Consider the following 144,179-nt stretch of genomic DNA (forward strand, 5'->3'; position numbering starts at 1 on the left):
ACAGTGTGGCACTCACTCCACACCTCCCCTCACACAGTGCGGCGCTCACTCCACACCTCCCCTCACACAGTGTGGCACTCACTCCACACCACCCCTCACACAGTGTGGCACTCACTCCACACCTCCCCTCACACAGTGCGGCACTCACTCCACACCTCCCCTCACACAGTGTGGCACTTACTCCTCACCTCCCCTCACACACTGTGGCATTTACTCCACACCTCCCCTCACACAGTGTGGCACTTACTCCACACCACCCCTCACACACTGTGGCACTCACTCCACACCTCCCCTCACACAGTGTGGCACTCACTCCACACCTCGCCTCACACAGTGTGGCACTCACTCCACACCTCCCCTCACACAGTGCGGCACTCACTCCACACCTCCCCTCACACAGTGTGGCACTTACTCCTCACCTCCCCTCACACACTGTGGCATTTACTCCACACCTCCCCTCACACAGTGTGGCACTTACTCCACACCACCCCTCACACACTGTGGCACTCACTCCACACCTCCCCTCACACAGTGTGGCACTCACTCCACACCACCTCTCACACAGAGCGGCACTCACTCTACACCTCCCCTCACACAGTGCGGCACTCACTCCACACCTCCCCTCACACAGAATGGCACTCACTCCACACCTCCCCTCACACAGTGTGGCACTCACTCCACACCTCCCCTCACACAGTGTGGCATTTACTCCACACCTCCCCTCACACAGTGTGGCACTCACTCCACACCTCCCCTCACACAGTGCGGCACTCACTCCACACCTCCCCTCACCCTCACACAGTGCGGCACTCACTCCACACCTCCCCTCACCCTCACACAGTGTGGCGCTCACTCCACACCTCCCCTCACCCTCACACAGTGTGGCACTCACTCCACACCTCCCCTCACACAGTGTGGCACTCACTCCACACCATCCCTCACACAGTGTGGCACTCACTCCACACCACCCCTCACACAGTGTGGCACTCACTCCACACCTCCCCTCACACAGTGTGGCACTCACTCCACACCACCCCTCACACAGTGTGGCACTCACTCCACATCTCCCCTCACACAGTGTGGCACTCACTCCACACCACCCCTCACACACTGTGGCACTCACTCCACACCTCCCCTCACACAGTGTGGCACTCACTCCACACCTCCCCTCACACAGTGTGACACTCACTCCTCACCTCCCCTCACACAGTGCGGCACTCACTCCACACCTCCCCTCAAACAGAGCGGCACTCTCTCCACACCTCCCCTCACACAGTGCGGCACTCTCTCCACACCTCCCCTCACACACTGTGGCACTCACCCCACACCTCCCCTCACACAGTGTGGCACTCACTCCACACCTCCCCCTCACACACTTTGGCACTCACTCCACACCTCCCCTCACACAGAGCGGCACTCACTCCACACCACCCCTCACACAGTGTGGCACTCACTCCACACCTCCCCTCACACAGTGTGGCATTTACTCCACACCTCCCCTCACACAGTGTGGCACTCACTCCACACCTCCCCTCACACAGTGCGGCACTCACTCCACACCTCCCCTCACACAGTGCGGCACTCACTCCACACCTCCCCTCACACAGTGCGGCACTCACTCCACACCACCCCTCACACAGTATGGCACTCACTCCACACCTCGCCTTCACACAGTGTGGCACTCACACCACACCTCCCCTCACACAGTGTGGCACTCATTCCACACCTCCCCTCACATAGTGTGGCACTCACTCCACACCTCCCCTCACACAGTGTGGCACTCACTCCACACCTCCCCGCACACAGTGTGGCACTCACTCCACACCTCCCCTCACACAGAATGGCACTCACTCCACACCACCCTCACACAGTGTGGCACTCACTCCACACCACCCCTCACACAGAGCGGCACTCACTCCACACCACCCCTCACACAGTGCGGCACTCACTCCACACCTCCCCTCACACAGTGCGGCACTCACTCCACACCTCCCCTCACACAGTGCGGCACTCACTCCACACCTCCCCTCACACAGTGTGGCACTCACTCCACACCTCCCCTCACACAGTGTGGCACTCACTCCACACCACCCCTCACACAGTGTGGCACTCACTCCACACCTCCCCTCACACAGTGTGGCACTCACTCCACACCACCCCTCACACCGTGTGGCACTCACTCCACACCACCCCTCACACAGTGTGGCACTCACTCCACACCTCCCCTCACACAGTGCGGCACTCACTCCACACCTCCCCTCACACAGTGCGGCACTCACTCCACACCACCCCTCACACACTGTGGCACTCACTCCACACCTCCACTCACACACTGTGGCACTCACTCCACACCACCCCTCACACACTGTGGCACTCACTCCACACCTCCACTCACACACTGTGGCACTCACTCCACACCACCCCTCACACACTGTGGCACTCACTCCACACCTCCACTCACACACTGTGGCACTCACTCCACACCACCCCTCACACACTGTGGCACTCACTCCACACCTCCACTCACACACTGTGGCACTCACTCCACACCTCCCCTCACACAGTGTGGCACTCACTCCACACCTCCCCTCACACAGTGTGGCATTTACTCCACACCTCCCCTCACACAGTGTGGCACACACTCCACACCTCCCCTCACACAGTGTGGCATTTACTCCACACCTCCCCTCACACAGTGTGGCACTCACTCCACACCTCCCCTCACACAGTGCGGCACTCACTCCACACCTCCCCTCACACAGACTGGCACTCACTCCACACCACCCTCACACAGTGTGGCACTCACTCCACACCTCCCCTCACACAGTGTGGCACTCACTCCACACCACCCCTCACACAGAGCGGCACTCACTCCACACCTCCCCTCACTCAGTGTGGCACTCACTCCTCACCTCCCCTCACACAGTGCGGCACTCACTCCACACCTCCCCTCACACAGTGTGGCACTCACTCCACACCTCCCCTCACACCGTGTGGCACTCACTCCACACCACCCCTCACACAGTGTGGCACTCACTCCACACCTCCCCTCACACAGTGTGGCACTCACTCCACACCACCCCTCACACAGTGTGGCACTCACTCCACACCTCCCCTCACACAGTGTGGCACTCACTCCACACCTCCCCTCACACACTGTGGCACTCACTCCACACCTCCCCTCACACAGTGTGGCACTCACTCCACACCTCCCCTCACACAGTGTGGCACTCACTCCACACCTCCCCTCACACACTGTGGCACTCACTCCACACCTCCCCTCACACAGAGTGGCACTCACTCCACACCTCCCCTCACACAGTGTGGCACTCACTCCACACCTCCCCTCACACACTGTGGCACTCACTCCACACCTCCCCTCACACAGAGTGGCACTCACTCCACACCTCCCCTCACACAGTGTGGCACTCACTCCACACCACCCTTCACACACTGTGGCACTCACTCCTCACCTCCCCTCACACAGTGTGGCACTCACTCCACACCTCCCCTCACACAGTGTGGCACTCACTCCACACCTCCCCACACACAGTGTGGCACTCACTCCACACCTCCCCTCACACAGAGCGGCACTCACTCCACACCTCCCCTCACACAGTGTGGCACTCACTCCACACCTCCCCTCACACACTGTGGCACTCACTCCACTCCTCCCCTCACACAGTGTGGCACCCACTCCACACCTCCCCTCACACAGTGCGGCACTCACTCCACACCTCCCCTCACACACTGTGGCACTCACTCCACACCTCCCCTCTCACAGTGTGGCACTCACTCCACACCTCCCCTCACACAGTGTGGCCCTCACTCCACACCTCCCCACACACAGTGTGGCACTCACTCCACACCTCCCCTCACACAGAATGGCACTCACTCCACACCACCCTCACACAGTGTGGCACTCACTCCACACCACCCCTCACACAGAGCGGCACTCACTCCACACCTCCCCTCACTCAGTGTGGCACTCACTCCTCACCTCCCCTCACACAGTGCGGCACTCACTCCACACCTCCCCTCACACAGTGTGGCACTCACTCCACACCTCCCCTCACACAGTGTGGCACTCACTCCACACCTCCCCTCACACACTGTGGCACTCACTCCACACCACCCCTCACACAGTGCGGCACTCACTCCACACCTCCCCTCACACAGTGTGGCACTCACTCCACACCTCCCCTCACACAGTGTGGCACTCACTCCACACCTCCCCTCACACACTGTGGTACTCACTCCACACCACCCCTCACACAGTGTGGCACTCACTCCACACCTCCCCTCACACACTGTGGCACTCACTCCACACCACCCCTCACACAGTGTGGCACTCACTCCACACCTCCCCTCACACACTGTGGCACTCACTCCACACCTCCCCTCACACAGTGTGGCACTCACTCCACACCACCCTCACACACTGTGGCACTCACTCCACACCACCCCACACACAGTGTGGCACTCACTCCACACCTCCCCTCACACACTGTGGCACTCACTCCACACCTCCCCTCACACAGTGTGGCACTCACTCCACACCAACCTCACACAGTGCGGCACTCACTCCACACCTCCCCTCACACACTGTGGCACTCACTCCACACCTCCCCTCACACAGTGTGGCACTCACTCCACACCTCCCCTCACACAGAATGGCACTCACTCCACACCTCCCCTCACACAGAATGGCACTCACTCCACACCTCCCCTCACACAGAATGGCACTCACTCCACACCTCCCCTCACACACTGTGGCACTCACTCCACACCTCCCCTCACACAGTGCGGCACTCACTCCACACCTCCCCTCACACACTGTGGCACTCACTCCACACCTCGCCTCACACAGTGCGGCACTCACTCCACACCTCCCCTCACACAGTGCGGCACTCACTCCACACCACCCCTCACACAGTGCGGCACTCATTCCACACCTCCCCTCACACAGTGCGGCACTCACTCCACACCTCCCCTCACACAGTGTGGCACTCACTCCACACCTCCCCTCACACAGTGCGGCACTCACTCCACACCTCCCCTCACACAGTGTGGCACTCACTCCACACCTCCCCTCACACAGTGTGGCACTCACTCCACACCTCCCCTCACACAGTGTGGCACTCACTCCACACCTCCCCTCACACAGTGTGGCACTCACTCCACACCTCACCTCACACAGTGTGGCACTCACTCCACACCTCCCCTCACACACTGTGGCACTCACTCCACACCTCCCCTCACACAGTGTGGCATTTACTCCACACCTCCCCACACACAGTGTGGCACTCACTCCACACCTCCCCTCACACAGTGTGGCACTCACTCCACACCACCCCTCACACAGTGTGGCACTCACTCCACACCTCCCCTCACACACTGTGGCACTCACTCCACACCTCCCCTCACACAGTGTGGCATTTACACCACACCTCCCCTCACACAGTGTGGCACTCACTCCACACCTCCCCTCACACAGTGCGGCACTCACTCCACACCTCCCCTCACACAGTGCGGCACTCACTCCACACCACCCCTCACACAGTGCGGCACTCACTCCACACCTCCCCTCACGCTCACACAGTGCGGCACTCACTCCACACCTCCCCTCACACACTGTGGCACTCACTCCACACCTCCCCTCACACAGTGTGGCATTTACACCACACCTCCCCTCACACAGTGTGGCACTCACTCCACACCTCCCCTCACACAGTGCGGCACTCACTCCACACCTCCCCTCACACAGTGCGGCACTCACTCCACACCTCCCCTCACACAGTGCGGCACTCACTCCACACTTCCCCACACACAGTGTGGCACTCACTCCACACCACCCCTCACACAGTGTGGCACTCACTCCACACCTCCCCTCACACAGTGTGGCACTCACTCCACACCTCACCTCACACAGTGTGGCACTCACTCCACACCTCCCCTCACACAGTGCGGCACTCACTCCACACCTCCCCTCACACAGTGTGGCACTCACTCCACACCTCCCCTCACACAGTGTGGCACTCACTCCACACCTCCCCTCACACAGTGTGGCACTCACTCCACACCTCACCTCACACAGTGTGGCACTCACTCCACACCTCCCCTCACACAGTGTGGCATTTACTCCACACCTCCCCTCACACAGTGTGGCACTCACTCCACACCTCCCCTCACACAGTGCGGCACTCACTCCACACCTCCCCTCACACAGTGCGGCACTCACTCCACACCTCCCCTCACACAGTGCGGCACTCACTCCACACCACCCCTCACACAGTGTGGCACTCACTCCACACCTCCCCTCACACAGTGTGGCACTCACTCCACATCTCCCCTCACACAGTGTGGCACTCACTCCACACCACCCCTCACACACTGTGGCACTTACTCCACACCTCCCCTCACCCTCACACAGTGCGGCACTCACTCCACACCTCCCCTCACCCTCACACAGTGAGGTGCTCACTCCACACCTCCCCTCACACAGTGTGGCACTCACTCCACACCTCCCCACACACAGTGTGGCATTTACTCCACACCTCCCCTCACACAGTGTGGCATTCACTCCACACCTCCCCTCACACAGAATGGCACTCACTCCACACCACCCCTCACACACTGTGGCACTCACTCCACACCTCCCCTCACACAGAATGGCACTCACTCCACACCTCCCCTCACTCAGTGTGGCACTCACTCCACACCTCCCCTCACACAGTGCGGCGCTCACTCCACACCTCCCCTCACACAGTGTGGCACTCACTCCACACCTCCCCTCACACAGTGCGGCACTCACTCCACACCTCCCCACACACAGTGTGGCACTTACTCCTCACCTCCCCTCACACACTGTGGCATTTACTCCACACCTCCCCTCACACAGTGTGGCACTTACTCCACACCTCCCCTCACACAGTGCGGCACTCACTCCACACCTCCCCTCACACACTGTGGCACTCACTCCACACCTCCCCTCACACAGAATGGCACTCACTCCACACCTCCCCTCACACAGTGTGGCACTCACTCCACACCTCCCCTCACACAGTGTGGCACTCACTCCACACCTCCCCTCACACAGTGCGGCACTCACTCCACACCTCCCCTCACCCTCACACAGTGCGGCACTCACTCCACACCTCCCCTCACCCTCACACAGTGTGGCGCTCACTCCACACCTCCCCTCACCCTCACACAGTGTGGCACTCACTCCACACCTCCCCTCACACAGTGTGGCACTCACTCCACACCACCCCTCACACACTGTGGCACTCACTCCACACCTCCCCTCACACAGTGTGGCACTCACTCCACACCACCCCTCACACAGTGTGGCACTCACTCCACACCTCCCCTCACACAGTGTGGCACTCACTCCACACCACCCCTCACACAGTGTGGCACTTACTCCACACCTCCCATCACACACTGTGGCACACACTCCACACCTCCCCTCACACAGAGTGGCACTCACTCCACACCACCCCTCACACACTGTGGCACTCACTCCACACCTCCCCTCACCCTCACACAGTGAGGTGCTCACTCCACACCTCCCCTCACACAGTGTGGCACTCACTCCACACCTCCCCACACACAGTGTGGCATTTACTCCACACCTCCCCTCACACAGAATGGCACTCACTCCACACCTCCCCTCACTCAGTGTGGCACTCACTCCACACCTCCCCTCACACAGTGCGGCGCTCACTCCACACCTCCCCTCACACAGTGTGGCACTCACTCCACACCACCCCTCACACAGTGTGGCACTCACTCCACACCTCCCCTCACACAGTGTGGCACTCACTCCACACCTCCCCTCACACAGTGTGGCACTCACTCCACACCTCCCCTCACACAGTGTGGCATTTACTCCACACCTCCCCTCACACAGTGTGGCATTTACTCCACACCTCCCCTCACACACTGTGGCACTCACTCCACACCTCCCCTCACACAGAATGGCACTCACTCCACACCTCCCCTCACTCAGTGTGGCACTCACTCCACACCTCCCCTCACACAGTGTGGCACACACTCCACACCACCCCTCACACAGTGTGGCACTCACTCCACACCTCCCCTCACACAGTGTGGCACACACTCCACACCACCCCTCACACAGTGTGGCACTCACTCCACACCTCCCCTCACACAGTGTGGCACACACTCCACACCACCCCCTCACACAGTGTGGCACTCACTCCACACCTCCCCTCACACAGTGCGGCACTCACTCCACACCTCCCCTCACACAGTGCGGCACTCACTCCACACCTCCCCTCACACAGTGCGGCGCTCACTCCACACCTCCCCTCACACAGTGTGGCACTCACTCCACACCTCCCCTCACACAGTGCGGCACGCACTCCACACCTCCCCACACACAGTGTGGCACTTACTCCTCACCTCCCCTCACACACTGTGGCATTTACTCCACACCTCCCCTCACACAGTGTGGCACTTACTCCACACCACCCCTCACACACTGTGGCACTCACTCCACACCTCCCCTCACACAGAATGGCACTCACTCCACACCTCCCCTCACACAGTGTGGCACTCACTCCACACCTCCCCTCACACAGTGTGGCATTTACTCCACACCTCCCCTCACACAGTGTGGCACTCACTCCACACCTCCCCTCACACAGTGCGGCACTCACTCCACACCTCCCCTCACCCTCACACAGTGCGGCACTCACTCCACACCTCCCCTCACCCTCACACAGTGTGGCGCTCACTCCACACCTCCCCTCACCCTCACACAGTGTGGCGCTCACTCCACACCTCCCCTCACCCTCACACAGTGTGGCACTCACTCCACACCTCCCCTCACACAGTGTGGCACTCACTCCACACCACCCCTCACACACTGTGGCACTCACTCCACACCTCCCCTCACACAGTGTGGCACTCACTCCACACCACCCCTCACACAGTGTGGCACTCACTCCACACCTCCCCTCACACAGTGTGGCACTCACTCCACATCTCCCCTCACACAGTGTGGCACTCACTCCACACCACCCCTCACACACTGTGGCACTCACTCCACACCTCCCCTCACACAGTGTGGCACTCACTCCACACCTCCCCTCACACAGTGTGACACTCACTCCTCACCTCCCCTCACACAGTGCGGCACTCACTCCACACCTCCCCTCAAACAGAGCGGCACTCTCTCCACACCTCCCCTCACACAGTGCGGCACTCTCTCCACACCTCCCCTCACACACTGTGGCACTCACCCCACACCTCCCCTCACACAGTGTGGCACTCACTCCACACCTCCCCCTCACACACTTTGGCACTCACTCCACACCTCCCCTCACACAGAGCGGCACTCACTCCACACCACCCCTCACACAGTGTGGCACTCACTCCACACCTCCCCTCACACAGTGTGGCATTTACTCCACACCTCCCCTCACACAGTGTGGCACTCACTCCACACCTCCCCTCACACAGTGCGGCACTCACTCCACACCTCCCCCTCACACACTGTGGCACTCACTCCACACCTCCCCTCACACAGTGCGGCACTCACTCCACACCACCCCTCACACAGTATGGCACTCACTCCACACCTCCCCTTCACACAGTGTGGCACTCACACCATACTTCCCCTCACACAGTGTGGCACTCATTCCACACCTCCCCTCACATAGTGTGGCACTCACTCCACACCTCCCCTCACACAGTGTGGCACTCACTCCACACCTCCCCGCACACACTGTGTGGCACTCACTCCACACCTCCCCTCACACAGAATGGCACTCACTCCACACCACCCCTCACACAGTGCGGCACTCACTCCACACCTCCCCTCACACAGTGTGGCGCTGACTCCACACCACCCCTCACACAGTGCGGCACTGACTCCACACCACCCCTCACACAGTGTGGCACTCACTCCACACCTCCCCTCACACAGTGTGGCACTCAATCCACACCTCCCCTCACACTGTGCGGCACTCACTCCACACCTCCCCTCACACAGTGTGGCACTCACTCCACACCTCCCCTCACACAGTGCGGCACTCACTCCACACCTCCCCTCACACAGTGCGGCACTCACTCCACACCTCCCCTCACACAGTGCGGCACTCACTCCACACCTCCCCTCACACAGTGTGGCTCTCACTCCACACCTCCCCTCACACAGTGTGGCACTCACTCCACACCACCCCTCACACCGTGTGGCACTCACTCCACACCTCCCCTCACACACTGTGGCACTCACTCCACACCTCCACTCACACACTGTGGCACTCACTCCACACCACCCCTCACACACTGTGGCACTCACTCCACACCTCCACTCACACACTGTGGCACTCACTCCACACCACCCCTCACACACTGTGGCACTCACTCCACACCTCCACTCACACACTGTGGCACTCACTCCACACCACCCCTCACACACTGTGGCACTCACTCCACACCTCCACTCACACACTGTGGCACTCACTCCACACCTCCCCTCACACAGTGTGGCACTCACTCCACACCTCCCCTCACACAGTGTGGCATTTACTCCACACCTCCCCTCACACAGTGTGGCACACACTCCACACCTCCCCTCACACAGTGTGGCATTTACTCCACACCTCCCCTCACACAGTGTGGCACTCACTCCACACCTCCCCTCACACAGTGCGGCACTCACTCCACACCTCCCCTCACACAGACTGGCACTCACTCCACACCACCCTCACACAGTGTGGCACTCACTCCACACCTCCCCTCACACAGTGTGGCACTCACTCCACACCACCCCTCACACAGAGCGGCACTCACTCCACACCTCCCCTCACTCAGTGTGGCACTCACTCCTCACCTCCCCTCACACAGTGCGGCACTCACTCCACACCTCCCCTCACACAGAGCGGCACTCACTCCACACCTCCCCTCACTCAGTGTGGCACTCACTCCTCACCTCCCATCACACAGTGTGGCACTCACTCCACACCTCCCCTCACACAGTGCGGCACTCACTCCACACCTCCCCTCACACAGTGCGGCACTCACTCCACACCTCCCCTCACACCGTGTGGCACTCACTCCACACCACCCGTCACACAGTGTGGCACTCACTCCACACCTCCCCTCACACAGTGTGGCACTCACTCCACACCACCCCTCACACAGTGTGGCACTCACTCCACACCTCCCCTCACACAGTGTGGCACTCACTCCACACCTCCCCTCACACACTGTGGCACTCACTCCACACCTCCCCTCACACAGAGTGGCACTCACTCCACACCTCCCCTCACACAGTGTGGCACTCACTCCACACCACCCTTCACACACTGTGGCACTCACTCCACACCTCCCCTCACACTGTGTAGCACTCACTCCACACCTCCCCTCACACAGTGTGGCACTCACTCCACACCTCCCCTCACACACTGTGGCACTCACTCCACACCACCCTCACACAGTGCGGCACTCACTCCTCACCTCCCCTCACACAGTGTGGCACTCACTCCACACCTCCCCTCACACAGTGTGGCACTCACTCCACACCTCCCCACACACAGTGTGGCACTCACTCCACACCTCCCCTCACACAGAGCGGCACTCACTCCACACCTCCCCTCACACAGTGTGGCACTCACTCCACACCTCCCCTCACACACTGTGGCACTCACTCCACTCCTCCCCTCACACAGTGTGGCACCCACTCCACACCTCCCCTCACACAGTGCGGCACTCACTCCACACCTCCCCTCACACACTGTGGCACTCACTCCACACCTCCCCTCTCACAGTGTGGCACTCACTCCACACCTCCCCACACACAGTGTGGCACTCACTCCACACCACCCTCACACAGTGTGGCACTCACTCCACACCACCCCTCACACAGAGCGGCACTCACTCCACACCTCCCCTCACTCAGTGTGGCACTCACTCCTCACCTCCCCTCACACAGTGCGGCACTCACTCCACACCTCCCCTCACACAGTGTGGCACTCACTCCACACCTCCCCTCACACAGTGTGGCACTCACTCCACACCTCCCCTCACACAGAGCGGCACTCACTCCACACCTCCCCTCACTCAGTGTGGCACTTACTCCTCACCTCCCCTCACACAGTGCGGCACTCACTCCACACCTCCCCTCACACTGTGTGGCACTCACTCCACACCTCCCCTCACACAGTGCGGCACTCACTCCACACCTCCCCTCACACAGTGTGGCACTCACTCCACACCTCCCCTCACACTGTGTGGCACTCACTCCTCACCTCCCCTCACACAGTGCGGCACTCACTCCTCACCTCCCCTCACACAGTGTGGCACTCACTCCACACCTCCCCTCACACAGTGCGGCACTCACTCCTCACCTCCCCTCACACAGTGCGGCACTCACTCCTCACCTCCCCTCACACAGTGTGGCACTCACTCCACACCTCCCCTCACACACTGTGGCACTCACACCACACCTCCCCTCACACAGTGTGGCACACACTCCACACCTCCCCTCACACAGTGTGGCATTTACTCCACACCTCCCCTCACACAGTGTGGCACTCACTCCACACCTCCCCTCACACAGTGTGGCATTTACTCCACACCTCCCCTCACACAGTGTGGCACTCACTCCACACCACCCTCACACAGTGTGGCACTCACTCCACACCTCCCCTCACACAGTGTGGCACTCACTCCACACCTCCCCTCACACAGTGCGGCACTCACTCCACACCTCCCCTCACACAGTGTGGCACTCACTCCACACCACCCCTCACACAGAGCGGCACTCACTCCACACCTCCCCTCACTCAGTGTGGCACTCACTCCTCACCTCCCCTCACACAGTGCGGCACTCACTCCACACCTCCCCTCACACAGTGTGGCACTCACTCCACACCACCCGTCACACAGTGTGGCACTCACTCCACACCTCCCCTCACACAGTGTGGCACACACTCCACACCACCCCTCACACAGTGTGGCACTCACTCCACACCACCCCTCACACAGTGTGGCACTCACTCCACACCTCCCCTCACACAGTGTGGCACTCACTCCACACCTCCCCTCACACACTGTGGCACTCACTCCACACCTCCCCTCACACAGAGTGGCACTCACTCCACACCTCCCCTCACACAGTGCGGCACTCACTCCACACCTCCCCTCACACAGTGTGGCACTCACTCCACACCACCCTTCACACACTGTGGCACTCACTCCACACCTCCCCTCACACAGTGTGGCACTCACTCCACACCTCCCCTCACACACTGTGGCACTCACTCCACACCTCCCTTCACACAGTGTGGCACTCACTCCACACCACCCTTCACACACTGTGGCACTCACTCCACACCACCCTTCACACACTGTGGCACTCACTCCACACCTCCCCTCACACACTGTGGCACTCACTCCACACCACCCTTCACACACTGTGGCACTCACTCCACACCTCCCCTCACACAGTGTGGCACTCACTCCACACCACCCTTCACACACTGTGGCACTCACTCCACACCACCCTTCACACAGTGTGGCACTCACTCCACACCTCCCCTCACACACTGTGGCACTCACTCCACACCACCCTTCACACACTGTGGCACTCACTCCACACCTCCCCTCACACAGTGTGGCACTCACTCCACACCACCCTTCACACACTGTGGCACTCACTCCACACCTCCCCTCACACAGTGTGGCACTCACTCCACACCTCCCCTCACACACTGTGGCACTCACTCCACACCACCCTCACACAGTGCGGCACTCACTCCTCACCTCCCCTCACACAGTGTGGCACTCACTCCACACCTCCCCTCGCACAGTGTGGCACTCACTCCACACCTCCCCACACACAGTGTGGCACTCACTCCACACCTCCCCTCACACAGAGCGGCACTCACTCCACACCTCCCCTCAGACAGTGTGGCACTCACTCCACACCACCCCTCACACACTGTGGCACTCACTCCACACCTCCCCTCACACTGTTTGGCACTCACTCCACACCTCCCCTCACACAGTGTGGCACTCACTCCACACCTCCCCACACACAGTGTGGCACTCACTCCACACCTCCCCTCACACAGTGCGGCACTCACTCCACACCTCCCCACACACAGTGTGGCACTCACTCCACACCTCCCCTCACACAGTGCGGCACTCACTCCACTCCTCCCCTCACACAGTGTGGCACTCACTCCACACCTCCCCTCACACAGTGTGGCACTTACTCCTCACCTCCCCTCACACAGTGCGGCACTCACTCCACACCTCCCCTCACACAGTGTGGCACTCACTCCACACCTCCCCTCACACTGTGTGGCACTCACTCCACACCTCCCCTCACACACTGTGGCACTCACTCCACACCTCCCCTCACACACTGTGGCACTCACTCCACACCTCCCCTCACACAGTGCGGCACTCACTCCACACCTCCCCTCACACTGTGTGGCACTCACTCCACACCTCCCCTCACACACTGTGGCACTCACTCCACACCTCCCCTCACACAGTGTGGCACTCACTCCACACCTCCCCTCACACTGTGTGGCACTCACTCCACACCTCCCCTCACACACTGTGGCACTCACTCCACACCTCCCCTCACACAGTGTGGCACTCACTCCACACCTCCCCTCACATAGTGTGGCACTCACTCCACACCTCCCCTCACACGTTGTGGCACTCACTCCACACCTCCCCACACACAGTGTGGCACTCACTCCACACCTCCCCTCACACGTTGTGGCACTCACTCCACACCTCCCCACACACAGTGTGGCACTCACTCCACACCACCCCTCACACAGTGTGGCACACACTCCTCACCACCCCTCACACAGTGTGGCACTCACTCCACACCTCCCCTCACACACTGTGGCACTCACTCCACACCTCCCCTCACACAGTGTGGCATTTACTCCCCCCCCTCCCCTCACACAGTGTGGCACTCACTCCACACCTCCCCTCAAACAGTGTGGCATTAACTCCACACCTCCCCTCACACAGAGCGGCACTCACTCCACACCTCCCCTCACACAGTGTGGCACTCACTCCACACCACCCCTCACACAGTGTGGCACTCACTCCACACCTCCCCTCACACAGTGCGGTGATCTCTCTTCACCTCCCCTCCCACACCATGGGGTTCGTTCCTGACAGTCCCTCTCACACCACGATCCACTCACCTCACAGTCCCCTCACACAACACTGTGCTTCCTCCTCCCCACCCTTTCCACAACGTGGTGCATCCTCTTCACCACCACCCCCGTTGTACTACCCCCTCAACAGCTCCCCCCACCCCGGAGCGGCATTGCGTGAGTGATTCTGTCTTCTCACTGCACACCCTGCGCCTCCCTCCCCTGAATAGAAGCAATGTGATTTTATTTGTCTGAGTTAACGAGTCTCTAGTTTCTGTTAAAATGAATGAACATGATCAGAATGTAGGTGGTAACCTGGGTCTGTGGGACCCAGTGCTGTGTGGGATCCTGTTGTGTAGTTGGTTGCAAAGTTCCCTATATCATTGGCCTTCTTCCCGAGAACCAGAAGGCTCTCGACACCCCCCACCCCGAATACCCTGGCCACTAGCGCTGTGACACCTCAGGCTGGCCCGATTGATCGGAAGTGCAGCTCTGAGTATATGACCGTCTCCCCACTGCGAGCAGGGCCCCCACCACTGGGCAGCTCCCGCAGGTTGGCGTACACTGGGTCACACTCCTCCCCCTGTCCAACGGACGTTACTGGTGAAACTTCCTGTGGGATCTGTCTCGTCCTCTGCCTCTCCGTGTCCTGCGGCAGAAATAAAAGCAAATCTCAATTCTGCATCAAACACCATTGAACTGCTCACTCCCCATCACGAAACTAATTCCACAACCTCTGGATTTACTTCCAAGGACTCTACAACTCAGGTTCTCAATATTTATTACTTATTTGTGTATTGTTACTTTTTATTTTGTATTTCCAGATTGTTATCTTTTGCTCACTAGTTGTTTGCATCAATGATGTGTGGAGATTTAATTGCTTCTGTTTTGTTTTTTAGTTTTTATTATGAATGCCCACAAGAAAATAAATCTCAGGATGGATTGTGGTGACATGTATACACTTTGATAATAAATCTACTTTAAACTTTGAATACTGAGGACAAAGATATTAAAACGCTGAACACTGGCTAGTGAATAACAGGCTAGAACCCTGCTGTGGGCACAGTCCTCTTGTTCTTTCCCCTCCCCTCCCTCATTTCTTCTCAGTTACTCTCTCCTCCCAATTCCCTGCAAGTCTCCTATCTTTGTCTATTTCATTCATTTACTCTCTTGTTCCTCCTTTTTCTCTCTTTCCACCTCTGCCACCTTATCTCCGTCCCTTTCACTCCCTCCATCTCTCTTTCACACTCCCTCACTTTTGCTCCTTCCCTCCCTCTCATTCACTCACCCATGCTCCTAAACCCCAGGCCATAGTAATCTGTGAGCACTCCCCCCTCAATGTCCCCCCCGCAGCGCTGTGCTCCCGGTGTCCTGCCCTTTACTGGACTGAACTCTGACCTGTACCTGAGGTGTGGTCAAGTGTGCAGTGGAGCTGACGGTCGTGTCCAGGGTCTCCGAGGCTCTCTCCTTGGTCCGTGCATCCCGCCTGGAACAGCAGAAGGTTGGACTAGAGTTACAGAGCATTGTTGTCAGCCAAATCGACACCCCAATCTCACCTCACTGCGACATCCAGACCATTTGATACCCTCAGCACCACTCTGCCCCACCTCCTCCTTCCTCCTTCCCATCTCCCCGTTTTCCCCACCCACTCCCTTCCCTTTTCCCAACCCTCATCCTCCCCACTTCCACCTTCCCATCACCTCAATTAACTCTACTCCACTCAGAGATAAGAGAAATATCTGAAAGTTTAATAGTTTCCTTCTTCGTTTGGACACCTCACCTGTGGTGTTGACAATTGACCACTGATCGAAACATAAAAACACAACTGCAGATGCTGTGGATCAAAGAATACGTACACGACACTGGAAGAACTCAGCAGGTCAGGCAGTATCCATGAGAAAAGAGTAGCCAATGTTTCGGGCCGAGATCCTTCATCAGGAATGGGGGTGGGGACAGAGGGCCGAAGCCCAGTAATAGAGATAGGGGAGGGGGTAGGGCCTAGAGGCGCCAGGTGGAAAACCAATCAGAGGAAAGATAAAAGGGGGAGGGGAGGGGATAAGCATGAAAGAACTGTAGCGATAAAAAAGCAGAAATTTGAAAGGGGAGAGAGGCAGAGAGGGAGCTCGGATAGGGGAAGGGGTGGGGGAGGGAATTACTGGAAATTAGAGAATTCAATGTTCATACCACCAGGCTGGAGGCTACCCAGACGGTATGAGGTGTTGCTCCTCCAACCTGAGTTTGGCCTCATCATGGCAGTAGAGGAGGCCATGTATGGACATATCTAGATGGGAATGAGAGGCAGAGTTGAAGTGTGTTTCCCTTCTGGCGTCATCAAAGATGCCCTCACCCGCATCTCCTCCACTTCCCGCACTTCAGCCCTTAACCCATCCTCCCGTCACCACAACAGGGACAGGGTTCCCCTTGTCCTCACCTACCACCCCCGCCAGCCTCCGGATCCAACACATTATCCTCCGCAACTTCCGCCACCTTCAACAGGACCCCACCACCAAACACATCTTTCCCTCCCTTCCCCTCTCAGCTTTTCGCAGGGATCGTTCCCTCCGCGACTACCTGGTCCACACATCCCTCCCCACAGAACTCCCACCCGGTACTTATCCTTGCAAGCGCAAATGCTACACCTGTCCCCACACCTCCGCCCTTACCACCATTCCGGGCCCCAGACAGTCCTTCCAGGTGAGGCAGCACTTCACCTGCGAGTCTGCTGGAGGTGTCTATTGCATCCGGTGCTCCCGGTGCGGCCTCCTCTACATCGGCGAGACCCGAAGCAGATTGGGGGACTGCTTCGTCGAGCACCTCCGCTCCGTCCATCACAATAGACAGGACCTCCCGGTTGCCACCCAACTCTGCCTCTCATTCCCATCTAGATATGTCCATACATGGCCTCCTCTACTGCCATGATGAGGCCAAACTCAGGTTGGAGGAGCAACACCTCATCTACCGTCTGGGTAGCCTCCAGCCTGGTTTAATGAACATTGAATTCTCCAGTTTCCGGTAATTCCCTCCCCCTCCCCCTATCCCAGGTCTCTCTCTGCCTCTCTCCCCTTTCAACTTTCTGCTCCTTTATCTCTACAGTTCTTTCATGCTTATCCCCTCCCCCCTTTATCCTTCTTCTGATTGATTCTCCACCTGGCGCCTCTAGCCCTTCCCCCTCCCCTATCTCTATTACTGGGCTTCGGCCCCCTCTTTCTCCCCATTCCTGATGAAGGGTCTCATCCTGAAACATTGGCTACACTTTTCTCATGGATACTGCCTGACCTGCTGAGTTCTTCCAGTGTCGTGTACGTATTCTCTGACCAGTGATCAAGGTGTGACCACCCAAGCGCTGTGTGACCACGGGATGACAAGGACCAGACTGGAAGCCAGGGAATTCCCAGTCTCCCTCATCGTGTTTTTGGATCTGGAGCTCCCTTTGTTTAGGTTGGTTTATTTTATCATGTAAGTTATGTATAACATACAGACGCCATGGACATCCTCCCCATGACAACGTGGATTCCTTTGGGTGCTCTAGTTTCCTCCTACATTCTAAAGACGTACCAGTTAGTAGCTTAACTGGTCATTGTAACTTGTCCTGTGATCAGCTCGGGTTTGGGAATGAAAGGCCTGTTCCGTGCTGTGTCTCTTAATAAATTATTTTGCCCTGTCTGTAATGTACAGTGCTGCTGCTAATTGCCATAACATATACAGTGCCTATAAAAACTATTCACCCCCTCTTGGATGTTTTCATGTTTTCTTGTTTTACAACATTGAATCACAATGGATTCAATTTGCCTTTTTGACTGAGCAACAGAAAAGGACTCTTTCATGTCAAGATGCAAAACAGATCTCTACAAAGTGTTCTAAATTAATTACAAATATAAAACACAAAATAATTGATTGCATAAGTATTCACCCCGTATAATGTGATACACCAAATCATGACTGGTCCAGCTTATTGGTTTTCGAAGTCACATAATTAGTTAAGTGGAGATCTGTTTTTGGAGACCTGTATACTGTCAAGATATTTCAGTTGATTGTAGTATACAGTCTCTAAAATGTATTCACACCCCCATCCCATAAGTTTTCATGTTTCATTGTTTTCCAACATTGAATCACATGGATTTAATTTGTCTTTCTTGACACTGATCAATACTGTTTTTATTGTCAAGATGAAAACAGATCTCTACAAAATTACAAATATAAAACACAAAATAACTGATTGCATAAATATTCACCCCCCCCACTTTATAATGACCACCAAATTATCACTGGTGCAGCCAATTAGTTTCTGCAGTCACATAATTAGTTAAATGGAAACCTGTGTGCTGTCAGGGTGTTTCAATTGATTCTGGTAAAAATACACATTTAACTGGAAGCTCCAACTGCTGGTGAGTCAGTATCCTGGCAAAAAATACTCCATGAAGACAAAAGAACACTCCAAGCAACTTTGTGACAAGCTTATTGAAAAGCACAAGATAAAAGAAGATGGATAAAAGAACTTTTCCATGTTACTGAATATTCTTTGGAGAACAGTTAAGTTAATCATCAAGAAATGTAAAGGATATGGTACAGCTGTAAATCTCCCTCAGCAGGCCATCCTCAAAAACCTGAGTGACTGTGCAAGAAGGGGACTAGTGAGGAAGGCCACCAAGAGACCTGTGACAACTCTGGAGGAGTTGCAAGCTTCAGTGGCTGAGATGGGAGAGACTACGCAAACAACAACTGTTGCCCGGGTGCTTCACCAGTCCCAGCTTTATGGGAGAGTGGTAAAGAGAAAGCTACTGTTGAGAAAAGCTCACATGAAATCTCAGCTAGCATTGGCTAGAAGGCATGTGGGAGTCTCTGAAGTCAGCTGGAAAAAGGTTCTATGGTAGATTGAAAGCAAAAGTGAGCTTGGTGGCCATCAGACTAAATGCTATGTTTGACATAACCCCAAAACTGAACATCAGAAATCACCATCCCTACCATGAAACATGGTGGTGGCTGTAACATGCTGAGGGGATGCTTCACTGCAGCAAGCCCTGAAAGGCTTGTGAAGGTAGAGGGTAAAATGAATGCAGCAAAATACAGGAAAATCCTCATTTCCCAGGAGAACTGGGTCTTGGGAGAAGATTTGTTTTCCAGCAAGACAATGACTCCAAGCATAAAGCCAAAGCCACACAGGAATGGCTTAAAAACAACAAATGTAATGTCAAGTCAGAGTCCAGACCTCGTTCCACTTGAGAGTTAGTGGCCAGACTAGAAAAGGGATTTTCACTCATGATCCCAATGCAATCTGACAGAGCTTGAATAGTTTTTTAAAGAAGAATGGGGAAAAAATCAGAGCATCCAAATGTGCAAAGCAGGAAAAAACCTATCCACAGATGACCAATGCTGCCAAAGGTCCATCTGCTAAATACTGACATGAAGAGCGTGAATTCTTATGCAATCACTTATTTTGTGTTTTACATTTGTAATTAATTTCGATCACTTAGTAGAGGTCTGTTTTCACTCTGACATGTGAGAGTCTTTCTGTCAATCAGTGTCAAATAAAGCCAAATTAAATCTACTGTGATTCAATGTTGTAAAACAATATAACATGAAAACTTCCAAGGAGGGGTGAATACTTTTTATAGGCACTGTATACCACCAGCATGTAGGATGTAACAACGAACGTGAATGTTTGTTGGCTCCCAGTCAGTAAGGGAGATGGACAGGAACAGATGCAGACCCGATCGAAGCAGTCACCCACAGGCAGACAACAGAGGGTAGGGTTTGAAAAGAAGCTGAATATTCCTCAGCCAGGATTTCACAGATTGAGGTGTTTGAGGCTACCTCCTCCCTCAATTCTAACCAATTTTTAGCAGGAGTGCCATCAAGAGTATCCTGACCACCTGCATTACTGTCTGGTACAGCAATTGGAAAGATGTTAACCAGGACCCTTGGGATTGTCAAAGATCCTTCCCATCCGTCTCACAAACTCTTTGACCATCTTTGCCCCCTCCAATCCCCACCATCAGGCAGGAGGAACCGTAGCATTATGAGAAGGACTGTGAGGATGGGAAACAGCTTCTTCCCCACTACTGAACTCCCTGACACCACCCAGGTCTCATCATTTATGAAGTGTTGTTAATGCACCTTATGATCAATGTTAATCTTACAGAATATATTTAATTATTTGTTAATTTATTTGGTAATGTTGTTTTATGTGTTGTGTGTATGTTATATGCACTGTTTTGTATACCCTGGTCCAGGGAACGTTGTTTCATTTCATGGTATAAATGTATACAATTGAAACGACAATAAAACCGAACTTGAACGTTCATCTGGACTTACTTCTGGATGTACCTGGAGATGAAGAACCCAGCCAGTAGCATACTGAGAATGACATTGCTCGTGAGTAACACTGTGATCCAAACAGCAGAGACCCCACCTGTAAAAACAAGCAACAGGACAGCTTCAGAATAGTCCACTATACAAGTCAAACCCTTTCTCATTTATGGACAGGCTACTGCACAGGATCTCAAAATAGCTGCAGTAAATTCCAAACTCAGCAGCATCACGGGCACTAGCCTCTTCAGTACTGAAATCATCTTCAAAAGTTGAAGCCTCACAAAGACGTTGTTATGGACCTTCACCACTCAGGATATGATTTCTTCTCAATGCTTACATCAAGGAGGAAGTACATCCTGAAGACAGACACTCATGTGTGAGGAACAGCTTCATCCTCACTGCCACTGCCTCACCATTCTTTTCACTTTTTGTTTTGCTCTCCCTTTGCACAACTTATTTAATTCAATTTACTTTCTATAAATATATATCATGCCTATAAAAAGTATTCATCCTTTATTGTTTTACAACACAGATTCACTGTGGATTTAATTTGGCTTTTTTGACACTAATCAATAGAAAAAGACTCTTTAATGTCAAAGCGAAAACGGATCTCTGCAAAGAGATATAAAGAAATTGCAAATTCAAAACACAAAATATTTTATTGCATAAGTGTTCACCCCTCTTTAACAATGGCACACCAAATCATCACTGGTGCAGCCAATTGCTTTTAGAAATCACATAATTAGTTACATGGAGATTTGTTTTTGGAAACCTGTGTACAGTCAAGGTGCTTTCATTCATTGTGGTAAAAATACACCTGTGTCGGGAAGGTCCACCTGCTTGTGAGTCAGGGGGCTGGCAAAAACTACACCATGAAGTCAAAAGAATGCTCCAAGCAACTCCCTGATAGGGTTATTGAAAAGTACAAGTCAGGAGTAGGATACAATAAAATTTCCAAGTCACTGACTATCCCTTGGAGAAGAGTTAAATCAGTCATTGAGAAATGGAAAGAATATGGCACAGCTGTACATCTGCCTGGAGCAGGCTGTCTTCAAAAAGTGAGTAACCGTGCAAGAAAAAGAGTAGTGAGGGAGGCCACCAAGAGACCTATGACAGCTCTGGAGGAGTTACAAGCTTCAGTGGCTGAGATAGGAGAGATTGTGCATACAACAACTGTTGCCCGGGTACTTCACCAGTTTCAGCGTATGGGAGAACGGCAAACAAAGGCCACTTTTGAAAAGAAACTCACATGAAATCACAGCTAGAGTTTGCTGGAAGGCATGTGGGAGACTCTGAAGTCAGGTAGAAGAAGGTTCTATCGTGTGATGAAACCAAAATTGAACATTTTGGCCATCAGAATCAATGCTATTGTTGGCGTAAGCCAGACACTGCACATCATGAATACACACCATCCCCACAGTGAAACATGGCAGTGCCTGCATCACGCTGTGGGGATGCTTCACTGCAGCAGGCCCTGGTAGGTTTGGAAGGCAGAGGGTAAAATCATTGCAGCAAAGTACAGGGGAATCCTGTTGGAAAACCTGATGCAGTCTGCTAGAGAACTGGGACTGGGAAGAAAATTTCTTGTCCAGCAAGACAAAGACCCCAAGCATAAAGCCAAAGCTACACAGGAATGGCTTAAAAACAACAATGTTCATGTCCTGTTGTGGCAAAGTCACAGTATGGACCTCAATCTAATTGAGAATTTATGGCTGGACTGGAAAAAGGCAGTACAATTGTGATCCCCATGAAGTCTGACAGAGCAAGAGCAGTTTTGTAAAGGAGAACAGGGAAAAATTGCACTGTTCAGAGGTGCAGAGCTGAAAGAGACCGATACACACAGACTCAAGCCTGTAATTGCTGCCAAAGGTGCATCTACTAAATACTGAGTTGAAGGTGGTGAATACTTACGCAATCACTTATGTTGTGTTTTATATTTGTAACTAATATACATTACTTTGCAGAGATCCATTTTCACTTTGACACGTAAGTTTTTTTCTGTTGATTAGTGTCAAAAAGCCAAATTAAATCCACTGTGATTCAATATTGTACAATAATAAAACATGAAAACTTTCAGGGGGTGAATACTTACGCAATCACTTATGTTGTGTTTTATATTTGTAACTAATATACATTACTTTGCAGAGATCCATTTTCACTTTGACACGTAAGTTTTTTTCTGTTGATTAGTGTCAAAAAGCCAAATTAAATCCACTGTGATTCAATATTGTACAATAATAAAACATGAAAACTTTCAGGGGGTGAATACTTTTTATAGGCACGGTATATAGTTCTCTTTGTAATTTATAGATATTGTACTGTACATTGCCATGTAGTCTTGCTGCAGAACAACACATTTGTCAGCATGTGCCGGTGATATTGGACCTGATTCTGATGTAATATCCAGGACATTCGGCTTTTCAGTGCCAACGGCAGTGGGAGAGAGAGATCCATGTATTCATTTCCAATTTTACTTGGGCTTTGTCCTTTACACATTGAGAGAAAAACCTAAATCCTTGGATGAAGGCAGTGGGGTCTTAAAGGAGAGTGGAGAGTGTGATTCCCATTTCACCATCTCAATGTGTTCCTCAGCTTGTGATCTGGTCCCAACGGAAGCAGGGCAGCAGTCTGTACACAGCAAGATCCCATTACTAGCAATGTGACAATGACCATTATTCATTAGTCAACCTCACCTGTCATCCACAGGGAAACTGCGAACATGACCTCTCCATGCTGGTTTCGGACAGTACAGAAGGCGGTCACATCCTCCTCTCCCTCGTCCACACCCAAGATCAGCGAGCCAGTCACCAGTTGCCCGTCTGCCACCTGCCACGTCTGGAAACGACCGTGTGTCTGGTTTCCGCTGAGGTTGGCGAGGGGGAGGTGCCAGGTGAGCTCTCCGGGTGGGTTTGATCTGGCCGCACACACACATGTGATGACCTCGGGAGTCCGAGTGCATCCTGAGTCCCGAGAAATCTCAGGCTTATCTGGGAATAAACAGGCAGGAGATGTTGGTAGCACTGATATATTGTAATGGTCCAGTGTTATTCTGAAGCATCAGCTGTCCTCTGTGGGACACCCCTTTCCATTCTCTGTAAACTGAGGCTGTCTCCATTTTGATGCATTGGATCCCCCTCCTCCACATTCAGAGATGCTCTTCTGCATATCACTGCTGTAACATGTGATTGTTTGAGTTACTGTCACCTTCCTGTCAGATTGAACCAGTCTGGCTTTTCTCCTCTGACCTTTCCCATTAACAAAGTGCTTTGCCCACAGAACTGCCACTCACTGGGTTTCATTGTGTTTGCTTTTCATACCATTCTCTGTAAACTCTAAAGTCTATTGTGCGTGAAAACTCCACACGATCAGCAGTTTCTGCAAACATCAGGCTCTTGAACAGAAGTGGATAGTTACACCCATTTAAGTACTCTGTATATCACTATTTCATGCTTGTTATTTATGAAGATTGATTTATATCTGCATTTGCACAGTTTGTTTACAGTTAACAGTTCCTGATCTTTACAATTTACAGTTACAGTTCTACAGATTTCCTAAGTCTGCCTGCAGAGAAGGAATCTCAGGTTTGTATGTGGTGACGTGTATGTACTCTGATAATAAATCTTACTTTGAACTTTGTACTCAAACCACCCTGTCTGGCACCAACAATCATTCCATGGTTAAAGTCACTTAGATCATATTCCCTCCCCATTCCAATATTTGGTGTGACCAACAACACAATCTCCTAACCATGTCTGCATGCTTTTATGCATTGAGTTGCTGCCCCAGGATTCGCTGATAAGATATTTGCATTGTTGAGCAGGTGTACAGGTACTTAATAAAGTGGCCACTGAGTGTGTATTGTGTATCGAAGGATAAATAGTCCACTGACTTTGTATTTGTACTTAGAGATGTAGCAATGCATCCTTCATATTCACCCAAGAATTGTTCACATTGTTGGGAGAAGTGATTGAGAGATTTTGTGGGGCATCTAATAAAGACAAATAAAGAACAATCTGTATGTCCAACCTTTCTTTATCACACCTGCTCTGTCATCCAGACAACATCCTCTTCTTCACCCTCTCCAAAGTCTCTCCACCCTTCCGATAATGCGGTGAACAGAACTGAATGCAATAGTTCACATGGGGTCTAACTGAAACTTTATTCACCTTTAACATAACTTCTCAACTCCAGAACTTATAAAGGCAAACATGCCTTACACCTTCTTTCCCAGCCTATCAAACTGTTGGGAGCTATGAACTCAGATTCCCAGATTCCTCTGATCAGCAACATTGTTCAGCGTTCTGCCATTGACTGTTCCTGTCACTTTACACCTGATTTTCCAAACTGCAACACCTCACACTTACTTCAATTAATCTCCATCTGCCACTTCTCTGCCCCATCTGCAACTGATCTCTATCCCACCTAATCTTTTGGCAACATTATTCACTGTCCACAACAACACCAGTTTAGGAAATGGTAAATTAAATGGACCCACAAGCCAGGATGCCCACAAGAAGAAGGAACTTTCTCCATCCTCACAACTTCTCCAATCTGTCGAAAGCTTCAGAACAACAACTCACCATAAACTCAGCATGGCGATGTGGGCACCGGAGATATAGGTGGGTGAAGGAGGTTGGATTTGTGGGATATCAAGGTCAGTTCTTGCCTTGAGGCGCATCAGGCAGCACAATTTTCCATTTCCGTAGCATATGTTTGCTCAAACCAACACGGACGGATGGAAAGCGTGCAAGGAGCTGGCCGGATTCACACTCGGGACTAGTTGCTGATGCCCCTACAGCGACGTCCCGCTCAGTAGGTTAATGCTTATTGTAAATTTTCCTGTGATTAGGCTAGGATTAAACTGGGGAATTGCGGGGCGGTGTGGCTCGAAGGCCTGGAGAGGGCTTTTCAGTACTGTATCTCAATAAACAAATAAATAGATTTAGAGGGAGCTGTTGGACTAAGACCACCCACTCACATTCCACAGTGAGGGCTATTTCCCTCTCTAAACACCAGCCACAGCTTGTTGCTGGAACTTGTGCTCAGTGTGACCCTGAGATGTCTCCACCTCAGGTTCGATGCTGGGAAACTCTGGACGGATCAGAGGATCGATGTAGGAATCCCTTCCTTCATATTCACCCAGGAATTGTTCACGCTGTTGGTAGAAGTGACTGAGAAATTCTGTGGGGCATCTAAGGACAAACCAATGGTTAACAGTGGAACAGTTTTGAGGCAATAGAAGATCATAAATCAGTTTTGAAAGCGAGCTGGGCCTGTTGGGACATGTCTGCGGAGCAAGAGATCACAGAGTGAGTTGGAGACAGTTCCATGCGGAGTGTTTGATGCTCTGGGCCAACTCACTGGAATTTACAAGTATGAGGTGGAATCTCTTTGAAACATATCAAACATTGAAAGCCTTTACTGGGACGATGTGGAGATGATGTTTCCTATAGTGTGTATGTCGAGGGCCAGAGGGAACAGCCTCTGAACAGACGGATGTCCATATAGAATGAAGACGAGGAGGCATTTCTTTAGTTAGAGGATGGTGAGTCTGTGTAATTCATTACCACAGACGGTTGTGGAGGGTGTCATTGGGTATATTTAATAGCTTCTTGCTTAGGGTGTCAAATATTATGGAGAAGACCAGAGACTGGGTTTGAGGGGGATAACAAATCAGCCATGATGGAATTTGTGTAGCAGTGTCGATGGGCCGAGTGTTAAGTATAACATATTAAGTGTCCTGTAGCCGCCCATCCTCCTGATAATCTGGCAAATGCCTGAGCTGTTACATTTCACCAGCCTGAGTAGAGGGGGCTGGATAACTGGATTGTGCCATTCTGCTACAGCCAGAGGGTTCTCTGGAGCTGCTTCATTTATGCCGTATCTTTTTAAGGAGAGGAATGTTTTCGCTCCCCGGCAATTTACTATGGACTGGCCAGCATCGAATATAAACCCACAGTCAGGAGATGATGGTGTCACTTGGTTTGAGGAGTATTTATTATGTTGTAACCAAGTTCTGTTCTGTTCAGCTGATTCATGTTTGGACTCTGGGACTGTTCTGTTGAGTTTGTAGATATTTTGGGTAAATAAAACCCCATTTTTTTCACCTTTACCTACTCTGCCAGTTTTATGCTTACCCTGGTCCTTCACAGATGTGGCAGCGGTGGGGTCAGCAGTAGGAGGTGCAGGAAAGGTGTTTTGAATTTTTTTTCCAACATGAAGAAAGCAGTAGGAGGAGGGAAAACACCGGCCGATCGAGAGCAGCAGCTGGAGTTGGGGAGCAGTCTGAAGCTGAAGCAGAAGGTGGGGCCAGGTCCTCAGAAATAGAGGAGCCCCGGGGGCCCACTATTATCGACCTGGCCAATATTCTTCACACGTATATGGGGCAGCAGCAGGTACGAGATGCCCAGTTGGTGAGGGCAAGAGCAGCAATTTAAAGCACTGCAGCCCCAGTTCAATCTGCTCCAGTCAGAGGTGCTGGCCCACACCCCTCCAACATGTGATCAACCTCCTGGTAAGACAGATACTGTGGGGGCAGATGTTGTGGGTTCAGACACAGGCCCCCCTCCTGCCCAGGTAAACTTTGGGGTCTCCCATGAGGATGGCTCTACAGCAGTACACTTGAGATCTACTCAGGAGCCAAAGCTTCAGCAGCTGACTGCTACTGATGATATTGAACATTTTCTTGTCACTTTTGAGAGAATAGCAACAGCATGCAGATGGCCAATTGGAGATTGGGCCTTTAGGCTCATTCCATTATTGACAGGCAAAGCTAGGAATGCCTATGTTCATATGGACATTGATGATGCTGCAGACTATGAGGAAGTTAGAAGGGCTATAACAAAAAAATGATATAGATCCAGAAACCTACAGACGGAGATTTTCAGCCTTGAGGTTGAAACAGATGAAGGCCCAAAAGAAGTATATGTCAGGTGAAAGAAGCTTTATAGGAAGCGGGTTGACCTGAAAGGGAAGACAGTGAATGAAATTGGAGAAGTTACTGTCCTGGAACAATATCTGAGAATGCTTTCCCCTGAGCTACAGGTCTGGATTAAGGAGCACAACCCTGCAACGGCCGTAGAAGCAGCTGGCCTAGCTTATGTGTTTGTTGCTGCCCGACGGAAGAAGCAGCCGTGGAGCTTCACTGCCTGGAAGTTAACTAAGGATCACAAATGGCCAGGTGTCTCCCGGTCAGTACAAAGGGTGGATTCAGCCGGGGGTAAGGCTCCTGTAAAGGAGAAATCTACAAAGGTTAACTCATTTTCTAGATCTTTCAAGAGACTTATTGGTTACATGTGTGGTGAAGACGTTTACCATCCCTTCCAGGTTTAGTTTCAATTTCAACATTATAAAAAGGAAGTTCACTGAGAGGTTGGGTAGATTGTTTGATGTCCTTGGCTTTTGCCCGGGTAAGTGCAACTTTACAGACCTGACCTGGACGTAAAAGATCAAGAAGAACAGGCAAATCCTGACCCAGCACCACCGGAAAGGGGAGATGATCAGCAACCCCTACGTTCAGGAGATAATTCTGGCCTTGAACTTTGATATGAACACCTGCTGTGGGATAAAGCTTGTCATCTCCATGTACACAACAGATGGGCACAGTCTCAGTCATACACGCACTATGAGGAGGAATGAACTGTCTATGAACAAGGGTCTGGTCACTGCCACTGTCAATAAGTGCCTTTAACTCACAGCCATTCACCTCCACCATGATCTCTCTCTGCGATTGTCGTGGCTCCTTCTTTGACTTCAGATCACCTCTGGGCACATAGCACACCTGGATTGGTTTCAGAGAATTATTGGGGCAGACAAATTTAGTGTGCCCCTCTACACCACACATGTAACCAATAAGTCTCTTGGAAGATCTAGAAAATGAGTTAACCTCTGTAGATTTCACCTTTACAGGAGCCTTACCCCCCACTGAATCCACCCTTTGTACTGACCAGGAGACACCTGGCCCTTTGTGATCCTTAGTTAACTTCCAGGCAGTGAAGCTCCACGGCTGCTTCTTCCGTCTGGCAGCAACAAACACATCAGCTCGGCCAGCTGCTTCTACGGCCGTTGCAGGGTTGTGCTCCTTAATCCAGACCTGTAGCTCAGGGGAAAGCATTCTCAGATATTGTTCCAGGACAGTAACTTCTCCAATTTCATTCACCGTCTTCCCTTTCAGGTCAACCCACTTCCCATAAAACACCTTTCACCTGACATATAGTTCTTTTGGGCCTTCATCTGGTTCAACCTCAAGGCTGAAAATCTCTGTCTGTAGGTTTCTGGATCTATATCATTTTTTTGTTATAGCCCTTCTAACTTCCTCATAGTCTGCAGCATCATCAATGTCCATATGAACATAGGCATTCCTAGCTTTGCCTGTCAATAATGGAATGAGCCTAAAGGCCCAATCTCCAATTGGCCATCTGCATGCTGTTGCTATTCTCTCAAAAGTGACAAGAAAATGTTCAATATCATCAGTAGCAGTCAGCTGCTGAAGCTTTGGCTCCTGAGTAGATCTCAAGTGTATTGCTGTAGAGCCATCCTCATGGGAGACCCCAAAGTTTACCTGGGCAGGAGGGGGGCCTGTGTCTGAACCCACAACATCTGCCCGTACAGTCTCTGTCTTACCAGAAGGTTGATCAAATGTTGGAGGGGTGCGGGCCAGCTCCTCTGACTGAAGCAGATTGATCTGGGGCTGCAATGCTTTAAATCGCTACTCTTGGCTTGTTGTGTCCGCACCAACTGGGCATCTCGTACCTGCTGCTGCCGCATATACGTGTGAAGAATATTGGCCAGGTCGATAATAGTGGGCTCCCGGGGCTCCTCTATTTCTGAGGCCCCAGAACGCCCCGGAAGGCCCCACCTCCGCTTCAGCTTCAGACTGCTCCCCCAACTCCAGCTGCTGCTCTCGATTGGCTCGATTGAAAAAAAAATTCAAAACACCTTTCCTGCACCTCCTACTGCTGACCCCACCGCTGCCACATCTGTGAAGGACCAGGGTAAGCATAAAACTGGCAGAGTAGGTAAAGGTGAAAAAAAATAGGTTTTATTTACCCAAAATATTTACAAACTCAACAGAACTGTTCTAGATGCCAATCTTGAATCAGCTAAACAGAACAGAACTTGGTTACAACATAATAAATACTCCTCAGTCCAAGTGACACCAACATCTCCTGACTGTGGGTTTATGTTCAATGCTGGCCAGTCCATAGTAAATAGCAGGGGTGAGAAAACATAAATGAAGCAGCTCCAGAGAACCCTCTGGCTGTAGCAGAATGGCACAATTCAATTATCCAGTCCCCTCTACTTCAGCCGGTGTAATGCAACAGCTCAGTCGTTTGATCTGGAAGGTTGAACTGCTGACAACTCGGTGAATCGGGTGGTTGGGAGTGGAGGAAGGATGGCAGTTGACTAAACAACTAGATTGTGAATGGACGGAGGATGGCTGGGGGAACTGATGATTTGGAAAGTGAGTTAGAGATGGAGGTTGGCGGGAAAGAGGAATGGAGTGGAAAAAGCAAGAAAAGAAAACAGAGGTATGAGATGTCAAACTCTGAGGAGTCAGGGGATGACTGAAGCAGACAATAGACAATAGGTGCAGGAGTAGGCCATTCAGCCCTTCGAGCCAGCACCGCCATTTAATGTGATCATGTCTGATCATCCACAATCTGTATCCTGTTCCTGCCTTCTCCCCGTATCCCTTGACTCCACTATCTTTAAGAGCTCTATCTAACTCTTTCTTGAAAGCATCCAGAGAATTGGCCTCCACTGCCTTCTGAGGCAGGGGATTCCATAGATCCACAACTCTCTGGGTGAAAAAGTTTTTCCTGAACTCTGTTCTAAATGGCCTACCCCTTATTCTTAAATAAGTCTCTGGTTCTGGACTTCCCCAACATCAGGAACATGTTTCCTGCCTCTAGCGTGTCCAATCCCTTAATAATCTTATATGTTTCAATCAGATCTCCTCTCATCCTTCTAAATTCCAGTGTATACAAGCCCAGTCGCTGCCATCTTTCAACATATGACAGTCCCGCCATCCCAGGAATCAACCTCGTAAACCTATGCTGCGCTCCCTCAATAGCAAGAATATTCCTCCTCAAATTTGGAGACCAAAACTGAACACAATACTGCAGGTGTGGTCTCACCAGGGCCCCGTACAACTGCAGAAGGACCTCTTTGCTGCTATACTCAACTCCCCTTGTTATGAAGGCCAACATGCCATTAGCTTTCTTCAATGCCTGCCGTACCTGCATGCTGATTTTCAGTGACTGATGTACAAGAACACATTGTACTTCCCCTTTTCCTAACTTGACACCATTCAGATAGTAATCTGCCTTCCTGTTTTGCCACCAAAGTGGATAACCTCACATTTATCCACATTATACTGCATCTGCCCATTCACCCAACCTGTCCGAGTCACCCTGCATTCTCCTAACATCCTCCTCATATTTCACTCTACTACCCAGCTTTGTGTCATCTGCAAATTTGCTAATGTTACTTTTAATCCCTTCATCTAAATCATTAATGTATATTGTAAATAGCCGTGGTCCCAGCACCGAGCCTTGTGGTACCCCACTAGTCACTGCCTGCCATTCTGAAAAGGACCCGTTAATCCCTACTCTTTGTTTCCTCTCTGCCAACCAATTTTCTATCTGTGTTAGTACCCTACCCCCAATACCATGTGCTCTAATTTGCCCACTAATCTCCTACATGGGACCTTATCAAAGGCTTTCTGAAGGGCCAGGTACACTACATCCACAGGCTCTCCCTTGTCAATTTTCATAGTTACATCCTCAAAAAATTCCAGAAGATTAGTCAAGCATGATTTCCCCTTTGTAAATCCATGCTGACTTGGACTGGTCCTGTTACTGCTATCCAAATGTGCCGCTATTTCATCTTTTATATTTGACTCCAGCATCTTTCCCACTACTGATGTCAGGCTAACTGGTCTATAATTCCCTGTTTTCTTTCTCCCTCCTTTCTTAAAAATTGGGATAACATTAGCTACCCTCCAATCTTCAGGAACTGATCCTGGATCTATACAGCATTGGAAAATAATTACCAGTGCATCCACGATTTCTAGAGCAACCTCCTTAAGTACCATGGGATGCAGACCATCAGGCGCTGGGGATTTATCAGCCTTCAGTCCCATCAGTCTACCCAACACCATTTTCTGCCTAATGTGAATTTCCTTCAGTTCCTCCATTACCCTAGGTCCTCTGGCCAGTATTACAACTGGGAGATTGTTTGTGTCTTCCCTAGTGAAGACAGATCCAAAGTACCTGTTCAACTCGTCTGCCCCATGTCCTTGTTCCCCATAATAAATTCACCCATTTCTGCCTTCAAGGGCCCAACTTTGGTCTTAACTAATTTTTTCCTCTTCACATACATAAAGAAGCTTTTACTATCCTCCTTTATATTCTTGGCTAGCTTACCTTCGTAGTTCATCTTTTCTCCCCGTATTGCCTTTTTAGTTATCTTCTGTTGCTCTTTAAAGGTTTCCCAATCCTCTGGCTTCCCGTTCATTTTTGCTATGTTATATATCTCTTTTATTTTTAAACTGTCCTTGACTTCCCTTGTTAGCCACGGTCGCTCCCTACTCCCCTTAGAATCTTTCTTCATCTTTGGGAAGAACTGATCCTGTACCTTCTGTATTATTCCCAGAAATACCTGCCATTGTTGTTCCACTGTCATCCCTGCTAGGGTATCCTTCCAGTCAACTTTGGCCAGTTCCTCCCTCATGGCTCCATAGTCCCCTTTGTTCAACTGGAATACTGACATTTCCGATTTTCCCTGTTCCCTCTCAAATTGTAGATTAAAAGTTATCATATTATGGTCACTACCTCCTAATGCTGTAGGATAGCAAAACAATGGAAAGAATATGAGATTAAAGCAATTATAAAACGGAGCCTTTTGGTGATTGGAACCTGATTCATTTGATGAAGATGATCAACAAACTTACTGGCGAGGTCAAAAGAGCAAAGGTATTACGAAATGGATCGAAATTAGTGATTTGTTGGGATAGTGCTCAGCAAGACAAAGTGATAAGATTAAATAAAATAGACAGAAGAAAAGTACAATGTTCAATACCCAACAATAGAAAGTGGACTAGAGGAGTTATTTCAGGAATACCAACAGAAGTTACTATGGTTGAGATTAAATAGAACATAAAAGGAGCAAAAATTGAGGCCAAACTTTTGAAAGTTACAAGAAAAAGAAACAATTGTGATAGTTTATCAGATATGATTAATTTCGATGAAGAAAAATTGCGGACAAAATTTTATTTTGGGTATATGTGTTATGAAGTCAGAATACATATACCACCGCCTTTAAAATGCTTTAAATGTCAGAAATTCGGGCATATCGCGGCGGTCTGCAGAGGGAAACAAAAATGTGGGAGATGCGCTGGAGAACATGAATATGGGAAATGCGAGGCGGAAGCTAGGCTGAAATGCTGCAATTATGGCGGGGAACACGGTGCAGCTTATCGAGGGGGCATTAATAGCAAGACGACAGCTGAGATACAATATGTTAAAGTAACAAGAGATTAGCTATGCAGAGGCAGTGAAAGGAATTGCTGAAAAAGAGAAGGCTATCAAGTGAACAAAGATAGGGAATAATAAACCAGTGAACTGTGAGGGCTGTAATGTGATAAATAAGGATACACTAATAATGAGTAGAAAGGATTTCGTACTGTTCATGGTAGATGTAATTAACTGTTTAGTGTTAACAGACGAGAGAACCGAGAAAGTTAAAATTTTAGTCAAGTCTGCAGAAAAATATCTTGGTATTACAGGGCTTAGGTGAGAAGTAGTTAAAGAAACGTTGAATGGAGGATTAAACAGTTCACAGGCAGGGGAGGCAGGATCTTAATGGCAGTATATATATTTTACAACAGAATGCAAGGAGTCTTATCGCAAATAGTCAAGAATTTAAGAAATATGTATCAGAGCTTAAGGAAAAAACCTCAGATTTTATGTATACAAGAAACATGGTTGAAACCACAATTAGATTTTGTTTTACAGCTATTAGGAAGGATAGAAGTAATGACAATGTTGGAGGAGTAGCAATATATATAACCAGTGGGATGAGGTATAATATAATCAACATAGGGCGGAAATATGTATCAATAACAATCAAAATTTGGATAGGCAGAGAAAGTTTGGTAATAATAAATTATTATAATCCATGTAGAAGATTAAGCAAAGATGCATTAAACACAGTGGGTAGTGGGATGAAAGGGAAAATAATATGGTGTGGGGATTTCAATGGACACAGTAAACTATGGGGATGTAAAAATATTGATGAAAACGGATTAGTGATACAAGAATTTATAGATGATGAAAAATTGGCATGTATAAATAATGGACAAAGTATGAGATTTAACATTTCCCAAAACACAGAATCCACAATAGACTTAAAATTTGTAAGTAGAGAATTGTAAGTAGGGATCAGTACTTGGAATGCATTAAAACAAACTACATTAGGAAGTGATCACTATCCCATACTCACAAAGATTCAGATTAAAATAGAACAAAATAAAGGACCTAGAGTGTCAAGGTGCAAACTAAATAAGGCAGATTGGGAGATATTTCAAAGAAGAAGTGAAGTAAGATGAATAAAGATTTTAGATGAAAATATATTGGATATAGAAGAAATGAATGATAAATTAGTCACAGCAGCAGTTAAAAATTCAGCAGAAGAAACAATTCCAAAACTTAAAGGTAGAGGAAAGAGTTAAAGTGTTCCATGGTGGAATTGTGAATGTAGTAGAAGTATAAAAGTAAGAAAAAAAGCATTTAAAGTGTTAAAAAGACAACATTTGGTAGAAACATTAATACAATATAAAAGAGAGCACAAGCAGAAGTTTGGAAAATAATCAGACAAGCAAAGCGAGCACACTGGAGACAATATTGTAACAAAATTGGAAAAGAAACTCAACTGTCTGAAATACGGGGCATGATAAGGAAAATGAATGGTATAAGAAGTAGCAAAGAGATTCCTGTGCTAGAAAGCAAGGACAAAATTGCAATTAACAATGTAGAAAAAGCAGAAATATTGGCGAAAACTTTTGTTAGCATACATAGCTTGGAAAATTTGACAGTTGAGGCTAGACAGCAAAGGGAGGAGAGGCTTAAGCAAAATTCAGGAATTACGGACAAAAGAGCAACATCAGAAGAAGTGCTGTAGACACCTATTAGCAAAACAGAAATAGAAAGAGCTATTATGAATACGCGGCCAACTTCTCCTGGGAAGGACCAAGTCTGGAATATAATGTTGAAGCACTTATCAGGAAGTGCACTTCTAGTTCTGCAGAGACTGTTTAATGATATACGGGGAAGAGGTAAAATACCATCTGCATGGAAACATTCTGCTATTGTTCCAATATTAAAACCTGGTAAAGATTCATCAGACCCGACAAACTATAGACCAATTGCATTAACTTCACAGCTAGGTAAACTTACGGAATGAATAATAATTGATAGGCTTACATACTTTCTAGAAAAAAGAATTTTTATTTCTCCCTACCAAAGCAGTTTTCACAAAGGAAGAACTACCGTAGATTCAATACTTAGCTTGGAATCTGAAATTAGAAAGGCTCAAACAATTAAAGAAATGGTCCTGGCAGTATTCCTCAACAGAGAAAAGGCATATGATATGCTCTAGAAAGAGGGAGTGTTAATTAAATTGAAAGAATTAGGGGTGGAAGGAAAATTATATAACTGGGTTCTAGACTTTCTTTTTGATCAAACAATTCAAGTCAAGGTGGAAGAAGAGTACTCCAGGACATATTCAGTTGAAAATGGAACACCACAAGGTAGTGTCTGCACTCCATTACTATTTACCATAATGATAAATGACATATTTGCGCAAGTTGAACATAGTGTGGGGAAATCCCTATGTGCAGATGATGGGGCTTTATGGGTGAGGGGAAGAAATTTAATTCATATACAAAGGAAAATGTAAGACGCAATTAATAAAGTGGAGGAGTGGGCAAATAAATGGGGTTTCAAATTGTCTCTAAGTAAGTCGCAAGTGATATGTTTCTCAAGAAATCACGAACCAGTTTGCGTGAAATCAAATGAACAAAAATTAGAGCAGATAAAGATAATTCCGTTCCTCGGTTTGTTATTTGATGAGAAACTTATGTGGAAAAAGCAAATTGAGAAAATTGCGAACAAATGTAACAAAATAAACAACTTATTGAGGTGTCTTGCTGGACAGGATTGGAGTACAAGCAGGATATCGTTATTAAATATTTATCAAGTTCTAATAAGGGCTACATTGGATTATGGATGTGCAGTATACATGTCAGCTGTGGAAAGTAATTTAAAAATGCTGGATGTTGAGCGAGCTCAGGCCCTCAGGATATGTAGTGGTGCATCAGCTGTATCAGCCCTTCAAGTCAAAACGGGGGAAATGCCTTTAAGACTTAGAATAAAGCTAATGCTACATTACTGGGTTAACATCATGGGGCATAACTACTCACATCCAGCTAAAGCTATATTGAAAGACTGCTGGGAACATAATAATCCAAATTATAATAGCCTTGGATGGATTGGGGATGCAGCAGCACAAAAATATGGTCTGCACAAAATGGAATATAGCCCTTCAGTTCCATTACCCGATGTTCCTCCATGGCTCTTTATAATACATACAGTGGATACAAACCTGCAACAACTTTTTAAAAAAGTAGTCTAACTGTGAAATCAAATTAATAGTACAAGAATATATAGACCTGCATTTTAGAAACAAATTAGTAATATTTACGGATGGCTCCAAAGACCTTAGCTCTGGCCACACAGGTATTGCAATCTACATTCCTCAGTGCAAAACTAGTATCAGGAAAAGAACATCAAACCATTTATCAGTGTATACAACAGAATTAATGGCAATATTGAGTGAATTATCTTGGTTAGAAGAAAATAATGTGAGAAAGGCTGTAATCTGTTCAGACAGTTTGTCTGCATTAACCTCTATCAAATCAAGAAAATCAGAAAGTAGACAGGATATTTTATTGGAGGTTCAATGCAAGTTATATACACTGACCAAAATGGGGTAGAAGTAAGCTTCCTTTGGGTTCCTGCTCATTGTGGTGTGGAGGGTAATGAAAAGTTGACATTATGGACTTCCAGCAAGATGGCAACTGTTTAGCTGTCCCGAACTTTTGCTCCGTCATTTTCCCTACCTTTGCACTATATGTCTCCATTCTTAAACCTTAGTTAGGTATTTTATTAGGTTTCTCTTACTTGCCTGCGAACACATCTATCTTATAATGTCTAACAAAAGTACTAAAACCGGGAAAAAAGAAATTTCTACGGCTTTGCCGGTTGACATTCTCGCTGCTTTGGAACAGCATCGACAAGATATTTTAAAGGAATTTAGAACTTCTTTCAACCAGCTGGATGTCAAATTGGATCGGATCAACGCGAGAGTGGACGAACATGCCGAACATTTATCTTGCATCGACTCGGCTTCTGAAGATTTAAAACGCCGTGTCCAATATCTGGAAACCCTCTGCTCCAGCCTAGAGCAGCAGATTTGTAAGCTTTTTTCCAAAATGGTGGATCTTGAAAACCGTAGCAGATGTTGTAATCTACGAATTCTTGGTTTGCCAGAGGCCACCGAACAGGGCTCTCCCGTGAAATTTTTTTCCGATTTTCTCTGTGAGATTTTTGGGAAGGAATTTCTTCCAACTCCACCTGAGCTTGAAAGAGCACACAGGATCTACGTTCCCCGTGCAACTCTGGGTTCTCGCCCACGGCCGGTAATTTTGTGCTTTCATCAATACCAGGTGAAAAACCGTTTGATTATGGAGTCACGCCGCAGAGGTACTTTTGCTTTTCAAAATACAGTCATTCGTTTTGTGGAGGATTTTGCCCCCCAGGTTCTGAAGATGCACGCTGAGTTTAAAGGTGTAATGAAAGTGCTTTTTGATCGTGGTTTTAGACCCTCTCTTCGCAATCCAGCCGACCTGTGAATTACGCTTACTACTGGAGAATATAAGTGGTTTAAATCATTGAAGGATGCTGAGGCATTTGTTGGAAGTCTTCCAGCTATCCCGTCTCCTCAGGAACCCGGTCTGACCTTCTAAAATGGTGGATAAGTACTGCTCGTAGTAAAGCTATTTTTTTTCCTGATTCAGACTGTACTTGAATAATTCAGACATTATCTATTGAGACTCTAAGGGCTGTAGACAATCTCTCCCTGGACTTGGTGCATTTTTTCTAAATAGATAATCCAAGTTTAATGTTTCCCTGTGGACGTTTAGTTTGTACTTGTGCAATCTATTGTATTCTTGTATAACTTTATCTATAGAGATCTACAATTGACTTTAACTTGTTTTGGAGGTTGGGAGTTTTTATTGAAGGCCTCCCTGTTGGTTGATTCATAGTTTAAGTTTTGCTTTTTTTCCCTGTAAATGGTTGATAAGTACTCTTTTCGAATCTATAATTTCCCTCTTTTCTCCCTCCCCTTTTTTTTTCTTTTAATCTTCTATAATTTTTCGCAGGTAAGTTAGTTTTGGTTTTCTTTTGATTTTCTTTGTATTAAGTCTCACACTTCTGCTGAAGCTGTTCCTATTTGTTATGTTTTCTAGTGCATAAACTAGCTACCATTTGCTATAGTATTTATACGGAACTGTTGTTAACGACACAGAACTGGAAGTCATACTTGGGTTAATTTTTTTGGTAGAGCTAGCTGCTTTTTTTGGTAGCCGTCTAGTTTTGGGTTGGGAGGGTGGGGTGGATTCTCCAGTTCCAACACCACTCACTGTTTCCTTTGCTTTCCTCTGTTACTCAGGACATGTTTCTGTTTTGATTCTACGAATCTATGTTTACATTTTTGCTCCCAGACTGTTATTGTACTGCTTGACTTTTTATATGCCTGCTGCCTTCTACGCACTAACAATTGATAATGGTTAATACACTTAAATTTGTGAGCTGGAATGTAAAGGGATTGAATCACCCTGTTAAAAGAAGGAAGGTCTTCTCACATATTAAACAACTCAAAGCGGACATTGCTTTCCTTCAAGAAACTCATATTCGTTGTTCTGATAACTCCCGGCTTTTGTCAAAGTGGGCGGGTCAGCATTTTCATTCATCCTTTGCTGCCAAAGCTAGGGGGGGGTCTCCATCCTTATTAACTCAAATATTCCTTTTGAACTCCATAATAAGATATCTGATACAAATGGCTGTTTTGTTATTGTTTCTGGTAAACTATATAATACTAAAGTTGTACTAGCAAACCTGTATGCCCCCAATTTTGATGATGTTAATTTTTTTTAACGTTTTTTCTCCTCACTACCAGACTTAAACTCATACTCTCTTATACTGGGTGGTGATTTAAATTGTTCGTTAGATCCTAGTTTGGATCGATCATCCTCTGTTACTAGACCACCTACTAAATCTGCCTTAGCTATTCAATCGTTTCTCTCTAATTATGGTATCTCTGATATATGGCGTTTCCTTCATCCTACTGAGAGAGATTATTCTTTTTTTTTCACATGTTCACCATACCTTTACTAGAATTGACTACTTCTTACTCGACAATCAACTCATTCCATTTGTCTATTCTTGTGATTATCAGAGTATACTGATTTCTGACCATGCCCCAATTACTCTGTCTTTAAATTTTCCTGGTCTTCCTCAGAGGAATAAACACTGGTGGTTTGACTCGACTTTACTATCGGATGATGATTTTCTAAAATTTATCAAGGATCAGATAACCTTTTATTTTAACACCAATACATCACCTGAAGTGTCATCCCAGATTGTCTGGGATGCCATGAAAGCATATCTGAGGGATCAAATAATCTCCTATACAGCAAATCTTAATAGAAAGTCCTGTGCAGATCGATTAGACCTCATTAATCAGATTAAAGAATTGGATCAACTGTATGCTCAAACTAAGAATCCTGAACTATACAAGAAACGTGTAGAACTTCAAACTAAATTTAATCTTCTGTCCACTCAACCTGTCGAATGCCAACTTCTTGAAAGTAAGAGTCGTTTTTATATTCATGGTGACAAATCTGGTAAATTTCTAGCCAATCAGCTGAGGCGTTCCAAAGCCAAACAACATATTACAAAGATCCAGAAGGAGAATGGAGACCTTACATCGGATCACTTAGAAATCAATGACGCATTTAAAAATTTCTATTCTCGACTTTATTCGTCTGAATCTTTGAATGACAATATCTCTATCGATCTTTTTTTAAATAATCTGAATATTCCTTCGCTTTCATCTGATTTTAAAGCCAAACTTAATGCGCCTATATCATCAGAAGAAATATCTTCTGCAATTTCTGCATTGTCCTCAGGGAAATCTCCTGGACCTGATGGGTTCCCCGTAGAATTTTATAAATCATTCTCTTCACTTCTCTCCCCAGTTACTTTCAGTATTATCTGACTCGTTTAACTACAGCAAATTGCCACCCTCTTTTAATGAGGCTTCTATTATTCTTTTATTAAAAAAGGGTAAAGACCCAACAGAGTGTTCCTTATATAGGCCGATTTCATTGCTTAATGTTGATGTTAAAATCTTGGCCAAAGTTTTGGCTTATAGATTAGAAACTGTTATTCCCTCTATTATTTCTGATGATCAAACTGGTTTTATTAAAAACCGTCTTCCTTTTTTTAACATTCGGCGTTTATTTAACATTTTATATTCACCTCCAACTGGGATTCCTGAATGTGTTATTTCCCTTGATGCGGAGAAAGCATTTGATCGTATAGAGTGGAACTACCTTTTTGCAGTTTTAGAAAACTTTGACTTTGGTCAAAGTTTTATCTCTTGGATCAAATTGCTGTATTTGTGTCCTACTGCCTCTGTTTTAACTAATTCTCAGAAATCCCAGTTATTTAACCTCAAACGTGGCACCCATCAGGGATGCCCTTTAAGTCCCTTTCTCTTTGATTTGGCTATAGAACCTTTGGCGATAGCTTTTCAAAATTGTCCTGAACTGACCAGGATTTGGAGAGGGGGTGTTGAGCATAAAGTTTCTCTTTATGCTGATGACTTAATACTTTTTCTTTCAAATCCGTCTACATCCTTACCTCTAATGTTTTCACTTCTTGACCAGTTTAGCCAGTTCTCTGGATATAAACTTAATTTACATAAGAGCGAACTTTTCCCAATTAATAAAGAAGCACAAGAATTAACATTTCGTGATCTCCCTTTTAAAGTAGTCCACAATCAATTTACTTATCTTGGGATTACAGTCACAAGGAAGTTTAAAGATCTCTTTCGTGAAAATTTTGCCAATCTTTCATATACTATTAAACAGAGTCTGTTACAATGGTCACCTCTATCTATGTCTTTGGTAGGTCGTATTAATGTTGTTAAAATGTATGTTCTCCCTAAACTTTTATATTTATTTCAATCAATCCCAATTTTTATTCCTAAATCTTTTTTTTATTCCTTAGACTCTATTATTTTGTCATATCTGTGGAAGAATAAGCGCTCTAGAATTAACAAAGTTTATCTCCAAAAATCTAAAAAAGAGGGTGGCATGGCTTTACCTAACTTTCGTTTATATTATTGAGCAGCCAATATACGTTGTGCTACCTTTTGGTCTTTTTTCCATGGCCAACCCGAGTACCCTAACTGGGTGGCAATGGAGTTGAGCTTCACTAAAGAATTATCTATCTCTGCACTTCTCGGCTCTGTACTCCCTAGTAGTTTGTCCAGATTAATAGTTAATCCTCTTGTCAGACACACTTTGCGTATATGGGCTCAGTTTAGGAAATTTTATGGTTTCCATGGTTTTTCCTTTTCTAGCCCTATCTTACATAATCACCATTTTTTACCTACTACATATGACTCAGTCTTCCATGATTGGTATAGGAAGGGCATTAGACATTTTGAAGATCTTTTTATTGATAATCGCTTTGCCTCTTTTCAACAGCTCTCTGCTAAGTTCAATCTGCCTAATGCTCATTTTTTTTAGATATCTCCAAATTAGACACTTTATTACTCCTTTAATCCCTAACTTCCCTGAAATGGCTGAGAAAAATGTTATGGACTTATTTCTTTCTATTAATCCACTAGGTAAAGGTTTAATATCATTTATTCATGATAAATTAGCAGCCCTACGACATGCCCCTGTGGATAAAATTAAAATGGCATGGGAGCATGATTTAAATACTTCTTTATCCGATGAGACTTGGGACTCGATTCTCAAATCGGTTAATTCAACCTCTCTTCGTGCTTGCCATTGCCTTTTACAGTTTAAGATTGTTCATAGAGCCCATATGTCTAAATCTAAATTATCTCGATTTTACCCTAAAATCAGTCCGCTTTGTGATAAATGCAAAAGGGGTGAGGGCTCTCTCATTCATATGTATTGGTTTTGTCCTAGCTTGGAGAAATTTTGGAAAGATGTCTTCATAACGTTATCGTATATTCTGAATCACCACCTAGAACCTAACCCTTTAATTGCTTTGTTCGGATTCTGGGGTGAGACAGATTTACGTCTGAGTTCGACTAAGTGTCGAATATTATCTTTTGCCTCTCTCCTGGCTAGATGGTTAATCCTCCTTAGATGGAGAGATGTTGCCCCGCCCACACATGCTCAAAGGCTTAACGATATTATGGCCTGCTTAGACCTTGAAAAAATTCATTATTCAGTCCTTAATTCGGATTTAGAGTTCTATAAGGTCTGGGGACCTTTTATTGAGTACTTTCATAACCTTCCTCTTAACTAAGGTTATTTTTTCGGTCCCTTGCTTTCAGCTCCTTTTTTTTTTGTAGTAGGCATTAATATCTTCTGTTGCTAAGTGTATTTACAGTTTTGGGGGTTTGATTGACCTGATTTATATTCTCTATATTGTGTTGTGGTTGGTCTGGAGTTTTTTGTTGTTGCGGGGCTTGGGGAGGATACTAATTTTACATGTCTTCAATTTGGGTGCTTTCTCAATTATCTTTCTTTGTATCATATTATTATTGTATATTTATTTTTGCACTGTATCAACATTCTTCATTTTGATCTGGATTTTTTTAAATCTGTAGCTATGTAGAAAATGTATAAAAAAACTAATAAAAAAAAAGTTGACATTATAGCTAAACAATCTCTCAAATCATCTATAATACAGGTCCAGATCCCTCTAAGCAAAGCGGAAGTCAAAAGCATTATAAAAACACGTATTGAGGAGACATGGGAGAAACATTGGGATGAGAGTGAAACAGGGAGACAACTGTACAAAATACAAGGACAAGTCAGATACCAAAGAATATCAGGTGGGCATAGAAAGATAGAAGTGATCATCAGTCGTTCAAGAAATGGACACACACGTCTTAATTACACATTATATTAAATAGGGAAACGTCCAACTGGGTTGTGTGAAAACTGCAATCAACCAGAAACAGTTGAACATGTATTGATTAAATGTAAGAAGTATGAAAGAGAAAGGGTGAAGATGATAGGAGCGCTTAAGATGAACAAAAATAAAACTGCTGTGGGTATAGAAGACATTTTGGGAGTTCAAGAGAAATACGGACCTATATCATGGAGTATCTGAAAGACTCTGGTTTATTGTATAGAATTTAGGGAATGCATTTCTTTTCATTCCTCCTGTTCATCAAACGATCCACACTCCAGTCTAGCAGGTGGCAGTAATGCACCTTAAAGCTGGTTTGGCAACCGTCATACAACAAAATAAGAAGAAGCAGAAGCTCAGCCGTTTGCCAGATTATCAGGAGGATAGGCGGCTCCAGGACACTTGATATGCCCGCTTGGTGGTGCGGACGGTAATTGCAGCCGCCACAGTCGCCGCAAGCTCACTACCAAGGACAGCCCCGCACTGATTACGGAGAAGGTGTTGTCCAGTCTGAAGGGCAGAAACGAGGGACAGTGTGATATCGCAGAGACAATGCTGAGCATCATCAATGAATATTGTTGTCACACTGAGGGAGCGCCGCACTGTGGGGGGGGGGGGGCGATAGTGAGTTACAGTGAGGGAGGGGTAATTCTGAAGAAGAGTCAAACTGTGGGAGGGGTGATACAGTGTGAGATCTCTCTCCTAAAGTTGAAAATAGCGGCCAAATCCTAAAAGAACGGGTTTAGAGACCTCCAGAAGGTTTTGGGAGTGTGGGGTGTCATATTGACAGTGGACTAGAGCGGTTTCTTTCCTGCAAGGACCCGGTTTTTGAAGTTTTCGGTCCGTGTTTCTCGAGAGCTGAGCAGTGGCTGCAGCTGACGGATTGCCAAAGTTCGAGTGTTTAACTTTGTCCGGAGCGGGAACGGATTAAATCCGGTTTGAAACAGCGGAAACCCCTCCCGTTTAGATTGCCGAGCCCAGGGCGATTGGGAAGACTTCGGAGCGGCCGGAGGAAGAGCGGACTGACCTGGGAGACACCTTCGTTTTTGCAGCAGCACGGATGGCGCTGAGGTTTTTCAACCAGACGGACATCCAGCCTATCCACGGATAACTCCCATCTCCCTCCCCTCTCTGAACTGTTTCTTTTTGAGAGATTATTTGCTGGGGTCTCGCTGTGTTTACAGTTCTGTAGTTGTCGGATTTCGGACTGAGTAGTGACTGCCATGACAGAGTGCATCTCCAACATGTCGGCATCGCAGTCGTATGCGGAGACTGCGGGCTCTGGAATTACATCCCGCGAAGTGAGTCACCCTTTCAAATTAATGGCTCTGAAAGATGCTGTATAACGTACGGAACCAACTTGAGTCAGTAGGAATGACGCTTTGAAGCCGACGTCGCTGGGCCTCCCCCCGCTGCTCCCCTCTTTCTGTTCCTCCCGTCGGCACACACCTCCCCCTTTCCCCGTGCCTGTGGCGACGGAGGTCGGTGATGGGCGCGGCACGGGTGAAGGAGTGGGTTGAGGTAGGAAGGCAAATAGAAACTAGAAACACACTGAGGCTTCTACTACTGCGAAGGGGTGGGCAGTTCCTGTTAAACATCTTGAGAGTAGAGGAGGCCATGGATAGACATATCAGAATATCCATAGCCACCTCTACTGTCAAGATGAATCTACACTCAGGTTGGAGGAACAACACCTTATATACCGGCTGGGTAGCCACCATGCTAATGGCATGAACATTGACTTCTCTAACTTCCGTTAATGCCCCTCCTCCCCTTCTTACCCCATCCCTGACATATTTAGTTGTTTTTTTTCTCTCTCTCTGCCCATCACCCTGCCTGTTCTCCATCTCCCTCTGGTGCTCCCCCCTCCCCCTTTCTTTCTCCCGAGGCCTCCCGTCCAATGATCCTTTCCCTTCTCCAGCTCTGTATCACTTTCACCAATCACCTTTCCAGCTCTTAGCTTCATCCCACTCCCTCTGGTCTTCTCCTATCATTTTGCATTTCCCCCTCCCCCCACTATCAAATCTCTTAGTATCTCTCCTTTCGGTTAGTCCTGATGAAGGGTCTCGGCCTGAAACGTCGACAGTGCTTCTCCCTATAGATGCTGCCTGGCCTGCTGTGTTCCACCAGCATTTTGTGTGTGTAGGATGCAGAAGGACTTGGACAGATTAGGAGAATGGGCAAGAAAATGGCAAATGAAATGCAATGTTGGAAAATGCATGGTCATGCACTTTAGTAGTAGAAATAAATGTGTGGATTATTTTCTAAATGGGGAGAAAATGAGATGCAGAGGAACTTGGGAATCCTTGTGCAGAACACCCTGAAAGTTAACTTGCAGGTTGAGTTGGTGGTGAGGAAGGCAAATGTCATGTTTGTATTAATTTCAAAGAGGCCAGAATATAAGAGCAGGAATGTAATCTTGAGGCTTTATAAGGCACTGGTGAGGCCTCACCTTGAGTATTGTGAACAGTTTTGGGCTCCTTATCTAAGAAAAGATGTGCTGGCTTTGGAAAGGGTTCAGATGAGGTTCACAGGATGATTCTGGGAATGAAAGGTTTATCATAAGAGGAATGTTTGATGGCTCTGGGCCTGTGCTTGCTGGAATTTAGAAGGATGAGGAGGGGGGGATCTCATTGAAATCTTTTGAATGTTGAAAGGCCTGGACAGAGTAGATGTGGAAAAGATGTTTCCCATGGTGGGGGAGTCTAGGACAGGCGAACAGGGCCTCAGAGGAACGTCCATTTCATACAAAAATGTGGAGAAATTTCTTCAGCCAGATGTTGGTGAATTTCTGGAATTTGTTACGGACAACTGTGGAAGCCAGGTCATTGGGTGTATTTAAGGCAGACATTGATAGGTTCTTGAGTGGCCATGGCATCAAAGGTTATGGGGAAGAGGCCGGGGTGTGGGGCTGAGGAGGGGGAAAATGGATCAGCCATGACTGAATGTTTAAGCAGATTTGATGGACCAATTGGCCTAATTCTGCTCCTATGTTTTATCATCTTCTCATGGATATTCAGGGCAACACTTGTTACTAAATAAATGATTTAGTTATCCTCCTGCTGAAATTTGCAGACTATTTCTGTGTACTCTCCAGAGTATTGCTGTACCTGTGTGATAACTGATCCCCATACTTACACTGCACAGTTAGTGTGAGGGTCTGCTCCGATGAAACAGATGGGTATCTGACATTGCAGGTGAGATTTTGCCCGTGGTGTTTGAGCGCTGGGGTCATGGTCAGGACAGAAGTATATGTCAGAGTGTTGTGCCACCGAGTTACACTGCTTGAGACTGATGGTGGTACATCCGTGGGGGTGACCCAGGTTAAGGTGGGTGAAGTTCCATTACACGTGGTGTTGAAGATGCAGGTTATGTCCACAGACTTTCCTTCAACAAGTTCAGCAGCAAATATCATGGGTTTATCTGTGAAATCTAACAGAGAGAAATGAATCCTTTTAGTTCAATATCACCAGATGCATCAGTTCAGATAGAAATCCCAGCCCCACAACAGGAAAGATGTTTACAGGATGATCCCTGAACAATGAGGGTGGAGTGTGAGGGAAAGTTGAACAGTGTGGGGTTCATTACTGTTCTGAAAGCTGTTGAGAGGGGAAATGGGAAACAGAGTCCTCCACTGAGAGCCACAATATCACACAGTCACTGATACATTCAGTGGGGTACGTCCTTCCCCAAACAGTGAGACATGGGCCAAGTGGACTTGGTCAAGGGGGAGATGTTCAAAAAGTTCAAATTAAATTTATTAGCAAAGTACATATACAGGTTGTTACCATGTACTGTGATACCGTGAGATTCATTTTCTTGCAGGCATTTGCAGGAAAAAAGAAATCAAGTCAAATATATAAAAATCTACACAAACAGAAAAAGACTGACAATAAAAAGACAAATTGCAAATTCAAAAAAATACAGTACTGAAAACGTGAGTTGTAAAGAGTCCCTGAAAGTGAGCCTGTAGGACATAGAATCAGCTCAGAGTAGAGGTGTTTGAAGTTATTCACACCATTCCAGGAGACTGGTGTTTAAAGGGTAATAACTGTTCTGGAACTGGGTGGTATGGGACACAAGGCTTCTGTACCTCCTGCCCGATATTAGTAGTGACATCAGGACATAGTCTGGATGATGGATAAACACACAATGGACGAAGGAATGGAAGGAAGTGCAGATGGTCGGGATGGAGAAGGAGTGGAGGGTCGCGGGGAAGCCAAACTCTGCCACATGAGAGGTACCTAGTTTGGAAAGAAACTGCATGTAACTCTGAGAACCTCTTGTGTCCATGACAGTGGTACTTCAATATGTTTGGGAACATAAACTGGCTTTCATGACATAGTAACAGTCGGTACGCTTAAGATACAGAGGCTGCTTCGGGAATGAATGGGAAGTTTCCTGAAAACTGGGAGCTGTGATGAAGTGAATATGGACCCAGTACAAGTTTATATTATTCCCCTCTGACTGCTGAATGTCTGCTGTTGAGTGACCACACAGAACACCTACCAGAAATACGGAGCTGCGTGACAGGGTGATAGTTGTAAAGAGCACTTCCGGTAAACTCAATCCTGAAATAGTATGGCCCTTCATCTTCCTGTGTGATGTTGTCGATAACCAGGGAACACTCATCATCATTCAAGTCTCCAGACAGACGGGTCCGATGCTGAAACTTCTGCATCTCCTGACTGTGATCACTGGAGTGAAAGGCTATATGATGATTATCCTGTTTTTCACTGTTATACCAGATACCAGTCCTCGGCTCCTCATGCAGATTTGATGGATAATGGTAGTGGCATGGAATCTGGGCACACAAGCCTCTCTGTGATGTCACATGTGATGGTGTGTCAGCTGTCCACTCATTCGACATTGTGCCTGAGGAGAGAATGAACAAAAGTTTGGTAATGGACGGCTTGTGAACACACCGGACTTGATAACCACCCCCTTTATCACTCCTGCACTGTGGACATGGTGCGTACTACGTGTGGGAGACACAAGGAAACCCACCAGTGCTCCTCATGGTTGGAGGGGTCCTGTTAGTCGGGGGGGGGGGAAGGATGAGTGGTGCAGGTTCATTTTGTTTTGCCTCATTGGCTCAGGAACAAAAAGTTGGTCTCTCACTGTCAGGAAGAATCAACGATAGAGGTGTCATCTAACAGTGCAGGAAGAAATGGAGTGGCCAAAACTGGTCTGCTCTCCTCTATTGGGAATCACTTCCTGTTTGCTCTACCACGTGTCACTGTCTCTGCTCCTTCCATCCATCTACTACACTGGATCTGTCAGATCTTATGGATCTAGGAATGAATGTGGATCATTATTATGTAAGGGATCCCTGTGGGACTCCCACAGGTACAAGGATGCCGACGTGCCTGTGACTGAGTACCACAGATGCTGGTGACAGACAGACTGCAGTAGGGGCCTGTTCTGACAGTTCCCACACTAACAGTGCAGCTTTCTCACAACCTGTCACAGTCAACAATGCAGGAATCCCACACACTGTCCTGCTCGTACTGCAACCCAGTCAACGTGTAACGTCACCGTACGTCACACTGCGGCAATTTGAATCTGCTGGAACATAAACTGGCAAGAGTAGTGGACTTAGCACAATGCATCACAATACATCCCTCCCGACGACTGGGACTATCTACAACAGGCGCCACTTCAAGAAGGCAACGCCCATCGTCAAACATCCCCACCATCCGGACCGTGTCCTGTTCTCACAGCTCCCATTGGGCAGGAGGGGCAGAAGCCTGAAGGCCCACATCACCAGGTTCAGGAACAGCTCCTTCCCTTCAAACATCCTGATCTTGATCAAACACAACCACATCCTCAGTATCGCAACACCGTGACCACTTCGCATTACAATGTGCTTCTTTCGTTTCAGTTGTGTTTTTTCTTGTAAACTTGTGTTATAATTTGTTGTTCCTCTGAATGTTGTGCATCTCGTGTTAATGTACCTGTGATGCTGCTGCAAGGAAGTTTTTCATTACACGTGCTGACATGGACTTGAGCGTCTGATGATAAACTCCACTTTAACACACGTGACTCTGAATGTGTGACACTCCAATATCTACACTGCAGTGTTCCTTCTGCACCACCCTTTTTCTTTTACAAGTTTATTCACACAAAAATACACAAAATACAAACGTTCAAGACGGTGAACAAGTTCCAATTAAAATATGTTAATCAGCCAAATCCCTGGGGTGGGAGGGAAACCGTTCCCGGAAATCCCTGAGTGTACCCAGAGTAACACATGCTCTCTCTCCAAGGACAGCCGGGCATGAACATATCCCCGTAACAGGGAGGGGCAGAGAGTCGGCCTGGGCCGAGCAGACCCCTTGACTGTCTTCCGCCCGGACATAGGAATGGCCAACTTGGCCAAGCCCACCAGTGGATCCTTCGAAGGACCTGCCCCTTCCGTACTGGATGCCTGTATATCAGGAGAACAGGGCTGAAGTGCAAACAAAACCTGAGGAACAACCCCGCTGGGGGGTAAAAACAGACCTCCAAAGTGTGTCTCATCCACAATTGAAGGCAAGGAAGTGAAATGTCGCTCTTACAAGAACAGCCTGGGTGCATCACGAAAAGGGACTGTGAGCTTCGCACCGCGGGTACCACCCTATCTTCATGATCAGTGACAGAGGAAAGGCCACCACCCCAGGATCCAGAATCCCTCCCCGAGACAGGTCCTGAGGCGGGACAGGGCAGGTCTCCCACTCACTGCCACCACCCAGTACCGTATAATCTGATCTCAGAGCAGACACCCCACTGATCCTCCTGGAGTTTGATCAGAGAGCAGGAGCCGTCCAGGAAATGGTCATCTCTACACATTTGTCACCCTCCCCGGTAACAACATTATCAGAGTCCCCTCCCTCCTCGCCTGTTGAGACACCCTCCTTCTGAATAACTGAGCAGAATGGTGATCCGGGAATACTCCGGTTCCCCTCATGCACCGGGTCCGGGCTCCCTCCGTATCGGAGGCTCCCTCAGACTCGGGCACCACTTTCCGTACCCCGGCCTCCCCAGGCCTTTGCTGAATCTCAGACACCACAGGGCCCTTCGGGTCGGGTTCAGGAGGAACCTCCTGCCCCTCTCCTCCGGGGGAGAGGCCTCGAGATGGTTGTTCTTTTTCTTCACATTCCCTTCAGTCACCTGAACCCACCCCTCAGCGTCATCCACGCCGCGCCCATCCCTGACTTTCACCACCACTGGTGGGTGGGGGGTGGGTGCGGGAGTTTGACTGGAGGGGGATCAGCAGGAGTAGGGGCAGCTCAGGAAGGCTCCGCAGTGCTGCCCTCTGCCTCTGAAGTGAAGTTAGCGGCCTTTGAGTATGTCCAAAGTCTTTACAGGCACGTCGTCGTGTTACTATAATAATGCCCCTCAAATTGCACCTGAAAGCCCCATCTGCATCCCCACCCCGTTCCAGTTGCATCAGCAAGCGGCGCTGAAATGGGAAAAGGTGATCAAACCCCTGCGGAGGTGTCCTGTACCACATTGGGGTTGTATTTCACCGCACCAAGAGAGCGCAGCTGGGGAGGAGGGTCGTACCAGGGATATTGGGGGTGGGCGTCGGAAATAATAACCAACTTCACAAGCACCAACATCAACTCCACCGTCACACCCGTGGTTTCACACATTTCCACCGTCAGCAAGACTGAACCAACACTGTTGAGTTGTCACTGACTATTCTTATCGAGCCAGTGATGTCTCTGTGAAGCTGTTCACCAATCAGCCGGGCTCTCGCCCCACTGCCCCACACGTTCCATCCTCGAATGATCCAATTCCCACCGGTTAATCTTGTTAAAGCTGCTTCCACTACCCTGATGAGAGACTGAGTTACAGAGAGAGGTCGGACTGGTTGGGACATTCTTCATCGGAGTGTATCATACAGGGTGATCATATTGAGGTGTATAAAATCATAACGGACAGAGACAGGGTAAAAGTTCAAAGCCTTTTTCCCAGAGTTGGGAAATCAAGACCACAGAGGCACAGGTTTAAAGTGATGGGGGAGAGCTTTAATAGGGAATCGAGGAGCAATTTCTTCTCCCGGAAAGTGAACGATATAGAAGACCATAAAACTATAACACACAGAAGTAGAATTAGGCCATTCAGCCCATAGAGTTGCTCCACCATACTCACACAATGGAATTCTCAACCCCATTCTCCTGCCTTCTCCTTGTCACCTTTGAGGTCCTTTCTAATCAAGAAACTATCAGCCTCTGCTTTTAAATAAACCGAATGAATCAGCCTCCACAGTTGTCTGTGGCAAGTCATTCTACAGATTCACCACACTCTGGCTGAAGAATATCCTCCTCTTCTCTGTTCTAAAGGGAAGATTCTGTTCAGAGATAGTGGCGTCTAGTCTGAGACTCTGCCACGATAGGAAACGCCACTCTATGAGGAACAAGCTGCCAGAGGAAGTTGTTGAGGCAGGTAGATTAACAACATATGGACAGGAACATGGAGTGGAGATGTTTAGAAGGATATGGGGCAGAGGTGGCCAAATGTCGAGATGAAGGGTCTCTACCCAAAATGTTTATTTCCATCCAGAGATGCTTGCTGACCTGCTGTATTCCTTCAGCATTTTGTGTGTGTTGCTCAAAATTTCCTACACCTGTAGAAAATTTTCCATTTGTGAATAATTTAGATGAGAATCTTTGTCGGCAGGAACAATTTGGGCTGCAGGGCCTCTTTATGTGTTGTACGACTCTGGCTCTTTCAACTAACAAGTCGGACACACAGCCCAGCCCCCTACTGAGCCCTGAGTACCCTGGTTAGTGTCACACCAGCCAGACTAGAGGAAAATCAGGGATTTGCTGCCCGAGCTGCTGCTGATTTACCTTGAAGAAGTGGCAGGAGGAAGTACACCTTTCCGATTGTTCTCAGATCCAGCATATTCTGTCAGTTTTCCACCCTTAGACTGAAAAAGAAAGTAGTTACAATGAATCTCCAGCAAACTGCTGTGATTCCAACATCAGTGTGAGGGACAAGAAGATTCCCAGTCTGTACCACACTATTCCCATTAGTAATCCCACACACTACTAATTCATTCAGTTTTAATGTTGTATTGAGCATTTTAAAGGGAGCTTTGAAAACAAGGACACATGTAAGAGGAACTGGGTTCCAGTGAACCAGAAGGGAACAGGAAACCGACAAAAAGTGGTGAAAGGAGCATTTGACACATTGCATGTATTGGTCAGGACAGTGAGAACTAAAGTTAGAATGTTTTCTTAAAACTGTTCGATGTGTTGGTAGATTGCACTTGGAGCATTTTGTGCTGTTCTGGTCACACAGCTACAGGAAGGATGTCATTAAGCTGGAGAGAATGCAGGAAAGACATTACCAACATTAGAGTGTTTGAGTTAGAAGGAGAGACTGGACTGGCTGGGACAGTTTTCCCCAAAATGGGAGAGGTTATTAATGATTAAAATCCATGAGGGGAAAGATTTCAGGCTCAAATGAGGATCTTGGTCCAAGCTTTAATTGAGAGGGATGCAGACATAACACTGGGGTATTCTACACATTGCACTGCCTAACTGACAGTGTGACACTCCCTCAGTACTGTCCCTCTGACAGTGTGACACTCCCTCAGGCCTGTACCTCTGACAGTGTGACACTCTTTCAGTACTGTCCCTCTGACAGTGTGACACTCCCACAGTACTGTCCCACTGACAGTTTGGCACTCCCTCAGTACTGTCCCTCTGACAGTGTGACACTCCCTCAGGCCTGTACCTCTGACAGTGTGACACTCTTTCAGTACTGTCCATCTGACAGTGTGATACTCCCTCAGTACTGTCCCTCTGACATTGTGACACTCACTCAGTACTGTCCCCCTGACAGTGTGTCACATCCTCAGTACTGTCCCTCTGACAGTGACACTCCCACAGGCCTGTCCCTCTGACAGTGTGATACTCCTTCAGTACTGTCCGTCTGACAGTGCGGCACTCCCTCAGTACTGTCCCTCTGACAGTGTGACACTCCCTCAGTACTGTCCCTCTGACAGTGCGGCACTCCCTCAGTACTGTCCCTCTGACACTATGACTCTCCCTCAATACGGTCCTTGTGACAGTGTGACAATCCCTCAGTACTGTCCCTGTGACAGAGTGACACTCCCTCAGTGCCGTCCCTCTGACAGTGTGACACTCTCTCAGTGCTGTTCCTCTGACAGTGTGACACTCCCTTAGTACCATCCATCTGACAGTGTGACACTTCCTCAGTACCATCCGTCTGACAGTGTGACACTCCCTCAGTACCATCCATCTGACAGTGTGACACTCCCTCAGTACTGTCCCTCTGACAGTGTGACACTCCCTCAGTACTGTCCCTCTGACATTGTGACACTCCATCAGTACCGTCCCTCTGACAGTGTGACACTTCCTCAGTACTTTCCCTCTGACAGTGTGACACTCCCTCATGACTGTCCCCCTGACAGTGTGTCACTCCCTCAGTATTATCCCTCTGACAGTGTGACACTCCCTCAGGCCTGTACCTCTGACAGTGTGACACTCTTTCAGTACTGTCCCTCTGACAGTGTGACACTCCCACAGTACTGTCCCACTGACAGTTTGGCACTCCCTCAGTACTGTCCCTCTGACAGTGTGACACTCCCTCAGGCCTGTCCCTCTGACAGTCTGACACTCCCTCAGTACTGTCCCCCTGACAGTGTGTCACATCCTCAGTACTGTCCCTCTGACAGTGACACTCCCACAGGCCTGTCCCTCTGACAGTGTGATACTCCTTCAGTACTGTCCGTCTGACAGTGCGGCACTCCCTCAGTACTGTCCCTCTGACACTATGACTCTCCCTCAATACTGTCCTTGCGACAGTGTGACAATCCCTCAGTACTGTCCCTGTGACAGTGTGACACTCCCTCAGTGCCGTCCCTCTGACAGTGTGACACTCTCTCAGTGCTGTTCCTCTGACAGTGTGACACTCCCTTAGTACCATCCATCTGACAGTGTGACACTTCCTCAGTACCATCCGTCTGACAGTGTGACACTCCCTCAGTACCATCCATCTGACAGTGTGACACTCCCTCAGTACTGTCCCTCTGACAGTGTGACACTCCCTCAGTACTGTCCCTCTGACAGTGTGACACTCACTTAGTACCATCCGTCTGACAGTGTGACACTCCCTCAGTACTGTCCCTCTGACATTGTGACACTCCCTCAGTACCGTCCCTCTGACAGTGTGACACTTCCTCAGTACTTTCCCTCTGACAGTGTGACACTCCCTCATGACTGTCCCCCTGACAGTGTGTCACTCCCTCAGTATTATCCCTCTGACAGTGTGACACTCCCTCAGTACTGTCCCTCTGACAGTCTGACACTCCCTCAGTACTGTCCCTCTGACACTGTGATACTCCTTCAGTACTGTCCCTCTGACAGTGTGATACTCCTTCAGTACTGTCCATCTGACAGTGCGGCACTCCCTCAGTACTGTCCCTCTGACAGTGTGACACTCCCTCAGTACTGTCCCTCTGACAGTGTGATACTCCTTCAGTACTGTCCATCTGACAGTGCGGCACTCCCTCAGTACTGTCCCTCTGACAGTGTGACACTCCCTCAGTACTGTCCCTCTGACAGTGTGACACTCCCTCAGTACTGTCCCCCTGACAGTGTGATACTCCTTCAGTACTGTCCATCTGACAGTGCGGCACTCCCTCAGTACCGTCCCTCTGACAGTGTGACACTCCCTCAGTACTGTCCCTCTGACACTATGACTCTCCCTCAATACTGTCCTTGTGACAATGTGACAATCCCTCAGTACTGTCCCTGTGACAGTGTGACCCTCCCTCAGTACTGTCCCTCTGACAGTGTGACACTCCCTCATGACTGTCCCCCTGACAGTGTGTCACTCCCTCAGTATTATCCCTCTGACAGTGTGACACTCCCTCAGTACTGTCCCTCCGACAGTGTGACCCTCCCTCAGTACTGTCCCTCCTCCGTGTGTCACTCCCTCAGTACTGTCCCTCTGACAGTGCGGCACTCCCTCAGTACTGTCCCTCTGACAGTGTGACACTCCCTCAGTACTGTCCCTCTGACAGTCTGACACTCCCTCAGTACTGTCCCTCTGACAGTGACACTCCCACAGGCCTGTCCCTCTGACAGTGTGATACTCCTTCAGTACAGTCCGTCTGACAGTGCGGCACTCCCTCAGTACTGTCCCTCTGACACTATGACTCTCCCTCAATACTGTCCTTGTGACAGTGTGACAATCCCTCAGTACTGTCCCTGTGACAGTGTGACACTCCCTCAGTGCCGTCCCTCTGACAGTGTGACACTCTCTCAGTGCTGTTCCTCTGACAGTGTGACACTCCCTTAGTACCATCCATCTGACAGTGTGACACTTCCTCAGTACCATCCGTCTGACAGTGTGACACTCCCTCAGTACCATCCATCTGACAGTGTGACACTCCCTCAGTACTGTCCCTCTGACAGTGTGACACTCCCTCAGTACTGTCCCTCTGACAGTGTGACACTCCCTCAGTACCATCCATCTGACAGTGTGACACTCCCTCAGTACTGTCCCTCTGACAGTGTGACACTCCCTTAGTACCATCCGTCTGACAGTGTGACACTCCCTTAGTACCATCCGTCTGACAGTGTGACACTCCCTCAGTACTGTCACTCTGACAGTGTGACACTCACTTAGTACCATCCGTCTGACAGTGTGACACTCCCTCAGTACTGTCCCTGTGACAGTGTGACACTCCCTCAGTGCCGTCCCTCTGACAGTGTGACACTCTCTCAGTGCTGTTCCTCTGACAGTGTGACACTCCCTTAGTACCATCCATCTGACAGTGTGACACTTCCTCAGTACCATCCGTCTGACAGTGTGACACTCCCTCAGTACCATCCATCTGACAGTGTGACACTCCCTCAGTACTGTCCCTCTGACAGTGTGACACTCCCTCAGTACTGTCCCTCTGACAGTGTGACACTCCCTCAGTACCATCCATCTGACAGTGTGACACTCCCTCAGTACTGTCCCTCTGACAGTGTGACACTCCCTTAGTACCATCCGTCTGACAGTGTGACACTCCCTTAGTACCATCCGTCTGACAGTGTGACACTCCCTCAGTACTGTCACTCTGACAGTGTGACACTCACTTAGTACCATCCGTCTGACAGTGTGACACTCCCTCAGTACTGTCCCTCTGAAATTGTGACACTCCCTCAGTACCGTCCCTCTGACAGTGTGATAATCCTTCAGTACTGTCCGTCTGACAGTGCGGCACTCCCTCAGTACTGTCCCTCTGACACTATGACTCTCCCTCAATACTGTCCTTGTGACAGTGTGACAATCCCTCAGTACTGTCCCTCTGACAGTGTGATACTCCTTCAGTACTGTCCATCTGACAGTGCGGCACTCCCTCAGTACTGTCCCTCTGACAGTGTGACACTCCCTCAGTACTGTCCCTCTGACAGTGTGATACTCCTTCAGTACTGTCCATCTGACAGTGCGGCACTCCCTCAGTACTGTCCCTCTGACAGTGTGACACTCCCTCAGTACTGTCCCTCTGACAGTGTGACACTCCCTCAGTACTGTCCCCCTGACAGTGTGATACTCCTTCAGTACTGTCCATCTGACAGTGCGGCACTCCCTCAGTACTGTCCCTCTGACAGTGTGACACTCCCTCAGTACTGTCCCTCTGACACTATGACACTCCCTCAATACTGTCCTTGTGACAATGTGACAATCCCTCAGTACTGTCCCTGTGACAGTGTGACCCTCCCTCAGTACCGTCCCTCTGACAGTGTGACACTCCCTCATGACTGTCCCCCTGACAGTGTGTCACTCCCTCAGTATTATCCCTCTGACAGTGTGACACTCCCTCAGTACTGTCCCTCCGACAGTGTGACCCTCCCTCAGTACTGTCCCTCCTCCGTGTGTCACTCCCTCAGTACTGTCCCTCTGACAGTGCGGCACTCCCTCAGTACTGTCCCTCTGACAGTGTGACACTCCCTCAGTATTATCCCTCTGACAGTGTGACACTCCCTCAGTACTGTCCCTCCGACAGTGTGACCCTCCCTCAGTACTGTCCCTCCTCCGTGTGTCACTCCCTCAGTAGTGTCCCTCTGACAGTGCGGCACTCCCTCAGTACTGTCCCTCTGACAGTGAGACACTCCCTCAGTACTGTCCCTCTGACAGTCTGACACTCCCTCAGTACTGTCCCTCTGACAGTGACACTCCCACAGGCCTGTCCCTCTGACAGTGTGATACTCCTTCAGTACTGTCCGTCTGACAGTGCGGCACTCCCTCAGTACTGTCCCTCTGACACTATGACTCTCCCTCAATAATGTCCTTGTGACAGTGTGACAATCCCTCAGTACTGTCCCTGTGACAGTGTGACACTCCCTCAGTGCCGTCCCTCTGACAGTGTGACACTCTCTCAGTGCTGTTCCTCTGACAGTGTGACACTCCCTTAGTACCATCCATCTGACAGTGTGACACTTCCTCAGTACCATCCGTCTGACAGTGTGACACTCCCTCAGTACCATCCATCTGACAGTGTGACACTCCCTCAGTACTGTCCCTCTGACAGTGTGACACTCCCTCAGTACTGTCCCTCTGACAGTGTGACACTCCCTTAGTACCATCCATCTGACAGTGTGACACTCCCTCAGTACTGTCCCTCTGACAGTGTGACACTCCCTTAGTACCATCCGTCTGACAGTGTGACACTCCCTTAGTACCATCCGTCTGACAGTGTGACACTCCCTCAGTACTGTCACTCTGACAATGTGACACTCACTTAGTACCATCCGTCTGACAGTGTGACACTCCCTCAGTACTGTCCCTCTGACATTGTGACACTCCCTCAGTACCGTCCCTCTGACAGTGTGATACTCCTTCAGTACTGTCCATCTGACAGTGCGGCACTCCCTCAGTACTGTCCCTCTGACAGTGTGACACTCCCTCAGTACTGTCCCTCTGACAGTGTGACACTCCCTCAGTACTGTCACCCTGACAGTGTGATACTCCTTCAGTACTGTCCATCTGACAGTGCGGCACTCCCTCAGTACCGTCCCTCTGACAGTGTGACACTCCCTCAGTACTGTCCCTCTGACACTATGACTCTCCCTCAATACTGTCCTTGTGACAATGTGACAATCCCTCAGTACTGTCCCTGTGACAGTGTGACCCTCCCTCAGTACCGTCCCTCTGACAGTGTGACACTCCCTCATGACAGTCCCCCTGACAGTGTGTCACTCCCTCAGTATTATCCCTCTGACAGTGTGACACTCCCTCAGTACTGTCCCTCCGACAGTGTGACCCTCCCTCAGTACTGTCCCTCCTCCGTGTGTCACTCCCTCAGTACTGTCCCTCTGACAGTGCGGCACTCCCTCAGTACTGTCCCTCTGACAGTGTGACACTCCCTCAGTACTGTCCCTCTGACAGTCTGACACTCCCTCAGTACTGTCCCTCTGACAGTGACACTCCCACAGGCCTGTCCCTCTGACAGTGTGATACTCCTTCAGTACTGTCCGTCTGACAGTGCGGCACTCCCTCAGTACTGTCCCTCTGACACTATGACTCTCCCTCAATACTGTCCTTGTGACAGTGTGACAATCCCTCAGTACTGTCCCTGTGACAGTGTGACACTCCCTCAGTGCCGTCCCTCTGACAGTGTGACACTCTCTCAGTGCTGTTCCTCTGACAGTGTGACACTCCCTTAGTACCATCCATCTGACAGTGTGACACTTCCTCAGTACCATCCGTCTGACAGTGTGACACTCCCTCAGTACCATCCATCTGACAGTGTGACACTCCCTCAGTACTGTCCCTCTGACAGTGTGACACTCCCTCAGTACTGTCCCTCTGACAGTGTGACACTCCCTCAGTACCATCCATCTGACAGTGTGACACTCCCTCAGTACTGTCCCTCTGACAGTGTGACACTCCCTTAGTACCATCCGTCTGACAGTGTGACACTCCCTTAGTACCATCCGTCTGACAGTGTGACACTCCCTCAGTACTGTCACTCTGACAGTGTGACACTCACTTAGTACCATCCGTCTGACAGTGTGACACTCCCTCAGTACTGTCCCTCTGAAATTGTGACACTCCCTCAGTACCGTCCCTCTGACAGTGTGATAATCCTTCAGTACTGTCCGTCTGACAGTGCGGCACTCCCTCAGTACTGTCCCTCTGACACTATGACTCTCCCTCAATACTGTCCTTGTGACAGTGTGACAATCCCTCAGTACTGTCCCTCTGACAGTGTGATACTCCTTCAGTACTGTCCATCTGACAGTGCGGCACTCCCTCAGTACTGTCCCTCTGACAGTGTGACACTCCCTCAGTACTGTCCCTCTGACAGTGTGATACTCCTTCAGTACTGTCCATCTGACAGTGCGGCACTCCCTCAGTACTGTCCCTCTGACAGTGTGACACTCCCTCAGTACTGTCCCTCTGACAGTGTGACACTCCCTCAGTACTGTCCCCCTGACAGTGTGATACTCCTTCAGTACTGTCCATCTGACAGTGCGGCACTCCCTCAGTACTGTCCCTCTGACAGTGTGACACTCCCTCAGTACTGTCCCTCTGACACTATGACACTCCCTCAATACTGTCCTTGTGACAATGTGACAATCCCTCAGTACTGTCCCTGTGACAGTGTGACCCTCCCTCAGTACCGTCCCTCTGACAGTGTGACACTCCCTCATGACTGTCCCCCTGACAGTGTGTCACTCCCTCAGTATTATCCCTCTGACAGTGTGACACTCCCTCAGTACTGTCCCTCCGACAGTGTGACCCTCCCTCAGTACTGTCCCTCCTCCGTGTGTCACTCCCTCAGTACTGTCCCTCTGACAGTGCGGCACTCCCTCAGTACTGTCCCTCTGACAGTGTGACACTCCCTCAGTATTATCCCTCTGACAGTGTGACACTCCCTCAGTACTGTCCCTCCGACAGTGTGACCCTCCCTCAGTACTGTCCCTCCTCCGTGTGTCACTCCCTCAGTACTGTCCCTCTGACAGTGCGGCACTCCATCAGTACTGTCCCTCTGACAGTGAGACATTCCCTCAGTACTGTCCCTCTGACAGTCTGACACTCCCTCAGTACTGTCCCTCTGACAGTGACACTGCCACAGGCCTGTCCCTCTGACAGTGTGATACTCCTTCAGTACTGTCCGTCTGACAGTGCGGCACTCCCTCAGTACTGTCCCTCTGACACTATGACTCTCCCTCAATAATGTCCTTGTGACAGTGTGACAATCCCTCAGTACTGTCCCTGTGACAGTGTGACACTCCCTCAGTGCCGTCCCTCTGACAGTGTGACACTCTCTCAGTGCTGTTCCTCTGACAGTGTGACACTCCCTTAGTACCATCCATCTGACAGTGTGACACTTCCTCAGTACCATCCGTCTGACAGTGTGACACTCCCTCAGTACCATCCATCTGACAGTGTGACACTCCCTCAGTACTGTCCCTCTGACAGTGTGACACTCCCTCAGTACTGTCCCTCTGACAGTGTGACACTCCCTTAGTACCATCCATCTGACAGTGTGACACTCCCTCAGTACTGTCCCTCTGACAGTGTGACACTCCCTTAGTACCATCCGTCTGACAGTGTGACACTCCCTTAGTACCATCCGTCTGACAGTGTGACACTCCCTCAGTACTGTCACTCTGACAATGTGACACTCACTTAGTACCATCCGTCTGACAGTGTGACACTCCCTCAGTACTGTCCCTCTGACATTGTGACACTCCCTCAGTACCGTCCCTCTGACAGTGTGATACTCCTTCAGTACTGTCCATCTGACAGTGCGGCACTCCCTCAGTACTGTCCCTCTGACACTATGACTCTCCCTCAATACTGTCCTTGTGACAGTGTGACAATCCCTCAGTACTGTCCCTGTGACAGTGTGACACTCCCTCAGTGCCGTCCCTCTGACAGTGTGACACTCTCTCAGTGCTGTTCCTCTGACAGTGTGACACTCCCTTAGTACCATCCATCTGACAGTGTGACACTTCCTCAGTACCATCCGTCTGACAGTGTGACACTCCCTCAGTACCATCCATCTGACAGTGTGACACTCCCTCAGTACTGTCCCTCTGACAGTGTGACACTCCCTCAGTACTGTCCCTCTGACAGTGTGACACTCACTTAGTACCATCCGTCTGACAGTGTGACACTCCCTCAGTACTGTCCCTCTGACATTGTGACACTCCCTCAGTACCGTCCCTCTGACAGTGTGACACTTCCTCAGTACTTTCCCTCTGACAGTGTGACACTCCCTCATGACTGTCCCCCTGACAGTGTGTCACTCCCTCAGTATTATCCCTCTGACAGTGTGACACTCCCTCAGTACTGTCCCTCTGACAGTCTGACACTCCCTCAGTACTGTCCCTCTGACAGTGTGATACTCCTTCAGTACTGTCCCTCTGACAGTGTGATACCCCTTCAGTACTGTCCATCTGACAGTGCGGCACTCCCTCAGTACTGTCCGTCTGACAGTGTGACACTCCCTCAGTACTGTCCCTCTGACAGTGTGATACTCCTTCAGTACTGTCCATCTGACAGTGCGGCACTCCCTCAGTACTGTCCCTCTGAGAGTGTGACACTCCCTCAGTACTGTCCCTCTGACAGTGTGACACTCCCTCAGTACTGTCCCCCTGACAGTGTGATACTCCTTCAGTACTGTCCATCTGACAGTGCGGCACTCCCTCAGTACTGTCCCTCTGACAGTTTGACACTCCCTCAGTACTGTCCCCCTGACAGTGTGATACTCCCTCAGTACTGTCCCTCTGACACTATGACACTCCCTCAATACTGTCCTTGTGACAATGTGACAATCCCTCAGTACTGGCCCTGTGACAGTGTGACCCTCCCTCAGTACCGTCCCTCTGACAGTGTGACACTCCCTCATGACTGTCCCCCTGACAGTGTGTCACTCCCTCAGTATTATCCCTCTGACAGTGTGACACTCCCTCAGTACTGTCCCTCCGACAGTGTGACCCTCCCTCAGTACTGTCCCTCCTCCGTGTGTCACTCCCTCAGTACTGTCCCTCTGACAGTGCGGCACTCCCTCAGTACTTTTCCTCTGACAGTGAGACACTCCCTCAGTACTGTCCCTCTGACAGTCTGACACTCCCTCAGTACTGTCCCTCTGACAGTGACACTCCCACAGGCCTGTCCCTCTGACAGTGTGATACTCCTTCAGTACTGTCCCTCTGACAGTGCGGCACTCCCTCAGTACTGTCCCTCTGACACTATGACTCTCCCTCAATACTGTCCTTGTGACAGTGTGACAATCCCTCAGTACTGTCCCTGTGACAGTGTGACACTCCCTCAGTGCCGTCCCTCTGACAGTGTGACACTCTCTCAGTGCTGTTCCTCTGACAGTGTGACACTCCCTTAGTACCATCCATCTGACAGTGTGACACTTCCTCAGTACCATCCGTCTGACAGTGTGACACTCCCTCAGTACCATCCATCTGACAGTGTGACACTCCCTCAGTACTGTCCCTCTGACAGTGTGACACTCCCTCAGTACTGTCCCTCTGACAGTGTGACACTCCCTCAGTACCATCCATCTGACAGTGTGACACTCCCTCAGTACTGTCCCTCTGACAGTGTGACACTCCCTTAGTACCATCCGTCTGACAGTGTGACACTCCCTTAGTACCATCCGTCTGACAGTGTGACACTCCCTCAGTACTGTCACTCTGACAGTGTGACACTCACTTAGTACCATCCGTCTGACAGTGTGACACTCCCTCAGTACTGTCCCTCTGACATTGTGACACTCCCTCAGTACCGTCCCTCTGACAGTGTGACACTTCCTCAGTACTTTCCCTCTGACAGTGTGACACTCCCTCATGACTGTCCCCCTGACAGTCTGACACTCCCTCAGTACTGTCCCCCTGACAGTGTGACAATCCCTCAGTACTGTCCCTCTGACAGTGTGACAATCCCTCAGTACTGTCCCTCTGACAGTGTGACACTCCCTCAGTACTGTCCCCCCTGACAGTGTGACAATCCCTCAGTACTGTCCCTCTGACAGTGTGACAATCCCTCAGTACTGTCCCTCTGACAGTCTGACACTCCCTCAGTACTGTCCCCCTGACAGTGTGACACTCACTTAGTACTGTCCCTCTGACAGTGTGACAATCCCTCAGTACTGTCCCTCTGACAGTGTGACACTCCCTCAGTACTGTCCCTCTGACAGTGTGACAATCCCTCAGTACTGTCCCTCTGACAGTGTGACACTCCCTCAGTACTGTCCCTCTGACAGTGTGACAATCCCTCAGTACTGTCCCTCTGACAGTGTGACACTCCCTCAGTACTGTCCCTCTGACAGTGTGATACTCCTTCAGTACTGTCCATTTGACAGTGCGGCAATCCCTCAGTACTGTCCCTCTGACAGTGCGGCACTCCCTCAGTACTGTCCCTCTGACAGTGTGACACTCCCTCAGTACTGTCCCCCTGACAGTGTGATACTCCTTCAGTACTGTCCATCTGACAGTGTGACAATCCCTCAGTACTGTCCCTCTGACAGTGTGACACTCCCTCAGTACTGTCCCCCTGACAGTGTGATACTCCTTCAGTACTGTCCATCTGACAGTGCGGCACTCCCTCAGTACTGTCCCTCTGACAGTGTGATACTCCCTCAGTACTGTCCCTCTGACACTCCCTCAATACTGTCCTTGTGACAATGTGACAATCCCTCAGTACTGTCCCTGTGACAGTGTGACACTCTCTCAGTGCCGTCCCTCTGACAGTGTGACCCTCCCTCAGTACTGTCCCTCCTCCGTGTGTCACTCCCTCAGTACTGTCCCTCTGACAGTGCGGCACTCCCTCAGTACTGTCCCTCTGACAGTGTGACACTCCCTCAGTACTGTCCCTCTGACAGTGTGACACTCCCTCATGACTGTCCCCCTGACAGTGTGTCACTCCCTCAGTATTATCCCTCTGACAGTGTGACACTCCCTCAATACTGTCCCTCCGACAGAGTGACCCTCCCTCAGTACTGTCCCTCCTCCGTGTGTCACTCCCTCAGTACTGTCCCTCTGACGGTGCGGCACTCCCTCAGTACTGTCCCTCTGACAGTGTGACCCTCCCTCAGTACTGTCCCTCTGACAGTGACACTCCCACAGGCCTGTCCCTCTGACAGTGTGATACTCCTTCAGTACTGTCCCTCTGACAGTGCGGCACTCCCTCAGTACTGTCCCTCTGACACTATGACTCTCCCTCAATACTGTCCTTGTGACAGTGTGACAATCCCTCAGTACTGTCCCTGTGACAGTGTGACACTCCCTCAGTGCCGTCCCTCTGACAGTGTGACACTCTCTCAGTGCTGTTCCTCTGACAGTGTGACACTCCCTTAGTACCATCCATCTGACAGTGTGACACTTCCTCAGTACCATCCGTCTGACAGTGTGACACTCCCTCAGTACCATCCATCTGACAGTGTGACACTCCCTCAGTACTGTCCCTCTGACAGTGTGACACTCCCTCAGTACTGTCCCTCTGACAGTGTGACACTCCCTCAGTACCATCCATCTGACAGTGTGACACTCCCTCAGTACTGTCCCTCTGACAGTGTGACACTCCCTTAGTACCATCCGTCTGACAGTGTGACACTCCCTTAGTACCATCCGTCTGACAGTGTGACACTCCCTCAGTACTGTCACTCTGACAGTGTGACACTCACTTAGTACCATCCGTCTGACAGTGTGACACTCCCTCAGTACTGTCCCTCTGACATTGTGACACTCCCTCAGTACCGTCCCTCTGACAGTGTGACACTTCCTCAGTACTTTCCCTCTGACAGTGTGACACTCCCTCATCACTGTCCCCCTGACAGTCTGACACTCCCTCAGTACTGTCCCCCTGACAGTGTGACAATCCCTCAGTACTGTCCCTCTGACAGTGTGACAATCCCTCAGTACTGTCCCTCTGACAGTGTGACACTCCCTCAGTACTGTCCCCCTGACAGTGTGACAATCCCTCAGTACTGTCCCTCTGACAGTGTGACAATCCCTCAGTACTGTCCCTCTGACAGTCTGACACTCCCTCAGTACTGTCCCCCTGACAGTGTGACACTCACTTAGTACTGTCCCTCTGACAGTGTGACAATCCCTCAGTACTGTCCCTCTGACAGTGTGACACTCCCTCAGTACTGTCCCTCTGACAGTGTGACAATCCCTCAGTACTGTCCCTCTGACAGTGTGACACTCCCTCAGTACTGTCCCCCTGACAGTGTGATACTCCTTCAGTACTGTCCATCTGACAGTGCGGCACTCCCTCAGTACTGTCCCTCTGACAGTGTGATACTCCTTCAGTACTGTCCATTTGACAGTGCGGCACTCCCTCAGTACTGTCCCTCTGACAGTGCGGCACTCCCTCAGTACTGTCCCTCTGACAGTGTGACACTCCCTCAGTACTGTCCCCCTGACAGTGTGATACTCCTTCAGTACTGTCCATCTGACAGTGTGACAATCCCTCAGTACTGTCCCTCTGACAGTGTGACACTCCCTCAGTACTGTCCCCCTGACAGTGTGATACTCCTTCAGTACTGTCCATCTGACAGTGCGGCACTCCCTCAGTACTGTCCCTCTGACAGTGTGATACTCCCTCAGTACTGTCCCTCTGACACTCCCTCAATACTGTCCTTGTGACAATGTGACAATCCCTCAGTACTGTCCCTGTGACAGTGTGACACTCTCTCAGTGCCGTCCCTCTGACAGTGTGACCCTCCCTCAGTACTGTCCCTCCTCCGTGTGTCACTCCCTCAGTACTGTCCCTCTGACAGTGCGGCACTCCCTCAGTACTGTCCCTCTGACAGTGTGACACTCCCTCAGTACTGTCCCTCTGACAGTGTGACACTCCCTCATGACTGTCCCCCTGACAGTGTGTCACTCCCTCAGTATTATCCCTCTGACAGTGTGACACTCCCTCAATACTGTCCCTCCGACAGAGTGACCCTCCCTCAGTACTGTCCCTCCTCCGTGTGTCACTCCCTCAGTACTGTCCCTCTGACGGTGCGGCACTCCCTCAGTACTGTCCCTCTGACAGTGTGACCCTCCCTCAGTACTGTCCCTCCTCCGTGTGTCACTCCCTCAGTACTGTCCATCTGATAGTGCGGCACACCCTCAGTACTGTCCCTCTGACACTATGACACTCCCTCAATACTGTCCTTGTGACAATGTGACAATCCCTCAGTACCGTCCCTGTGACAGTCTGACACTCCCTCAGTGCCGTCCCTCTGACAGTGTGACACTCCCTCATGACTGTCCTTGTGACAATGTGACAATCCCTCAGTACCGTCCCTGTGACAGTCTGACACTCCCTCAGTGCCGTCCCTCTGACAGTGTGACCCTCCCTCAGTACTGTCCCTCCTCCGTGTGTCACTCCCTCAGTACTGTCCCTCTGACAGTGCGGCACTCCCTCAGTACTGTCCCTCTGACAGTGTGACACTCCCTCAGTACTGTCCCTCTGACAGTGTGACACTCCCTCATGACTGTCCCCCTGACAGTGTGTCACTCCCTCAGTATTATCCCTCTGACAGTGTGACACTCCCTCAATACTGTCCCTCCGACAGAGTGACCCTCCCTCAGTACTGTCCCTCCTCCGTGTGTCACTCCCTCAGTACTGTCCCTCTGACGGTGCGGCACTCCCTCAGTACTGTCCCTCTGACAATGCGGCACTCCCTCAGTACTGTCCCTCTGACAGTGTGACACTCCCTCAGTACTGTCCCTCTGACAGTCTGACACTCCCTCAGTACTGTCCATCTGATAGTGCGGCACACCCTCAGTACTGTCCCTCTGACACTATGACACTCCCTCAATACTGTCCTTGTGACAATGTGACAATCCCTCAGTACCGTCCCTGTGACAGTCTGACACTCCCTCAGTGCCGTCCCTCTGACAGTGTGACACTCCCTCATGACTGTCCCCCTGACAGTGTGTCACTCCCTCAGTATTATCCCTCTGACAGTGTGACACTCCCTCAGTACTGACCCTCTGACAGTGTCACACACCCTCAATACTGCCCCTCTTACAGTGTGACACTCCCTCAGTACTGTCCCCCTGACAGTGTGACACACCCTCAGTACTGTCCCTCCTCCGTGTGTCACTCCCTCAGTACTGTCCCTCTGACAGTGTGGCACTCCCTCAGTACTGTCCCTCTGACAGTGCGGCACTCCCTCAGTACTGTCCCTCTGACAGTGTGACACTCCCTCAGTACTGTCCCCCTGACAGTGTGATACTCCTTCAGTACTGTCCATCTGACAGTGTGACAATCCCTCAGTACTGTCCCTCTGACAGTGTGACACTCCCTCAGTACTGTCCCCCTGACAGTGTGATACTCCTTCAGTACTGTCCATCTGACAGTGCGGCACTCCCTCAGTACTGTCCCTCTGACAGTGTGATACTCCCTCAGTACTGTCCCTCTGACACTCCCTCAATACTGTCCTTGTGACAATGTGACAATCCCTCAGTACTGTCCCTGTGACAGTGTGACACTCTCTCAGTGCCGTCCCTCTGACAGTGTGACCCTCCCTCAGTCCTGTCCCTCCTCCGTGTGTCACTCCCTCAGTACTGTCCCTCTGACAGTGCGGCACTCCCTCAGTACTGTCCCTCTGACAGTGTGACTCTCCCTCAGTACTGTCCCTCTGACAGTGTGACACTCCCTCATGACTGTCCCCCTGACAGTGTGTCACTCCCTCAGTATTATCCCTCTGACAGTGTGACACTCCCTCAATACTGTCCCTCCGACTGTGTGACCCTCCCTCAGTACTGTCCCTCCTCCGTGTGTCACTCCCTCAGTACTGTCCCTCTGACGGTGCGGCACTCCCTCAGTACTGTCCCTCTGACAGTGTGACCCTCCCTCAGTACTGTCCCTCCTCCGTGTGTCACTCCCTCAGTACTGTCCCTCTGACAGTGCGGCACTCCCTCAGTACTGTCCCTCTGACAGTGTGACACTCCCTCAGTACTGTCCCTCTGACAGTCTGACACTCCCTCAGTACTGTCCATCTGATAGTGCGGCACACCCTCAGTACTGTCCCTCTGACACTATGACACTCCCTCAATACTGTCCTTGTGACAATGTGACAATCCCTCAGTACCGTCCCTGTGACAGTCTGACACTCCCTCAGTGCCGTCCCTCTGACAGTGTGACACTCCCTCATGACTGTCCCCCTGACAGTGTGTCACTCCCTCAGTATTATCCCTCTGACAGTGTGACACTCCCTCAGTACTGACCCTCTGACAGTGTCACACACCCTCAATACTGCCCCTCTTACAGTGTGACACTCCCTCAGTACTGTCCCCCTGACAGTGTGACACACCCTCAGTACTGTCCCTCCTCCGTGTGTCACTCCCTCAGTACTGTCCCTCTGACAGTGTGGCACTCCCTCAGTACTGTCCCTCTGACAGTGTGACACTCCCTCAGTACTGTCCCCCTGACAGTGTGACACACCCTCAGTACTGTCCCTCCTCCGTGTGTCACTCCCTCAGTACTGTCCCTCTGACAGTGTGACACTCCCTCAGTACTGTTCTTCCGACAGTGTGACACTCCCTCAGTACTGTCCCTCTGACAGTGTGATACTCCTTCAGTACTGTCCATTTGACAGTGCGGCACTCCCTCAGTACTGTCCCTCTGACAGTGCGGCACTCCCTCAGTACTGTCCCTCTGACAGTGTGACACTCCCTCAGTACTGTCCCCCTGACAGTGTGATACTCCTTCAGTACTGTCCATCTGACAGTGTGACAATCCCTCAGTACTGTCCCTCTGACAGTGTGACACTCCCTCAGTACTGTCCCCCTGACAGTGTGATACTCCTTCAGTACTGTCCATCTGACAGTGCGGCACTCCCTCAGTACTGTCCCTCTGACAGTGTGATACTCCCTCAGTACTGTCCCTCTGACACTCCCTCAATACTGTCCTTGTGACAATGTGACAATCCCTCAGTACTGTCCCTGTGACAGTGTGACACTCTCTCAGTGCCGTCCCTCTGACAGTGTGACCCTCCCTCAGTACTGTCCCTCCTCCATGTGTCACTCCCTCAGTACTGTCCCTCTGACAGTGCGGCACTCCCTCAGTACTGTCCCTCTGACAGTGTGACACTCCCTCAGTACTGTCCCTCTGACAGTGTGACACTCCCTCATGACTGTCCCCCTGACAGTGAGTCACTCCCTCAGTATTATCCCTCTGACAGTGTGACACTCCCTCAATACTGTCCCTCCGACAGTGTGACCCTCCCTCAGTACTGTCCCTCCTCCGTGTGTCACTCCCTCAGTACTGTCCCTCTGACGGTGCGGCACTCCCTCAGTACTGTCCCTCTGACAGTGTGACCCTCCCTCAGTACTGTCCCTCCTCCGTGTGTCACTCCCTCAGTACTGTCCCTCTGACAGTGCGGCACTCCCTCAGTACTGTCCCTCTGACAGTGTGACACTCCCTCAGTACTGTCCCTCTGACAGTCTGACACTCCCTCAGTACTGTCCATCTGATAGTGCGGCACACCCTCAGTACTGTCCCTCTGACACTATGACACTCCCTCAATACTGTCCTTGTGACAATGTGACAATCCCTCAGTACCGTCCCTGTGACAGTCTGACACTCCCTCAGTGCCGTCCCTCTGACAGTGTGACACTCCCTCATGACTGTCCCCCTGACAGTGTGTCACTCCCTCAGTATTATCCCTCTGACAGTGTGACACTCCCTCAGTACTGACCCTCTGACAGTGTCACACACCCTCAATACTGCCCCTCTTACAGTGTGACATTCCCTCAGTACTGTCCCCCTGACAGTGTGACACACCCTCAGTACTGTCCCTCCTCCGTGTGTCACTCCCTCAGTACTGTCCCTCTGACAGTGTGGCACTCCCTCAGTACTGTCCCTCTGACAGTGCGGCACTCCCTCAGTACTGTCCCTCTGACAGTGTGACACTCCCTCAGTACTGTCCCCCTGACAGTGTGATACTCCTTCAGTACTGTCCTTGTGACAATGTGACAATCCCTCAGTACTGTCCCTGTGACAGTGTGACACTCTCTCAGTGCCGTCCCTCTGACAGTGTGACCCTCCCTCAGTCCTGTCCCTCCTCCGTGTGTCACTCCCTCAGTACTGTCCCTCTGACAGTGCGGCACTCCCTCAGTACTGTCCCTCTGACAGTGTGACACTCCCTCAGTACTGTCCCTCTGACAGTGTGACACTCCCTCATGACTGTCCCCCTGACAGTGTGTCACTCCCTCAGTATTATCCCTCTGACAGTGTGACACTCCCTCAATACTGTCCCTCCGACAGTGTGACCCTCCCTCAGTACTGTCCCTCCTCCGTGTGTCACTCCCTCAGTACTGTCCCTCTGACGGTGCGGCACTCCCTCAGTACTGTCCCTCTGACAGTGTGACCCTCCCTCAGTACTGTCCCTCCTCCGTGTGTCACTCCCTCAGTACTGTCCCTCTGACAGTGCGGCACTCCCTCAGTACTGTCCCTCTGACAGTGTGACACTCCCTCAGTACTGTCCCTCTGACAGTCTGACACTCCCTCAGTACTGACCCTCTGACAGTGTCACACACCCTCAATACTGCCCCTCTTACAGTGTGACACTCCCTCAGTACTGTCCCCCTGACAGTGTGACACACCCTCAGTACTGTCCCTCCTCCGTGTGTCACTCCCTCAGTACTGTCCCTCTGACAGTGTGGCACTCCCTCAGTACTGTCCCTCTGACAGTGTGACACTCCCTCAGTACTGTCCCCCTGACAGTGTGACACACCCTCAGTACTGTCCCCCTGACAGTGTGACACACCCTCAGTACTGTCCCTCCTCCGTGTGTCACTCCCTCAGTACTGTCCCTCTGACAGTGTGACACTCCCTCAGTACTGTTCTTCCGACAGTGTGACACTCCCTCAGTACTGACCCTCTGACAGTGTCACACACCCTCAATACTGCCCCTCTTACAGTGTGACACTCCCTCAGTACTGTCCCCCTGACAGTGTGACACACCCTCAGTACTGTCCCTCCTCCGTGTGTCACTCCCTCAGTACTGTCCCTCTGACAGTGTGGCACTCCCTCAGTACTGTCCCTCTGACAGTGTGACACTCCCTCAGTACTGTCCCTCTGACAGTGTGACACTCCCTCAGTACTGTCCCCCTGACAGTGTGACACACCCTCAGTACTGTCCCTCCTCCGTGTGTCACTCCCTCAGTACTGTCCCTCTGACAGTGTGACACTCCCTCAGTACTGTTCTTCCGACAGTGTGACACTCCCTCAGTACTGTCCCCCTGACAGTGTGACACACCCTCAGTACTGACCCTCTGACAGTGTCACACACCCTCAATACTGCCCCTCTTACAGTGTGACACTCCCTCAGTACTGTCCCCCTGACAGTGTGACACACCCTCAGTACTGTCCCTCCTCCGTGTGTCACTCCCTCAGTACTGTCCCTCTGACAGTGTGGCACTCCCTCAGTAATGTCCCTCTGACAGTGTGACACTCCCTCAGTACTGTCCCCCTGACAGTGTGACACACCCTCAGTACTGTCCCCCTGACAGTGTGACACACCCTCAGTACTGTCCCTCCTCCGTGTGTCACTCCCTCAGTACTGTCCCTCTGACAGTGTGACACTCCCTCAGTACTGTTCTTCCGACAGTCTGACACTCCCTCAGTACTGACCCTCTGACAGTGTCACACACCCTCAATACTGCCCCTCTTACAGTGTGACACTCCCTCAGTACTGTCCCCCTGACAGTGTGACACACCCTCAGTACTGTCCCTCCTCCGTGTGTCACTCCCTCAGTACTGTCCCTCTGACAGTGTGGCACTCCCTCAGTACTGTCCCTCTGACAGTGTGACACTCCCTCAGTACTGTCCCTCTGACAGTGTGACACTCCCTCAGTACTGTCCCCCTGACAGTGTGACACACCCTCAGTACTGTCCCTCCTCCGTGTGTCACTCCCTCAGTACTGTCACTCTGACAGTGTGACACTCCCTCAGTACTGTTCTTCCGACAGTGTGACACTCCCTCAGTACTGTCCCCCTGACAGTGTGACACACCCTCAGTACTGTCCCTCCTCCGTGTGTCACTCCCTCAGTACTGTCCCTCTGACAGTGCGGCACTCCCTCAGTACTGTCCCTCTGACAGTGTGACACTCCCTCAGTACTGTCCCTCTGACAGTGTGGCACTCCCTCAGTACTGTCCCTCTGACAGTGTGACACTCCCTCAGTACTGTCCCTCTGACAGTGTGACACTCCCTCAGTACTGTCCCCCTGACAGTGTGACACACCCTCAGTACTGTCCCTCCTCCGTGTGTCACTCCCTCAGTACTGTCCCTCTGACAGTGTGGCACTCCCTCAGTACTGTCCCTCTGACAGTGTGACACTCCCTCAGTACTGTCCCCCTGACAGTGTGACACACCCTCAGTACTGTCCCCCTGACAGTGTGACACACCCTCAGTACTGTCCCTCCTCCGTGTGTCACTCCCTCAGTACTGTCCCTCTGACAGTGTGACACTCCCTCAGTACTGTTCTTCCGACAGTGTGACACTCCCTCAGTACTGACCCTCTGACAGTGTCACACACCCTCAATACTGCCCCTCTTACAGTGTGACACTCCCTCAGTACTGTCCCCCTGACAGTGTGACACACCCTCAGTACTGTCCCTCCTCCGTGTGTCACTCCCTCAGTACTGTCCCTCTGACAGTGTGGCACTCCCTCAGTACTGTCCCTCTGACAGTGTGACACTCCCTCAGTACTGTCCCTCTGACAGTGTGACACTCCCTCAGTACTGTCCCCCTGACAGTGTGACACACCCTCAGTACTGTCCCTCCTCCGTGTGTCACTCCCTCAGTACTGTCCCTCTGACAGTGTGACACTCCCTCAGTACTGTTCTTCCGACAGTGTGACACTCCCTCAGTACTGTCCCCCTGACAGTGTGACACACCCTCAGTACTGTCCCTCTGACAGTGTGACACTCCCTCAGTACTGTCCCCCTGACAGTGTGACACACCCTCAGTACTGTCCCCCTGACAGTGTGACACACCCTCAGTACTGTCCCTCCTCCGTGTGTCACTCCCTCAGTACTGTCCCTCTGACAGTGTGACACTCCCTCAGTACTGTTCTTCCGACAGTCTGACACTCCCTCAGTACTGACCCTCTGACAGTGTCACACACCCTCAATACTGCCCCTCTTACAGTGTGACACTCCCTCAGTACTGTCCCCCTGACAGTGTGACACACCCTCAGTACTGTCCCTCCTCCGTGTGTCACTCCCTCAGTACTGTCCCTCTGACAGTGTGGCACTCCCTCAGTACTGTCCCTCTGACAGTGTGACACTCCCTCAGTACTGTCCCTCTGACAGTGTGACACTCCCTCAGTACTGTCCCCCTGACAGTGTGACACACCCTCAGTACTGTCCCTCCTCCGTGTGTCACTCCCTCAGTACTGTCCCTCTGACAGTGTGACACTCCCTCAGTACTGTTCTTCCGACAGTGTGACACTCCCTCAGTACTGTCCCCCTGACAGTGTGACACACCCTCAGTACTGTCCCTCCTCCGTGTGTCACTCCCTCAGTACTGTCCCTCTGACAGTGCGGCACTCCCTCAGTACTGTCCCTCTGACAGTGTGACACTCCCTCAGTACTGTCCCTCTGACAGTGTGGCACTCCCTCAGTACTGTCCCTCTGACAGTGTGACACTCCCTCAGTACTGTCCCTCTGACAGTGTGACACTCCCTCAGTACTGTCCCCCTGACAGTGTGACACACCCTCAGTACTGTCCCTCCTCCGTGTGTCACTCCCTCAGTACTGTCCCTCTGACAGTGTGGCACTCCCTCAGTACTGTCCCTCTGACAGTGTGACACTCCCTCAGTACTGTCCCCCTGACAGTGTGACACACCCTCAGTACTGTCCCTCCTCCGTGTGTCACTCCCTCAGTACTGTCCCTCTGACAGTGTGACACTCCCTCAGTACTGTTCTTCCGACAGTGTGACACTCCCTCAGTACTGTCCCTCTGACAGTGTGATACTCCTTCAGTACTGTCCATTTGACAGTGCGGCACTCCCTCAGTACTGTCCCTCTGACAGTGCGGCACTCCCTCAGTACTGTCCCTCTGACAGTGTGACACTCCCTCAGTACTGTCCCCCTGACAGTGTGATACTCCTTCAGTACTGTCCATCTGACAGTGTGACAATCCCTCAGTACTGTCCCTCTGACAGTGTGACACTCCCTCAGTACTGTCCCCCTGACAGTGTGATACTCCTTCAGTACTGTCCATCTGACAGTGCGGCACTCCCTCAGTACTGTCCCTCTGACAGTGTGATACTCCCTCAGTACTGTCCCTCTGACACTCCCTCAATACTGTCCCTCCGACAGTGTGACCCTCCCTCAGTACTGTCCCTCCTCCGTGTGTCACTCCCTCAGTACTGTCCCTCTGACGGTGCGGCACTCCCTCAGTACTGTCCCTCTGACAGTGTGACCCTCCCTCAGTACTGTCCCTCCTCCGTGTGTCACTCCCTCAGTACTGTCCCTCTGACAGTGCGGCACTCCCTCAGTACTGTCCCTCTGACAGTGTGACACTCCCTCAGTACTGTCCCTCTGACAGTCTGACACTCCCTCAGTACTGACCCTCTGACAGTGTCACACACCCTCAATACTGCCCCTCTTACAGTGTGACACTCCCTCAGTACTGTCCCCCTGACAGTGTGACACACCTCAGTACTGTCCCTCCTCCGTGTGTCACTCCCTCAGTACTGTCCCTCTGACAGTGTGACACTCCCTCAGTACTGTCCCTCTGACAGTGTGACACTCCCTCAGTACTGTCCCCCTGACAGTGTGACACACCCTCAGTCCTGTCCCTCCTCCGTGTGTCACTCCCTCAGTACTGTCCCTCTGACAGTGTGATACTCCTTCAGTACTGTCCATTTGACAGTGCGGCACTCCCTCAGTACTGTCCCTCTGACAGTGCGGCACTCCCTCAGTACTGTCCCTCTGACAGTGTGACACTCCCTCAGTACTGTCCCCCTGACAGTGTGATACTCCTTCAGTACTGTCCATCTGACAGTGTGACAATCCCTCAGTACTGTCCCTCTGACAGTGTGACACTCCCTCAGTACTGTCCCCCTGACAGTGTGATACTCCTTCAGTACTGTCCATCTGACAGTGCGGCACTCCCTCAGTACTGTCCCTCTGACAGTGTGATACTCCCTCAGTACTGTCCCTCTGACACTCCCTCAATACTGTCCTTGTGACAATGTGACCCTCCCTCAGTACTGTCCCTCCTCCGTGTGTCACTCCCTCAGTACTGTCCCTCTGACGGTGCGGCACTCCCTCAGTACTGTCCCTCTGACAGTGTGACCCTCCCTCAGTACTGTCCCTCCTCCGTGTGTCACTCCCTCAGTACTGTCCCTCTGACAGTGCGGCACTCCCTCAGTACTGTCCCTCTGACAGTGTGACACTCCCTCATGACTGTCCCCCTGACAGTGTGTCACTCCCTCAGTATTATCCCTCTGACAGTGTGACACTCCCTCAATACTGTCCCTCCGACAGAGTGACCCTCCCTCAGTACTGTCCCTCCTCCGTGTGTCACTCCCTCAGTACTGTCCCTCTGACGGTGCGGCACTCCCTCAGTACTGTCCCTCTGACAGTGTGACCCTCCCTCAGTACTGTCCCTCCTCCGTGTGTCACTCCCTCAGTACTGTCCCTCTGACAATGCGGCACTCCCTCAGTACTGTCCCTCTGACAGTGTGACACTCCCTCAGTACTGTCCCTCTGACAGTCTGACACTCCCTCAGTACTGTCCATCTGATAGTGCGGCACACCCTCAGTACTGTCCCTCTGACACTATGACACTCCCTCAATACTGTCCTTGTGACAATGTGACAATCCCTCAGTACCGTCCCTGTGACAGTCTGACACTCCCTCAGTGCCGTCCCTCTGACAGTGTGACACTCCCTCAGTACTGTCCCCCTGACAGTGTGTCACTCCCTCAGTATTATCCCTCTGACAGTGTGACACTCCCTCAGTACTGTCCCCCTGACAGTGTGACACACCCTCAGTACTGTCCCCCTGACAGTGTGACACACCCTCAGTACTGTCCCTCCTCCGTGTGTCACTCCCTCAGTACTGTCCCTCTGACAGTGTGACACTCCCTCAGTACTGTTCTTCCGACAGTCTGACACTCCCTCAGTACTGACCCTCTGACAGTGTCACACACCCTCAATACTGCCCCTCTTACAGTGTGACACTCCCTCAGTACTGTCCCCCTGACAGTGTGACACACCCTCAGTACTGTCCCTCCTCCGTGTGTCACTCCCTCAGTACTGTCCCTCTGACAGTGTGGCACTCCCTCAGTACTGTCCCCCTGACAGTGTGACACTCCCTCAGTACTGTCCCTCTGACAGTGTGACACTCCCTCAGTACTGTCCCCCTGACAGTGTGACACACCCTCAGTACTGTCCCTCCTCCGTGTGTCACTCCCTCAGTACTGTCCCTCTGACAGTGTGACACTCCCTCAGTACTGTTCTTCCGACAGTGTGACACTCCCTCAGTACTGTCCCCCTGACAGTGTGACACACCCTCAGTACTGTCCCTCCTCCGTGTGTCACTCCCTCAGTACTGTCCCTCTGACAGTGTGGCACTCCCTCAGTACTGTCCCTCTGACAGTGTGACACTCCCTCAGTACTGTCCCTCTGACAGTGTGACACTCCCTCAGTACTGTCCCCCCTGACAGTGTGACACACCCTCAGTACTGTCCCTCCTCCGTGTGTCACTCCCTCAGTACTGTCCCTCTGACAGTGTGACACTCCCTCAGTACTGTTCTTCCGACAGTGTGACACTCCCTCAGTACTGTCCCCCTGACAGTGTGACACACCCTCAGTACTGTCCCTCCTCCGTGTGTCACTCCCTCAGTACTGTCCCTCTGACAGTGCGGCACTCCCTCAGTACTGTCCCTCTGACAGTGTGACACTCCCTCAGAACTGTCCCTCTGACAGTGTGGCACTCCCTCAGTACTGTCCCTCTGACAGTGTGACACTCCCTCAGTACTGTCCCTCTGACAGTGTGACACTCCCTCAGTACTGTCCCCCTGACAGTGTGACACACCCTCAGTACTGTCCCTCCTCCGTGTGTCACTCCCTCAGTACTGTCCCTCTGACAGTGTGGCACTCCCTCAGTACTGTCCCTCTGACAGTGTGACACTCCCTCAGTACTGTCCCCCTGACAGTGTGACACACCCTCAGTACTGTCCCTCCTCCGTGTGTCACTCCCTCAGTACTGTCCCTCTGACAGTGCGGCACTCCCTCAGTACTGTCCCTCTGACAGTGTGACACTCCCTCAGTACTGTCCCCCTGACAGTGTGATACTCCTTCAGTACTGTCCATCTGACAGTGTGACAATCCCTCAGTACTGTCCCTCTGACAGTGTGACACTCCCTCAGTACTGTCCCCCTGACAGTGTGATACTCCTTCAGTACTGTCCATCTGACAGTGCGGCACTCCCTCAGTACTGTCCCTCTGACAGTGTGATACTCCCTCAGTACTGTCCCTCTGACACTCCCTCAATACTGTCCCTCCGACAGTGTGACCCTCCCTCAGTACTGTCCCTCCTCCGTGTGTCACTCCCTCAGTACTGTCCCTCTGACGGTGCGGCACTCCCTCAGTACTGTCCCTCTGACAGTGTGACCCTCCCTCAGTACTGTCCCTCCTCCGTGTGTCACTCCCTCAGTACTGTCCCTCTGACAGTGCGGCACTCCCTCAGTACTGTCCCTCTGACAGTGTGACACTCCCTCAGTACTGTCCCTCTGACAGTCTGACACTCCCTCAGTACTGACCCTCTGACAGTGTCACACACCCTCAATACTGCCCCTCTTACAGTGTGACACTCCCTCAGTACTGTCCCCCTGACAGTGTGACACACCTCAGTACTGTCCCTCCTCCGTGTGTCACTCCCTCAGTACTGTCCCTCTGACAGTGTGACACTCCCTCAGTACTGTCCCTCTGACAGTGTGACACTCCCTCAGTACTGTCCCCCTGACAGTGTGACACACCCTCAGTCCTGTCCCTCCTCCGTGTGTCACTCCCTCAGTACTGTCCCTCTGACAGTGTGATACTCCTTCAGTACTGTCCATTTGACAGTGCGGCACTCCCTCAGTACTGTCCCTCTGACAGTGCGGCACTCCCTCAGTACTGTCCCTCTGACAGTGTGACACTCCCTCAGTACTGTCCCCCTGACAGTGTGATACTCCTTCAGTACTGTCCATCTGACAGTGTGACAATCCCTCAGTACTGTCCCTCTGACAGTGTGACACTCCCTCAGTACTGTCCCCCTGACAGTGTGATACTCCTTCAGTACTGTCCATCTGACAGTGCGGCACTCCCTCAGTACTGTCCCTCTGACAGTGTGATACTCCCTCAGTACTGTCCCTCTGACACTCCCTCAATACTGTCCTTGTGACAATGTGACCCTCCCTCAGTACTGTCCCTCCTCCGTGTGTCACTCCCTCAGTACTGTCCCTCTGACGGTGCGGCACTCCCTCAGTACTGTCCCTCTGACAGTGTGACCCTCCCTCAGTACTGTCCCTCCTCCGTGTGTCACTCCCTCAGTACTGTCCCTCTGACAGTGCGGCACTCCCTCAGTACTGTCCCTCTGACAGTGTGACACTCCCTCAGTACTGTCCCTCTGACAGTGTGACACTCCCTCATGACTGTCCCCCTGACAGTGTGTCACTCCCTCAGTATTATCCCTCTGACAGTGTGACACTCCCTCAATACTGTCCCTCCGACAGAGTGACCCTCCCTCAGTACTGTCCCTCCTCCGTGTGTCACTCCCTCAGTACTGTCCCTCTGACGGTGCGGCACTCCCTCAGTACTGTCCCTCTGACAGTGTGACCCTCCCTCAGTACTGTCCCTCCTCCGTGTGTCACTCCCTCAGTACTGTCCCTCTGACAATGCGGCACTCCCTCAGTACTGTCCCTCTGACAGTGTGACACTCCCTCAGTACTGTCCCTCTGACAGTCTGACACTCCCTCAGTACTGTCCATCTGATAGTGCGGCACACCCTCAGTACTGTCCCTCTGACACTATGACACTCCCTCAATACTGTCCTTGTGACAATGTGACAATCCCTCAGTACCGTCCCTGTGACAGTCTGACACTCCCTCAGTGCCGTCCCTCTGACAGTGTGACACTCCCTCAGTACTGTCCCCCTGACAGTGTGTCACTCCCTCAGTATTATCCCTCTGACAGTGTGACACTCCCTCAGTACTGTCCCCCTGACAGTGTGACACACCCTCAGTACTGTCCCCCTGACAGTGTGACACACCCTCAGTACTGTCCCTCCTCCGTGTGTCACTCCCTCAGTACTGTCCCTCTGACAGTGTGACACTCCCTCAGTACTGTTCTTCCGACAGTCTGACACTCCCTCAGTACTGACCCTCTGACAGTGTCACACACCCTCAATACTGCCCCTCTTACAGTGTGACACTCCCTCAGTACTGTCCCCCTGACAGTGTGACACACCCTCAGTACTGTCCCTCCTCCGTGTGTCACTCCCTCAGTACTGTCCCTCTGACAGTGTGGCACTCCCTCAGTACTGTCCCTCTGACAGTGTGACACTCCCTCAGTACTGTCCCTCTGACAGTGTGACACTCCCTCAGTACTGTCCCCCTGACAGTGTGACACACCCTCAGTACTGTCCCTCCTCCGTGTGTCACTCCCTCAGTACTGTCCCTCTGACAGTGTGACACTCCCTCAGTACTGTTCTTCCGACAGTGTGACACTCCCTCAGTACTGTCCCCCTGACAGTGTGACACACCCTCAGTACTGTCCCTCCTCCGTGTGTCACTCCCTCAGTACTGTCCCTCTGACAGTGCGGCACTCCCTCAGTACTGTCCCTCTGACAGTGTGACACTCCCTCAGTACTGTCCCTCTGACAGTGTGGCACTCCCTCAGTACTGTCCCTCTGACAGTGTGACACTCCCTCAGTACTGTCCCTCTGACAGTGTGACACTCCCTCAGTACTGTCCCCCTGACAGTGTGACACACCCTCAGTACTGTCCCTCCTCCGTGTGTCACTCCCTCAGTACTGTCCCTCTGACAGTGTGGCACTCCCTCAGTACTGTCCCTCTGACAGTGTGACACTCCCTCAGTACTGTCCCCCTGACAGTGTGACACACCCTCAGTACTGTCCCTCCTCCGTGTGTCACTCCCTCAGTATTGTCCCTCTGACAGTGTGACACTCCCTCAGTACTGTTCTTCCGACAGTGTGACACTCCCTCAGTACTGTCCCTCTGACAGTGTGATACTCCTTCAGTACTGTCCATTTGACAGTGCGGCACTCCCTCAGTACTGTCCCTCTGACAGTGCGGCACTCCCTCAGTACTGTCCCTCTGACAGTGTGACACTCCCTCAGTACTGTCCCCCTGACAGTGTGATACTCCTTCAGTACTGTCCATCTGACAGTGTGACAATCCCTCAGTACTGTCCCTCTGACAGTGTGACACTCCCTCAGTACTGTCCCCCTGACAGTGTGATACTCCTTCAGTACTGTCCATCTGACAGTGCGGCACTCCCTCAGTACTGTCCCTCTGACAGTGTGATACTCCCTCAGTACTGTCCCTCTGACACTCCCTCAATACTGTCCCTCCGACAGTGTGACCCTCCCTCAGTACTGTCCCTCCTCCGTGTGTCACTCCCTCAGTACTGTCCCTCTGACGGTGCGGCACTCCCTCAGTACTGTCCCTCTGACAGTGTGACCCTCCCTCAGTACTGTCCCTCCTCCGTGTGTCACTCCCTCAGTACTGTCCCTCTGACAGTGCGGCACTCCCTCAGTACTGTCCCTCTGACAGTGTGACACTCCCTCAGTACTGTCCCTCTGACAGTCTGACACTCCCTCAGTACTGACCCTCTGACAGTGTCACACACCCTCAATACTGCCCCTCTTACAGTGTGACACTCCCTCAGTACTGTCCCCCTGACAGTGTGACACACCTCAGTACTGTCCCTCCTCCGTGTGTCACTCCCTCAGTACTGTCCCTCTGACAGTGTGACACTCCCTCAGTACTGTCCCTCTGACAGTGTGACACTCCCTCAGTACTGTCCCCCTGACAGTGTGACACACCCTCAGTCCTGTCCCTCCTCCGTGTGTCACTCCCTCAGTACTGTCCCTCTGACAGTGTGATACTCCTTCAGTACTGTCCATTTGACAGTGCGGCACTCCCTCAGTACTGTCCCTCTGACAGTGCGGCACTCCCTCAGTACTGTCCCTCTGACAGTGTGACACTCCCTCAGTACTGTCCCCCTGACAGTGTGATACTCCTTCAGTACTGTCCATCTGACAGTGTGACAATCCCTCAGTACTGTCCCTCTGACAGTGTGACACTCCCTCAGTACTGTCCCCCTGACAGTGTGATACTCCTTCAGTACTGTCCATCTGACAGTGCGGCACTCCCTCAGTACTGTCCCTCTGACAGTGTGATACTCCCTCAGTACTGTCCCTCTGACACTCCCTCAATACTGTCCTTGTGACAATGTGACCCTCCCTCAGTACTGTCCCTCCTCCGTGTGTCACTCCCTCAGTACTGTCCCTCTGACGGTGCGGCACTCCCTCAGTACTGTCCCTCTGACAGTGTGACCCTCCCTCAGTACTGTCCCTCCTCCGTGTGTCACTCCCTCAGTACTGTCCCTCTGACAGTGCGGCACTCCCTCAGTACTGTCCCTCTGACAGTGTGACACTCCCTCAGTACTGTCCCTCTGACAGTGTGACACTCCCTCATGACTGTCCCCCTGACAGTGTGTCACTCCCTCAGTATTATCCCTCTGACAGTGTGACACTCCCTCAATACTGTCCCTCCGACAGAGTGACCCTCCCTCAGTACTGTCCCTCCTCCGTGTGTCACTCCCTCAGTACTGTCCCTCTGACGGTGCGGCACTCCCTCAGTACTGTCCCTCTGACAGTGTGACCCTCCCTCAGTACTGTCCCTCCTCCGTGTGTCACTCCCTCAGTACTGTCCCTCTGACAATGCGGCACTCCCTCAGTACTGTCCCTCTGACAGTGTGACACTCCCTCAGTACTGTCCCTCTGACAGTCTGACACTCCCTCAGTACTGTCCATCTGATAGTGCGGCACACCCTCAGTACTGTCCCTCTGACACTATGACACTCCCTCAATACTGTCCTTGTGACAATGTGACAATCCCTCAGTACCGTCCCTGTGACAGTCTGACACTCCCTCAGTGCCGTCCCTCTGACAGTGTGACACTCCCTCATGACTGTCCCCCTGACAGTGTGTCACTCCCTCAGTATTATCCCTCTGACAGTGTGACACTCCCTCAGTACTGACCCTCTGACAGTGTCACACACCCTCAATACTGCCCCTCTTACAGTGTGACACTCCCTCAGTACTGTCCCCCTGACAGTGTGACACACCCTCAGTACTGTCCCTCCTCCGTGTGTCACTCCCTCAGTACTGTCCCTCTGACAGTGTGGCACTCCCTCAGTACTGTCCCTCTGACAGTGCGGCACTCCCTCAGTACAGTCCCTCTGACAGTGTGACACTCCCTCAGTACTGTCCCCCTGACAGTGTGATACTCCTTCAGTACTGTCCATCTGACAGTGTGACAATCCCTCAGTACTGTCCCTCTGACAGTGTGACACTCCCTCAGTACTGTCCCCCTGACAGTGTGATACTCCTTCAGTACTGTCCATCTGACAGTGCGGCACTCCCTCAGTACTGTCCCTCTGACAGTGTGATACTCCCTCAGTACTGTCCCTCTGACACTCCCTCAATACTGTCCTTGTGACAATGTGACAATCCCTCAGTACTGTCCCTGTGACAGTGTGACACTCTCTCAGTGCCGTCCCTCTGACAGTGTGACCCTCCCTCAGTCCTGTCCCTCCTCCGTGTGTCACTCCCTCAGTACTGTCCCTCTGACAGTGCGGCACTCCCTCAGTACTGTCCCTCTGACAGTGTGACACTCCCTCAGTACTGTCCCTCTGACAGTGTGACACTCCCTCATGACTGTCCCCCTGACAGTGTGTCACTCCCTCAGTATTATCCCTCTGACAGTGTGACACTCCCTCAATACTGTCCCTCCGACAGTGTGACCCTCCCTCAGTACTGTCCCTCCTCCGTGTGTCACTCCCTCAGTACTGTCCCTCTGACGGTGCGGCACTCCCTCAGTACTGTCCCTCTGACAGTGTGACCCTCCCTCAGTACTGTCCCTCCTCCGTGTGTCACTCCCTCAGTACTGTCCCTCTGACAGTGCGGCACTCCCTCAGTACTGTCCCTCTGACAGTGTGACACTCCCTCAGTACTGTCCCTCTGACAGTCTGACACTCCCTCAGTACTGTCCATCTGATAGTGCGGCACACCCTCAGTACTGTCCCTCTGACACTATGACACTCCCTCAATACTGTCCTTGTGACAATGTGACAATCCCTCAGTACCGTCCCTGTGACAGTCTGACACTCCCTCAGTGCCGTCCCTCTGACAGTGTGACACTCCCTCATGACTGTCCCCCTGACAGTGTGTCACTCCCTCAGTATTATCCCTCTGACAGTGTGACACTCCCTCAGTACTGACCCTCTGACAGTGTCACACACCCTCAATACTGCCCCTCTTACAGTGTGACACTCCCTCAGTACTGTCCCCCTGACAGTGTGACACACCCTCAGTACTGTCCCTCCTCCGTGTGTCACTCCCTCAGTACTGTCCCTCTGACAGTGTGGCACTCCCTCAGTACTGTCCCTCTGACAGTGTGACACTCCCTCAGTACTGTCCCCCTGACAGTGTGACACACCCTCAGTACTGTCCCTCCTCCGTGTGTCACTCCCTCAGTACTGTCCCTCTGACAGTGTGACACTCCCTCAGTACTGTTCTTCCGACAGTGTGACACTCCCTCAGTACTGTCCCTCTGACAGTGTGATACTCCTTCAGTACTGTCCATTTGACAGTGCGGCACTCCCTCAGTACTGTCCCTCTGACAGTGCGGCACTCCCTCAGTACTGTCCCTCTGACAGTGTGACACTCCCTCAGTACTGTCCCCCTGACAGTGTGATACTCCTTCAGTACTGTCCATCTGACAGTGTGACAATCCCTCAGTACTGTCCCTCTGACAGTGTGACACTCCCTCAGTACTGTCCCCCTGACAGTGTGATACTCCTTCAGTACTGTCCATCTGACAGTGCGGCACTCCCTCAGTACTGTCCCTCTGACAGTGTGATACTCCCTCAGTACTGTCCCTCTGACACTCCCTCAATACTGTCCTTGTGACAATGTGACAATCCCTCAGTACTGTCCCTGTGACAGTGTGACACTCTCTCAGTGCCGTCCCTCTGACAGTGTGACCCTCCCTCAGTACTGTCCCTCCTCCATGTGTCACTCCCTCAGTACTGTCCCTCTGACAGTGCGGCACTCCCTCAGTACTGTCCCTCTGACAGTGTGACACTCCCTCAGTACTGTCCCTCTGACAGTGTGACACTCCCTCATGACTGTCCCCCTGACAGTGAGTCACTCCCTCAGTATTATCCCTCTGACAGTGTGACACTCCCTCAATACTGTCCCTCCGACAGTGTGACCCTCCCTCAGTACTGTCCCTCCTCCGTGTGTCACTCCCTCAGTACTGTCCCTCTGACGGTGCGGCACTCCCTCAGTACTGTCCCTCTGACAGTGTGACCCTCCCTCAGTACTGTCCCTCCTCTGTGTGTCACTCCCTCAGTACTGTCCCTCTGACAGTGCGGCACTCCCTCAGTACTGTCCCTCTGACAGTGTGACACTCCCTCAGTACTGTCCCTCTGACAGTCTGACACTCCCTCAGTACAGTCCATCTGATAGTGCGGCACACCCTCAGTACTGTCCCTCTGACACTATGACACTCCCTCAATACTGTCCTTGTGACAATGTGACAATCCCTCAGTACCGTCCCTGTGACAGTCTGACACTCCCTCAGTGCCGTCCCTCTGACAGTGTGACACTCCCTCATGACTGTCCCCCTGACAGTGTGTCACTCCCTCAGTATTATCCCTCTGACAGTGTGACACTCCCTCAGTACTGACCCTCTGACAGTGTCACACACCCTCAATACTGCCCCTCTTACAGTGTGACACTCCCTCAGTACTGTCCCCCTGACAGTGTGACACACCCTCAGTACTGTCCCTCCTCCGTGTGTCACTCCCTCAGTACTGTCCCTCTGACAGTGTGGCACTCCCTCAGTACTGTCCCTCTGACAGTGCGGCACTCCCTCAGTACTGTCCCTCTGACAGTGTGACACTCCCTCAGTACTGTCCCCCTGACAGTGTGATACTCCTTCAGTACTGTCCTTGTGACAATGTGACAATCCCTCAGTACTGTCCCTGTGACAGTGTGACACTCTCTCAGTGCCGTCCCTCTGACAGTGTGACCCTCCCTCAGTCCTGTCCCTCCTCCGTGTGTCACTCCCTCAGTACTGTCCCTCTGACAGTGCGGCACTCCCTCAGTACTGTCCCTCTGACAGTGTGACACTCCCTCAGTACTGTCCCTCTGACAGTGTGACACTCCCTCATGACTGTCCCCCTGACAGTGTGTCACTCCCTCAGTATTATCCCTCTGACAGTGTGACACTCCCTCAATACTGTCCCTCCGACAGTGTGACCCTCCCTCAGTACTGTCCCTCCTCCGTGTGTCACTCCCTCAGTACTGTCCCTCTGACGGTGCGGCACTCCCTCAGTACTGTCCCTCTGACAGTGTGACCCTCCCTCAGTACTGTCCCTCCTCCGTGTGTCACTCCCTCAGTACTGTCCCTCTGACAGTGCGGCACTCCCTCAGTACTGTCCCTCTGACAGTGTGACACTCCCTCAGTACTGTCCCTCTGACAGTCTGACACTCCCTCAGTACTGACCCTCTGACAGTGTCACACACCCTCAATACTTCCCCTCTTACAGTGTGACACTCCCTCAGTACTGTCCCCCTGACAGTGTGACACACCCTCAGTACTGTCCCTCCTCCGTGTGTCACTCCCTCAGTACTGTCCCTCTGACAGTGTGGCACTCCCTCAGTACTGTCCCTCTGACAGTGTGACACTCCCTCAGTACTGTCCCCCTGACAGTGTGACACACCCTCAGTACTGTCCCCCTGACAGTGTGACACACCCTCAGTACTGTCCCTCCTCCGTGTGTCACTCCCTCAGTACTGTCCCTCTGACAGTGTGACACTCCCTCAGTACTGTTCTTCCGACAGTGTGACACTCCCTCAGTACTGACCCTCTGACAGTGTCACACACCCTCAATACTGCCCCTCTTACAGTGTGACACTCCCTCAGTACTGTCCCCCTGACAGTGTGACACACCCTCAGTACTGTCCCTCCTCCGTGTGTCACTCCCTCAGTACTGTCCCTCTGACAGTGTGGCACTCCCTCAGTACTGTCCCTCTGACAGTGTGACACTCCCTCAGTACTGTCCCTCTGACAGTGTGACACTCCCTCAGTACTGTCCCCCTGACAGTGTGACACACCCTCAGTACTGTCCCTCCTCCGTGTGTCACTCCCTCAGTACTGTCCCTCTGACAGTGTGACACTCCCTCAGTACTGTTCTTCCGACAGTGTGACACTCCCTCAGTACTGTCCCCCTGACAGTGTGACACACCCTCAGTACTGACCCTCTGACAGTGTCACACACCCTCAATACTGCCCCTCTTACAGTGTGACACTCCCTCAGTACTGTCCCCCTGACAGTGTGACACACCCTCAGTACTGTCCCTCCTCCGTGTGTCACTCCCTCAGTACTGTCCCTCTGACAGTGTGGCACTCCCTCAGTAATGTCCCTCTGACAGTGTGACACTCCCTCAGTACTGTCCCCCTGACAGTGTGACACACCCTCAGTACTGTCCCCCTGACAGTGTGACACACCCTCAGTACTGTCCCTCCTCCGTGTGTCACTCCCTCAGTACTGTCCCTCTGACAGTGTGACACTCCCTCAGTACTGTTCTTCCGACAGTCTGACACTCCCTCAGTACTGACCCTCTGACAGTGTCACACACCCTCAATACTGCCCCTCTTACAGTGTGACACTCCCTCAGTACTGTCCCCCTGACAGTGTGACACACCCTCAGTACTGTCCCTCCTCCGTGTGTCACTCCCTCAGTACTGTCCCTCTGACAGTGTGGCACTCCCTCAGTACTGTCCCTCTGACAGTGTGACACTCCCTCAGTACTGTCCCTCTGACAGTGTGACACTCCCTCAGTACTGTCCCCCTGACAGTGTGACACACCCTCAGTACTGTCCCTCCTCCGTGTGTCACTCCCTCAGTACTGTCACTCTGACAGTGTGACACTCCCTCAGTACTGTTCTTCCGACAGTGTGACACTCCCTCAGTACTGTCCCCCTGACAGTGTGACACACCCTCAGTACTGTCCCTCCTCCGTGTGTCACTCCCTCAGTACTGTCCCTCTGACAGTGCGGCACTCCCTCAGTACTGTCCCTCTGACAGTGTGACACTCCCTCAGTACTGTCCCTCTGACAGTGTGGCACTCCCTCAGTACTGTCCCTCTGACAGTGTGACACTCCCTCAGTACTGTCCCTCTGACAGTGTGACACTCCCTCAGTACTGTCCCCCTGACAGTGTGACACACCCTCAGTACTGTCCCTCCTCCGTGTGTCACTCCCTCAGTACTGTCCCTCTGACAGTGTGGCACTCCCTCAGTACTGTCCCTCTGACAGTGTGACACTCCCTCAGTACTGTCCCCCTGACAGTGTGACACACCCTCAGTACTGTCCCCCTGACAGTGTGACACACCCTCAGTACTGTCCCTCCTCCGTGTGTCACTCCCTCAGTACTGTCCCTCTGACAGTGTGACACTCCCTCAGTACTGTTCTTCCGACAGTGTGACACTCCCTCAGTACTGACCCTCTGACAGTGTCACACACCCTCAATACTGCCCCTCTTACAGTGTGACACTCCCTCAGTACTGTCCCCCTGACAGTGTGACACACCCTCAGTACTGTCCCTCCTCCGTGTGTCACTCCCTCAGTACTGTCCCTCTGACAGTGTGGCACTCCCTCAGTACTGTCCCTCTGACAGTGTGACACTCCCTCAGTACTGTCCCTCTGACAGTGTGACACTCCCTCAGTACTGTCCCCCTGACAGTGTGACACACCCTCAGTACTGTCCCTCCTCCGTGTGTCACTCCCTCAGTACTGTCCCTCTGACAGTGTGACACTCCCTCAGTACTGTTCTTCCGACAGTGTGACACTCCCTCAGTACTGTCCCCCTGACAGTGTGACACACCCTCAGTACTGTCCCTCTGACAGTGTGACACTCCCTCAGTACTGTCCCCCTGACAGTGTGACACACCCTCAGTACTGTCCCCCTGACAGTGTGACACACCCTCAGTACTGTCCCTCCTCCGTGTGTCACTCCCTCAGTACTGTCCCTCTGACAGTGTGACACTCCCTCAGTACTGTTCTTCCGACAGTCTGACACTCCCTCAGTACTGACCCTCTGACAGTGTCACACACCCTCAATACTGCCCCTCTTACAGTGTGACACTCCCTCAGTACTGTCCCCCTGACAGTGTGACACACCCTCAGTACTGTCCCTCCTCCGTGTGTCACTCCCTCAGTACTGTCCCTCTGACAGTGTGGCACTCCCTCAGTACTGTCCCTCTGACAGTGTGACACTCCCTCAGTACTGTCCCTCTGACAGTGTGACACTCCCTCAGTACTGTCCCCCTGACAGTGTGACACACCCTCAGTACTGTCCCTCCTCCGTGTGTCACTCCCTCAGTACTGTCCCTCTGACAGTGTGACACTCCCTCAGTACTGTTCTTCCGACAGTGTGACACTCCCTCAGTACTGTCCCCCTGACAGTGTGACACACCCTCAGTACTGTCCCTCCTCCGTGTGTCACTCCCTCAGTACTGTCCCTCTGACAGTGCGGCACTCCCTCAGTACTGTCCCTCTGACAGTGTGACACTCCCTCAGTACTGTCCCTCTGACAGTGTGGCACTCCCTCAGTACTGTCCCTCTGACAGTGTGACACTCCCTCAGTACTGTCCCTCTGACAGTGTGACACTCCCTCAGTACTGTCCCCCTGACAGTGTGACACACCCTCAGTACTGTCCCTCCTCCGTGTGTCACTCCCTCAGTACTGTCCCTCTGACAGTGTGGCACTCCCTCAGTACTGTCCCTCTGACAGTGTGACACTCCCTCAGTACTGTCCCCCTGACAGTGTGACACACCCTCAGTACTGTCCCTCCTCCGTGTGTCACTCCCTCAGTACTGTCCCTCTGACAGTGTGACACTCCCTCAGTACTGTTCTTCCGACAGTGTGACACTCCCTCAGTACTGTCCCTCTGACAGTGTGATACTCCTTCAGTACTGTCCATTTGACAGTGCGGCACTCCCTCAGTACTGTCCCTCTGACAGTGCGGCACTCCCTCAGTACTGTCCCTCTGACAGTGTGACACTCCCTCAGTACTGTCCCCCTGACAGTGTGATACTCCTTCAGTACTGTCCATCTGACAGTGTGACAATCCCTCAGTACTGTCCCTCTGACAGTGTGACACTCCCTCAGTACTGTCCCCCTGACAGTGTGATACTCCTTCAGTACTGTCCATCTGACAGTGCGGCACTCCCTCAGTACTGTCCCTCTGACAGTGTGATACTCCCTCAGTACTGTCCCTCTGACACTCCCTCAATACTGTCCCTCCGACAGTGTGACCCTCCCTCAGTACTGTCCCTCCTCCGTGTGTCACTCCCTCAGTACTGTCCCTCTGACGGTGCGGCACTCCCTCAGTACTGTCCCTCTGACAGTGTGACCCTCCCTCAGTACTGTCCCTCCTCCGTGTGTCACTCCCTCAGTACTGTCCCTCTGACAGTGCGGCACTCCCTCAGTACTGTCCCTCTGACAGTGTGACACTCCCTCAGTACTGTCCCTCTGACAGTCTGACACTCCCTCAGTACTGACCCTCTGACAGTGTCACACACCCTCAATACTGCCCCTCTTACAGTGTGACACTCCCTCAGTACTGTCCCCCTGACAGTGTGACACACCTCAGTACTGTCCCTCCTCCGTGTGTCACTCCCTCAGTACTGTCCCTCTGACAGTGTGACACTCCCTCAGTACTGTCCCTCTGACAGTGTGACACTCCCTCAGTACTGTCCCCCTGACAGTGTGACACAACCCTCAGTCCTGTCCCTCCTCCGTGTGTCACTCCCTCAGTACTGTCCCTCTGACAGTGTGATACTCCTTCAGTACTGTCCATTTGACAGTGCGGCACTCCCTCAGTACTGTCCCTCTGACAGTGCGGCACTCCCTCAGTACTGTCCCTCTGACAGTGTGACACTCCCTCAGTACTGTCCCCCTGACAGTGTGATACTCCTTCAGTACTGTCCATCTGACAGTGTGACAATCCCTCAGTACTGTCCCTCTGACAGTGTGACACTCCCTCAGTACTGTCCCCCTGACAGTGTGATACTCCTTCAGTACTGTCCATCTGACAGTGCGGCACTCCCTCAGTACTGTCCCTCTGACAGTGTGATACTCCCTCAGTACTGTCCCTCTGACACTCCCTCAATACTGTCCTTGTGACAATGTGACCCTCCCTCAGTACTGTCCCTCCTCCGTGTGTCACTCCCTCAGTACTGTCCCTCTGACGGTGCGGCACTCCCTCAGTACTGTCCCTCTGACAGTGTGACCCTCCCTCAGTACTGTCCCTCCTCCGTGTGTCACTCCCTCAGTACTGTCCCTCTGACAGTGCGGCACTCCCTCAGTACTGTCCCTCTGACAGTGTGACACTCCCTCAGTACTGTCCCTCTGACAGTCTGACACTCCCTCAGTACTGACCCTCTGACAGTGTCACACACCCTCAATACTGCCCCTCTTACAGTGTGACACTCCCTCAGTACTGTCCCCCTGACAGTGTGACACACCCTCAGTACTGTCCCTCCTCCGTGTGTCACTCCCTCAGTACTGTCCCTCTGACAGTGTGACACTCCCTCAGTACTGTCCCTCTGACAGTGTGACACTCCCTCAGTACTGTCCCCCTGACAGTGTGACACACCCTCAGTACTGTCCCTCCTCCGTGTGTCACTCCCTCAGTACTGTCCCTCTGACAGTGTGACACTCCCTCAGTACTGTTCTTCCGACAGTGTGACACTCCCTCAGTACTGTCCCCCTGACAGTGTGACACACCCTCAGTACTGTCCCCTCCTCCGTGTGTCACTCCCTCAGTACTGTCCCTCTGACAGTGCGGCACTCCCTCAGTACTGTCCCTCTGACAGTGTGACACTCCCTCAGTACTGTCCCCCTGACAGTGTGATACTCCTTCAGTACTGTCCATCTGACAGTGTGACAATCCCTCAGTACTGTCCCTCTGACAGTGTGACACTCCCTCAGTACTGTCCCCCTGACAGTGTGATACTCCTTCAGTACTGTCCATCTGACAGTGCGGCACTCCCTCAGTACTGTCCCTCTGACAGTGTGATACTCCCTCAGTACTGTCCCTCTGACACTCCCTCAATACTGTCCTTGTGACAATGTGACAATCCCTCAGTACTGTCCCTGTGACAGTGTGACACTCTCTCAGTGCCGTCCCTCTGACAGTGTGACCCTCCCTCAGTACTGTCCCTCCTCCGTGTGTCACTCCCTCAGTACTGTCCCTCTGACAGTGCGGCACTCCCTCAGTACTGTCCCTCTGACAGTGTGACACTCCCTCAGTACTGTCCCTCTGACAGTGTGACACTCCCTCATGACTGTCCCCCTGACAGTGTGTCACTCCCTCAGTATTATCCCTCTGACAGTGTGACACTCCCTCAATACTGTCCCTCCGACAGTGTGACTCTCCCTCAGTACTGTCCCTCCTCCGTGTGTCACTCCCTCAGTACTGTCCCTCTGACGGTGCGGCACTCCCTCAGTACTGTCCCTCTGACAGTGTGACCCTCCCTCAGTACTGTCCCTCCTCCGTGTGTCACTCCCTCAGTACTGTCCCTCTGACAGTGCGGCACTCCCTCAGTACTGTCCCTCTGACAGTGTGACACTCCCTCAGTACTGTCCCTCTGACAGTCTGACACTCCCTCAGTACTGTCCATCTGATAGTGCGGCACACCCTCAGTACTGTCCCTCTGACACTATGACACTCCCTCAATACTGTCCTTGTGACAATGTGACAATCCCTCAGTACCGTCCCTGTGACAGTCTGACACTCCCTCAGTGCCGTCCCTCTGACAGTGTGACACTCCCTCATGACTGTCCCCCTGACAGTGTGTCACTCCCTCAGTATTATCCCTCTGACAGTGTGACACTCCCTCAGTACTGACCCTCTGACAGTGTCACACACCCTCAATACTGCCCCTCTTACAGTGTGACACTCCCTCAGTACTGTCCCCCTGACAGTGTGACACACCCTCAGTACTGTCCCTCCTCCGTGTGTCACTCCCTCAGTACTGTCCCTCTGACAGTGTGGCACTCCCTCAGTACTGTCCCTCTGACAGTGCGGCACTCCCTCAGTACTGTCCCCCTGACAGTGTGATACTCCTTCAGTACTGTCCTTGTGACAATGTGACAATCCCTCAGTACTGTCCCTGTGACAGTGTGACACTCTCTCAGTGCCGTCCCTCTGACAGTGTGACCCTCCCTCAGTCCTGTCCCTCCTCCGTGTGTCACTCCCTCAGTACTGTCCCTCTGACAGTGCGGCACTCCCTCAGTACTGTCCCTCTGACAGTGTGACACTCCCTCAGTACTGTCCCTCTGACAGTGTGACACTCCCTCATGACTGTCCCCCTGACAGTGTGTCACTCCCTCAGTATTATCCCTCTGACAGTGTGACACTCCCTCAATACTGTCCCTCCGACAGTGTGACCCTCCCTCAGTACTGTCCCTCCTCCGTGTGTCACTCCCTCAGTACTGTCCCTCTGACGGTGCGGCACTCCCTCAGTACTGTCCCTCTGACAGTGTGACCCTCCCTCAGTACTGTCCCTCCTCCGTGTGTCACTCCCTCAGTACTGTCCCTCTGACAGTGCGGCACTCCCTCAGTACTGTCCCTCTGACAGTGTGACACTCCCTCAGTACTGTCCCTCTGACAGTCTGACACTCCCTCAGTACTGTCCATCTGATAGTGCGGCACACCCTCAGTACTGTCCCTCTGACACTATGACACTCCCTCAATACTGTCCTTGTGACAATGTGACAATCCCTCAGTACCGTCCCTGTGACAGTCTGACACTCCCTCAGTGCCGTCCCTCTGACAGTGTGACACTCCCTCATGACTGTCCCCCTGACAGTGTGTCACTCCCTCAGTATCATCCCTCTGACAGTGTGACACTCCCTCAGTACTGACCCTCTGACAGTGTCACACACCCTCAATACTGCCCCTCTTACAGTGTGACACTCCCTCAGTACTGTCCCCCTGACAGTGTGACACACCCTCAGTACTGTCCCTCCTCCGTGTGTCACTCCCTCAGTACTGTCCCTCTGACAGTGTGGCACTCCCTCAGTACTGTCCCTCTGACAGTGTGACACTCCCTCAGTACTGTCCCCCTGACAGTGTGACACACCCTCAGTACTGTCCCTCCTCCGTGTGTCACTCCCTCAGTACTGTCCCTCTGACAGTGTGACACTCCCTCAGTACTGTTCTTCCGACAGTGTGACACTCCCTCAGTACTGTCCCTCTGACAGTGTGACACTCTCTCAGTACTGTCCCTCTGACAGTGTGACACTGTCCCTTTGCTGTCGCTTGAATGATTTTTCCTGTTCCCTCTCACTGGTCTTTCGAAGTACAAAGCTCTTTACATGGACAGAGTGCAGCGTAGATTAAGGAGTGTGTTGTTCTGATTCGAGGCACTGAGTTATGCAGAGAGGTTGTGTATTTTGGGATATATTCACTGGAGCCTAGGGAAATGCGGGATGTCTTCTTGAGGTACATAAATTCATGAGGGGCAGAGATAGGATGAATAAGCCCAATCTTTTACCAGGTCCACTAAATTAAGAACCAGAAGGCTCCTGTTTTAGGTAAGAGGGTAGAGATTTAATGGAACCTGAAGAGACAACTTTTTCACTCAGTCGGTGTTCTGACCCTGGAACAAGCTACCAGTGAAACTTCATGAGGCAGTACAATTACACTTAAAATGTACTTTTGGGAAAATGCTAGCAAATGGGACTGGCTTAGTTAGCATGCATTGGATGGGCTGAAGGGCCTGTTCCTGTGCTGTTTGACTCGACCATCGTTCGACAGTGTGACACTCTTTGAGCACTGACTCTGCGGTGGTTTGTCTGATGTGCGACACAGTCCACTGAGGTACGGTGGCATCGTGGTTAGCACAACACTTTACAGTACCAGTGACCAGGGTTCCATTCCCACTGCTCTCTGTAAGAAGTTTGTACATTCTGTTTAGCTTCCTCATACATGGTGAAAGAGGCATACAGTATACTTCCCTTCATGGGTCAGTGTGCACAGTATCAGAGTTGGGATGATATGTTGCAATGTTACAAGCCACCGGTCAGACTGCACTCGGAGAACTGTGCAGTTACGGCCATCACACTATACAGAGGAAGTTATTGTGCTGCAGAGAACTCAGTGGAGATTCACCAAAATGCCTCCTCCTGGTTTGGAGGGGATTCATTTTCTTTTCTCCCCCTCACTCTCCTCCTCTCTCCCTCTCTCTCTCACACCTCTCTATCCCTTCTCTCCCTCTCCCCTCTCCCCCCCTCTGGGGTGAAGGAGCACAAGAGGTGACCTGATAGTAATAGAATGCTAGGAGAGGCACAGAGAGGGTTGATCACTAGAATGTATTTTTGTCATGGTGAGGTGTCAGCAACAAGAGGATGCAGGGCAAAGGTGCCAACGAGGGGTTTCAAAGGGGGTCTGAGAGGAAATTATTTTCTGCCTGTTGATTACTGAATGCATTGCCAAAGGGGTTCCAGGCAGATACATTCAGTATGTTTAAGAGGCATTTGAACAGGCATGAGAATGGGAAGGAACAGAAGGATAAAGCGGGCAAAAGGGCAGAGGGGATGGCAGGAATGTGGTGGGTGTGGTGGATCTATTCCCGGATAAAGCCGAGAATTGAGATCCACAACCAAGTCCACCAATAAACACGATGTAGAGCCCCACAAAGTCCACCAATTATCAGACTCTGTATAATGTCTCACATCACCAGTTCTTGCCAGAGTTGGCTACAAGCATGGAATTACATACCCAGGATCAGTCCACTGCTCGTCTCCAGAGTTAATCAGACAGACACTTCAGGGGTCACTGCCCTCTCCTGCAGCAGCTTCACTGTGTGGATAAAATTGTTGAAGAGAACACTTTTAATCAAGAAAGGGAAACAAAATGAGGAAGTATTCACAAATGATTAACACATTCAATCCAACAGTAACATTATTTTTGCTTAACTGAGGGACTGATGCACTGTGGGATAGGACTCTCAGGCAGAGCCCTCCCTCTCTCTGTAACCCCACTCTGGACCACACACCCCTCCCTGTCTCTGCAACCCGACCCCCTCTGGACCAGTTGTCTCATCCAAATTTTAGAGTGCCTTGATCGATAAATAGGGATGATGAGGACAATCCAGCTGATAGTTTTGAAAAGGCAAGTGATGTGAGACCACGTCAGGATTGAAGGTGCAGCCCAGCTAGGTTAATTGGCCATTTTAAACCGTTCTGACTGAACAGCTATTCAGTAGCGTCTGAGAGGAACTGACGGGAATCTACGAATAGATTGTGGGTGTTGGGATCACCCCGTAAACTGTCAGATTTAGACTCGATGGGCCAAATGTCTCCAACGTCCTAAGGAGATACGGAACTGTAAACAGACTGGACTGATAGTTTGTTGAGCAACAGGAAAGAATTAAATCTGAAAATGTTATCTTTCAGAATGAATGGAAGTACAGAGTGGATCAGATCACTGAACAGTTCCCACAACCTATAGACTCACTTTCAAGGACTTTTCATCTCATGTTCTCGATATTTATTGTTTTTTTTCTCTTTTCTATTTGCACAGTTTGTTCTCTTTGCACACTAGTTGACTGTCCATCCTTTTGGGTGTGATCTTTCATTGATTCTATTGTGCTTCTTGGATTAACTGTGTATGCCCTCAAGAAATTCAATCTCAGGGTTGCATATGGTGACACATATATACTTTGATAATAAATTTATTTTAGTTTTGCCCTTTTGAAGTGCATTCTCTTTATGAACATATGTTAATGACGGAAAATTTTGCACTGGACAGAGTTTGCAAGCTGACAGGTGAAGCGAACTTGGAGAAGTGGTGGATCGAGAGGAGGATTGTGGGAGAATTCAAGGAGATAATTATAGTATGGGGAGGTAGCAGAGAAGGAACAAGTGTAAGCTTTTACTGAGAAAAGAGAAGTGCTAAATGCAGGGAGGAAGAAAGAAAAGAGGATGCAATTCTGCAAGCCTTGCTAGAAAGGGGAAAGATTCAGAGAAAATGTGCTTACATCATCACAGGGGGCAAGACAGGTGAAGAAGTGGTCAGAGAAATGTTTTGAATTGTGGCAGAAATGAGAGATGGCTTTAATGAGAGGGTGGTGAATCTGAGCAATTCATTGCTCCAGATGGGGTCGAAGTCATAGAATATATTCAAAGCAGAGGTTGTTAGGACCTTGATTAGTCAGGGTGTCAATGGTTACGGGAAGAAGGCAGGAGAATGGGGTTGAGAGGGTTAATAAATCAGACAGGATGGAATGGCGGAGCAGACTCAATGGGCCGAATGGTCTATTTCTGCTTCTCTGTCTTATGGACTTATGGTCACAGTGAAACATTCTGAAAACCTAGTACAGGGGTTGCAAACCTTTTTATGCCATGGACCCCGACCATTAACCAAGGGTCCACAGACCCCAGTGTTTAGTCTGGTCATCACATTTTGGGGAAATGTCAGTGTGTGCGGTAGAGATAAACTGAAATTATTCCAGATTGAGGGAGCTCAGTTCTGTGGGTTGAGAGGAGAACGATTCTGAGGGTTTCTCGTGATGAGGGTGGAGAAGTGAAAAAAGTGCAAAGAACTAGACACAAGGCTCAACTATCCTCAGTGGATAACTGCACACCCTCCAGCACACTCATACATCAAACCACCGGTTACACGTCCGCAGGGACAAGCAATAATTTTAACCTTCACAGTTTTGGGTTCAGTTTCAGCATGAACTTCCTTCTCTATTTGAATCATAGAAAGCATGTTGACCGGATGTATCACGGCTTGGTACAGTAACCGCTCTGTCTGTGACTGCAAGGAACTTCACATCACAGAAACAAGCCTCCCCTCCATGGCCTCTGCCTACACTTCCTGCTGCCTGAGTAAAGCAGCCAGCATTGTCAAAAACCCCACACACCCCGGACACTCTCACCTCTCCCCACCCCATCAAGTCAAGTCAAGTGTATTGTCATTTAATTATATACATATTTACCATCAAACGATCCGATGTTTCTCTGGACCAAGGTGTAAAGCACAGTAGTACACATAACATACATGCACAATAACTTAAATGTTAAAATCTACAGACGAATTAAGTATAAATAAACAAAGTAAATTTTATAAATTAAATATTTTAAGGCTCAGACAGATTTGCCGGTGACACATTGAATGCGATACGGCAGGGAGTTCAGAAGCCTCTCTGTACTCCAACTCATCATCGCTGTTGATGAGGCCAACCAATGTTGTGTCATCTGCAAACCAGAGGACACGGTTTGAGTCACGGGTCAGGACTGTGAATTCCAGTGGACTGGGCACACAGCCGTGGAGAGTACCCGAGCTCAGAGTAATGGGACTAGAGACATTGCTGTCTACATGGACTGATTGTGGCCTTTCTGTTAAGAAGTCCAGAATCCAGTTACGGAGGAAGGAGTTAAGACCTGGTGAAAATAGCTTCCCCGCTATCTCCTGAGGTATGATGGTGTTAAATGCCAAAATGAATTCTATAACAGCAGCCTGACATAGGAGACCCCTTTTTCCAATCGGGGCAGCACAGAGTGGAGGGCAGAGGTCACTGATCATCAGTGGATCAATTCAAGGGAAAGGCAAACTGGAAAGGGTCCAATGTGGCCGGGATTAAGGCTTTAATGCATTTCATGACCAGCCACTCCAAGCATTTCATAATGGTTGATGTTAATGGCACCGGACAATGGTCATTTTGACAGGTTACCGTCACCTTCTTTAGAACTGGAATGAAGGTTGCCATCTTGAAAACTGAGGGGACAATGAGCATTTCCAGAGAGATGTTGAATATATTCATCAGCACCTCAGTTGTCTGGCTGCGCAGTCTTTTGGAACCTGACCTGGTCTATTATTGGGCCCCACAGCTTTGTGTGAGTTGACTTGGCCAGGGTCTTCCTCACCTCAGCTTCTGCCAGATGGAGTGTCTGTTCCACTGGTGGGAGGGGTGCCTTCCTCACCTGCACTTTCCTCTGTGCATCAACCTGGGTTTAAAAGATATTCAGCCTGTCGAGGAGTGAGGTGTCCTGGTCACTGATGCAGAGTGTAGACTTGTGGCTTGTAATCCTCAGAATTCCATGAAACCACAGACCATAAGTTACAGGAGTAGTATTAGGCCTTTTGGCCCAGCAAATCTGCTCCGCCAATCAATCATGGCTGATTCCTTTTTCCCCTCCTCAGCCCCACTCCCTGATGCTCTCCCCGTAACCACTGATGTCGTGTCCAATCGAGAACCTATTAAACTCTGCCTGAAATACACCCGTCAACCTGGTCTCCACAGCTGCCTGTGGTAACAAAGTCTAATCATTCACCACCATCTGGCTAAAGAAATTTCTCCACATCTCTGTTTCAAATGGACTTCCCTCTATCCTGGTGCTGTGCCTTCTTGTCCTCAACTACCTCGCCATAGGAAACATCCTTTCCGCAGCTACTCTGCCTAGGCCTTTCAAAGTTCAAAAGGTTTCTAAGTGATGCCCTTTCATCCTTCTAAATTTTAATGAGTACAGACCCAGAGCTGTCAAATGTTCCTTGTATGATAACCCTTTCATTCATAGAATCATACTTGCGAACCTCCTCCAAACCCTCTCTAATGCTGGCACATCTTTTCTCAGATCAGAGCACAAAACCGTTCACAGTACTGAAGGTGAGGTCTCACCGGTGCCCTATAAAGCCTCAGCATCACATCCCTGCTCTTATGTTCTAGACGTCTTGAAATGAATGTGAACATTGCATTTGCCTTCCTCACCACCAACTCTACCTGCAAGTAAACCTGTGGGTATTCTACACAAGGATTCCCAATTTACTTGGCATCTCAGGTTTTGGATTTTGTCCAAGTTTAGAAAATAGACTGTACATTCATTTCTACTACCAATGTACATGACCATACATTTTCCAACATTGTATTTCATTTGAAACTTTCTTGCCAATTCTCCTAATCTGTCTAATGCCTTCTGTAGCCTCTCGACTTCCTCAAAACTACCTGCTCCTCCACCTATCGTCAAATCGCCTGCAAACTTTGCAAGAACTCTATCAAATCCATCATTCAAATGTTTGACATATAATGTACAAAGCATCGGTCCCAACACAAACCCGAATGGAAGACCACTTGAAGCAGCAGCCAACCAGGAAAGGTTCCTTTATTCCTAGTCTTTGCCTCCTGCCAATCAATCAGTGCTTTATCCATCTACAATCTTTCCTGCAATACCATGGATTCATAGCTCGTTAAGAGGCTTCATGTGTGGCTCCTTGTTAAAGGCCTTCTGAAAATCTAAGTGCACAATATCAACTGATTCTCCTTTGTCCAACCTGCTTGCTTATTCTGCATTCTGCATTCTGTTATTGCTTTACCTTGTTCTACTTCAATGCACTGTGTAATCTGATCTGTAGAAACAGTATGCAACACAAGCTTTTCAGTGTGTTGGTATATGAGACAATACAAACTGATTTCAGTACCAATGTTAGTTTTAAAATAGTTATGGATAAAGACAGTGCAGGACCACAGGCTTAAATCTGGAACTGGAGCAGGTTTGACTTGGAGAGCATCAGGCAGGATCTAGCTGGGGTCGACTGGTATGTGGAAGGCTTTTAGAAGGGCCATAACAAGAGTAAAGGGCAGCAAGTTCCTCTGAGAGTGAAGGGTAAATATCCAAGTTCAAATCTGAATCTGAATCAGGATTATTATCACTGACATATATCATCAGATGTGTTGTTTTGTGGCAACAGTACAGTGTAAAACAGAAGAAATATAGTAAAAATTAACAGATATGGTGGGGTAGTGTTCATGGGTTCATGGACTATTCAGAAACCTGATGGTAAAGGAGAAGAGGCTCTGACTAAAACGTTGAATGTGGGTCTACTCAATCTCCTGTACCTCCTCCTCAAAGGCAGCAATGAGAAGAGGACATGTCCTGAATGGTGAGGTTCCTTCATGATGGATGCTGCCCTCTTGAGGCATCACCTTTTGAAGATGTTCTCGATAGTGGGGATGGTTGTGCCTGTGATGGAGCTGGCTGAGTCTAGAACCCTCTGCAGCTTTTTACAACTTTGTGCATACCAGACGGTGATGCAACCAGTCAGAATGTTCTCCATGGTACATCTGTAGAAACTTGCTCGAGTGGTTGGTGACACTCCAACTCTCCTCAAACTCCTATTGAAGTATTTCTGTTCATCAACATCTCAGAGCTTTGTGTGAGGGAGCTGGGAAGAAAGGGAAAACTCCAGTTGTCCTCTGCCTTCACAAATCTTCCCATGGATTGTCGTGAGGCAAAAATCATCCCACTCTCTAAGGAGGGAGAGATAAAACAGGGAACTATAGAGCTCTCCGCCCAATGTGATGGACAATTCCGTGACCTCTGCCTGGTCACAAATATTCCATCATTTGCTGCTTCTTGCAATTTGAAAATGTTGTCATTGTAGCCAAGCTTCCATAATGTAACTCTCCATGGATTAATATGGCTCTCTGAGGTGGGTGGCTCTCTAACATGGGATATCAGACACCAAGGAAGATCTAAGCTACTCACACAAAATGCTGTGGGAACTCAGCAGGTCAGACAGCATCTGTGGAAATGAATAAACATTTCAGGCAAGACCCTTAATTAGGACTGTGAAGGAAGGGGTGAGAAGCTGGGGGAGAGGTTTACAATCTGGCAGGTGATAGGCAAGTCCAAGTGAGGGGGTAGATGGGTGAGTGGGGAAGAGTGAATGAAGTAAGAATCTGGGACGTGATAGGTGGAAGAGATGAAGAGAAAAAGGTGGAATCTAATAGAATAGAGTGGGCCACGGAAGAAAGGAAAGGTGGTGGGGAACGATAGCAAGGTATTGGACAGGTCATGCGGGTGGGGGAGGGAAAGAGAAGTGGCTTAGAGGGCCACCAGTATGTGTAATGAGGAATACAACTAAAAAGCAGAGGTGGGGGGAGACAGAGGGGAATGGTTACCAGAAGTTAGAGAAGGGCAACACGGTATCATAGTGTCAGCATAGCATATTACAGCACCAGTACCTGGGGGTCAGTCCGTGCTGCTGTCTGTAAGGAGACTGTATGTCCACTCTGTGACCTCATGGGCTTCCTCTGAGTGCTCTGGTTTCCTCCCACAAAGACGTTCAGGTGAGGGTGAGTAAGTTGTGGGTATGTGATGTTGGTGACTCTCGCGGGCTGCCCCCAGCACAATCCTTGGACTGTGTTGGTCATTGACACAATGGAATATTTTGATGTTTTGATGTACAAGTGACAAATAATCTTCATTTTGAGAAAGTTATGCTCAAGCCATCAGATTGGAATATGAGGTGTTGCTCCTGAAACCTGAATTTGGCCTCGAGCCATGGACAGACATGTCGGTGTGGAATGGGAAGTATGAAAAGGAGGATACAAAGAAGGCAATCGCTTCTCCATCACTTTCCACTACCTGGGGATGCCCCCAAAACCTGACAGCCAATGACGAATGCTTGATGTGTGGGCACTGGGAACCACAGAAGCCAATGTGCACACACCTCAGTCACCACATGAACTGCAGCAGTTCATGGTAGTGGGACAACTCTACCTTCCTGTTAGGTCAGAACCCACATACTGAATAAGAAGAGAACACATCGGCGATTGTGGACCCAATTGATTTCAGTGGCCTCTATTTCCCTGTGCTCTGATTGGTCAGAAATACACTCGGGGTACCTCCTGTATCAAATAGAGTGACCACTGAGTGTATGTTCATCATCTTCTGCTGCTGTAGCCCATACACACAAGGTTTTATATGTCGTGCATTCAGAGATGCTCTTCCCCAAGCCACAGTTGTAATTTCTCTCATTAAGAAGACATTTTACCCACAGAACGGCCTCTCACTGGATTTTTTTGTTTTGTTTTTCACATCTTCTCTGTAAACTCGAGAGTCTGTTGTACATGAATATCCCAAGAGAGCAGCAGATTCTGATACTCAAACCATCCCATCTAGCACCAAAAATCATTCCACGGTCAGAGTCACTTCGATCACATTTGAATTGAACCACACATTGCTCTGCGATGAACCCGATCACAAGCTGTATCGGCCCTTGCCCTTCCCTTGGATAACATCGGTAGCATGGAGAAGGGAGATTTGCAGCATGGGCAGCTGCCGGTCTCCCATACAACCCTGCTTGGAAACTGTCCAAGGTGCAAATCCATAGTATCTCGAGACTAACGGATGCCTACATAAGTCACACAAAATGCTGGAGGAACACAGCAGGCCAGACAGCAACTATAAGGAGAAGCATTGTCGACGTTTCGGGCTGAGACCCTTCATCAGGACCTCGGCCCGAAACATCGACAGTGCTTCTCCTTATAGATGCTGCCTGGCCTGCTGTGTCCCGCCAGCATTTTGTGTGTGTTGGTTGAATTTCCAGCATCTGCAGATTTCCTCATGCTTGCCTACATAAGTGTTGTTTACACTTGAAAACTGTGATCTCACAGACTATATTCTTTACTGCGATCTCACAGACTGTATTCTTTACTATGATCTCACGGACTGTATTCATTACTGTGATCTCACAGACTGTATTCTTTACTGCGATCTCACAGATTGTATTCTTTACTATGATCTCGCAGACTGTATTCTTTACTGCGATCTCACAGACTGTATTCTTTACTGCGATCTCACAGACTGTATTCTTTACTGCGATCTCACAGACTGCATTCTTTACTGTGATCTCACAGACAGTATTCTTTACTGTGATCTCACAGACTGTATTCTTTACTGCGATCTCACGGACTGTATTCTTTACTGAGATCTCACGGACTGTATTCTTTACTGTGATCTCATGGACTGTATTCTTTACTGTGATCTCACAGACTGTATTCTTTACTGCGTTCTCACGGATTGTATTCTTTACTGCGATCTCACGGACTGTATTCTTTACTGCGTTCTCACGGATTGTATTCTTTACTGCGATCTCACGGACTGTATTCTTTACTGTGATCTCACGGACTGTATTCTTTACTGTGATCTCACAGACTGTATTCTTTACTGTGAACTCACAGACTGTATTCTTCAATGCGATCTCACAGACAGTATTCTTTACTGTGATCTCATAGACTGTATTCTTTACTGTGATCTCATGGACTGTATTCTTTACTGCGTTCTCACGGACTGTATTCTTTACTGCAATCTCACAGACTGTATTCTTTACTGTGTCCTCACAGACTGTATTCTTTACTGTGATCTCACGGACTGTATTCTTCACTGTGGTCTCACAGACTTAAGAATGAAAATTGGAGAGCCTGAAGGGCCATTGGAAGGCCTTGGGGGATAGGATTAAGGAAAACCCCAAGACATTCTACAAATATGTGAAGAGCAAGAGGATAAGATGTGAGAGAATCGGACCAATCAAGTGTGACAGTGGAAAAGTGTGTATGGAACCAGAGGAGATAGCAGAGATACTTAATGAATACTTTCCTTCAGTATTCACTAAGGAAAAGTATCTTGGTGATTGTTGGGATGACTTGCAGCAGACTGAAAAGCTTGAACATGTAGATATTAAGAGGATGCACTGGAGGTTTTAGAAAGCACCAAGTTGGATAAGTCACCAGGACCGGATGGGATGTACCCCAGGCTACTGTGGGAAGCGAGGGAGGAGTTTGCTGAGCATCTGGCATTGATCGGTGCATCATCACTGAAGACGGGAGAGGTTCTGGAGGATGGGAGGGTTGCAGATGTTGCTCCCTTATTCAGGAAAGGGAGCAGAAATAGCCCAGGAAATCATAGACCAGTGAGTCTTACTTCAGTGGTTGGTAAGTTGATGGAGATGATCCTGAGAGGCAAGATTTATGAACATTTGGAGAGGCATAATATGATCAGGAATGGTCAGCATGGCTTTGTCAAAGGCAGGTCGTGCCGATTGATTTATTTGAGGATCTGTCTAAACACATTGCTGAAGGTAGTGCCATAGATGTAGTGTACATATATAGATTTTAGTAAGGGATTTGATAAGGTACACCATGCAAGGCTTATTGAGAAAGCAAGGAGGCCTGGGATCCAAGGAGACATTGCTTTGTGGATCCAGAACTGGCTTGCCCACAGAAGGCAAAGTGTGTTTGTAGATGGGTCATATTCTGCATGGAGGCTGGTGACCAGTGGTGTACCTTAGGAATCTGTTCTGGGACCCCTATTCTTTGTGATTTTCATAAATGACCTGGATGAGGAAGTGGAGGGATGGGTTAGTAAATTTCATGATGACACAAAGGTTGGGGGTGTTGTGGACAGTGTGGAGTGCTGTCAGAGGTTACAGCGTCACATTGGTAGGATGCAAAACTGGGCTGAGATGTGACAGATAGAGTTCAAGCCAAATAAATGTAGTTCATTTTCAAATATGATGGCCGAATATCGTACTAACAGTAAGATTCTTGGCAATGTGGAGGATCAGAGGGATATAGGGGTCCAAGTCCATAGGAGACTCAAAGCTGCTGCGCAGGTTGACTCTGTCATTAAGAAGGCATATGGAGCATTGGTCTTCAATCGTGGGATTGAGTTCAGGAGCCGGGAGGTAATGTTGCAGCTATATAGGGCCCTGGTCGGACCCCACTTGGAGTACTGTGCTCAATTCTAGTTGCCTCACTACGGAAAGGACATGGAAACCATAGGATGAGTGCAGAGGAGATTTACAAGGATGTTGCCTCGATTGGGAAGCATGCCTTATGAGAATTGGTTGAGTGAACTCGGCCATTTCTCCTTGGAGTGACAGTGGATGAGAGGTGACCTGATATGAGTGTACAAGATAATGAGAGGCATTGATTGTATGGATAGTCAGAGGCTTTTACCCAGGGCTGAATTGGCTAGCACGAGAGGGCATAGTTTTAAGGTGCTTGGAAGTAGGTATAGAAAAGATGACAGGGTTAAATTTTTTAAGCAGAGAATGGTGAGTGCATGGGAATGAGCTGCCAGCGGCCGTGGTGGAGGCGGAAACATTAGGGTCTTTTACGAGACTCTGGATGGGCACATGAAGCTTAGAAAAATAGAGGGCTATGGGTAAGCCTAGGTAGTTCTAAGGTAAGGACAAGTTCGGCACAGCTTTGTGGACCAAAGGGCCTGTATTGTGCTGTAGGTTTTCTATCTTGCTATGTACTCTTTACTGCAATCTCACAGACTGAATTCTTTATTGTGATTTCACAGATTGTATTCTGTACTCTGTGATTTCACAGTAGAAAATTCCAATAGCTAGACACCTTGTTTCATATTTGTACAAGGTAAGAAAGTTAGCAGGTCCCTGTCAAACCCTACAAAATTTAGTGATGCACCAGATAAACCATTCTAATGGCTTGGGTTGGCAACGGTTTGGCCCATGATCACAAGAAACTGCCAAGAGTTGTGGACATACAGTAGCTCAGCTCATCTCCGAAACTACCTTTCCCTCCATGGATTCGGTCTACACTTCCTACTGACTCAGTAATCAAGGACCCCACCCTCCTTGGACATACTCTTTTATAGCCCCTTCCATTGGGTGGGAGAGATGAAAGCCTTAAACACGTACAGTATCAAAAGCTTCAAAGGCAGATTCTATCTCACCTTTGTAATAAGATTAAATAGTTCCTCAGCTGTTACACCTTATTCTGAATTGTTATTGTTTTACCTTGTTTTGCCTTGATGCACTGTGTAAGAATTTAATCTTTTTCAACAAGCTTTTCCCTGTATCTCGGCACATGTGACAATAGTAAACCAATACCAATACACGAGGATCCCATTCTATTCTCCCACTTTCCCAACGACTACCCCCACCCTCAGATTCTACCGCTCACACACACTCTGTCCAATCCCAATTGCAACTCCACAGTGAACTGAGCAGTCCATTCGTACACAGAGCAAGACCAGACAATATTCAGATACCAGAGACGGCAGACGCTGGGATATGGAGCACTCGCCATCTGCTGGAGAATTTAGCGAGTCCAGCAACATGTGTGGTGGGGAAGGAATGGTCAACGTCTCACGTCCAGACCCTGTATCAGAACTCAGAGTGGACGGAGAGAGAGTACTCAGGGTGAATGGGGTGGTCGGATCCAGAGGTGGTTAAGAAGATTGGCTTTATTTGTCAAATGTACATTGAAACATGCAGTGAAATGCGTCATTCCCGTCAATGAGTAACACCGTCCGAGGATGTACTGGGGCAGCCCGCAAGAGTCGCCATGCTTCTACCGTCAGCATAAAATGCCCACAACTTACAAACCCGAACTCGTGAGTCACAGGAATGTTGGAGCAAAACTGGAGCACACGGAGGAAGCCCACACGGTTACGGGGAGAACATAAAAATTACTTTCCGCGGCGGAAATTGCACCCCCCCCCATAAGTGATTGGAAGGGAGGTGGTGAGAGAGTGGTTGGTGATGGGAAGTGAGACTTTAGCGGAAGTGGCATGTAGATTCTGTACAAAGGAAACGCTGAGAATTACACGTCCGATTCTGCCTACTCCAATTGAATGAGTAATTAGACTTTCCCTTTTCAGCTGAACCCACTCCCCTTCCAATCCAACTCCAGTCTGTCTATTTTTGCTCTCTTCCCTCTCCACCAGGCAGTCAGCCCAGTCAGAACCTCCACTGTGCGTCTCCAAGACTCATGGATAGGTATCTTAGCCAACTTCAGGATTAGAATAATGAGGACATCGTCTTCCCTCCCTTCTCCCCTCTTTACTGGATGACCAAAGCTAACTAGGTTGGGGTAAAATGCATCCAGAAAGTGAGAAACAGCCCCGGAGATGTTTGAATAGGGGCTTCAGCCTCGCACACCCCCTGTTTATGTGGTACACGGTCTCTTCCAGCCTGTGGAATTGATGGGTGGCCGGGAGATCCGTGTAGAAAGTGATGAACTTGTTGCAGAGCACAGCTCTATAGAGCACCCTGTACCCCAGGTCCCTGGTGTACATGGGAAGGGCACCCCCGTAAATAAACGTCCACTGGGGACATGGCCACTCACCGCACCTGCCTCCACTCTCAGGTGGAAAAACTGACCGCGCTGCGTGTTAGGCCGCCGCGTATTTTTTTGGGAGGTTTATTTTGGTGTAATATGTTTATTACAAATTTTGTTCTACAATACAATCGGGAGTCTCGGATGGCATGTTGCCTCCCTAGTGCCGGGGTCCGAGACATCTCAGATCGGGTGCAGGTTATTCTCGAGAGGGAGGGCAAGAACCCAGATGTTGTGGTCCATGTAGGGACCAACGACGTGGGTAGGATGAGTGAGGGGATCCTGCGTAGGGAGTTCAGGGAGTTAGGTGCGAAGCTGAAGAGCAGGACCTCCAGGGTAACAATCTCAGGATTGCTACCTGTGCCACGTACGAGTGAGGCAAGGAACAGGAGGATTATAAAGGTTAATATGTGGCTGAGAGGATGGTGCAGGAGGGAGGGCTTCAGGTTTGTAGATAATTGGGCCTTGTTCCAGGGAAGGTGGGATCTGTTCCGAAGGGACGGTTTACACCTGAACTGGAGCGGTACTAACATTCTTGCAGGGAAGTTTGCTAGAGCTTCTTGGGGGGGTTTAAACTAAATTTGCAGGGGGCGGGGATCCAGAATGTGAGAGAGGATAGCGAGAGGAAGAATAAAGGACAGGTGGGGACTACACGGTTCCGGAATATTAAGTGTGTAGTAGAGGAAGGTGGGGCGGAACAAGTGATAAGGAGGACTCATGAACAGAGGGATGGTCTGACGGAACATGGAGTTAAATGTGTTGAAAGAATAAGTAAATGTAGGAAGGACAACAAAATTCTAGGGGCGTATAGCCTGATGGGAGTTTGGGGAGCTGGGTTAAGCACAATAGGCAGCGATTCAAACAGAGAGAGGAGAAATGGGTTAAAAATTCTATATCTGAATGCACGAAGTGTCAGGAATAAGGCGGATGAGCTTGAAGCCCAGGTGTGAATGGGTAACTATGATGTTGTTGGGATAAGGGAGACATGCCTGCAGGGAGATCAGACCTGGGAAATGAATGTACAAGGGTATACGTGCTATCCTAGGGACAGAAATGTGGGCAGAGGGGGTGGGGTGGCCCTGTTGGTGAGGAATGAGATTCAGTCCTTTGCAAGGGGGTCATAGGGTCAGGAGAAGTAGAGTCTGTTTGGATAGAACTGAGGAACAGTAAGGGCAAAAGGACCCAAATGGGTGTTGTCTACAGGCCACCAAACAGTAGCATGGATATTGGGTGCAAGTTGAATAGGGAGTTAACATTGGCATGTGGCAAAGGTAATGTCGCAGTAGTTATGGGGGATTTCAACATGCAGGTGAACTGGGAGAATCAGGTTGGTGCTGGACCACAGGATAGGGAGTTTGTAGAGTGCCTACGGGATGCATTCTTGGAACAGCTTGTACGAGAGCCGACCAGGGACAAGACTATTCTGGATTTCGTGTTATGTAATGAACAGGATTTGATAAGCGATCTCGCAGTAAAGGAGCCATTAGGATATGACAATATGATAAGCTTTTATCTGCAATTTGAGAAGGATAAGGGCAGCTCGGAGGTGTCAGTGTTGCAGATGAACAGGGGAAACTATGGAGCCATGAAGGAGGAGCTGGCCAAAGTTGACTGGACGGATAGCCTAGCAGAAAAGACAGTGGAACAGCAATGGCAGGTATTCTTGGGAATAATGCACAAGGTGCAAAATCAGTTCATCCCCCAGAGAAGGAAGGATTCAAAGGGGGGAAAGGGGCCTCAGTGGTTGACAAAGGAAGTCAGAGACTGCATAGCATTAAAAAAAAGGAAATATGACAGAGCTAAGGTGAGTGGGAGGATAGATGATTGGGAAGTTTTTAAGGAACAACAGAACTTAACTAAAAAGACAATACGGGAAGAAAAAATGAGGTACGAACGCAAGCTAGCCAGGGATATAAAGGAGGATAGCAAAAGCTTTTTTAGGTATGTGAAGAGAAAGAAGATAGTTAAGAACAATGTTGGGTCCTTGAAGAATGAATTGGGTGAAATTGTTATTACAGGGCACCGGAATATGCAGCACCCTCCACCCCAGGTCCGCGATGTACATGGGAAAGACACCTCCGTAAAAGGACTTCCCCTGGGGAGACCCTCCTCTTTCGCAAGTGGGAAATCCGACCGCCGCTGAGCGTTTGTACGCCGTAAGGGTTTGTTCATTTTTACAAAAAATAACATTTGTTATAAATTCAAACCACAACAGTCACTTTACAAACAGAACCAGGCAAATCGTGACTAATTCCCCATCCTCATTGATGGAAGCAGTTTCTCGTGCATTGTCCTGGCGGGACAGAAGAGGCAGAAGCTCTGCCCATTGACAGTGGTTGGGATTTGAATCCACGCCTCCCCGGTCACTGAACCCTTAACCCAGCGATTTTGAGCACAATTCCACCCAGCTCGGTACAACTGTTTGCTGTCAAGCGCTGGGCTGCACTTTCGGGTGAAGTAGAGGTTGTGCCGCATGGGGGTCGGGGGGAAGGGGAACCACAGACGCTCGATTCATACACAAGCAAACCCAAGTCTCTCTGCAGAGCAGCATACTGCAATTTATTACCGTTTAAATAATAATCTGCTCTTCCATTTTCCCTTCCAAATTTGAAGAGCTCGGAGTTACCATCTGCCAGACCCTTACCCACCCACTTAACCCATCGATATCTCTCTGCAGACTCTCCGTATCTTCTGCACAATTTACTTTTCAACTCAATTTACTATCATCGGCAAACTTAAATACACTACACTCGGTCCTCCCTTCCAGATTCACGATGTAGTACAGACCCTGTAACTTACTTCTTGTCTCCATTATTTTATCCATGTGTATGTCTGAGAGTCTTTTAAATGTCGCTCATGTATCTGCCTCTACTACCGCCCCTGGCAGTGCGTTCCACGCACCTAACACCCTCTGTGTAAAATAAACTACCCGTGACATTTACTAAATATTTCTCCAATATAATTAAAATTATGCACCCCCGTATCAGCCAAATACGAGGAAAATAGAAAAACAAGTATAACCGGTGTTCGTTGTATCTTAGGGGAGCGGTGGCCCTATTGTGACGGGAACAACCGCCGAGTGACCGTCCGATGTTCGGAGATCTCTGTTGCGCAGCAGCCTGCTCCACCTAACCCACCACCGTCCCGCCTCGCTCCCGAAGCAGCTCGGAAGGCGGCTCCGACACGGAGATGCCACGCTCCAGCCTGGCGCCCGTGCTAATCCTACTCGCCGTATTGCCGAACCGGGGACGCGCCTGTGTGACCTGTGACCGGAGGCTGTGGTCCAAGTTTCGGGAGATGATGGACCACTGCCTGGTGGTAGCGAACGAGCAAGAATGTTCTTCACGGCTGAATCCTCTCGTCAGCTACACCAGGAACTTCAAGATGGGTAAACACAAGAGATCGTGGAGACGCTGGAAATCATGAGCAACACACGGAAAACGCTGGAGAAACTCAGCAGGTCAGGCAGCATCTATGGAAATGAATAAACAGTCGACGTTTCGGGCCGAGACCCTTCTTCAAAGCTGGAACGGAATGGGGGTAGAAGCCTCCTGGCACTTACCCTGCAAGCATGACTTGCTACACCTCCACCCTCACCACCCTCCAGGGTCCCAAATAGTCCTTCCAGGTGAGGCAACACTTCACCTCGAGTCTGTTAGTGCCGTCCTCTGTATCCGATGCTCCTGGTGTGACCTCCTCCACATCGGTGAGTCTGGACACAAATCTGGTGACCGCTATGTCCGCTGCAAATGGCATGATTTCCCGGTGGCCCCCATTTCAATTCTGTTTCCCATTCACAAATGAGTGGCTGTACATGGCTTCCTCTGCTGACACGACGAGTCTAAACTAGGATTGAAAAAACAACACCCCATTTTCCATTGGTTAGCCTCCAACACAATGACATGAATATCGATTTCTCTAAAATCCAGTAAATTCTCTCCCCCGCCCCCTTCCATTTTCTATTCCACATTCTGGTTATCATCTCACCTTTTCTCCTCGCCTGCCCACCAACACCTTCTGGTTCTCCTCCTTCTCTTTATTACACGGTCTAGTCTCCTCCCCCTTTCAGATTCCTTCTTCAACTATCACCTCCCAGCTTCTCACTTCATCTCCCTCCCCCCTTCACTCACCACCTTTTCCTTCACCTGATTTCCCCTATTATCTGCCAGCTTGTACTCCACCTGCCCCCCCCCCCCCCCCCCACCCAGCTACCTTCCTATTCTGGTATCTGGCCTCTTCCTTTCCTGTCCTGGCGAAGGGTCTCCAATCGAAACGTCGAATGTTTATTTCTCTCCAGAGATGTTGCTTTACACGCTGAATACCTCCAGCAATTTCTGTCTTCAAGATGGGTAAAAGCTCCCAGCGTGGAGATGGGACAGTGGCAATGGGGGAAGGATGAAGGCGAGAAGAGGGGCGGTTTAACGGGTCAACTCCACAACTCGAGAGCTACTGTGGTCATAATCCGGCCAGACATCTCCCTAGTGATAGTGAGAAGGGGGCAACATGCTGTGATATTGAGGGTGCGGGGTGGGCACTGAAGGAGGGATAGTGATGAGGGTGTATTGGGGGAGAGGGTGAGGAGGGAGCGCCGTAGGAGAGGCGGTGAGGAGTAAGTGCTGTGGGTAGGTCGATTTTGGGAGCCCTGTGGGACGGTCGGTGAAGAGGGACCATTGTGGGAGGGTGTGGTGAGATGGGAGCACTGTGGGAGGGATGGTGAGATATGAGTCCTGTGGGACGGGCGGTGAGGAGGGGACGCTGAGCTATTAAAGTTCAGTTAGGGTCGGGTGTGTGCCTGAGTGCAGTACACTGAGTATGTGCCCTGGCAAGAGTCAGGCTGTCCTGGAGGAAGGTTAAACCGGTGTTTGGTTGAGATACAGTAGTCACTGCTCTGGAATTAATGTCACCACAGTTATGACCCAATCTGTCTCTTCCTCCCGTTAGTGTACACAGAGACAATGATTTATTCATTCCTGGAGCTGATGGATTTGATTTGTCCTTTCATGTTTACCTGGGGTAAGTTGTGGTTCTAGATATAGTGCTCGGTCTTGTCAAGGAAAGGGGCTACACGTCTGGTAATCAGCTCCATATGACTGGAAAGTAGAATTGTTCGCTCACACAGAGTCTCCATATCTCTGGGTCAGACCCACACTGGGAGCACAGTGTACATTTCCAGTCTCCGTATCCCTGGGTCAGACCCACACCGGGAGCACCGTCCACAGTTCCAGTCTCCGTATCCCTGGGTCAGACCCACACTGGGAGCACCGTCCACAGTTCCATTCTCCGTATCCCTGGGTCAGACCCACACCGGGAGCACAGTGTACATTTCCAGTCTCCGTATCCCTGGGTCAGACCCACACCAGGAGCACCGTACACAGTTCCAGTCTCCGTATCCCTGGGTCAGACCCACACCGGGAGCACCGTGCACAGTTCCAGTCTCCGTATCCCTGGGTCAGACCCACACCGGGAGCATAATGTACATTTCCAGTCTCATATCCCCGGGTCAGACCCACACCGGGAGCACCGTGCACAGTTCCAGTCTCATATCCCTGGGTCAGACCCACACCGGGAGCACCGTGCATAGTTCCAGTCTCCGTATCCCTGGGTCAGACCCACACCGGGAGCACCGTGCATAGTTCCAGTCTCCGTATCCCTGGGTCAGACCCACACCGGGAGCACCGTGCACAATTCCAGTCTCATATCCCTGGGTCAGACCCACACCGGGAGCACCGTGCATAGTTCCAGTCTCCGTATCCCTGGGTCAGACCCACACCGGGAGCACCGTGCACAGTTCCAGTCTCATATCCCTGGATCAGACCCACACCGGGAGCACCGTGCACGGTTCCAGTCTCCGTATCCCTGGGTCAGACCACGCCGGAAAGTCTCCCCGAGCAAGTGGACTGCAGTGAGGAGGGAGCACCGCGCTACAGGAGGGGAAGAGGAGGAAACGCCACATTGTGGAAGGGAACTCCAAGACGTTCCTCACTCTTCCGTTCCCACTCAGAGACAGATAGTGAACATCGACACAGACAGCGAAATGCGTCCCTTGCGTCATCGTTTGCGATGTCCTGGGGCAGCTCACGAGCGCCGCTACGCGCCCGGTGCCAGCATAGCATTCACACAATTTACTCATTTTAATCCTCCCATCCAGGGAATGTGGGGAAACTAGATGAAACCCCCGGTTTGTAGCTACAAACTCCTTGCAGTCAGCGGCAGGAATCGAACCTCGGTGAAGTCTATTGTCATTCAACCAGATAAATGTTTACTGCGGAACGAGCCCCGGTTCTGCTTCATCGGATCTGAACCCCGGGACTCTCTCCACCCCTGATCCCCGGGACTCTCTCCACCCCTGATCCCCGGGACTCCCTCCACCCCTGATCCCCGGGACTCCCTCCACCCCTGATCCCCGGGACTCCCTCCACCCCTGATCCCCAAGCGGACTGCAGAGGAACGATAGTGCGGGCCTGTCCATTGAGGGGCAGATCCAACACTGTACATTGGGGTCTTGTTGTTCTGTCCTCTTGGAGTTCTATATGTACTGATGTTTGTTCGCAGAGAGATGTATGAAAGACTGGAGTTTAACAATGTTATTCTCTCTCTGCAGGCTATGAACCGTTAGATATGTCGCATGCCTTTACTCAGATGAAATTGAAGGAAGGTCAGACAGAATTCTTTTCCTGAGATCATATCAACAATTCCTGTAAATTAGTGTTTTAATTCCCCGTGAAAATTGAAATTCATCTATGGATGGTCTGACCCAGTTAGGAGGAAAGTGTAGGGGGGATACTGGGCTGTGGGAGGGATGGTGACGGATTGTGTGACAGCGGAATGTGCTGTGAGGCGGGAGCGCTCATCCCAGTGACAGAGTTCCTCTTGTCCTTACCTACAACCCCATGAGCCTTTGCATCCAACACATCATTCTCCGCAAGCGATGCAAGCGGCCAAAGTGCTGCAGCTGTCCATCACCTCCTCCCTCACCTCCATTCAGAGCCCCAAACACTCCTTCAAGGTGAGAGAACACTTCACCTCTGAATTTGCTGGGGGTGTCTATTATGTCCTCTGCTCCCGATGACCCTTCCTCTATATTGGTGGTAACCATTGTAAGTTAGGGGGAAGATTCACTGAGCACCTTCGCTCTATCCGCCACAAGCATAACTTCCCAGTGACCAAGCATTTTAATTCCAATTCCCATTCCCGTTCCAACATGTCGGTCCATGGTCTCCTCTTGTGCCGCGATAAGCCACATTCAGCGTGGAGGAGCAACACCTTATATAGCGTGTAGCCTCTAATCTAATGGCATAAATGTCGATTTTTTACCCAGTAAGAAAATCTTTCCTTCCCTTCTTCTATTCTTCTTCAGCCTTCTACCTCTTCTCATCTGTCTATCACCTCCCGCTGTGCCCCTTCTACTTCCCTTGCTCCTCTGGTTCATTCTCCTCTCCTATCAGATTCCTTCATCTCCAGCCCTTCACCTTTCCCACCCACCTGTCTTCACCTATCACGTTCTAGTTAGCATCCTTCCCTTCCCCCACCGTTTTAATTTGGTAACTTCCCTCTTCTTTTCCACTCCTGAAGAAGGGTTTGGACGGGAAACGTCGCCTTTGTTCATTTCCATAGATGCTGCCTGACCTGCAAAGTTCCTCCGGCATTTTGTGTCTGTTGTTTTCGATTTCCGGCATCTGCAGAGATTCTTGTGTTTATACCCTGCTAATCGCACACTTTTGGAATGTGGGGGAGAACCGGAGGACCCGAAAGGAACCCACTCGATCACTAGGAAAACGTACAAACACCTCACCCACAGTGTTGGAATTGAACCAGATCGCTGGCGCTGTAATAGTGTTCCGTTAACTGTTACACTGCCGTGCTGCCCACTGAATCGCTGAGTGTAGATGTTCGGGTTCCTATAACTCCTCCCCGATGGTTTTAATGAAAAGAGGACATGCCCTGGGTGGTGAGGGTCCTAGTGATGGATGCTACCTTCTTGAGGCACCGCTTCTTGAAGCCGTCCTCGATTATGGGAACGGTTGTGGCCGTGATGGAGCTGGCGGAGTCTATAACACTCTGCAGCCCCTTTCCATTCTGCAGAATGCTCTGCACCGTACAGCTGTAGGGATTTCCAAGTGTTTGGCGACAGTTAAATTCTCGACAAGCTCCCAACGAAGTGGAGTCACCGGATAAATGGTTCGGAAGGTGAGAGTGGACATAGACACCCGAACAGAATGCTCCTGTTTCCCCACTTAGTGTATAAGAATATAGACTTGCAGGTCCTGTCATCCACTGATCGTCTTCTCCTTCTCCTTCCCAACCCCAGCTGTGTGTGGCGACGACTGCAGTGAGTATCAGCTATTTTTTTAAACCAAATTCCAAATTAACAGTTATCTTCAAAGTGTGTTGTGTGGGAGTTGTTAATCCTCCCCGTCTCTGTTAGCCCCTCCGTCCCCTACATCCCTCCTTGTCTCTGTGATTCCCTCGGTTTCCTATACCCCTCCCCGTATCTGAGCACATCCGTCCCCTACACACCTTCCCGACTGTGAGCCCCTCTAGTCCCTACCCTACACACTGTCTCTGTGACGCTCTCCTAGTCCCTAAAACCCTTCTCGTGACTACGATTTCACCCCCCCCCCCATTCCTTCACCAGTCCCTGTCTCTGTGCTCCCCACTGGTCACTATGTTCCTTCCCGGCTCCTACGCCCCTCCGTATTTCGATATACCTTCCGTCCCTACATCCCTCCCCGTCTCTGTGACTCCCTACTGTTACGTACCCGTGACACGTGACGGTGGTACCCTTGTCACGTGACTGGGGTTGAAGTTATACTGGACATGAGGTAATGGTGGAGTGATGTCATTTTCCCGCCAGTAGAGGTCATGTGACAGGTTTTTTCTACAGGGTATAAAAGGGAGACCCACCCTGTCAGGTGGGGCAGTTCGTGGCTGGATTTGCCAAGATGACTTCATATCACTGTGTGATTTAATGTGATGACGCAGTTTAGTTAAAAATGAAGTTTTATATAATGCCTAAAGTTTAAAAGGTCAGAGCCAACGGTTTCTTTGCTAAGGGAGAGTGAAGTTTGGAAAATGGAGATCGAGGAAAATCGATTTTCGATGGATTGACTTCGACCTTGTGTGATCCTCATTCGGAAGGATTTCGTTTACTATTCTCATGATAGTCTCCGCTGGAAAAAGCGGGAGATTGAGAATATTGTGGAAGGAAGGTCAGTCACTTTAAGTTGTTATATTTAATAAAATTCGACATGGGAGTTCGACGCTGGGAATCGAAGGACATCGACGTGGAAGAGAATTTACATCGCTTTAAAAAGTCTCTCCTTTTAAAAGTACCGTGAGCTTTTGAACTGTCGGCATATCGCTTTAAAAGAACTGAGTTCTTTTCAATACTGCTTTAAAGACTGTTTGGGACTGCAACGCTATTAAGGACTGTTTGAGCAGCTGAGCTCGGATCATTGTTTGGGTTTGTTTACTTTTGAAGGGGGTTTGTTATCAGTGTTTAATAAACGTGTTATTTGTTATAAAAACCCTTCGTCTAACTCATCTATAATTATTGTTGCCTGAATACGTAACATTAAATATGGGGGCTACGTCCGGAATTGAATTGTTTGAGTTAAAGATGTTTTTTGAATTTTGAATCGGTGTTTTGGTAACGGGGATTGCTCGATTTTTTTTGTTTGATTGGCTTGTGAGTGGTATTCGGCAACGATGAATATTGATGAGTTTCTGGATTCGCCAGACGCGGACTTGTTAGCGAAGGCGAAAAAAACTGAAGTCTCTGAACTTGCTAATCGGTTGCATCTTAAAGGGATTTTGCCGACTACATCAAAAGCTGTAATACAGAGAAAAATCGCGTCTCACTATGTGGCTTCGGGTGCTTTTGAAGAATCGATTTTAGAATCGTTTCCAATAAGTAATCTGGAGATGCAGTTGCAAATTGAACAAATGATGTTAGAAAGGTGTAAATTGGAAGCTGAGCAAAAGCAAAGAGATTTTGAATATGCAATGGAGAAATTAAGGTCTGTAGAACAGTCTGCTGATTCTAAAAAACCGTTTGTTGCTAGCCAAGAAATTAAATTGGTCCCTCCATTTAGTGAAACAGAAGTGGAGAGATATTTTCAACATTTTGAAACTATTGCTCGGATGTCAGAGTGGCCGAAAGATAAATGGTCAGTGTTGTTACAGAGTGTAATCAAAGGCAAGGCACGACACGTTTACACAGCTTTAACTGCTGCGCAAGCATTAGATTATGATATTGTGAAAGAAAATATTCTCAAATCGTATGAATTGGTCCCAGAAGCGTACAGGGAAAGATTCAGGAGTTTGAAAAAGTCTGTGGAAAAGACTTATGTGGAATTTGCCTATGATAAAGCTATGTGTTTTGAGAGATGGGTTTCTTCTAAAAATGTAAATGAGGACTATGAGACTTTGAAAGAGCTGATTTTAATGGAGGAATTTAAAAGAAGCATTCCTGTTGAAGTAAGGACCTACTTAAATGAGAGGGATACTGATAAATTGCAGGACTGTGCTAGATTAGCTGATGAGTATGTTTTAATCCATAAGAATAAATTTCCTCAGGGTAGAATTTTTAAGAGGAAAAATAATATGGAGACTCAAGGTAAATCAGAAATTAAATCAGAGGTTAATGAGAAAGGTAAGGAGGAAGGAAAACCTGTGAAGGAAAGACAGTTTGGTCTTATTTGTAACTATTGTAAGAAGCCTGGCCATGTAATAGCTAACTGTTTCAAATTGAAAAAGAAAGAGAAGGAAGCAGTTCCGGATGCTTGTGTGCAACATACTAAAGCACCTGTAAAGTTACAGGGTTTGGTAAATACAAATGAGGATTTCTTAGAGTCTGACCAAGTTAGAAAGGGATATGATCATTTTATAACTGAAGGGTTTGTATCCTTGAAAGAAGGATCTACTCTGGTGCCAATAAAAATTCTTAGGGATACTGGAGCTTCTCAATCATTAATGTTAGATAGTGTGTTGAAGTTTAATGAAGAGAGTGATACTGGTGAGGTGAATTACATAAGAGGTGTTGGAAGTGATTTTATGCCTGTACATTTACATGAAGTAAATTTAAAGTCAGGGTTAGTTACAGGATTTGTTAAGGTAGGATTACAGCATAGCTTACCTGTGAAGGGTATTTCTTTATTGTTAGGTAATGACTTGGCAGGTGGACAAGTTTTTCCTGAAGTGCATTTGACAATGGAGTCAGAGGAACCAGAGGTGAATTCTAACACAGATTTTTCTTGTGTTGTGACTAGAGCTATGGCTAAAAAAATTGATGTGTAGAATGAGGTTGTTACTCATGACTGTTCAACTCAGGATTTGAGTTTTGAGGATGTGTCAGAGACTTTCTTACCTTCGTTGTTTGAACAAGGTTCTGGGAGTAAGTCTGACTATGAAGATTTATCTCTGTCTCGGAAGGAGATGATAGCAGAGCAGAATAGAGATCCTGAGATTATAAAATTAAGGGAACAAGCTTTACTAGGTAGTGAAATTGAGAAGATGTCAGTAGGATATTACTTGGAAAAAGGAGTGTTGATGAGGAAGTGGAGGTCACCTACAATTCCTGCAAGTGAGGAATGGAATGTTGTTTATCAGGTGGTTGTTCCTAAAGTTTATCGGAATGAGATTTTGACTTTAGCTCATAGTGTGCCTTTAGGTGGACATCAAGGGGTAAGGAAAACTGTGGACAAGATTTTAAAACATTTTTACTGGCCTGGTCTAAGAAAAGATGTGGCGATGTTTTGTAAGACGTGCCATACTTGTCAAATTGTGGGTAAACCAAATCAGGTTACACCAGTAGCTCCATTACAACCTATTCCAGCATTTGGTGAACCGTTTTCTAAAGTTATTGTAGATTGTGTTGGTCCATTACCAAAGACAAAAACTGGTTATCAGTATTTGTTGACTATCATGTGTACTTCGTCTAGGTTTCCAGAGGCAGTACCACTTAGGAATATAAAAGCTAAAACTGTGACGAAGGCTCTTATAAAATTCTTTACTTATTTTGGATTGCCTAAGGAAATACAAACTGATCAAGGTAGTAATTTTATGTCTGGATTGTTTCAACAGATAGTTTATAAATTGGGAGCTAAGCAAATTACTTCGTCTGCATACCATCCAGAATCGCAAGGTGCTTTGGAGAGGTTTCATTCTACTCTCAAGAATATGATTAGGACATATTGTGTGGAGAATGAAAGTGACTGGGATGAGAGTATAAACTTACTTTTATTTGCAGTCAGGGAATCGGTACAGGAATCTTTAGGTTTTAGTCCATTTGAACTTGTGTTTGGGCATAGAGTTAGAGGACCTTTAGCTTTATTGAAGGAACAATGGATTAGTAAGGAAGTGCATACTAATTTGTTGGACTATGTTTTGAAATTTAAGGACAGGTTACATAGAGCTTGTAGCTTAGCCAAGGAAAATTTAAAGTTGGCTCAGGAGAAAATGAAAACTTGGTATGATAAGGAAGCTAGGATGAGGATGTTTAAGCCTGGAGATAAGGTGTTGGTTCTTTTCCCAGTGCAGACAAATCCTTTACAAGCTAGATTTCATGGACCTTATGAAATTGTGTCTAGAGTTAATGATGTGGATTACGTAATAAAAACTCCAGATCGTAGAAGGTCAACACAACTTTGCCACATAAATATGATTAAACCATATTTTGAGAAACAATCTGATACCGTGACTGTTGTGGTTAGTGAGAATGAGTTTGATTTAACTGGGAACATGATAGATGATTCATCTGACTTTCATTCTAAATCTAACATTGTTTCTGTTAGGTTACCTAATTCGACTATTTTGGAAAATATGGATGAGAAATTAACACATTTACAGCTAGAGCAGAAACAACAGATGAAGGAATTGATTTTTAAGTATAAGGATTTGTTTCCAGATGTTCCAAGAAGGACTACTATAGCTTCACATGATGTAGATGTTGGAGATGCCAAACCTATTAAACAACATCCATATAGGATGAACATGGAAAAATGTGAACTTGCTGAGAAAGAAATTGAATACATGTTAGAGAATGATATTATTAGACATTCTAACTCGAATTGGAGTTCGCCATGTGTTATGGTGCCAAAACCTGATGGTAGTATTAGGTTTTGTACGGACTATAGGAAGGTGAATGCTGTAACGAAGACAGATGCATATCCAATTCCTAGAGTAGATGATTGTGTAGATAAGGTTGGAAAAGCAAAGTTCCTTACAAAGATTGATTTATTGAAAGGGTATTGGTGTGTTCCATTAACGGACAGAGGTAGAGAGATTTCTGCATTTGTAACTCCATCTGGGTTATATGAGTATAATGTTCTTCCATTTGGGATGAAGAATGCCCCAGGTACTTTTCAGAGGATGATTAATTCTGTGATTCAGGGTTTGAAAGATACTGATGCTTATATTGATGATTTAGTGACAGGAAATGATACTTGGGAAGCACACATTATTGCGGTGGAGAAATTGTTTGAAAAGCTTTCAAAAGCTAACTTGACTATTAATTTAGCCAAGAGTGAATTTGGACATGCTACTGTGACTTACCTTGGTTATGTTGTGGGTCAAGGTAAGGTAGCTCCTGTTCAGGCAAAAGTTCAGGCAATTTTGGAAATTCCCACTCCGACGGGAAAAAAAACTCTCAGAAGATTTTTGGGAATGGTAGGATATTATCGAAAATTTTGTAAGAATTTTGCTAATGTTGCCCTTCCATTAACTAACCTTCTGCAGAAGAATGTGAAGTTTGTGTGGACAGTGTTTTGTCAGGAAGCATTTGAAAAATTGAAAACAATGATATGTGAACAACCTGTGCTTAAGGCACCTGACTTTGAAAAACCTTTTTCATTAGCTGTGGATGCTAGTGATGAAGCTGCGGGAGCAGTATTGATGCAAAGGAATGAGGGTGATGAGGTTGATCATCCGGTAGCATACTTTTCTAAGAAATTTAATAAGCATCAAAGAAACTATTCAACAATAGAGAAACAATTGTTATCTCTTGTTTTAGCTTTGGAATATTTTGAGGTATATGTTGGTACAACTCAAAAACCACTTATTGTTTACACTGATCATAATCCGTTAGTTTTTCTGAGTAAGATGAAAAACAAAAACAGAAGATTGTTAAATTGGAGTTTGATGTTACAAGAGTACAATATTGTGATAACTCATATTAAAGGTAAAGATAATGTGGTTGCTGATTGTCTATCTCGATGTTGAATGTACAATGTTTTTTTTTGGAGTGGTTTTTTTTATTGTAACACTCCTACTGTATTGTATATTGTGTATGTTATATAATTTATACATTTGTTTTTCTTGTAAGTGATTGTTAAAATTTTTGTTCTTGTCAGACCAAAAATGTTTTTTTGGAGGGAGGTGTTACGTACCCGTGACACGTGACGGTGGTACCCTTGTCACGTGACTGGGGTTGAAGTTATACTGGACATGAGGTAATGGTGGAGTGATGTCATTTTCCCGCCAGTAGAGGTCATGTGACAGGTTTTTTCTACAGGGTATAAAAGGGAGACCCACCCTGTCAGGTGGGGCAGTTCGTGGCTGGATTTGCCAAGATGACTTCATATCACTGTGTGATTTAATGTGATGACGCAGTTTAGTTAAAAATGAAGTTTTATATAATGCCTAAAGTTTAAAAGGTCAGAGCCAACGGTTTCTTTGCTAAGGGAGAGTGAAGTTTGGAAAATGGAGATCGAGGAAAATCGATTTTCGATGGATTGACTTCGACCTTGTGTGATCCTCATTCGGAAGGATTTCGTTTACTATTCTCATGATAGTCTCCGCTGGAAAAAGCGGGAGATTGAGAATATTGTGGAAGGAAGGTCAGTCACTTTAAGTTGTTATATTTAATAAAATTCGACATGGGAGTTCGACGCTGGGAATCGAAGGACATCGACGTGGAAGAGAATTTACATCGCTTTAAAAAGTCTCTCCTTTTAAAAGTACCGTGAGCTTTTGAACTGTCGGCATATCGCTTTAAAAGAACTGAGTTCTTTTCAATACTGCTTTAAAGACTGTTTGGGACTGCAACGCTATTAAGGACTGTTTGAGCAGCTGAGCTCGGATCATTGTTTGGGTTTGTTTACTTTTGAAGGGGGTTTGTTATCAGTGTTTAATAAACGTGTTATTTGTTATAAAAACCCTTCGTCTAACTCATCTATAATTATTGTTGCCTGAATACGTAACACTACAAATCTTCCTCAGTCTCTTCCTTCCTCTAATTCCTTCATCATCAAGGACCCCCACCATCCAGGCCATGCTCTCATGTCGCTGCTGCCATCCAGAAGGAGGTACAGGAGCCTAGGGACTCACATCAGCAAGTTCAGAAACAGTTATTAGTCCTCAAACATCGGGCTCTTGAACTAGAGGGGAGAACTTCATTCGCCCGTCACTGAACTGTTTCCACAATCTATGGACTCAAGGACTCTTCATCTGATCCTCTCCATATCTATCGCTTATTTACTTACCTATTATTTTTTTTCTCAGCTCAAGCTGGTAAAGCCTGAGGTACGGACATAGCCAAGCACACTCATTTCTCAATAGCCAGGAACTTTCTGTCTATACTAGTGATGTTTAGTATTGTGGCTTTCTGGATATGTACATCAATACTGCGGTGTCGGCCTCATTGTTTAATGTTATTGTGTAGTGACTTTGGGATGATACCAGTTATAGATATTACTATTGGGATAATGTATACCCTGTTCACATTCCATAGACTTTCAAATACTTGTTTTAGTTCTGCATATTTCTGTCTTCACGTATTAAATTATGCGTGTTGAGTGTTTGGAATGGCTATATCTATTAAGTAAGTTGTTCTTGCTTGTTTACCCTGTAATATCGGCCGGTTATTATGGATTGTACTATCTGTCATAACAGATCGGTAGTAATATCATTTGTGGTATTCTGACTCTTAAACCGAATCAGGCTTGTGTTTATAACAACGAATTGTGTCTTCTATGAACTTGTATTTTTAATCGATATTTTAGTGAATGGCGATTGTTCCCGTGTAAGTAATCAGATTGAGTTAAACTGCAGCAGGATCCTGTAATGTGCTGGATTGTTTTTCGTTTCTCGTGACATTTTCTGCACTTATTGTCTTGAGTTTGCTGGCTTTTTACTGTATAATTTTGATGAGTTCTGTTTGATCCACTTGGTCCTGTATTGCCATAAAGAACTCCTCTGTGTCTGGGAAGAGGTCTCCAACTCTGACCCAGGCATTCGACACTTCCTTGTCGACATCTAGACTGCTCAGACCGTGGGGATGTCTTCCATAGACAGTCGTGCTCTGTTATCGGTTAACTTTTTCCTCTATGGTGATAATTTCATTTTTCTGCGTTGTACTTTCTGTCGTGAATTGCACAGCTTGCATGGACTGCTGAACCCTGTTTTAATGATGAAAATATATCCTTAGACGTTTTATCCGGTTGTTGTGTAATTTTATGTTTGTTTTCCTTCTTCTTCATTCTGTCCCAGGTCGTGTTAATCTTCGTGTCTTTCCGAAAATCTGTCATTTCAGTTCTAATTTTTCCTTGCAAATTTTCCAGATCGGTTTCAGACCGATATATTATACCAAAAGAACACGTTAATATAGTAGAGTGAAAATGTTTATTGGCTTCGTTATTCTTTTACTATTTGGCTCTGTTTAGGAAATTTTCTTCCGCCTTGAAGTAAATTCTGTCGAGAGTTTTCCCTTTATCCCAAATGTTTATATGTTTCATCGGTTGTATTGTATCCCGCTTCTCTGTTTTATATTCGATTAGCTCTGTTATTAGTGTTATTATTTTATTTTTTTCTTTTTGTCTTTGTACAGTTTGTTGTCTTTTGTACACGGATTGCTCTTTAGTCCTGCTGGGTGCGGGATTTCATTAATTTTACTGTTTTTCTTATATTTACTCTGAATGCCCGCAATAAAATGAATCTCAGGCTGCCTATGCTGACGTAAATGTAATTTGATAATAAATTTAATTTGGACTTTGAATTTTAGCTTCTTCACCCTCCTCCAGTCCCCATTGCTCCTCCACTGAGCGCGCCCCGAGTCCCGGAGTTCCTTCCCTGACACTCCTGCCTCTCCCTCCTCTTCTACCCTCTACCCCTTCCATCACCCTCCCCTCCCTCTCTCCGTCCGGATATTTTGTAACCGCTTCCCCCGAAATCTCTTTTTCCTGAAGGTTCTTGCGGCGTTTACTCGTGTTAAAGTGGCCGTGTAAACCTTTAGTGCGATTGGATTCTGATACTTGCTGCAGCCATTAGGCCCCTCTTCTCCCTGTTGCACGGTGAGGGAAGCCGTTTCACAAACCTCTCTTTCCACCTACACCCCCCCCCCCCACCAAACACACACAGTCCTCCCCAACCTCCTTAATAAAATTTCTCTCGGTCCGGATCCGAAACTGCCCCGGGTGGGAAATGTCAGAACTCCTCTCGCACCCTCCCCGTCGAGCTTTCGCGACTTTAGCTCCGGGATCCCGTAGCTGGGAATATCCCGACTCCCGAACACCTTCCCCGATCCCCCGACCTTCGGGAACTGCCTCTCTTCCATCCCAAATTCCAGGGACCACACCACCATTTGTGGGAACCTCGCCCCTCCCCACCCCCGAGACTGACCCTCGGAGACCTGCGGCGGTGACGCGGGGTGTGATCGGTGGGTTGGGGGTTGGAGGTGAAGAGCGGGTCGGAATCAGAAGCGTATTTCGTGAAATTTGTTGATTTGCGACAGCAGTACATTCCTATATATAATTAAAAAATGAAATATAATAAGAAATTAAAATAAAGAAATAGTGCAAAAAGAGAGGAAAATAGTGAGGCGGTGTAGGTTGGTACATTGTCCGTTCAGAAATCCGATGGTGAAAAGGAAGAGGCTGTTTCTGAAATGTCTTCAGGCTTCTGTACCGCGGTAGCAATGAGAAGAGGGCATATCCTGGGTGATGGGGTTCTTTAATGTTGGATGCCACCTTTTTGAGGCATCGCCTCCTGAAGGTGCCCTACCGAGGCGGCGCCAATTGCACTGACACTCCGCCTTGTCCGTGTGTTTTAGGTAATGATTTCCCCGTCCCGGTCCTGTTCTGCAGCAACTGCTCGGTAAACCCGGTGCCCTGTCACTGGCCGCACATCTGCGGAGGCGGGAGGCGGCGCAGAGCGCGGGGTCTGGCCGCCCGATCCCGAAGAGGTACGAAGTCAATGCTGGGAGGTGTGGCTGGTACTAACCTTTCCTCACCCCCTCTTACCCCATCCATCTCGCCTTCCCGTTCCAGCCACAATCCCGGAGATGGGTCCCGGGGAGGAGGTACATCCCGGAGCGGTATCTGCGGTGAGTGGGGAAGGTTGAAACAGTTCATCTCTGACTCTACACCACCTTCACCTTCACTCTTACCCATCCCTCCCTCGGGCTCGGTGTGGAGTGGGGAGTGGGGGGATGGTGGATGTTGTACAGACGGGTCAGTGTGTGGCGTGGAGAGGGGTCGGTGTGGAGTGCGGAGTGGGGGGATGGTGGATGTTGTCAGTGTGTGGCGTGGAGAGGGGTCGGTGTGGAGTGGGGAGTGGGGGGGATGGTGGATGTTGTCAGTGTGTGGCGTGGAGAGGGGTCGGTGTGGGTGTGAGAGAGTAGGTTGGGGTCGGATCAGTATAGGGGAAAGAGGTCGGTGTCGGTTGTGGGAGGACCGGTCGGCGTGGGAGGAGGGGTCGGTTTGAGAAGATAGGTCAGTGTATGGGGACGAAGGAGTGTAGGAGTAGGTGTCTGGTGTCTGGCTCTGGTGGGAGGGATAAGTATGATGTGTGGATGAGAGGGGTCTGTGTGGGCTTGGATCGGAGGGAGTCAGTGCGGGTTCCAGTCCCGTCACTGAGACCCGCCCTCCATTCCAGTTCCCAGGCTTCAGCCGAAGACGAGGAGGGATCTCGTAGGCCTCGAGTCCCTGGAAGCCCAGAGATGGAAGATAGCCGAGATGATCATAATTCCCACCATCGCCGTCCTCTTCATCGGCATGTGAGTGCGCCCCAGGGTTAATGACCTGTTAATTGTCAGAAGCACAAGTCCATGGGTGTCAGGGCCAATACAGCAGAGAACAGTGCGGCCCTTCGGCCCACGCTGTTGGGACTGAGAGACGAGAGGATGGTGGGAGCTAGAGAGGGAGAGGGAGCGTGAGGAAGAAAAAGAACTAATAAACAGAGAGAAACCACTCTGTAAAACACAACTATCTCTGACATCTCTCGCTTCCCCTCCCTAGAATTTTCCAGTTTCTCGCTTCCTCTTTCTGTTTCTCTCCCTCCATCCTCTCGTTCCTCAGTCCCTGACGGCCCAGGTCGAAGGACCAGTACAGTGCTGTACTGTTCTGAGGTCTATTGTCCCGTGCATACTCGGACCTGTCTGTTTGATCTTTGCCTTTTTTCAGTTTCTACACCGCTATCAAGTCAGAGGTAACGCAGAATCACAGAATTATCGCATCAGATGAGGAAGAACATGGTCATGAGCTCTGCGGCTTGCCGTAGAGCATTGAGCTTCCCGGGTGTTTGAGCTCGTGTATTTGCGAATCGATATTTTAACCGGAATGGATAGGCCCTTGTGTTTTCGGTTTAATCTTGTCAAGTTAATTGTGACCGGCGCATGTTTCCCACATGCTGTGATTATAGAGGACTCTCTTTCAGGGGCTCAGTGGGGTCATTGTGTGGGAGAGGATGAATTCTCCTGGTGCCGCTCATTCGCACTTCGGGGGTTCTGATTCCGACGTTTAATCTCTTGTTTCCGTGTATTACCGGGGATCCCGCCGTTCCTTGGCGCCTGGGTCCAATCTCCGTGAGCGCACCGTGACAAACATAACTTAGGTACAATTTTACACCGAAGAGCACGGATTCAGAGAGAAGTCAATTTTAGAGGCAAAGGGTCAAAGTGAACAAGTTGTTACCCGACTGAGGTTGTGCCGGTTGGTTCAACAACGTCCCCGCACCCTCCCCAACCCCCTTCTCTCTCCCACACTCCCTCACAGATACCCTTTCTCATCCATTCACTCACTCACTATCCGCCGTCCAGCCTCTAAACTCCACCAATTTGTGTGACATCATTCGGCCCCTGCACCCTTCCCTGCCTCTGTGACGCACGTCCCCATTGACTCCTACATCCCACTCCGTCTGTCAGCCTCTGTGACGCCTACTCCCCTCCCTATCTCTGACCCTCCCCCACCACGACCCCCGTATCCCTTCCATTTCTGTGACCCTCTCTGACCCCTGTGTCCCCTCCAGACCCGACAACCCTCCCCGTCTCTGTAACCCTCTTCAGGCCGCTACACCCTTCCCCGTCTCTGTGAACCCTCCGTCAACTACACGCCTCCCTTTCTCTGTGATCTCCTCCGACACGAATACCACTCCCCCGTATCTGTCACCCCATTTGACCCCGACTGCCCACCCTATTTCTATCAACACCCACCGCTCCCGCATCTTCATTTCTGTGAGCCTCTCTGACCCCGGTGCACCGTGACCCTCTTCCGACTCCAGGACCGCTCTCCGTTTCTGTGACCCCCTCCAGGTCCTGCACCCCTCCCCGTCTCTGTGACCCTCCCTCCGGACGTGAGGTGCAGTATACAACGGACAGAATCGTTGCAGGAGTGGGGTTGTGTTCGTACCCCGACAGTGCACGGCACGGGGGCCGCACGTTCATGGGCAGCGTGGGAGGGGGTGAAGCGCCTACATTGTGGAGCGTATTAATCCTTCGCCTCCTGGTGTTCCTCTCCCGCAGGGTATCAATTCTGATTATTATCCTCCTGTGGATGAAGCAGGTGCGACAGTTGGCAGCGAATTGCAACCAGGGCTACCGATACCTGAAAGACGAGACCGTGACGTCCACCCACTGATGGGGATGGGGGAGGCCCCGTTCTGGTTTGGAGGGGTAGGGCCAGGTCTCGGTCTGTAACCACATTCTTCAATAAAGACTCAAAGTTTAAACACAAGAGATTCTGAAGATGCCGGAAATCCAGAGCAACACGCAGAAAATGCAGCAGGAACTCAGCAAGTCAGGCAGGATCTGTGCAGGGGAATAAACAGGGGTGGGGTCGCAAGGTTGTTGTGAATTGCAGAGGTGGGGAGGGGAGTATTGGGGGCGGTGTCAGGCTGAGGGGGATGTGAACTGGAAGCTGCTCAGGGTGTGAGCGATTTGGACGGAAGTGTCTGGACCAAAGGCAGGGGCGGGGTCTGTGAGTGAGGGTTATAAAGGCGGGGTGGTTTCATCAGTGAGGGAGGGTGTTACGGGGATTGGGATTGAGTCGGGGTTTCGTTGGGGGAGGGATGGTTCCACTTACCAAAAGAGTTGCTACCACACCCCTCGCTCCACAACTCGGCTTCGTTCGGAGTTTCTCCGCCAGTTTGGACCGGGTTAGTTGGCGGCTACTAACGGCGTACTTCCCAGCTGCAGCCGCTGTCAACTCGCCAGGAAGCCATTTCGCTCCACATCCCGGAGCAAACGTTGTTCCCTCACTAACATCGGGACAACGTCCCTCTTCCTTTATCGTCGTGATCCTCGTTCGGTGTAGGAGCCGGAGCATCTGTTGAGACGTCTCGACCTCTCACGGCCTGGGAATTCTTTAGAAGCGGCCGAGTCTTTCCTGGCGTTGGAATATGTGGCGCCGAGGCAGCACGGAACTTTCGAGTACAATCTTTTCTGTCCAGTTACTCTACTCGCTCCAGGACTTTATAACCGGCACCGCAGTGTGTTTCTCGATTCGGACATAGTGCCAGCATGAAGGACCGGTCTCCACGGAGTCGCAGGCCTTCGGGGAGTTGTGCAAAGGCGGCTGCCTCTCCAGCCTCGGACAAAGCCCTGTTTCGGTCGGTGGAAGAGGAACGCGCTGTGCAATGTATTTTGTGTCCTGGAATTGCTCTGGAAAAGTGTGCGGAGGCCATGGAGGACTTGATTGAGAAAAGTGGTATTTTGGCCACCGAGGAAGAGTTCGGGAAGGCAGTGTTTTATCTGGAGAATGATGAGTTAGTGCACAGAGCTCTTGGTAGGGGGATCACGGTGGAAGACATCTTTTTCCAGATGGAGCTGGTGAAAATCGTCCTCCGTCACGTCAAGCCTTTCACCCCCAACGAGATCCTGCTCCTCTTCCCACCCTGTCCCCCTCACCAGCATTCAGGGCCCCAGGCAGTCCTTCCAGGTGAGGCGACACTTCACCTGTGAGTCGGCTGGTGTGGTATACTGCGTCCGGTGCTCCCGGTGTGGCCTTTTATATATTGGTGAGACCCGACACAGACTGGGAGACCGTTTCGCTGAACACCTACGCTCTGTCTGCCAGAGAAAGCAGAATCTCCCAGTGGCCACACATTTTAATTCCACGTCCCATTTCCATTATGATATGTCTATCCATAGCCTCCTCTACTGTCAAGATGAAGCCACACTCAGGTTGGAGGAACAACTTATATTCCGTCTGGGTAGCCTCCAACCTGATGGCATGGACATGGATTTATCTAACTTCTATTAATACCCCTCCTCCCCTTCTTACCCATCCCTTATTTATTTATTTGTTTGTTTGTTTATTTATTTTTCAATCTATCTATTTATTATTTTCCCTTTTTTCTTCTTTTCGCTCTCTCTCTCTTTTTCTCTCTGTCCCTCTCACAATCACTCCTTGCCTGCTCTCCATCTCTCTCTGGTGCTCCCCTTCCCCTTTCTGTCGCCCTAGGCCCCCCGTCGCATGATCCTCTCCCTTCTCCAGCTGTGTACCCCTTTTGCCAATCAACTTCATTTCGGATCTCCTCCTCCCTCTCTCAAATCTATTACTATCTTTCCTTTCAGTTAGTCCTGACAAAGGGTCTCAGCCCGAAACGTCGACATTACTTCTTCAGATGTTGCCTGGTCTGCTGCGTTCCACCAGCATTTTGTGTGTGTTCCTGTCTCCCCCACTAGCCCGCTTGGGACAAATAAGGTCAGGGATAACTGCCATAAGACACATATTTAAGAAACGTACCCTCCACAACGTAATCACTTTCCGGCGTCCGGTGTTCATGCAGCTGGGACGGGAGGACGACGTTGAAGGCTGGTTTACTATTCGGCACAAGTGGGTAGACATGAGGTGTACTGGAGTCTGAGCGCCCACGGTGCCATGCGTGCAGGGATGTGACGCACTTCCGGTGTCCTAACACCCGAAACCTTAGGGAGTCCACTTCGGGCAACAGTGCCCCAGCTACCTCTGCCCCTGATCCTATTCCCCCGCCTGCCCCTGCTTCTACCCCTGACCCTGTCCCTATTCCTACGTCTGTTTCATTCCCTGCTCCTGCCCCTGTGGTTCGGGTGGGAAATCTTGAGGCTACGTGCAGGGAGGTTCCGGCAGGGGATGGGGTGGAGCCTGTGCGGGGCAAGAAAGCGAAGAAGAAATACAAACACTCTAAGAAGTCAGCCCCCGAGAACGCAGAGCTCACGCCCATCTGCCCTGAAGTGGAGCGGAAGGCTCGGGGAAGTGCGCAGGTGGACCGGGTGATGGAAGCGGAGAGTGCCGGCCCATCGGTGAATCCTGCACCAGTGTGTTCCCGCAAGAGGACAGGGAATGTAGATACGGGGGAGTCCCAGGAAGAGGTGGGAATCCGGGTGCGGGTTGGTTCTAATACTGAATCCCCAGATGTAGCCACCAGTCCTGTGGTAGGTGGAGTGTTTGTGCAGAAAGCTAGTGTTAGCCCTGTTTACGCAATTGAACAGCCCTAGAGCCCTGCACCCAGGACTTAGTAGTTAGTGCCTCCCTGGTGGCATGTGTATCAAATAATGCAAGCGGAAAGGAGACCAAGCCCTTTCACTCTCAGCATCAGGCTGCCGGTGGATCCCTAGGACCAGAGATGCTGGAGTCCTCCTCGGGGAGGGTGATATACTCCGCATGCCGACCCCATCAACTAATAGCCCGCAGGGAGTCCCTGGGGATTATTCCTCCATTGTTGTAACTGTGGATATGATTGATGTGACTGTGGAGTGGGCAGGTATGAGTGAGGTACCCGCTGCGCAGTGTGGATTACAAGTGCAGCCATCTATTAGAATACAGGGGGAGGAAGATGGGGGATCTATTTGTAGAGAGGGGTTGGAGGGAGACTCCTTTGATAGCGAGACAATGGACTTCCACACTCCTCCTGAGAAATCCCCGTTGATACCTGTGGAGGAAGTCAGAGAGTTCATTCTCACCTCTGAGGGTGCAAAGTATCGGCCGAAACTAGCATCCCTTTTCTGGTCTGGCATGTTGAGACTGGTTAAGTCCTTGCGAGTCATCCTCAGACGGAAGGGGAAGGGGAAAGAGGAATGCCGTGTCGGGGAATGACAGGCGACAGCTGAAATCCCTCCTGGATGACCTGGTGAGGGATATCAGAGTGGGAGGCAGTCTCACTCCTTCAGGAGATGGTGGGTTACAAGGTGGATTCGGCACCACTCAGGCCCGGAAAGAAAAGAGTCATCTGTGGCGACCCAATTACTAGCACACTCGAACCGGCTGACAATTAGCCAGAGCACAGGCACAAAGGAAGATAGCCTCAAGGGGTTTCAGTACGTGCCTCTCGAGGTATCGGGTGGGGGAGACAGGCTTTAAAGCAAGACTATGAATTTGAAATAAACTTATTCTTTGACTGCAGTTTATCGACTCCGTGTCGTTATTTCAGTGCTGCATGTAGCACACCGCTACAATTGATGACCCCGACGGTCCAGACGTTTTTGGACCGGAGATGGCAGACGCTGCATTTGTTAATGCGGTTTCCTTGAAGCTGCCAAGCTTCTGGACGCTACAACCTCACCTATGGTTTCAGCAAGCAGAAGCCCAATTCCACGTTCGGCAGATAACCTCGGGAGGACACCCGTTACTATTACGTGGTGAGCTCCCTCGACCAGGACACAGCGGCCCAGGTCGCGGAGTTCGTACAGTCTCCCCCCGGCGGACGGCAAGTACACGGCATTCAAAGCCCTGCTCATAGGGACTTTCGGGCTCTCCCGCCGCGAGCGAGCTGCCCGTTTACTGCACCTGGATGGCTTGGGAGACAGGCCTCCATCAGCTTTAATGAATGAGATGTTGTCTCTGGCCGGCGGACACACACCCTGCCTCATGTTTGAGCAGGCATTCCTGGAGCAGCTGCCCGAGGACATACGCCTGCTGCTGTCCGACGCGGATTTCAGCGACCCCCGGAAGGTGGCAGCCCGGGCGGACTTGCTGTGGAAAGCCAAGAAGGTGAGTGGGGCGTCCATCTCACTGATCACCCGGCCACGCTCCCAGCAGCAAACCAGTCCAGGCCCGGCCGCAGAGCCCGCTAAACCCAGAGGCCGGGGTGTGGAGCCCAACGAGCAATGGTGTTTCTACCACCAGCGGTGGGGCGCCGAAGCCCGCCGTTGTCGCCCGCCCTGCCAGTTCCCGGGAATCGCCAGGGCCAGCCGTCGCTGATGGCTACGGCGGCTGGCCATCGGGATAGCCTCCTGTATGTCTGGAACAAGCAGTCGGGACGCCGGTTTTTGGTCGACACCGGTGCCGAGCTCAGCGTCTTACCTCCGACGAGTTACGACACCCGCAGCAGGGCGCCGGGTCCCCCCCTACGGGCCGTGAACGGCAGCACGGTCAGGACCTACGGCACCCGTCCGGTGCAGCTACGGTTCGACTCCAGCCAGTTTACGTGGGACTTCACACTGGCCGCCGTAGCCCAACCGCTTCTGGGTGCGGATTTCTTGCGGGCTCACAGCCTACTGGTCGACCTGCCCAGGAAGAGACTGGTCCACGCCGAAACCTTTCAGATGTTCTCCCTGGGTGCAGCCCAGTTGCCAGCCCCTCACCTCGGCTCCATCACGCTGTCCGACAACGACTTCACCAGGGTCCTGACGGATTTCCCATCGGTTCTGGCATCGCAGTTCATGGCAGCCATGCCCCGACACGGCGTACAGCACCACATTCCGACCCAGGGACCACCCCTCCATGCCCGTGCTCGGCGGCTTCCCCCGGACAAGCTCCGACTGGCGAAAGAGGAGTTCAAGAGGATGGAGGAATTGGGGATCATTCAGCGGTCTGACAGCCCATGGGCCTCCCCCCTGCACATGGTGACCAAAGCGACAGGGGGCTGGAGACCGTGCGGCGACTACCGCAGGCTGAACGAGGCTACAACACCGGACCGCTACCCATGTGCCGCACATTCAGGACTTTGCAGCAAACCTGCACGGCGCACGGATCTTCTCCAAGGTAGACCTCATCCGTAGATACCATCAAATCCCGATGCATCCGGACGACGTCCCCAAAACGGCTCTCATCACCCCGTTCGGTCTTTTTGAGTTCCTCCGCATGCCGTTCGGCCTGAAGAATGCCGCACAGACGTTCCAGCGGTTGATGGACGCGGTGGGACGCGACCTGGACTTCGCATTCATCTATTTGGACGACATCCTCATAACCAGCAGCAGTCGTCAGGAGCATCTGTCCCACCTCCGACAACTCTATGCCCGGCTGAGTGACTACGGTCTAACAATCAACCAGGCCAAATGCCAGTTCGGGCTCGACACCATTGACTTCCTGGGCCACAGGATTACCACAGACGGGGCAACCCCTCTGCCCGCTAAGGTAGATGCGGTCCGCCATTTCCCCCGACCCACCACGATCAAAGGCCTCCAGGAATTCGTAGGTATGGTCAATTTCTACCACCGCTTCCTCCCTTCAGCTGCCAGGATCATGCGCCCCCTGTTCGCCTTGCTGTCCGGTCCGGGCAAGGAATTACCTGGGACGAGGTGTCCGCCGCCGCTTTCATTCAAACGAAGGATGCCTTGGCGAACGCCACGATGCTAGTGCACCCCAGAATGGACGTCCCTACCGCCCTCACAGTGGACGCATCTAATATGGCAGTCGGTGGGGTACTGGAGCAGCTCATCGCGGGCCGCTGGCAACCCCTGGCGTTTTTCAGCAAACACCTGCAGCCACCCGAGCTCAAATACAGTGCTTTCGACCGGGAGCTGTTGGCGCTATACCTGGCAATCCGGCATTTCAGGTACTTCTTAGAAGGTAGGCCCTTCACCGCGTTCACGGACCACAAACCGCTTACCTTTACATTCACAAAGGTGTCCGATCCCTGGTCGTCCCGCCAGCAGCGCCATCTGTCCTACATCTCTGAATACACGACGGACGTCCGGCACGTCTCGGGTAAGGACAATGTCGTGGCGGACGCGCTCTCTCACCCTAACATTCACGCCTTTTCCCAAGGGGTAGACTTTGAGGCACTGGCCGAGGCACAGCAGGCAGACGAGGAGATCCCTAGTTACAGAACCGCAGTCTCCGGTTTGCAGCTCCAGGACCTCCCCGTAGGCCCAGGTGAGAGGACCCTACTCTGTGACGTCACCACCGGCCAGCCCCGTCCCGTCGTCCCACCACCTTGGCGGCGACGTGTGTTCGACTCCATTCATAACTTGGCGCACCCCTCCATCCGCACTACCGTCCGGATGGTCTCCAGCAGGCACGGACTCCGCAAGCAAGTCCGTGACTGGGCCAAGAACGTGCATGCACTGCCAGACGGCCAAGGTGCAGCGACACACCAAAGCCCTGCCGCAGCAGTTCCACCCCACCCGCCAGCGTTTCGACCACATTCATGTGGATATCGTGGGCCCCCTGCCAGTGTCGCGCGGGGCGCGGCACCTCCTCACTATCGTGGACCGGTTCACAAGATGGCCAGAGGCGGTCCCACTCACCGACACCACCTCTGAATCTTGCGCCCGGGCACTGATCGCCACCTGGGTGTCCCGCTTTGGTGTACCGGCCCACATTACCTCCGACAGAGGCGCCCAGTTCACCTCCAGCCTGTGGTCAGCGATGGCCAGCCTGTTGGGGACTCAGCTGCACCACACAACTGCCTACCACCCACAGTCGAACGGACTAGTGGAGCGTTTCCACCGTCACCTGAATTCGGCTCTCATGGCACGCCTGTGAGGAGCTAACTGGGCGGACGAGCTTCCCTGGGTCCTACTCGGCATCCGCACGGCGCCCAAAGACGATCTGCACGCTTCGTCGGCCGAGTTGGTGTACGGCGCACCCCTGGTCGTTCCCAGGGAGTTCATACCAGCCCCAAGGGGGCGAGAGGAAGAACCCGCAGCAGTCCTGGGCAGACTACGCGAGAGGCTCGGTGCCCTGGCCCCCATACCCACTTCGCAGCATGGGCAGCACCCGACCTGCGTACCCAAAGACCTGCAGAACTGTAAGTTCGTTTTTGTACGACGGGGCACATCGGCCACCGCTGCAACGGCCCTACGAGGGGCCGTTTACGGTGATCAGAAACGACGGGTCCACGTTCGTGCTGGACGTTGGGGGGAGAGAGGAGGTTTTCACGGTGGACCGACTCAAACCGGCCCATGTGGACTTGGCGCAACCGGTCGAGTTTCCGGCACCGCGGCGCAGAGGCCGACCTCCCAAACAGGGCCCGGCCCAGACTGTTGACATTCGGGGGTGTTCCGCCGGTTCTGGGGGGGTGGGTTATGTGGCGACCCAATTACTAGCACACTCGAACCGGCTGACAATTAGCCAGAGCGCAGGCACAAAGGAAGATAGCCTCAAGGGGTTTCAGTACGTGCCTCTCGAGGTATCGGGTGGGGGAGACAGTCTTTAAAGCAAGACTGTGAATTTGAAATAAACTTATTCTTTGGCTGCAGTTTATCCACTCCGTGTCGTTATTTCAGCGCTGCGTGTAGCACACCGCTACAACGCTTGCTTTTTTTCGGGAAATGTGGTTAAGGGCGCCCCCTGGTGTTCTCCCGACATGAAGCTCACCGCAGTTAGTCTAAATGTAAATGGTAACAGGCGTTCTATCCGCAGATTTGGCAATCTCTCAGTCCTCAGGGATGGGAGGAATGCGGTGAGTTTCCTGCAGGAAACCCATACCATCCTGGGGGACGAGTACGCTTGGCTGCTGGACTGGCAGTGAGAGGTCTATATGAGCCACCTCAGCTCCAGCTCTAGTGGGGTGGCGATCCTGCTGGAAGGTTCCTGGCTCCAACCTTCCAGCCGGAAATCCCAAGAGTCCAAGATGTCGTGCCCGGCCGTCTGCTCCACCTGGCCTTGTGCCTGGATGGTGTACCTCTGCATTTAATCAATGTGTATACTCCAAGGCGCGGGGTGATGCAGACCTGCCTATTCTATCAGCTGTCCACTCTGCTGAGTTCCATTGATCCCGGGAACTGCGTCATCCTCGGGGGAGACTTCAACTGTACCCTTGAGGTGGAGGACCGCTCTGGCCTCCAGCGCGACCCGGCATCGGCAAAAAAAGTTAAAGGAGCTAGTCGGCTCCTTTGACTTGGTGGACAGCTGGCGGAATCTTCACCCCGACTCCAGAGCCTTCTCGAGAGGGAGGTTCCCGGATAGACCGCCTGTATATCTCTGGGGCGTACATCTCCCGCGTGTCGGCGTTCTCCATGCGGCCGGTGTCGTGCTCGGATCATCACCTTGTGTGGATGGAATTTACTCCTCTGCACCCTCGGGTGCGATCTGGGTATTGGCATTTTAACAACCAGCTGCTGGAGGACCCCCGATTCCGGGATTCGTTCCGAGCGTTCTGGGTCACCTGGAGAGAGAGAGAGACGGAGAGGGTTCTGCTCCCTACGGCTGATGTGGGAAGTGGGCAAAGCCCAACAGGTTTTTTTGTCGGGAGTACACTAGGGGGTCGACAAAGAGGCTGGGCTCTGAGATCGAGCGGCTTGAGAGAGCGTTGCTTCACCTAGAGACCCGTCTTGCTCCGACCGCTGGGGACCAACTTCAATGGCAGGAATAGCAGGAGAAGAAGGACTCACTAAGGAATCTGCAGCTCAGGCAGACCCGAGAATGCTGCAGGATTCAGACCGTGGTTCACCCTTCTTCTGCAGTTGGAGAAGTGGCTGGGAGTTCAAAAGCAGCTAGTGGAGTTACTGGCTGCTGATGGCTTCTCCATCACGGATCCTGACGAAATCAATATAGAAGTCCGCTCATTCTATCGGTCCTTATTCTCACCAGATCCGTCAAATGCAGAGGCGTGCACTGAGGTCTGGGAAGATTTGCCTAAGGTCAGCCCAGAGGACGCAGCGCGTCTGGACGCTCCCCTGACTCGGGAGGAGCTGTCTACTGCCCTTCGGCAACTCCGGAGGGGTAAGTCCCCTGGCTTAGATGGTCTGAGTGTGGAGTTTTATCCGGCTTTTTGGGATGTCCTGGGGGATGATTACAGCCTTGTTCTAGAGGAGAGCCTAGCCACCGGGGAAATGCCCCTCTCATGGTGAAGAGCTGTTGTGGTCCTATTGCCCAAGAAGGGAGACCTCCGCCTGCTAAAGAACGGGCGCCCGGTCTCCCTCTTGTGCGCGGACTACAAGATCCTCCCCCGGGCAATAGCCAACCGTCTTGGTTGGGTATTGAGATAAATGATCCATCCTGAGCAATCTTACACAGTCCCGGGCCGCTCCATCCAGGACAATGTCCATCTAGTACGGGACCTGATCCACCTGCTCCAAGAGACTGGGTCCCGGGCAGCGTTTCCCTCTCTTGACCAGGAGAAGGCGTTTGACCGGGTAGACCACAGTTTTCTGGTGGGCACTCTGCAGGCTTTTGGGCTTGGTCCTATACTCTGCCGCTGAGTCCCTTGTTAAGGTCAATGGATCACTGGCAGTGCCCATTCCCTTCAGAAGAGGAGTACATCAGCGGTGTCCATGTCCGGTCAATTGTATGTGATCTGTGTCGAGCCATTCCTGAGCCTTCTTCGGCGAAGGCTGACAGGTCTGGTTCTGTGTGAACCGGACATGAGGTCATCCTCTCTGCCTACGCTGATGATGTACTCCTCATGATGACAGATCCCAATGACCCGAGGTTCCAGTGACCACACAACCCAATGACCTGCGGAGGATGCATGAGTGCCAAGAAGTTTTCTTGGTGGCATCCTCCACTAGGATCAACTGGGCGAAATGTTCCGGACTCTTAGTGGGTCAGTGGCAGGTGGACTCCCTGCCGGAGGAGATGAGAGCTTTTGAGTGGAGCACCAGGCATCTCCTCTATCTGGAAGTCTACCTGAATCCTTCTGGGGAGACCTGGCTGGCAAACTGGCAAGACCTGGAGATGAAAGTCATGGCCCGGTTGGAGCGTTGGTCAAGCCTTCTCAAGGTGTTTTGCCCAGGCCCCGCAATCTTATCAGAGAGCCGAGCCGCACAACTTGAGCCGTCACTCCTCGGCACCCACAATCCCATTCAGGGATACAAGTAGGAGGTACCTGTATGGGCTGCTGTTCCACACCCTCCACTTCCTAGCCCTTGTCCACCGTCCCGACACGCCATGGCGGGCCGACTTTCCACCTGGAGGTGAGGGGAGTCCTGAATGGAAGTCCCTTTACGAGGGAGTTCTTCCCATGAAGAACATTGGCTGGAGGCTGCTGCATAGAGCAGTGCCCTGTAATAAGTTATTTAGTTTGTACACGGATCTCCCAGGTGCAAAGAGGAGACCTTGGACCACAGTGCATGGAGTGTGCGAGGCTGCAGCCCCTTTTTTGGTATCTGCGTGGGCTGCTTCTCGCCTTCTGGTTACATTTTAGCTCCAACCTATTTATATACGGTCATCCAGTAAGGAGGGGACATGGAGGGATGAGGATGTCCTTGTCAACTTGCTCCTGGGGCTGGCGAGATCAGCCATCCGTTGGTCTGAGAAACGGGTGGTGGTGGGTTCTGCCCGGGCAAACTGTCTGGCAATGTTTAGGGGGTACGTTCATGCCCCGGTAGGTATTCAGAAGGAGCACGTGCTGTCGGCGGCGACCTTAGGGGCGTTCCGGGATCGTGGGCTTCTCGTGGGGAGGGGGGGGTGGAGCAGGTGGAGGTTTAGTACTGTCATTGACAGAGATGGAAACATATTAGTTTAATGTGTATTCTCTATTTGTAGAGTATTAATTGTGTTAGCTACTGGTCTGTGTATATTGTAGCACTGAAATTTAGAAAGATATTTTGTGAAATACAGGGGTCAGATACAGAGTGAAACTCCCTCCACACAGTCCTGGGGTCAGACACAGAGTGAAACTCCCCCCACACAGTCCTGTGGTCAGACACAGAGTGAAGCTCCCTCGACACCGACCCATCACGCACTCACATGGTCAGACACAGAGTGAAACCCCCTCCACACAGTCCTGGGGTCAGACACAAAGTGAAACCCCCTCCACACAGTCCTGGGGTCAGACACAGAGTGAAACTCCCTCCACACAGTCCTGGGGTCAGACATAGAGTGAAGCTCCCTCGACACCGACCCATCACGCACTCACATGGTCAGACACAAAGTGAAACCCCCTCCACACAGTCCTGGGGTCAGACACAGAGTGAAACTCCCCCCACACAGTCCTGTGGTCAGACACAGAGTGAAACTCCCTCCACACAGTCCTGGGGTCAGACACAGAGTGAAACTCCCTCCACACAGTCCTGTGGTCAGACACAGAGTGAAGCTCCCTCATCTTTGTCCCATCACACCCTCTCGGGACAGGGAAGTCACAGTTTATTGATTCTGTCTCCCTCGAGTTAAGCTAAGAAGGTTCGGGCTTTGGAAAGAAATGTGGACACACATGCAGCGTGTAAATACAGGTCAGCGGGGAGGCTGCTGAGAGGTTTCTGTGATGTTAATTAGCGCCCAGTCTGTCTATTATTACCTCGGCTTTGAGGACTGATTTACATCTGCTGAGGATTAAACCCCTGTGATGCAGACACGGTGACACATTCTCCCCCAAACCCAGCACCCAGCACCCCGGCATGGCAGGCTTCAGGACTGAACCCGTTCAATGAACATCCACGGGTTCTGATCGAGCAGCCGTCCCCAAGCTCCCAGAGGCAGAGAGAAGAGATGATAATGAGCCGATGATGAATATTTTCCATCCCTCAGACGCCAAGGACTGGGTTACCCTGGAAACTGGGTTGCAGAGAGGTTGTAATCAGTTCATGAGAGAGGCAGAGAGGAGAGGGTGGGAGAGAGAAGAAAGCAGTTTGCGATCAGTGTGAGAGAGAGGGCAGAGAGAGAAAGAAAGAGTGAGAGAGGGGGCAGAGGTGGAGAAATAGTGATAGAGATAGCGAGGAAAGCATAATGAGTTTGCTGAGGGATTGTAATCATTTTGTGTGAGAGGCAGAGAGAGAAAGGGAGTGGGAGGCAGTGTAAGTGGCAGAGAGTGAGAGAAAGAGAGAGACAGCGAGTGTGAGCTCGTCATTTGCGCTGCCGGGGTGTCTGATCCCACTCCACGCCGAGGGTCTCTCATGATCCCGGGAAACCTCTCCAGCCTGTTCTGTCTCTCCCATCGCCAGCCAGTAGCGAGGCCATTCGGCCCATCCCTCTCATTCCAGCCTTTGAAAGAGCCTTTCCAATCTGACCCCCATCTCCTTCTCCCGATGTTTATTCTCCATTGGGAATCTCCCACCCGATCTGTTTCCGTTGCACTTCCCCCTCCTTTCAGACAGAACATTATCTTACTTTCACCTCTCCACTGAAAATGTTCTACCCCCGCAGATACTCCACCATTTTGTTTTTGCTCCGATCACATCATCGTCCCCGGGAGTGGATATTTCTCATTGCTAAACCCGGGAATCCAGGAAGGGGGCGCTTCAGCCGGCTCAGAGTCCGTGCTAGCTCTTTATCAATCCCATCATTCCCACCATCTGTTCCTGAACCAGTCATCAAATGGAACAACCTTCTTCCACACATCCAATCCCAAGAGGCCGTGTGTTTGCTCAGCTCTGAAGGTGAATTGTGACATGAATAATTCGTGTCCCAGAATTTATTCCGGGCATGTGTGAAATGATCCACTTCGGGAGATCAATATGTGGAATACAGTGTTGACAGGGTTGTTAAGGAGATGCTTGGTGTTTTGGCATTCATTAGTCACGGGATTGAGCTCTAGAGCCGCAGGTGATATTGCAGCTCGATAAAACTCTGATTAAAACACACTGGAGTATTGTGTTCAGTTCTGGTCGCCTCAATTTAGGACGGATGTGGAAGCCAAGGGAATTTACCAGGATGCTGCCTGGATTAGACAGCATGTCTTCTGAGGGTAGATTGAGTGAACTAGGGCTTTTCTCTTTGGAGCAAAGGGGAATGAGACTTCACAGAGGGGTAAAATATGATGTGGTATGTATGGAGTGGACAGCAGCGACTTTGTCTCGAATGTGCCGCCTGGTAGAGGCAGATACGACAGAGGTGGTTAATAGTCAATTAGACAGGTGCAGGAATGTGCGGACAATGGAGAGATGTGGGGAGAAGGAGTTGGGTGACATCAGTTTTAATAGTTTGGCACAATATGGTGGGTGGAAGAACCTTTTCCAGTGTGGTACTGTTATCCTTGGCTCCAAGGGGATCTTTCCAATCACCTCTGGTCTCCCTGCCAGAGTCAAAGACGCTCGTCCTGGGAAACATTCTGGTAAACCACTCCTGTGTCCTCTCACAAGCTCCCAGTGTGTATTTCCCTGAACTGCACCAAGTCATTTCAGGCTGGAATAACTAAGCCGATGTGCTCAAGCCTGGGGAGTGGGTGTGCTCGGTCGGGACTTAGAAAAACCAGTGCGGCCCCTCTCCAGCCTGTTAGAAGACAGGAGCAGCAGAGGGAGAGGAGAGGGAGATCGTTGAGCCGAATGACCCTGACACAGAAGCAGAGGAAGTGGTGATTTGGCCCCATGACCCAATGAACACTCGCCAGAGGTCCAAAAGCAGTTCTAGGGGCTCTGCCCTATCCATGCACCCACCTCCCCAGGACTGAACCCTAGAACACTTGCCCCATGTGTGATGAGGCAAACCAGCACAGAGTTGACTGTCGTGACAGCCTCTTCCCTCCTCCTCTCCCCTGCTCCTCTCCCCTCTTTTCCTACCTCTCCTCCATTCTTCCCCTTTCCCTCCTCTCTCTTCCTTACTCTCTCCCCTCATTCCCCTCTCCTCTTCCTCCCCTCCCCATCCTCACCTCTCCCTCTCCCCCATCTTCTTCTGTTCCGCACTTCCCCTCTCCCCCTCCCTCTATTCCAGGTGATCTTCAGCCGCTTATCCAGTCTGTCCGACGTCCGGGATCTCTTGTGTGCCGCTGCTGGGCTTCTCAGGTCAGTCGGGCCGCTTGGCGCAGCGACTAACTCCCCGCTCCTCAGTCAGAGGGTGGCACGTTCGAATCCGTACGTCTTAGCACCGAGGTCCGTGCTGGGGGAGGAGTAGTGAGGGGGGAGCGCTACGGGAGGCGGGGTGTGGAGGGAGCACTGTGGGACTGACCGCTAAGAGGGAGTACTGTGGGAGGGAGTTTTATGGAAAGCTGAGGCGGAGTCTGCCTCTGGTTCTCAGATCTTCTCCTCCTATCCAGAGGGGGCACGCTGTCCTTGTTTGACCACAAGGGGTCGCCGGTGACCATTGATCCTGAGATGCCAGCCAATCCCAAGAGGTAGGGTTCGACGGTCAAGGGGATCGGGATGTTTGGGAATATCCTTGGAATGAGGAGATGACTGAGTGAACAATGGACAGGTTTCGTCGAGATTCAATCCCAGAGGCCTGGGTTCGATCCGGCCCCTCACGCAACGTTCCCTCCCTCCTCACTATCTGTATGGAGTTTGTCAGTGGACTGTGGCTGGAGATTCATTTTGGGGAGAGTGTCTGTGGGTTTTGGGAGGGCATTCAGTGGGTGAGGGGGGAGTTGGTGATGGGGAGTGGGGAGCGTCTGTGGGAGGAGATTCAGTCGGTGGGGGGACTGTTCAGCAAAGTGACGGATATTAATTATGAAATATTTGTTTTATAGTTCTCCATATAAGGTTGTTGTTACATCATCAGGGCCCTCAGGTAAACAATTTTTAAATGTTAAATTCTTCCCTGCATCAGGCCCTCACTGGCCCAGACCAGCGTTTTGCCCATCACTCTATCCCTGTCGCTTCTCGGGCCGTAGTCCTGGTTCAGACATCTGCACCGACGGACAAGACAGCTCACGAACATCTCTACTTCCTCCGGAGGTTTGAGAAATTCAACATGCCACTGTTGACCTTGACGATTTTTATCAATGCGCAAAGGAAAGCTTCCTGCCCCGGTGCATCAGGGCTCGATACGGCAACTGCTCTGCCCGTGACCGCAAGGAACTACAGAGAGTTGGACACAGCTGAGCACATCGCAGGCACCAACTTCCCTTCCAAGGACTCTGTTTACATTTCCCTCTGCCTTGGTGAAGCAGCCAGCGTG

General features: G+C 50.4%; 2 protein-coding genes across 3 annotated transcripts in view; one reads left to right on the forward strand and one right to left on the reverse strand.

The window, feature by feature from the left end:
* Positions 1–24,175: 24,175 nt before the first annotated feature.
* LOC140737582 (myeloid cell surface antigen CD33-like) lies at positions 24,176–95,978 on the reverse strand. The gene is made up of 6 exons (XM_073064062.1): positions 95,898–95,978; positions 52,630–52,709; positions 48,299–48,664; positions 46,928–47,221; positions 26,616–26,668; positions 24,176–24,463 (listed from the first exon to the last, which is right to left on the reverse strand). Exons 2-6 carry the CDS (start codon positions 52,682–52,684, stop codon positions 24,281–24,283), a joined length of 951 nt encoding a protein of 316 aa, XP_072920163.1. The 5' UTR covers positions 52,685–52,709; positions 95,898–95,978; the 3' UTR covers positions 24,176–24,280.
* Positions 95,979–143,922: 47,944 nt separating this feature from the next.
* The window catches only part of LOC140732710 (high affinity cGMP-specific 3',5'-cyclic phosphodiesterase 9A-like), a 14,792-nt gene continuing 14,535 nt past the window's right edge, over positions 143,923–144,179 (forward strand). For both annotated transcript variants that reach the window (XM_073055385.1, XM_073055393.1), the window contains exon 1: positions 143,923–144,179. This exon is cut by the window's right edge and continues 408 nt beyond it. The gene's annotated coding sequence lies outside the window, so the exon portion shown is untranslated.

Source organism: Hemitrygon akajei, chromosome 1 (genome assembly GCF_048418815.1).
Source record: "Hemitrygon akajei chromosome 1, sHemAka1.3, whole genome shotgun sequence".
In the NCBI taxonomy this organism is placed as follows: domain Eukaryota; kingdom Metazoa; phylum Chordata; class Chondrichthyes; order Myliobatiformes; family Dasyatidae; genus Hemitrygon; species Hemitrygon akajei.

What these genes read in the sequence shown, in the direction of transcription:
- LOC140737582 (XM_073064062.1), bottom strand. Translation starts at nt 52,684, where the DNA reads ATGCTGGATCTGAGAACAATCGGAAAGGTGTACTTCCTCCTGCCACTT. An exon ending in CCTCCTGCCACTTCTTCAAG is followed by an intron (nt 48,665 to 52,629) that starts GTAAATCAGCAG and finishes TTCTCTCCTCAG; the next exon opens with GCACAATGTCGAATGAGTGG. An exon ending in CCTCACACTAACTGTGCAGT is followed by an intron (nt 26,669 to 46,927) that starts GTAAGTATGGGG and finishes GTTTGTCCTTAG; the next exon opens with ATGCCCCACAGAATTTCTCA.